General features: G+C 48.4%; 2 protein-coding genes across 3 annotated transcripts in view; both read right to left on the bottom strand.

Annotated features, from left to right (window-relative positions):
- The window catches only part of Ctsh (cathepsin H), a 23345-nt gene extending 9616 nt beyond the window's left edge, over positions 1-13729 (bottom strand). Inside the window, exons 1-7 of the mRNA XM_038322524.2 lie at positions 13551-13729; positions 8992-9023; positions 8064-8169; positions 7061-7131; positions 3840-3944; positions 2020-2106; positions 892-947 (exon numbers count right to left, since the gene is read on the bottom strand). Of these exons, the coding sequence (XP_038178452.1) occupies positions 892-947; positions 2020-2106; positions 3840-3944; positions 7061-7131; positions 8064-8169; positions 8992-9023; positions 13551-13635 (542 nt within the window). The 5' untranslated portion in view covers positions 13636-13729. The remainder of the gene's footprint in view (positions 1-891; positions 948-2019; positions 2107-3839; positions 3945-7060; positions 7132-8063; positions 8170-8991; positions 9024-13550) is intronic.
- Positions 13730-33400: 19671 nt separating this feature from the next.
- On the bottom strand, positions 33401-141015 carry Rasgrf1 (Ras protein specific guanine nucleotide releasing factor 1). 2 transcript variants are annotated; one of them, XM_038323411.1, is made up of 30 exons: positions 140740-141015; positions 121960-122066; positions 112222-112369; positions 105793-105885; positions 102112-102365; positions 91623-91702; positions 89048-89241; positions 88509-88618; positions 85252-85370; positions 83288-83448; positions 79785-79848; positions 78644-78774; positions 76311-76393; positions 68843-69091; positions 66843-67097; positions 66387-66467; positions 65630-65650; positions 63981-64006; positions 62700-62801; positions 60598-60774; positions 59571-59677; positions 59034-59146; positions 56870-56930; positions 53571-53674; positions 52073-52157; positions 46929-47126; positions 42830-42909; positions 39617-39734; positions 38542-38610; positions 33401-33493 (listed from the first exon to the last, which is right to left on the bottom strand). In XM_038323411.1, the coding sequence occupies exons 1-30, from the start codon at positions 141013-141015 to the stop codon at positions 33401-33403; spliced, it is 3759 nt and encodes a 1252-aa protein (XP_038179339.1). The 2 variants fall into 2 exon arrangements, with proteins under 2 accessions (XP_038179339.1, XP_038179338.1); XM_038323410.1 differs by lacking the exons at positions 63981-64006; positions 65630-65650 and adding an exon at positions 65983-66027 and having other exon boundaries at positions 62700-62825; positions 66394-66467; positions 78644-78780.
- Between the last annotated feature and the right edge of the window lie 2349 nt (positions 141016-143364).

Below are 143364 nucleotides of genomic sequence, written 5' to 3'. Positions count from 1 at the left end.
CTATGTGGTCCGCTGTCTGTTGGGTCTCCTATGCCTAGGTTCACAGGGGGATATGGTGGGCACCGGTACTTGAATGGAAAATGGATGTGATGTCATGAACCAGAGCAAACAGACTTCAAAAGGCAGTGGGAGTCCAGTGTGCCCAGGAGGCAGCCTTTTGCTGTGGGCAGCATGAAGTTGTACAGAGAGTTGAAAAATGAGGAACAACTAAGCCCGCTGTGGATCCTGGGCAGGCTGTCGCATCAGCCCTGAGTCCCTGAGCTGGGCTATGTGGACCCTGCTAGTTACTGCTGTCAGAGTAGAAGGTGGTGCATGGGATGTCCCACAGAGGAGCGGTGAGGGCTAGGCTTGGCCTGACCGGGAAGTCAAGGCTAAGGGTATGTCCTAGGGGACATTGAGTCCTAAGGGACCTTCTGCATATTATAGGCACAGAAACCCGAATAACCACACAAAACTCTCTGAGATCAGCTCACATGGGGAAAGAGAGGAGGGCTAACGTCGCTGGGAAACCGGGAGTTAGTGACTTATTGAGAGGATCGCCCGGAAGCTGGTCCTGCACAGCGTTATGCACGGGCACATTTCCATATCTCATAAGGCTCTCAAGGGCTGGGCAGCTTGTGCTTCAGGGGCCAGTCAGCTCTCCACATGTGAATCCAGGCTTTGGAGGGGGATGTATTTGCTCCCCTACCTATTCTTTTGGCCATTTGTCCAGATGCTGAGGATAGGGTTGGGTGACATCTTGGGAAGAGGCTGGATTCAGCCCTACACATTCCAGCTCTGAGACCCTTTGATTCTACCCATGGGATGAATGGGAGTTCATGATTCTAGCAGTCGCTGACAACAGCAAATGGGGGAGAGGAGAAAGGTGGACTCTCCCGCTCTGGAACGTACCCTTGGCAGCCATGATTGTTGAAGTTCTGGGCACAGTCCACCAGCTGCTGCTCAGCCTAGAGCAAGAAGCACAGTCAGTGAGGAGATGGCTGAGAGGCTAGGGAGGTGTCACTGTGAAGTGCCAGCTCTCCCTAGCTCATTCACATTCATGGTCTAATTGGTGTTGTGTGGCAATGACTCTGTAAGGTCCCCCGGGGACAAGGCCATCTCTGTAAATCCCAGGGTGTCTCTCCTGCAGCTGGCACATGTTGGGAGGGGCTCAAAATGACCTGGCTGCAAAGCAGTTGAGAGGGTGTGATGAGGTCCTGTAGGGGTGGACACAGTACAAACTGTGCATCTCACAGATGGCAGAGGGAGAGGGTCAGGCCCAGAGACACTGCTCCCTAACTCCTCAACCCAGGCTCTCATGGCCTTGCTCAACTCTCCCTCTTCCCTACACAGTGGAACAGTTCCTTCACAAGTGTCCCCCTTCCCGTGGGGGTTAGTGGATAGACACATAGGCCCTAGCACTTCCGTGCATGGGAAAGGGCACAGCTCCCCAAAGGGGTGTCTTGCAGGCAGTTTCTACTGTCCAGAGAGCTTGGTGAAGTACCGGACTGAAAAACTGAGGCTGTGGGTATGTCCACTCAGGAAGGAGCCCTTGGGGGATTTCTTCACTCTCATTCTTTCTGGGAAACAAATCAGTTGAGATTCCCAGGCTAAATGTCCTCAGGATTGGGGCATGAGATCCAATAGAAATAGAAATCTTGGCTAACACTGTGAATGAGCCTTGTAGGTTCAGGCCTAGGGGCAAGAGGCTCTTGGGACTAATGAGTCCTGGCCTTCAGCTGCTCTTCCCTGCTAGAACCTTCTAATTGAAGTTATTAGAAGCTGTGCCTAGCTTAGAGGATTTTCACCTGTTGGCCATTGACTGCAGTGTATTTAAGCCTCCATGGTGCTATTAAAGAGGGGCTTTTGGTACCAGTGACTGAAGGTCTGCGTGTCGGTCTGTCTCTGCGTGTGTATTCTCAACCTCCAGCCCCTTGCCTGAAGCTCACGAACTGGGGTCTAGCACATAGAGCACAGACCGGGGCCGCAGTGCGCGGCAAGAGGCAGTATGTAGGAAAGGGCCTATGGCTGACATCTTACCAAAGACAGCATCTTCCCGGTGGCGATAGCCACAGCAGACTCCAGGGCCCCCGTGGTGGAGAAGGTCCAGCAGCTGCCACAGGACCCCTAGAGAGGACACATAGGCAGAGGGAGTCAATGAATGTGCCCTCGTGGCCCAGCTCCATTCACCAGTGTGGGAATCTTGATCCCTGAATGCCTTTGCCCTTTCCAAGTCCCTGCTAGCAGGTCTGTCCATGCTGCCCTGCACATGCTCAGGAGGCTGGCATCCTTCCTCTATGATGCAGCAACCAAGGCTCCTGAAGGAAGATCTGATCAAAAGAACACGTAGAGGGTCAAAGAGAACGCTTTATCACAATGGAGGCGACTGCAGACCCCGTGGGAGGAAGCAGAACTGGCACTTGACTTGGACAGGGACCTGGGTTTTTGTTTTTTGTGGTTTTCGTTTTCCATATTCCACTTTTTAAATGTCTCTTAAATTCCTTCCTCGAAGGCCAAACTCACCATGTAGCTGAGACTACCCTTGAATCTGAGATCCTCCTGCCTCAGCAGGGATCGCAGGAGAATGGCAGAGACCCAGTTTTGAGTCCCCTCTTGTTTATCTTGGCTCTCGAGCTACCTATCCCCTTTCTCCCTCTGTACAGTTACAACATTTCAAGGGGGCTTTCAGAGCTAACGTGGGGTACTATGACCACTGTCTGTCACCACGGAGTAGCCACGGTAAGACATCACATGCACGCCCCAGTAATGGCCTGTCTGGTGACCTAGGGTCCCAATAAGAGGAGAACTCGGAACCATCGGCTTCCCACCTACCCAGAGAGTAGGCTTAGGGTTCCATGCTTTGAATCGCCATGAGACTCTACAGGGCCTGCACACTGCGTTTGGGTCACTATTGCCCTTCACATTTCTGCTGAGGCAGATGCTTCCTTTGCTCCCTCGGAATGTGGTTCACACATCCAGTTAACCTGGCAGGCTCCCAGCTGTACTGAGCCTGCAAAGACGTGGGGCTGTGCACGTGCCCTTTGTGCCACATGACTCTCATAAAAAAGCCATGCCTCTTGTGGATAGTTTCACAAGAAAGACAGGAGTTTCTAGGAAGGCAACCTTAACCTCGGTTTCCTAGAATGGGGAGGTCAGCATCTTTGAGAAGTCTGTCGTGGTGCCATTGCAAGGGGGAGGGAGCACAGTGCAGCAGGAACAGCAGAACATGGGGTCTAGTCTTCAGAAGAGAGAATGCACTAAGATCTCCCAGAATCTGGGGGAAAGGCAGGCACCTGGCCAAGTCTCCTATGCCCGGCAGAGGGCTCTCTGACAATAAAGACCGCCTCTCCACACACACCCACACCCACACACGCACACATGCTAAGCCCAGGGCATGTAAGTGAGAAATGCTGGGCTCCGTTCCTCATCACTAACCACTTGGAACCACTCCACAAAGGCAGCCAGCCAGAAGAGTACCTGCACCCTGGTGCCCTGAGGAGGGTCTGAGGGATGGGAGGAAAAGATGCTTTCTGGGCAGAAAAGGTCTTGGTGTTTGGACTCGGAGGGCTCAGGGAATGTGTTTTGAACAACTCAGCAGGATAGACCTGGAAGTCCTGGGAGGATTTGGGCCAGTGTGCAGAGAAGGAAGGCAGGGCCATTTTCATCCTCCAGAGCTGCCAAACCTTAAAGCAATGACATCCAAAGCCTTGCAGAAGAGAGAACAGGAGAGACGAAGGGAAAAGGCAGAAGTAAGGATAAGCGGCTTGCAAAGGTGTTATAAGCGGCTGAGTTCTGCATCCTAGCGCGCTGTCTGACACAGGGCTGTTTTAGCGGGAACGTGTGCGGACTGCCATGCATACCTGATTTTTCACTGCTGAGACAAAGTTTCCTTTCTTCCGCCAGTCCATGGAGGAGGGGTAGGGGCCAGTACCACGGAGGTAGTTACCTTTGGTGGCTGAACAATTCTGAAATAACCAAATACATTATTTTCAAGGAAGATATAATTAAAATTGGGGGTGGGGTGGGATGGGGGTGGGGGGATGGGGAGAGAAAAGTGTGAAGTGGAGGATGGGGAGAGCTTGGGGGAATAGGATGGTTGGGATATAGGAAGGGTGGATATGGGAACAAGGAATTATATATCTTAATTAAGGGAGCCATTCTAGGGTTGGCAGAGACTTGGCTCTAAGAGGGGTTCCCGGGTATCCAGGAAGATGCCCCCAAGCTGGTTCCTTGGGCAGCTGAGGAGAGGGAGCCAGAAATGTCCAGATCCTATTGCCATACTCATGAATATCTTGCATATCACCATAGAACCTTCACCTGGCGTTGGATGGAGAAAAATGACAGAGCCCCACATTGGAGCACCGGACTGAGCTCCCAAGGGCCTGATGAGGAGCAAAAGGAGGGAGATCATGAGCAAGGAAGTCAGGACCAAGAGGGGTGCGTTCACCCATTGAGACGGTGGGACACAACTAACGGGAGACCACCAAGTCCAGTTGGAATGGGACTGATGGAACAGGAGACCAGGCCAGACTCTCTGAATGTGGCTGACGGTGGAGGAGGACTGAGAAACCAAGGACAACGGCGATGGGCTTGGACTCTTCAGCATGGACGGGCTCACTGTGAGCCTTGTCAGCTTGGCTGCTCACCTTCCTGGACTTGGGGGGAGTTGGGAGGACCTTGGACTTAACATAGTGAAGGGAACCCTGATGGCTCTTTGACCTGGAGAGGGAAGGAGTGGGGGTATGGGTGGAAGGGAGGGGAGGGAAGGGGGAAGAGGAGAGGAGGAGATGGAAATCTTTAATAAAAAAATGAGAAAAAAAAAAGGGTCTGAGGAGTCTGGGGAGATGGTTCAGTGGATAAAGTGCTTTCTGTACACAAATGAGGACCTGAGTCCTCACAGCTGTCTGATTTGTAACCACAGTACTGGGTGGTGGTGGGGGGCAGGGAGCAGATCCTGGGGACTTGATCAGTTAGCCTAGCCAATGGATGAGCTCCAGGTTAAGATAGAAGCTTGGGTGTGGTGGCACATGCCTTTAATCCTAGCACCCAGAGTCAGAGGCAAGTGGGTCATCGTGAGTTCAAGGCTAGCCTAGTTTACATAAAGAGTTTGAGACTGGCCAGGGCTACTTAATGAGATCTTGTCTGGGGGAAAAAATGGTGATGGGACCAGAGAGATGGCTCAGCACTGAGCAGTTAAGGGCACTTGTTCTTCTTTCTGAAGACCCTGGCTTGGTTCCCAGCACCCACATCAGGTAACTTATAACTATAATTTCAACTTCAGGGGAAAGACACACATACATGTACACCTAATTACATAAAAAAATAAACAATAAAAAATAAGGTGGAGGGCATCAGAGGAAAATAGGGATAATAACCTGTGGCCTCCTCATGTGCACATGTCTATGTGTAGGCAAACGTGCTCACACGTGCACCCACCACACACACATAGACTACACATATGAATATACCACACAATACACCAAACACATATATCCATATCACATACATCACACACATGTATCCACCACACATGTGTATCAACCATACACACATACACCCTACACACATACATCATACACATATACACCACACATGTGCATCCATCAGGCAAGTATATCAACCATACACACATATACCACACACACATACATCATATGCATACACTATACACGCATACATCATATACATATGCACCATACACATACGCCATGCATATATACATTATACACACATACATCATGCACATGCATCCACTACACATGTGCATCCACCACATACATGCATATACCACTTATTAACTCTCAAACAAATGACTGAGGTGCCTATTTAACATATCCATGCAGACCTGGCTGCCAGATCCTCCTAGTATCACTCAGTCCCTACTTATTACAGGGTGTGGCTGGCATACCCTACCCTCCACCCTGAACTCTCCAGCCCAGGGACTGGGCTGTCCTTCCCCCAGAGGCTCTTCCCTATATAATCCAGTCATTTGGGTTACCTACCCTCTTTCTTACCGTTTGCCCTCTTGGTTGCTGCACCTGGTTTCCCTCTCTTCTTTCTCTTAACCTCTGAGCCATCTCTCCAGCCCTATGCTCTTGCTCTTATCTACAATAAATTTTCAGCTCCACCATACCTAGGAGCAGTCACATCCTTCCTTTTTATTTTATTTTTTTTCGTTCACCACACATACCATATACATATACCACACACATACATACACCACACACATATGCATCAACCACACAAATGCATATACCACATACATTCAAGCACACATGCACACACACATACCAAAGGGGATGAGAAATAAAAATTTGGGCACACATCCATAGTCTCAGCACTTTTGAAGTAGGGGTGGGAGGATCAGGAGTTCACACCTTGGTTACATATCAAGATCCAAGCCTACCTACAAGAAACCCTAGCTCAAAAAAAAAGTCTGAGATTCACCTTTAACTGGGCACCTATATTTCATCTGCTACTTCTTAATCATGGGTTCCTGTTGTTAAGGCCAGAGCCTGGGACTAAGGGACTGCTGAGAGATGGATCCTCCTGCTCTTTCCAGGAACAGTCTGGGACACCCCTAGGTATGGCTGGGGATAGGACTCAATCTAGCTGGAAACACAGCAGGCTTAATGTTTATTTCACGGGTGCAGACAAAATTATCCAGATTGATTTACAAGGAACTGCTGTGGGATAATGGTCTTCTACACTGTAAAGATTTATTGCTTATATTGCTTTAATAAAACGCTGATTGGCCAGTAGCCAGGCAGGAAGTATAGGTGGGCCAACCAGGCAAGAAGTACAGGCGGGGCAACCAGAATAGAAGAATTCTGGGAAGAGGAAAAACTCAGTCTGCAGTTGTAACCCAGACACAGAGGAAGCAAGATGAAAATGCCTCGCTGTTAAAAGGTACTAAGCCACGTGGCTGACACAGACAAGAATTATGGGTTAATGTAGGATGTAAGAGTTAATAAGAAGCCTAAGCTAATAAGCCAACTAGTTTATGATTAATGTAGACCTCTGCGTGTTTCTGTGGGACCAGGCGGGACAGAAACCTTTGTCAACAAGGAACTACACCAACCTGAGGCTCTGACCAGAGATATTTGCGTTTTATTTCAGCAAAGCTCATGTCTGAAAACTGGTTCAATCCCACTGAAAAAGAGAAGGGAACACAAACCAAGCAAAACGACATGAAACAGAGGCCACAGTGAATTGATAATAAACAAAAGAAGCAAGAGCCCTTGTTTACCCATGTTCTAGTTAGAGCCGCTACAACCTGGCTCCTGTAAAATTCTATATTTCATATGATCCAATAGCAAGGCCAACTGACACTGTGCCTCATAGCTGCTCAGGCCGACAGAGGCAACCCAGAGTTGGTGGATGCAGTGATCTGAGGTACAGCCCAGACACCCGCTGTTTTAGATCCCCACTGTGAAACTGATGAGCACCCAGGTAAAGAGCCGCCATACCTGTGTAGCATCTTCCCACCCTCCCCACATCCAGTCTTCACTGCAACCCAGCCAGTTCCATACTGTCATGTCCTCTGTAAGTTACCCCCTGCTCCATGCTAGCACCATGCAGGAACGGCAGCTCATGCTTGCTGCTCAGAGACCCTTTAGCTGAGTTGTCACTTCTCAGCAACTGCAGTGGTTATGCTAGATGTGTTTCTAGCGACCCTCACCTGGAGTGAAACTGGGTGACTCCAGAGACTGCTCATGGGCTCAGAACAGTCTGAAAGTCGAGGTCTCACAGCAACCTAAACAGATCTAGGTTGTATGCATGGCACCCTCAGAGGGCAAGCAGGGGATTGGAGGGGCAGAGCTCCTCTAGAATCTTTTGTAGACTTGACAACTTCCATAGAGGGTTGCCAGTACTGTCTAAATTTATATCCTTTCCAGAGCTATTATCTGAGGTTCAGCAAAGACATTCTCAGAGTCTGAGTCCCTGCTCTCTATGCCCAATATCCCTGAGAGGACCCTTTCACCAGCCAGTGTCACTAATTATTTTCTTTCCAGATCTGAGATCTTCCCACCCCTCCTTCTCTCAGAGGCCTGGGAGGTGGGGGGAAAGGGGCTCTCCAGTACTTTTAAATGTGTGATTCTTCTGGTTGTGGGCTTGTATCTTCCTCCAGTTGTTGGCAAAAGTATGCAGTCTGTAGTTGTACTCCACTGAGCTGTACGTCTTTTGGTGCTAAAACAAAACACAGCAGCAACAAGTCATGAGAACAGGTGAAGCTTGCCAGAGGGAGTCTTTTTAGAGATCCCCTACCGCCCAAGATTCCTCCAAGTATGTATGTAGGCTGGTTTAATGTCCCTAGACAAGATGATCATGAACATCCTACCTCCACTTCCCAAGTGTTGAGATTACAGGCGTATGTCACCATGCCTGGGTCACATGGGAAGTACATACTAGGCAAGCATGCTACCTACTGAGCTGCATCCCCATCCCATGGGCATTTTCATTCTGTCACTCTCAGGACAGATCTACAGTTAGATGGGACTCTGTTCTTGTTCTCTACTGACAATATCAGGAAGTTACAAAGCAATCCTTTACGTTCAGGGACCTGTGGCCAGAGTGAAGACCATGCAACTGTCAGGACATCTGTTAAGAGTTCAGGAGACCCCATTGAGGAGACCTGCCAAACTCAGGTAGCCCGCGGACACCGTGGCTCATAGCTGAGCCAAGTGTATGGCAGAACCCATCATTTTCAAAACTGCACATGCTACGGTTCTCCACAAACTCTGCAGCCACTGTACAAAGTGCTCCAAATACAAATTCCAACAATGAAGCAAAGGCACAAAAGTCCTTTGCCAGGCTCCTCCCTGGGCACCACTATTTGGAAGTTTACTTCACGGTGCGCTGCCTGGAGCTTGGTCAGTTTGAAGCATGGAAAGACCCAGGACAGAAGAAGGCTGGAAAATCCCTCTTTTGTCTCAAACCTGACACAATTCAGTTTGCAAACAGGAAGCTTTGTGACAAGGGAGACTTCAAAAGAAGAAGTAGGCCACTGACCTGTGTCATCCATGACTTAAAGTGAAACTTTTCTGTGAAAAAAGAAGAAAAAGAATTAAGTCTGCGTGTGCCTTGTGATCGTGTTGAGTCTACAGCTAAGTAGGGCACTTAAGAACTGACTTGCATTTTATTTCATTTACTTATTAATTTTCACTTTTTATATTATTAATATTATTATTTGATGCAGGGTCTCACTCTGTAGACTTGGCAGGCCTCATGGAGATCTGCCTGCCTCTGTCGTAAAGTGCTGGAATTAAAGGTGTGCCATCAGAGCCATCTGGTTTCATTTGCAAAATACCAAAGAAGAGGCTGATGTGGGTTAGCTATTGCTTGAGTACAAAAAGGAACTCAAACCCTTTCTGCTTTTTTACCACAAGAAATTTTAAGAGACTGCTATTTCCATGTGGTATATGGGGGTAGGTGTGCGACCATGTGTGCATGTATGAAGGCAATAGGTTGACTTTGGATATCATTATCTAACTCTCTCTGACTTATTTCTAAAGACAGTGTTTTGAAGAACCCGAAGCTCAGTCATTTGGCTATGCTGGCTGTCCCCAAAGCTCTGGGATTTTTCTGTCTCTGCCTCCCAGCACTGGGGTTACAGGTGTGTGCCCCAACACCCAGCTTTTTAGTGTGGGTGCTAGGGATCAGAACTCAGATCTTCATACTTGTATCACGAGCACTTTACCCGCAGAGCACTCCCCCACCAGTGGTGTGTGTGTGTGTGTGTGTGTGTGTGTATGTGTGTGTGCACACAGGCGTGTATGCTCATCAGAAGACAGCTTTTGGGAGTTGGTTCTTTCCTTCTACCATGTGGATCCCACGGAGCCCAGGTCTCCAGGCTGGGTGGTAACTGTCTATAGAAGCAGAGATCAGCCAAGGTACAGGCTTCCAGCTTTCATGAGCTATCTCCCATGCTGCAGGGAGGGCGACTTGAGGTGATGTTGCTGTCTTTGAATCATTTCTATTTCTTTAATTACCCCTTCATGCACAATCCAGGGAATAATCCCACTAAAATTTATTGGTTCATCAAGTTGGGCTTTGGTGGCATTCTTACTTCGATCTATCATTGGTTCCCTATCAGGGATGAGTAGATGTGGTTTTGTTTTGTTTTTTGTTTCTTTATTTTGGTTTTTCAAGACAGGGTGTCTCTGTGTTAGAGACCTGGATGCTGGATGTCCTGGAACTCACAATGTAGACCAGGCTGGCTTCGAACTCACAGAGATCCACCTGCGTCTGCCTTCTGAGTACTGGGGCTTAAAGGTGTGCACCACCACTGCCTGGTGTAGAGGTTTTTTCATGTCCACCTAGGAATACAATTTTTTGGGGTGCTGGGAATACTTTAGTGCACATGTTTTAGAATTTCCATTTTAAATTTAAATAACTGCAAAAATGTATTCTAATGTATGGTAAATGTTTAACACTTTTATTTTTAACAGTGTGTGTATATGTGTACATGAGCATACCACAGTGTGATTGCAGTGGTCAGAGGACAATGAGGACAATGTTCAGAAGCAAGTTCTTGCCTTCCACCATGTGGATTCTGGGAACTGAACTCAAGGTGTTAGGCCTGGTAGCAAGCACCTTGACTCTTTGAACCATCTTGCTGGCCACTTGCGTTAAATATTGACATTTGAAAATAAGACCATTGGGCTAAGGAGATGGCTGAGCAGTTAAGGCACTGACTGTGAAAGCAAGAGGACTAGAGTTTGGATGCCCAGAACCTTCTAAATGCCAGTGGAGCATGTAATTAAATACATGTGATTAGCCTGTAATTCCAGTCTGGGGTGGCAGAGGGCAGATGCCCAGAGTGTGTCCAGTAACACTAGCCAAATTGGTTTGATTGGTAGACCTGCTTTAATGAATAAGGTAGAAGAACAATCAAGGAAGATTTCTGATATTAACCTTGGGCTTCCACACACACCTGTTCACATGTGTGTCTACATATGAGAACATACATAATACATGTACTTACTGCCTCCCATACAAACACAGTGTTGGACAGCTTGCTGGTCATGGAGGCACAAGCTTGCTAATCTAGCACTTGGGAAGCTGAGGAGAAAGGATCTGGAGGAGTTCAAGGGAAGCCTGGGCTACATAAAAGACTTTACCTCAAGACACCACCCCCAAGAGCAACAACTAAAGAGTTCAATATTACATATTCTTTTCTCCTTGTACACCTATCTTTCTGTCCAACAGAATTTTAGCCTAAGGGAGAACATTTATATTAAATCATCCTATATCCTTTTCTACAACAGCAAGGCTTCTGAATAAACTTTAACAAATTATTCTAGACCGAGCAGTAATCATAATTATTATGAAGACCTTGAGTAATTTATTCCAAACTTATTTTACACTATGAAAAGTCATCATTAAACCTAACAAAGTAAAACTTGAGTGGAAATACATCTTTGAATGTGTGATTAGGACAGTGGGTGGCTATATACCCCAGGCTAGTCCTGAACTCACAATCTTTATGTGGTTGGCTCCTTAAGTGCTGGGATTACAGGTGAGTATCACAACACATGTCCAATGGGCAGTTTTGAACTAAATGGTCTAAACTGATTCTCTGACACCATCTATGTCTGGATCATTTGGAAAAGCTCCACATTGCCTCAGGGATCCCCAGGGACCCCTGCCAGCACACCAATGTGAATGTTACTGATGTGTGTCATTTACAGCTCAATCCACAAGCAGCAGAAGCACTCTGGCAGCTAAACCCGGACCTTTTCTCTCGGGAAGAAAAAGCATAGTTCTTCAAGACAGGTCCCCAGGCTCAGGGAATTCCAAACCCTGATTAAGGGCCTGCTGTGCCTGAAGCCTTCAGAGAAGACAAACCCCAGCCCAGACTAGGCCCTGCAGCACGCAGAAGTTGATGGCTGTGTCTCCTGTGGGGTTTTCAAACCAACGAAGAGAGGAGAAAGCCCCAGAATTTCTCATAGAGTTGGTGGATGAGAACACAGATGACCTTAGGGGAACCTCAAATCCATCCTAAGCTTACTATGGCTGTTCATTTCATAAATTAGTTAATTTTTTTAATATGTGTATGTGTGTACAGAGTGTGTGCAGTATACGGGTACACTGTATAAGATCAGAGATGTCACGTTGTCCCCAATCACTCTCCACTTTACTGAGGCAGGTGTCTCTGACTGAGCCTGGAGCTCACAGTAATCTAGTTAGTCTGCTTACCCCAGGGTCCCCCATCATTGCCTCAAGTGCTGCCATTACACGCGGCTGCCATGCCTGGGTAGCTTTTTCATATTACCGAGGATCAGAACTCTGGCTCTCAGGCTTGTATACCAAGTGCTTTACCAACTGAGCTATCTCTCTAAAAGGAATATTTTTATGACTAGGGAATGGCACATGCTTGGGGGATAAAGTACTTGGCAGGGGATAGAGGCAAGAAGGTCAGGAGTTCAAGCTCATCCTTGGTTGGTAGTGCGTTAGAAACAGAACAATGAGAACCAAAAAAGGGTGGAGGGGAATCCCTAGGCTATTAACAGTTACTGTAGCCTCTGATAAGGTGCCTGCGTTTCTATAAATAACCTTAATAAAACCCATGGAGTCACCAAGAGATTTAAAGTGGGAGAGAGAGAGAGAGAGAGAGAGAGAGAGAGAGAGAGAGAGAGAGAGAGAGAGAGAGAGAGAGAGAGAGAGAGAGAGAGAGGGAGAGAGAGAGAGAGAGAGAAGGGACAAGCTGGCAAGAAGGAAGTGGGAGGGGAACAATAGAGGGTAGTGAATGCTGAAGTATGATTAGAGTATGTTAAATACATGTATGAAAACATAATAATGAAACCCATCATTATGTTTGATTAATATATGCTAATAAAATCATTAACAAAAAGAAAGTATAGTTTTTATGTTCTACTGAAAGACCAACAGCCGGGCTAGGAAACCATCAGCCCCCACCTACTCTTGAGCCACGGGTTTTGACTGAAGGACTCTTTACACTTGAATGATTGGAGGGCAGGATGTGTGTGTGTGTGTGTGTGTGTGTGTGTGTATGTGTGTAAGAACAGCTGCACCTGAAACTCATTTAACTACTAACTTCACAGCCCATAAATAAACATCTATTAGAACAAGCTACCTGGGGCTGCTTTTGTCCCACAAGCGAGCCTTTAGGAGTTGCTACAGAGACCAGCGCTGTACAGAACCAAAATATCTGCCAAGTTAGGGCTACTTTTCTGATCCAGCTCTCCCCGCACACCACACACACTAGGGTTGAAACTGGTGTGGGCACAGTGTGTTCCTCAGGGCAGGGAGTATACACCAGCGTGCCTCAGACTAACAACTAAGGCAGGGAGATCCCTGGGGGCCAAGTCCACAGAAAGAGCCAGAACAGGCTGGGATGTCTTGTGACAAGGCAAGAAAGTTCTGCGTTCCCAGCTGTCCCAGCTGGAGGGCAGAAAGAGCTGAGGGCTTCTGTATCGTGGCCTGGACAAGACAGACTCTGGGCCCCCACGGGCCTGTCTCTCGGATCAGGGTCCCCCGAAACCACCCCAGAGTCCCCTGTTCCTCCTTCGGTGCCCCAGCTCTGAGCCCCGCTTTCTCCCACGTACCTATGGCGTTCACGGTCAGCTCGGTGGTGGCCCGGGCACTCAGCAGCCATGCCCCGGCGCAGAGCAGCGACAGCGCGGCCCACATCGCGGCGCTCAATGCCCGGCCCGGTGGAGCGCCCTAGGAGCCCTGCCGGCGGGAGGGAGGTGGGGCGACGCCAGCCTCCGCCCTGGAGACACTGGTTACTTCCTCGCCCCCTCCCTCCTCTGCACTCCTGATCTTTTCCTGGAAGGGAAGGGCAGGAGCCTGGGCCTCAGGGTTGGTCCCTTCGTCAAGTGGGAGGGATGCTCAGTCCCCTGTATGCCCATCTCCGGAAACCCCATCTTTATGGGAGTTCGTTAACTATAGCTCCCTGGCCTTCCCCAGGGCTTGGAATAAAGGAACAATAGGTCTGTCGCTACTACTTCCAACAGACTTCTGGGTTTGTTTTGAGGAAATCACACTGTACCTACTTGGCCATTTTCTTTTCCTTTTCTGTTTTTTTTTTTTTTTTTTCAAGACTGAAGGAGGAAATAGACACATTTACATTTAAGATCTTCATAGGAAATAAACAGACAAAGCACGTTTTGAGCTAAGGAGCCTTGTCAGGATTCCTCTGAAGGAGAAAAGGGAATTTATCCATTTATCCAACACAACAGCAGGCCTGGCACCTATGGACTCCGGGTTATCCCCACTTGTATCCGTTGTATCATTGCCCTGCCAAATGATGTGTTGTGTTTTTCCTTCTTCCTATTTTACAAATGGGGAAACTGAGCCCTTAGGAATAGAAGACACTAGTTTTCCCCACAGGCAGTCTGAGCATTTTTTCTTTTTTCAAGACAGGCTTTCTCTGTGTAGTACCGGCTGTCCTGGAACTCACTCTGTAGACCAGGCTGGCCTCAAAGTCACAGAGATCTACCTGCCTCTGCCTCCCAAGTGCTGGGATTAAAGGCGGTACCTTTACCTTAATGCAGGGTTACAGTAGCATTAAGACTGCCTCTGAGGCAATTCTATTTTATCATCTTCCTGTAACCCAGGCTGTCCTGGAATTTGTAATCTTCCTGCTTCAGCCTCCTGAACCTTCTTCCCCTGAACGTCTTTGGTCAGACTCTGCCTTTCAGGTTCCAGGGGAACAGATTCCAGGAGTTTGTTTAAAAACAAAAAAAAAGGTTTGGTCTAGTGCAGCGGTCCTCAACCTGTGGGCTGTGACCCTTTTGGAGGGTCAAATGGCCCTTTGAAAGGGCTCACCTAAGGCTATCACAAAACATAGATATTTTCATTATGACTCATAATAGTGGCAAAATTACAGTTAAGAAGTAGCAATGAAAATAATTTTATGGCTGGGGTACTGTATAAAAGGGTCTCAGCATTAGGAAGGCTGAGAACCACTGGCTTAGTGTATCTGACCAGTTCTCAGAAGTCTACTTAAGGAGCCTCAGGGCTAAGCATGTCACTCAGTGAGTATGGCCCAACATGCATGAGGGTCTAGGTTCAGTGTCTAGTATTGGAGAAACACACACACACACACACACAAAACCAAACCAGGATTCACCAGACAAAGGCATGTCTCTCAGGTGATTTGGACAGCAGGTAGACATGGAATCCACACAGAAATCACTTATCACTTCTGACAGGTTCTGGAAAACGGCTCCAAGAACAGATACCAAGCAAAGGGCTCCCATTTTAGGACTTCTGACTTGATGATTCTATGAGGGAAATATGCGTTTAAAACCATGATTTAATTTTGAATTTTGAGCTTTTTCCAGGCCAGAAGCTTCAGTGACCCGCCGACCTCCTATCAGCTGGGAGGTATTGAAGGGAAGCAGCTGACATTCTGAAGCAAACTGTATGAGGCAAGTTGCATGAGCTGTTTTGGTCTTTATTATGTAATGGACTTTATGTCAAATGGTCTTGCCCAACTGTCAGCCAATGTGGGTCTTCTGAACACATTTCCTGTAGGCTGGGCTAAACTGTGATGGTTGCTAAGTTGGTATAAAGTGAAATTGCACTATTGATTTATAGTGTTTTCAATCATGGAAGTTGAAGAGCACTTGTATTTTATTTTACACACGCACACACACATATCCAAGCACATGTATAAATGCACTTTCAAGTGTGGGCACATGTCTGTGAAGGTGTGTTATGCAAGTGAGTGTGCACATGCATATGGAGGACCAAAGTTGCCTCTAGGTGTCTTTCTTGGTCAATCTGCTTTGTTTATTGATCAGATTCTTGCCTGCCAGCTTGCTATGGTTGATCTCCTGTGTCTCCCTCTTGAATGCTACCATTACACAGAAGGACCATACCTGTCTGAGTTTTGGTGGGTTCTGGAGATCTGAACCCTGGTCCTCACACTTGTGCCATCTTTGCAGCTCCTGTATATGTACTTCTGATAAAGCAGATGCCCTTCTGGAAGTGAGCCCTGCTTTGAGGACAGTATCTTTGGAGCGGAGCTGCATGGTTACTCTTTGTAAATCCCTGGTCTGAAGGCGGTGTCTTCTGTTGCGGACACCCTCTTACCCCGCAGTTGTGCGGGCCTGCCTCATTCCTCTGTCACCTCGGCCTCCTGAAGGGAAGCAGGATTTAAGGGCTCTGAATACTGAACTGGCCCAGGGCTGGCCTCGTGACTTAGTGATTACAGATCATCCATAGGGTAGAGGCCCCTGGCGTAGCGAGAGTAGAGGGCACCGACTTGGTCACTGGGAGACCAACGTGTAGTTCTAATCCTCCCACAAATCCCCCACGTCACCTGAGCAAATGACTTGCTTTCTAAGAGCCTCAGTTTCCTCATCTACGAAATGAGTAAGTGTCCTTGTCTCTCAGAAGCGTTAAATACAGTCAGCAAGAAAAGTGTTGTTGCATAGCCCCAAGCATGATCCTGGAATGCTAATTGACTACATGTGGGCTTTACCAAAGCCCAGTGCCCTCTGTGTCGTGAGCTTGTGGGCTCTGCTTTGAGAGTGAGTTTGTCTGCCCTACTAGAGTCAGCTGGCTGCTGCCTTTGCACCTGTGAGGCGTCTTCTTCATGGATCTTGGCTTCTGTGCCTCTGCAGTGGCTACGCTGAAGGCTGGGACTGGTGGCAGAGCCTTGTGGGGACAGACACTGAGTAGAATCTACAGGTCTCTTTCTTTAGGTTATCTGGTTGAACATGTTCTTAGTGCTTCTGGAAATGGGATTTACATCTGAAATTAAGACCAAGACAATTGACTTTAAAACAGGGTCATCTTGGGATTCTTGTAATCACAAGGCCCTCAAAGGCAGAATGTTGTGGGGTATCCAGCAGAGAAAACTGCTTGGACATCAGTTTAAGCCAATAGGAAGTCTTTATTAGTTAGTTGGCTTCTACACGGCGTATTTGGGATCCCAGTGAAGACCCAAGCCTTTCTCAGGGTGAACTTTTAGGCACAAAAAACATATTCTGGGTTGATATACTTCAGTTAACTAGAATAGTTAGTCAGAAACAGAACTACAGATTTAGAGACTTCCCCAGAATTGTGGACATTAATAGATTAGGCTTTGTTTTCATTTTGGCAGGTGGTACTGACTGTCTACATGCTGAATTTTCTGGTACTTTCATCCTGGTGTCAGTTGTGCTAAGTTTTGGAACCTACTAAGGTCTGGGGTGCTCTTACAGGAAGTGGAACAGAGGTGAAGTAGAAAATTAGGTAGGAGAAAATCAGAAGAGAAAAAAAAGGGGCAGAGGGACTGGGGATGTGACTCAGTTGGCAGAACATTTGCCTAACATGCACTAAACCCTGGGTTTAGTCCCTAGCACTAGTCAGGTGGTAGTAACACATGTCTTTAATGCCAGCACTCAGGAGGCAGAGGCAGATGGACCTTGAGTTCGAGGCCAGCCTGATCTACAGACCGAGTTCCAAGATGGCCAGGGCTACACAAAGAAACCCTGCCTTGAAAGACAAAACAAAAAACCCAAAACCAAACAAGCAAAATCCCTAGTACCATATAATGGAACGTGGTGGTATATATGTGTAATCTCATCACTCAAGAGATAGAGGCAGGGAGATCAGAAGGACAAGGTCACCCTCGCTTATATAGACAGCTGGAGAGCCCAGCCTAGGCTACAATAGATCTATGTGAGGAAAAAAAGGGAGGGCGTGACATAGGAAGTGAGCCAGACGGCTTGGAACCATGAAACAAACTCTTCCTGCTATGGATGGATTTCCAGAGAGCATAAGCCAAGAAAGCAGATGGCCTTTATGGGTTGGGAATGGCCTTGCTTGACTCCAGTTAGGGGCCCCAAGTTCTATGACAACACGGCATGGAGTTCTGTCAACAATCTGAGTTTAGAAGATAATTTGCCTCCAGAGCCTTGAGAAAGGAGAACTCTGGCTGGGATTTTGATTTTGGCTGTGGAAACCTCAGGCAGAGAGACCCACAAGACCATGTGATTTCTGAACCGCAGGCTGTTGGGGAATACAAGCATGTTACTTTCAGCCTCTAGGTCTGGAGAGGGATTATGTAGCAATAGGGAAGTGATACTCACAGTCAAGTGCCTTCCGCTGGTGACAAATGGCTGGGCAGAGCATAAAAGGTTAGAACGGGGTGGGGCAGTGGTAGTGCACACCTTTAATCCTAGCAGTTGGGAGGCAGAGTTAGGCAGATCTCTGTGAGTTCGAGGTGAGCCTGGTCTACAAGAGCTAGTTCCAGGACAGGCTCCAAAGCTACAGAGAAAAACCGGTCTCAAACAACAAACAAAACACGAACAAAACAAAAGGTTAGAACGGAGAGGCCAAGACAATGGTTTAAAGTTGCTGCTTCCAGGTGCCACAGGCCTTCCAGGGATGAACTTTGCAAATCTATACTCTTTATCCTTGTGCAGATGAAGTGACTGAGCCCTTAGTGCATAGGCTAAGATCACAAACGATCTGGGAGGGGAGCTTTGAATCCCTGCACAACTGAACACAGAATGCTAGGCTTGCTGTGTAAATGTGAGTACCTGAGTTCAATGCCCAGCACCTCCATAAAAACTGGGCCTTGTGGCTCAAGTTCATAATCCCATTACTATGAAGGAAGGAACAGGCATATCCTTAGTGACTGATGGCCAGCTAGCCTAGCTAAATCATTGAGTTCCACTTCCAGTGAGAGTCCCTGCCTCAAAAAACAGGGTAGATAGCACCTGAGGACAACACATAAAGATGGTAGCCAAAGTTGAACTCTGGTTTCCACATGCAACACATACATACACACACACACACACACACACACACACACACACACACGAAAGTGACCTCTGCCCTGTGACAGTGGATGAAGGAAACTGAGGTTAGGAAAACCTTCTAGGCCCAGAATCCCAAGCCTCCTTTGGGCTTTGAAACCCAGCCAACCTCAGTCTCTGGGTTCTGTAGGCAACTTGCAGCAGAATGCCTCCTGCTGACTAGTCTGACCACTGCCACTGACCCCACCCATATGCATTTATCGTTTTGTTTAGGAAAAATTTGCTGTTTCCCTGTCCCCCTAACTTTGCCCTATCTCAGACTGTTACCTACAGTCTTCTGGAGTCAGCGTCTTAGCAGACAGACTAGGTTTGTGAGCCGTGTCAGCCCTGGGATCAACCTACAACATCTCACTATGACAATGGTTGCAGTAATAAGATGGTGGCCACAATTAATGTGGAATTTGTTATTCGGTGCTTGTAAAAACCCTGCCAGGTTTCTTTTAACAATTTTGTTCTTGAGTTAAAGATGTGCGTACTTTTAAGTGTGTGTGGATGTGTGGGTATATATGAGCCATAGTGTGTGGAAGTCAGAAGACTTTGTAGGAGTTGGTTCTCTTCCATCGTGTGGGAGCCAGAGATCAAACTCACCTATCAGCTTGGTGGCAAAAGCCTTCACTAAATGGGCCATCTTGATGCCCATCCCCCACTGCTAGTTTTTTATTAGACTTTATTACGTATATATACTAATAGGTTTTATTACGAAATTTTCACACTTGTATACACCGTATTTTGATTATATTTATTTCTACAATTTTTTCTCGTCTCTGTTGTGGTGTTCAAGTCCACTGGAAGGAATCAGAGATATAGACTGTTATTCTTCTTAAAGATATAAGGGGAGAAGACTGGTCCCACAAGGCGGCAGGTAACCTGAGGCCTTGGCGGGTCACCACTGACGGGTGTGAGACTGCAGCAGGTGAGAGACAGACAGATACATTATGCAGAGAGAGTTTGGGCGTAGAGTTTATTTAGTGGGTTATGGAGGGTAAAGGAAAGGAGGAAGGGGAGAAGCGAGAAGGAAAGGCAGAGAGAGACGGGGGAGAGAGAGGGAGAGAAAGTTATTTCTTCAGGAGAGAGAAGCTGGAGGAGGCCTGAGATCTGCTTGCCTTAGTGGAAGGGGAGGGGTTAGGAGTGGGCGGGGCTTTTCTCTTAAAGGGACAGGGTACCCAGGTGACAGGCCAGGCCAGGCCAGCAGCTCATAGCATTCAAATTTAGAGTAAATGAATTTATTCTTACTGCTAGCAGAAGGAAGTCAACCTTAGAGCCAATGTGGCATGCCGTCTGGAGTGGAGGTTAAGGAGGGTTTTAATGGCAGGCATCAGAAAGGTATTAAATATCCATGGAATCCACAGCGGGACAAGAAAGTTGTTTTACTTCCTTCCACTGTGTGTCCTTCCCAGTATATACTAATCAAAGGCCATTTCATCTTTCCCATAGTAATAGCATAGAGAAGCACTATCCTGTACTTATCTCACCTGCAGGCCACTAGATCTCGGGGCATTCCAGAGCAGAAGGTCAGCGGCCTTTAAGGAATGCCTGGATCCATACTACGTTTCTTTAATCATCTCAGGGAAACTTGTAAATTCTTACTCAGCTCTGAACTTTCTAGTCACTGGAATGGAGGAGTTCCTTTCTGGGCAGGCAGCAACACCGTGCTATCAGGTTAGGGCTGGCTGTCGCATCCCTATAGTTCCACCCCAACTATCCCCTTCTCCTTCAGCTTGCAGTGATTACAGTTCCTCTCATATTGCCACGTCTTTTCTTTCCTTTTTTTCCTCTTTTTGTGACTCACTGAGTTTAATTATAATTAGGGTTCCTTATAGGAACAATAACACTGGTTATTGGCAAGAGCCTGGGCACTTAGCAGGGGTTACAGCACTGAAGTTCTCTCTCGACCTCAGCAACCACGAACTGTTTTTATTGCATTAGGGAGGGATCAGGCCTCATGATCCCCCTCCCCCATGCATGACAGGTTATTGACAGGTCCAGGACCTGTGAGATGGCTCAGAGGGTAAAGCGTTTGCTCTGCAAGCCTGGTGACCAGAGCTTGATTCCTGGTAGCTACTCCATAAAGGCAGAGAAGAAAACCAACTCCACAGCGTTGTCCCCTGACTTCCCATGTGTGCCCTCCCCCAGTAATAACAACTGAAGGAAAAAGCAAAAGAAAGGAATGTTGTCAGGCCCAGTCTTGGGATGGCACTGATCATCACAGCTGCTGAGTTCAAGAGTGCAGAGGCTCCATTATGACCAGAAGAGAGTGTTCTGTGGAACTCCATGCTTCCTCTGGGTCTTACATTCTTTCTGTCTTCTCATCCACGGTGCCCCCTGAGGTGTGGGGAGGTGACATTGATATCTGTCTAAGCTTTAGCTCTCAACAGTCAGCTATTCTCAGAACACAGACCAGCTAGGAGTCTCTGCAGCAACCTCTACTGTCAGGGACCAGCCTCGACAAAAACACAGAGCTGTGGAGTTATAATTACCTGAAATTACATAGAATACGTGTAAGTCTGTGTATATGTATGTGTATATAGTTGAAATAAAAATTCCCCATTTGGGTTGACAATGCTCCCTTTAAGAGCCAGAGATTATCTAACAAATACCCCAGTAACAGGCATGAGGAGCCTCTTTTTGAGTTGTTAGTCAAGGTTACTCCATCAAGAGAATCTCAAAACATTACACACCATTGCTGATACCCTTGGTTATCTCCCAGAGCTTGAAGGCAAGCCCTCTAGCTGAAGACACTGTCTTCTTCATACCTAAGACTCAGAAGATCTGATGAGTCTGACTTGAAAGCCTCCTGCCCCAAGAGTAAATTTTATTAGCCACACAAGCTTTCAAGGAAGGGGAGCAACCAATAGCCCCATCCAGCTATGATGCCTATGAATTACAGCAACAGCCAGCCTGTCACAATGTCCCAGAGGCTACAGTAGTGGCACACGTACCTTTGTGGTAATCAACAACTCTTTAATTGAACTTAAGGCCTGCTTAAGAAGAAAATCATGCCTGGTATTGGAAATATAGCCAACTACCCGAGCCCAGGGAAGTTATGGATCTTGAAGGAAAACATCAGCACTGGCTTATTAAACCAACGTAATACCTAGTTCCAGTCTAAATATTTGTCCTTATGGCCACAGATAAGGGTAGGTCTCACCCCACCAATCAAAGAACCATCTCTTTGCAATAGACAGAGACAACTGTAGACAACCACAACAGGACAAGTGACTGTGCAGTGCCCAGTCCCAACTGATAGATCTGCAACACAATTCCTGCACCTAAGCTCAGAGATCATAGAGGAAGGGAGGTGGAAAGATTATAAGAGTCAGAGGGACAGCAAGTTTCCTGTGAGATTGTGTCTCCTTGAATGGCAGAGAAACCATTGCGGTCTCATCAACATGGCTGCCCTAACAAGACCTGATGAACAAGGGCAGCACCAACAGACATGCTGACATGGAAGATGGAAATTTCATGGAGTCTCAACTCTAAACAAAAGCTACAGGGAAATAAGGAATACTGAAAGTGAGAGAAATGATCTCCACCAGGGAAGAGGCCCCCTCGCCCTGCCCAATTGCTTATCCATTGCTAAGTGGTCAGCCTTGAAATCATAATATACAAGTTGTAATGGTCTGTCCTGTCTCTTTAAGAGACAAGCCCCCCCCCCCCCCACCCGCCTGTCCGCTGAGGCAAGCTGATCTTCAGCTTCCAGCCTGAGTTCCTCCCTTTTCCATCTCCCTAGCGAAAAGGCAGCTTCCGTCTCTCCTTTTCCTCCCTGTCTCTCTCTCTGCCTCGCTGCTCTTCTCCCATTCTCCTTTCCCCCTTCCATAACCACTAAATAAATATCCAACCTCACTCTGCATGGCGTGCCTATCCATACCTCTGTCTCTTCTGGTCCCTGCCATGTGGGAACTGCACCAGCCCTGCCTGGGACTGGCTGCTCTTGGGACCTACTGTTCACTGCTGCCTCTTGACCTGCAGTGTTCCTGCCACTGCAGCCACTTGGGGATCTGCAGCATTTTTTTATTAATCCATTTCAGCTAGGTCAAGCCAATTCGAGACCCTGTGGTACAGGAATTGGGGGCCAGATAGGACCACTCTGAGTGGCCTGAGAGAGGACAAAAGTCAGAGCAGTGAGGAGCTAAATCTCAGTCCTTAGGTGTGGGTCATAACCAGAGATGAATATCAGTGAAAGCTGACTTGGAGAAGGGAACCGTACCATTTGAAGCAATGGAGCAGGCAGAGGGTGTTGGAAAGTGATCCATATTCAAAGTTCCCACCTGTCCTTAGCTGAGCTGCCCACAGGCAGGAGGGAACATGGAGAGAGCCTGGCTGAGTCAAGAACTAATGTTATCATTTATAAAGAGGTGGTGGGGGACCGGTCCCACGAGGGATGGGCTATCTGAGGCCTAGAGCTGATTTAGTGGGTCATGGAGGGGTAAGGGAAGGGGAAAAGAGAGCAGAAAAGGGAGGGGAGGTTGGGAGTGGGCAGAGCTGGTGACAGGCCAGGCCAGTAGATTACAAGACTGTCCATGCCTGCTTAAGCATTATTGGGTATAGATAATGATGATGAATGATGGTGTACACTTGGGAGATGGGAGAATTGTATCTAATTTAAGGTCAACCTGGGATATATGATTCTCTGTCTTAAACAGATTAACAAGCTATACTAGGATGAATTTATCTATGGAGTGGGAACTCTCTTAAATTTTGTAGTTAGTGTGCCTTCTCTCACTCTGACTCACTGACTCTGACCCCATCAAGATGCACCAACCTCCCTCTAAACTTTCCTGTAAGTCTCTTCTGTCCCATCTTCCAGTTTCCTTCCAAGGGCCACCTTTACTCTGTGATGGGGCAAGACAGTGCAGAGATTCTTCCTCCACTTTTTTTTTTTTTTTGAGACAGAGTTTCTCTGTAGCCTTGGACCCTGTCCTGGAACTTACTCTGGCCTCAAACTCAGAGATCCACCTGTCTCTGCTTCCTGAGTGTCAGGATTAAAGTTGTGTGGCATCTTTTTGAGACAAGGTTTCTCTGTTAACAGCCCTCACTGTTCTGGAACTAACTCTGTAGACCAGGTTGGCCTTGAACTCACAGAGATCCGCCTGCCTCTACCTCCCAAGTGTTGGGATTAAAGGCGTGCGCCACCACCACCTGGCCCTACCTTGGGTTCTTGCTGAGGCCCATTTCTGAGTTTAACTAGACTCTGATCTCCTTGATGGAGAATCCCACGGAAAACTACCCAGCTCTAATCCAGGAGCCAAAGGTCAGGATGCCCTAGCTCAATTATCTTAGCCTTTGTCAAAACTGTTTGTTTATGCAGAACCTCCTCCTGCTAACCCTTTGTTTTAGCTGCCTGTTTGTGCAGAACTCAGGGTTAACTGTTAATTTTAGCTTCTGTTTGAAGTGCAGTTTACTTTAAACTACTTACTCTGTGAAACTGAGTGAGATGCTTCCACAAGGTCTCTGCCCTTAAAAATCCCATGCTCTGGACACTTAGAACCCTGAACATTTGGGTGTGGCTGGAATAAAGACTTTCAACGGGCTGTACACTCTGAGGGGTCATCTCCGGTGAACTCCCTGTAATCACTGACAAATTCTCACTGCGAACTCACATTTGTTTTTAGACCCTCCGTGGCATATCCCTATTCAGATTATAATGCCCAACGCTACGGCATGCGTCATTCCACAGGTCAGCTGTCTGTCTGTCCTGCCCTCCTCTGCACGTCTCCATGACCACACCCTTCTTTCCCATACTGGAAATCCCCTCTTGCTGAATTCCTAAACTAATTACTTGTACTTCACAGGTCTTGTTTAATCCTGTCTGACTTGTAGGGTTTCCTGAGTGCACTGATTGCCAAACACCCTTGCATCCTTTTGCTGCTAGTCGAAGTGCCTGGTAGCAGTGCCTATACCTTAGTGTGGGCTGGCAGTTCTGAGATCTACAGAGATCCTGTATCTTGCTTTTATTGATGATACAGAGGTTGATATCCTTACACACTTAAGTGTGGAACTTTAAACCCTGGCAGTCCTGTACAGTCGCACAGGCAGCAGCCACTGCTTATTCTGAGTAAGATAAGAAAAGGCTTGTGGCATTGACTATGTTTGGGGTCCTGGTTGATTCGGGTTTGGAGATGCTATACTTACCTACAAAAAAGAGGCCCTGGGGTCTTGGGAAGGCACTGCATTGGAGCCAACTTCATGCATGGGGTTCGTGAATGTGCCTAAGACGTACAGGGAACAAAGAAACAGAAGCTGTGCATTCTGGGTTGGGGTGGGGTTGGAGGGAGGTCATGGGCTCCAGACTCTTGTGCAAATCGAAGGACAGAGATTGGAGAGCATTCTCTGAGTGAGCAGCCTTTGGCTCCCCTTCCTGGTACTCAGAAGTGACCTGGGCTGTTTTTGGATCACGAGTCACCTGGCCTGAGTGTGGGGCTAATTGCTTGGTAAACATCAGCCACCACAGATGCTGCAATAAGGTCTGAGGGAAGGCCAGACTGCATGGAATCAGGTTGGCCAATAGAGGCCTGCAGGATTTCACCACCATTCCATGATGTGGTACTTCCAGGCACTGAGCCAGCCACTTACATCTTAATTTGGGCTGTCACCTCTTCAAAGCATCTGGTCAGCCCTCATTCGCTCTACAATCCTCGGCACACCCCCCCCACTCAGGGGCTGACTTATCTCCACATTCCTTTCTCCAGGAACCCTAGCTTTTGATGCTTTCAGAGACCTGTGTGGCCATGGAACCCTGGTCCTTGCCCTTCCTAGGTGAGGGCTCTCCACTGAGCACAACCCCAGGCCCAAGAGCTGGAGTGCAGGGTGCTTTATAGGCGCAGTCACGGTCGCATCAGTTTTATGACCTTCACGGCTTCTCACTTACGCTTTTCACTACCCTTCTTAGTCAAACTGGTGAGTCCCTGCCCCTGAGAGACCAGCGTCCTTGCCTCAACCTTAGTACTTTGTGGCCATAGTACACACAGCCCCGAATTCCCGGGCTCCAGTGGTCCCGCTGTCTCCGTCCTGGTAGCTGGAACTACAGGTTGCATTCTATAGTACTGCACTGTTCAGGACTCTGGTTTGGCCTTGAGGTTAAGTTCACCCATCATAAAAATTAATCATTTTAAGTTGGGCCTGATGGCACATGCCTGTGATCCTAGCAGCTGACAGAGACAGGATGATCCCTGAAAGCCTGAGATCAGCCTGGCCTACACAGTGAGTATCAAACAAGACAAGGCTACATAGCAAGAGCCTGTCTCAAAAACAGAACAGAACAACAAAAACAGCCCAATATTTGAAAGTATACAATTCAGTGTGTGTAGTATGTGCCAGTATTATGCCACCATTGTCCTCCCTCTAGTTTCACAATAGTCCATTATTCTAGAAGGACACTGTACAATGTCACATTCCTCACGACAGCCCCTCCAGTCTCTGATGGCCACCGGACTACTTTCTGTCTGTGGCTTCTTTCATATAAGAAGAATCATGCATTTGACTTCCCTGTGTCTGGCTTCTTTCACCTTCAGCATCCAAACAGTAGCATCCAATCTGTATATCAAGCTTTTATTTCTTTTGGAGGCTGCGTATTTCTCAGTGTGTGGTTTGGCCGTGTTAATCACTCTCCTGTGGACATTTAGGTTGTTCCCATCTGTTGGCCGCTGTGTGGAAGGCTGAGAGTATGTTGCCTGCACAAACAGCTCTCCATTATTAGTATATGCGTAAACTGATTCACACTAAGGCCAGGGTGGCCTCAAACTTTTTATGTACGCAAGAGAGGCCTTGAACTCCTTACTTTCTGCCTCAACTTTCAAAGTGTCATCACTTTGATTTTATTTATTTATTTAGCTGTACTGGGAATTGAACCGAGGGCCTTAGGTGTTCTAGGCAGGTTCTCTACCATTGAGCTACAGTTCATTGTTATTTCTAAATGTACCAATATACAAATCTTCCCAAAGTTTTGAATAAAAAAAAATCAGCAATATTGATAGGCAGCATCCACCTGTGCAAAAGATGTTACAGGTTTTCAGTACGTTTTAGGAGTATAGAGGACTCTTCTAAGTCAAAATGTTAAGAGACCAACTGGCCTAGGGTGACAGTAGAGACGGTGCTGCCTGGATGGAGAGATAATTAAGAGGTGACATAGCCTGAACCTCATGACCCCCTGGAAGTGGGAAGTGAGAGATGTGGCATTGCTGACTTGTCTAAGAGGGTGAGATAGTAGAGGGGTTGTGAGTGGTGGGAAAGTTGGCAGAAATGGCAGGCTGGTTTGGTACAGGTGTGTTAGAAATAGGGTAGGGGACCCAAACTAGGACAGTGGCTTAACAGTTGACTATAAGGGTCTGGAACCTGGCGAGGGGGTGGTGGTGGCTGGAGCTGGAAGTGTGGGAGTTACTCCTCCGCTGAGTCATTGGTGCAGGAAGTCAGGAGGTGGGTGGAGCTTGGCACACAGAGGAACTCTTGTTACCCAGGTGCCCACATATAAGAACTGACTCCATAATGTGGCCAAGTGGGCTGGTTTGGGTGGCACCTTTATACTCTGGATCAGGACTGCCATTGGGAAAAGACACTGTGACCATTAAACAACAGGAGAGTAAGCAGATTGGGGAGGGCCAGCCAGATGCCAGTGGCGCCATTTGCCATGATGAAACTCACTTACGTCAAAGGACACTGTGGCGGTTAACCTTCTGGTTTTCTTTTTCATAAGTAGCAAACTTTAATACTACCCATTAATTTCATTCGCAACAGCAAAGGAAGCAGGGTCAGGGTTCCTACACACTCCTTCAGTAACGCCTGCGTTATTCTACAGTTCATGCCCTACTGTACCTTTCACGAGCCCGGCAAGAGCCTAGAGATTAAAAGAACACACAAGAGACATGGGTCATTCATGAGGATATGATGCCGAATGCTGTTTATTCAAGTTTAGGAAAAACCTTATATACCTAGCTGCTACACAATGTAGTCCCCCCGCCCCCAGGCAGGTGCGAAATTACCACACCCAAGATGGAGTAAACAACGGCCCTATAGCTAACCACCAGGGGGGCAGAAGGAGCACAGGAACAAACAGGATGTTTAGCCAGAGAATGCAACAAAATGACTGGCCAGAAACTGTCCTCAAGATGAACCCCAGGAGGAGGGGTAGACCCATGGGCCCTACACCCTTCTTCATTAAGAATCAAGTCTGGGGTGCCTGAGCACCTGCAAGGCCAGTGATGCACATGAAAGATTGGTTTCTTCCCGAGGTCATCGCTGAAATGTCGGAGGGATTCTCAGCCCAAAGAATGGTTGGAGAAAGTGCCCAGACCATGCTTAGTGGAAAGTGAAAGAGCCTCCAGGAAGAGCAAAGCCGAAGGACTTCCCAGTGAGAACAGAAACTCAGCTGTGAAAGCCACAAAGAGGAAGAAGACAACAGCACCAGTATCACAACAGCATGTGGCTCTGTCCTCACTAGGGGGAGTGGGGATAGCTCCCAACTACTGGGCAGGGCTGACTGTAGCTTGGGGTGGGTCATCTTAGCAGCCAGGAGAAGAACCAGAAAAAGGGCCAGGAGGGATGCTGTGATAGACAAATGAGCCTGTCCCAGGACAACGTTAGGTTCAGCAGCCCCAACTCCTCCACTGGGGACTACTTTCTGAGAGTCCACCCAGGGGACAGCAACTGGAAAGGAGCTGACAGACTCCATGCCACCTCAGTTGGCATAGCTCTACTGCAGGACCTGCTGAGGGACAAAGAGCTTCCTGGCAGCCGAGACCTCACCCGACTTTTCCAGCACTAAGAGTTCCTCTTTGGTGTCTGGCACAGTGGGCGGGACAGAGGCCTCCATGAAGTAGCAGAGGTGGCACACAGACTGGGGCTTGTCTGCACCAGTCACCCTCCCCACCCTATCCCCGGTCCTGCATCTTGGTGTATGTAGCTTCCGGGAAGTACTCCAAGCACATCCAGGTCAGTGCCACACAGCTTTGGGCCAGGGACATCAGCTTCAAGATCCTACACAAAGCCTTCCTCTGGAAAGTCTCATCCAGTGTGGCCACAATCACTGTCCTGCTCTCCTGGGTCATAGCCTCACAGAACTCCGGGATGTCAAGGAGAAACTGTCATGTGACAATGACAGCAGCATCTAGGGTTTCCTGGACCGTGTCCTGGGGCAGGCAGACAGACAGTGCTGCTGTAATGCATACTTTGGTGTACTTGATGACCAGGCTCTTGTTCTAGGTTGTTCGAAAGCACTAGACTTGTTTCATCAGCTTGGTGTTTTGTTTTGTTTTTTTCCCTGAGACGGTGGGTCCAGCATTCATCTGGATCTGCTCCCCGGATCTTTCTCAGGGAGCCAGGCAATGTGGTGGGTAGGTTGGTGTAATAGCTCATTTATAGCTGCTTTAAATTGAAAGTAGCTCTAGGGACTCTTGGGCTCCTGGTGGTTAATCTTGATTGTCAACTTGATGGGATTTAGAATCCCCATGGGAGCAAATCTTTGAGCATGTCTGTGAAGGAATATTTAGGCTAAATTAATCTAAGTGGGAAAATACTCCTGAATGTAGGCGGTGGCACCATTCTGTGGGCTGGGCTCCTGGACTAAATAAGAAGAAATTGAGCTGAACACATTCATCCTTCTCTTGTTCCTGGATTCGCATGTAATGTGGCCAGTCACCTCCCACTCCTGCCCCCACAGATTCCCCTGCAATGTACACTTGATCCCTGGGCACCAGAATAATCTTTAAGCTGTCTTTGCCAGATATTTTGTTTCAGTAATGAGACAAGTAACTAAGAAAGACATGAAGGGCAAGGCATCAACTTTTATAGTGTGTGTCACAGGGTTGGGTGGGGCCCTAAAAAGCCAGTTAAATACAGACACATGGAAAACAAACCTGTCTCCCCAGACACTAATCTTTAGTGTAGAGAGAGTAGTATTAATTGACTTTGACTCTCTTTGACTTCTTCCTTCCTTGTTTCCTTCCTTCCTTCCTTCCTTCCTTCCTTCCTTCCTTCCTTCCTTCCTTTTGTTTTCGTTTTTGTTTTTCTTTTTTATTTATTTTTTATATTTATTTATTATGTATACAATATTCTGTCTGTGTGTATGTCTGAAGGCCAGAAGAGGGCACCAGACCTCATTACAGATGGTTGTGAGCTACCATGTGGTTTGCTGGGAATTGAACTCAGGACCTCTGGAAGGACAGTCAGTGCTCTTAACCACTGAGCCATCTCTCCAGCCCATCATTTTTGTTTCTCAAGACAGCGTTTTGCTGTAGTTTTGGAGCCTGTCCTGGAACTAGCTCTTGTAGACCAGGCTGGCCTCGAACTCACAGAGATCCGCCTGCCTCTGCCTCCCGAGTGCTGGGATTAAAGGTGTGAGCCACCACCGCCTGGCTCAGTTTTCTTAACTACAGAGCCATCTCTCTAGCCAGGGGTACTATTTTCATACTTTTCCCTTAAGGAAACTGAGTCTCTGAGCGCTTGAGTGACTTTGCTGGTCTCATCTAGCCAGCAAATATTAGTGACTTTTCTTGGTACCATGACTATATCCCTGACAGAAACAGTTTAAGGGAGGAATAATTTATATGGGTCCTGGTTCAGGGGACAAAGCCCATCATGGTGGGGAAGATATGGTGGCAGGAGCACGCAGAAGGAGCATGCGCAGGAGCATGCGGCAGCTGGTTACATTGCATCCACCGTCAGGAAGAAGAGAGAGATGCTGGTTGTCTGCTGGCATCCTCTGCTTCCCTTTGTGTTCAGTCATGGAACTCAGGCCATGGGAACCCAACTGTGTTTAGGGAGGGTCTTCCTGCCTCACTCAGACCTTTCTGGAAACACATTCCCGGACATGGTTGGAAGTGAATCTCCTCGATGATCCTAAGTCTAGGCAAGTTGACAATGAAGGTTGACAACTACAGGGGTGAAGCTGAGAGTTAAATCTAGACTTCATCCTTCAGAGAGCACTGTAGCTCCGCTTTGCCCTTCCTTTAGCCTCACCACGAATGGCAGGAACTGAAGAGCAATCAGAGAGCCAGCTGGCTTCATGTCCCAGGGGAAGGTGGTCCAAGAAGCACTAGAAGTAGGCCACACCTCACAGTGAAGCCCCCACCTGTGACTGGTGGTGGGGGTTATGGATGACAGTGAGGAGACATCCGAGGTGGGGCCTTGAGCCCACGACTCACAGCGAAAGACCTAAGTGGTGACCAGCTACTCCTCTGTGGGGCAGTGCTCAGGCCGTTCCATTTGCTGTTCTGCTCATCTTCCTCTGCTATCCCTGGATGCTTTGGACAGTGCTGTGTGTGCAGGTATCTCCCAAGCCTTGAGTGTTCTGCCCTATGGAATCCTTTGCTCTGGATGTCCATTTTGCGCGCTTGCGTGCACATGTGTGTGTGTGGTGTGTGTGTGTGTGTGTGTGTATGTGTGTGTGTGTGTGACACAGTGTTCATGTGGAGGTCAAAGGACAGCTTGCAACAATTCAGTTCTCGCCTTCCATCGGTGAGAGTCTCAGGGATTGAACTCCGGTTGTCAGGCTGGGCCGCAAGAGCAGGCCCTTTACCGACTGAGCCATTTTGCCAGCCTCTTCCAGGTCTCCCATGGTTTGATTTCCTCCACCGTATCTCCATTTCTTTCCCGACAACTTGAACACCCTGCTCATTCATGCTAGCGTCTCGCATACATTCTAACTCTTTCTCCTCATCTGGGCCTTTTGCCTGCCCCTCCCTCCGCATGGCACACTCCTCCCCACCCTATTTGCCTGGCAGATCGTCTTCTCTCAGTCTTGGTGTCCGACTCCTGTGGGGGGTCTCTCCTCTCCTCTCCTCACCTTCATCCCACCTTTCCTTGGCATCCCACCTGTGCCTGGCAGTGTGGCCTCTTACAGTCCTGTTTCTCTAGTCATCAGAAAATGGCTCAACATTTCTTCCCTTCCCTCTCCCATTGAGAAGAACAGAAACCCTCTCTCCTCGTGCTTGACATGGAGAATGTGTATGTCATTCTGAGGCTTCTGAGGCTAGTTTGAAAGAAGCCCTTGTGTATTTCTTCCTGAGACTTGGAGTGGCCACTCCTGGGACACAGCAAGACACCCAAGACACATAAAGATGCTACTGTGAACGATGCTGTTGACAGTTCCCAGAGGCACCTGGAGAACAGCAACGTCCAGCTGTGTAAGACCACCATTGGGTAATCGGCAAGTGGCACCTTCACGGACTCTCAGCCCATGCTCCTGTATAGTTGATTGACAGTCTCACGAGAGTCCCCAAGCAAGGGCTGCTAGTGGGGCCCACTAAAGCCACAGAACTGGGGAAAGTAATGCAAGTAGTTTTGAGACCATTCCGTTCCTGAGTGATTGGTTTTGGGTACAATGGGCTATGGAAGCAGTCAACTTGAGAGTTCTCTGCCAGCCCAGGACTGGTAAGGAACAACTCTCATCCGGTATCCAGTTCTTGTGGGAACAAATGAAACCCATCAAAATGCACTGTTCACCCTGAGATAGAATAGATTATTAGCAAGAGGTAATCAGGAAACATATATTTTTACAAAATGGAAATTTTTCCCAAACAGCTGTAAGTTGAATATTTTAGGGCTTGAAATAGAATGCTCATACTACTAGGTATTGCTTACAGCAAAAGTTGTCTGTCTGCTGTAATGGAGCATGCCTGCCAATTCTGAGTGTTCTCTCTACTGTACAATATAAAAAAATCACGGTAATATTCACAGAAATAAGCACTACCTCACTAATTCCTGCTAGAAGGCATTTAGACAAGGACTACAGTATATGCAATAAAAACACTCGGTTATTGATTTCCTATTCTACGTCATGGGACTAATTACCACAAAGTATACAGACTCAGGGCATCTCAACATAAGCTTGTAGTGACTGTCAGGCAGCTGAAAGAGGAGAAGTGACGTTTTTGTGTTCCTGCACTTCCAGCAGAGGCTGGGCAGAGGTCGGCCAGAGTCACCATGACTTGGTGGAGGATTCCCATTTTCCTAGAGAAGTTCCCAGGGTCGTTGTCCACTTCTGCTGAGCCTGCTTTTCATGCTATCTGGTGTTAATCCTAGAGCAGAGGGCAGCATGGTGCCAGAAGTGGTGGCATTTGGTGCAAGGGGCGTGGTTCTCAGTTGAGAGGGCTCCCTTCCAGCCAGCTTTACTGGGATTTGACAGATGGGGACTGTTGAGACCTGCGATTTTGGCTGAAGAAGCTGCTTTGGAAAGGGGCATCACCATCAGCAGGAAGGGGTGTCAAGGACTGGACTTGCAGGTGTGGCTTCCCACTCCCACCTCCCCCTCCCCCCACCCAGTTATAACAACTACATGGAACATGCTGGAGAGGATGCCTGGGTAGCCTGAGCTAACCCAGGGGCCTGGGCTGGGAGGGACAAAGCAGGGCTGGAGTTTGAGACTTGTGTCACGTGGTTCTGTCTCTCCTTCTGGTTGGAGTGAGGGCCTGGGAGAGCTGACAGGGTGTACAGCTGTTTGAAGGAACAGGCTCCGCAGGGGGCGGGGCAAAGTCTGGGAGATGGCAGAAATTCATATTCCGGTTCTACAGGAATCTAAGAACAAGAACAGATTTGTATTCTTGGAGAAGCACATAGTGAAGAAGAAATCCAGAGGAACCAAACGATTATGTACAATATCATATAGCAGATGTCCATGGAGTAGCTGGGGCAGGTTGGGGGCAGCTTCAGGTGGGGAGTTTTGGTTCTATTCGGAGAGAAGACTCATAGAGACTTTCTTCATCCATTACAAAAGATTGATCCAGTAAGTACTGAGTTACCTGAAATGAGAGAAACGAACAATAGAATTACAGGACGTCCCAGGCTGGGGACACTGCGTTTCTTGCAAGAATTTTTCTTCTCTTTTGCTTTTTTTTTTTTGGGATAGGGTCTTAGTCTATAGCCTAAGACTGGTCTAGAAGTCACTATGTAGCCCAGGTTAGCCTTTAGCTTGAGACCATCCTTCTGTTTTAGTTTGCGAAATATGGAGACTGCAGATGTATAGCATCACACCTGGGGGATCCAAATGCTTTTGTAGGTTCAGGACACACACCTATGAGAAATAGTGTTTTGGTCTCCCACCTGCAAGGGTCTTGCTATATGACAAGGTTAACTCTAGCCTCAAACTCAGGATCCCTTGCCTCAGCTTCTCAAGTGCTAGCTCCATCATATTTGGCTGTGCTTTGTTTTAATATAACTTTTCTATTTAAATTTTGTTTGAAGATTTACTTTGTGTGTGTGTTGCTGGAGTTATAACTACGGAGTTATAGTCACAGTTCCTGTATTCTCTTAATAAACACCTTAATAGTAGTAAATCACATGTGGGAAACATTGCTCTTGACTGCTTTTCTTCTGTTTTTCTTTCTTTTTCTTTCTTTATCTGATCTCTTGAGGAAATGTTTTGGACTGGAACAAAGCAAACAACTCCCTGAAAAGGCCCATTGCTTAATCTAAGCGGCAGGTGCGTGGGTGTTAACACTTCCTTTAGTGTTTCAGGTTGAAGAGTTCTCCAGCATCCTCAGGTATACATGTTTACTCCCAGCAGGGCTGTCAGGGGGAAGGGTCTGCGTAGATTCCCTATGGTCGAGTCTGATAGAAAATGTTAGTATGAAAAAACTGAGAAATTTCATTGTCTTTCCTCCTGACTGTCTGCTCTCCTCTTGAGTCTCAGTCTTTTGCTGAGTACCTGCACACTCAACAAGAGGCCAGAGCTCTGACCTTACAGGAATTCTTTGGACCCAAGGTTCATGTGTTTGTCAATCTGGAGCCAAATGTGCCTTTCTCTCTCCACAGAAACCAAGAGCAAGAAGGGAAAGGAACAACACCTTTGTTCTGTGCTTGACAGTCCAGTGGTAGCTGCTGAGGTGAGATCAAGCCTGTGGCTTTTGTCTTGGGGAACTGACTCTGTCTCCAGGAAGGTCAGAAGCAGTTGGATACTGCTTGACAGGAACAGATGAAATTATTGCTATGTCTGATTGACAGCTCACACCCTGTACCTCTAGAAAGATGACCTCAGATGTCAGAGTCTAGCTTCACTCAGCCCTGCAGGTAAAGACATGGTGACCTATGACTGTAGGAAATAAACTAGACTTTTAGCCCTAGTGGGTAGCTCCATGAAAAGGGTTCTCTTTGGACATATCAGTGCACTCAGCTCCCAAAACAGACTGCCCAGGCCTTTCCACGGGAGCACAAAGTTCATTTCCCTGTTTTTCTTGAGCTGGAGACTGCTGACAAATCGATCAGGCCGAGCCACTCAGGGAGTTAGTTGGAGGAGCAGTGGTGTTCATATATCTTGGACATCAGAGCTTGAGAGAAGGTTAGAGTAGAGGCAGGAGACAGGAAATTTTGTTGGGAACTTCTGGGACTTTCCAAGTGCCATGTTAGCACTACAGTGCTTTTTAGATATAGTGTGTGATGCACTAACAAATCTCCTCCAAACACTGCTAAATTTAATTGAATAGTATGTCTTCTTATCTTCTTCTTCTTCTTCTTCTTCTTCTTCTTCTTCTTCTTCTTTCTTCTTCTTCATCATCATCTTCTTCTTCTTCTTCTATCTCTCTCTCTCTCTCTTCTCTTCTCTCTCTTCTTCTTCTTCTTCTTCTCTCTCTCTCTCTCTCTCTCTCTCTCTCTCTCTCTCTCTCTCTCTCTCTCTCTCGTAGGTGTGAGCATGTAGGTGTCAGAGGGCAGTCTTTGGTGTCCATCCTTGCCATCTTTGGGTCTCTTTTTTGCTGTGCACTGCTGTGTAGTCAGGCTAGTTGGCCCGAGGTTCTGGAGATTTTCTGGTCTCTGATTCCCAGTTATAAGAGTCAGAGATTCCCATCTTGCCATAGGAGCACTGTGCTTATGAACATTCACGACTGAGACTGGATTTTATGGGCTTTGGGGATTTGAATTCAGGACTTCATGCTTACACAGCAAATGCTTTACCCACTAGGCCAGTGGTTCTCAACCTTCCTCACTGAACCCTTTAATACACAGTCACTCGTGTTGTGGTAACCCCCAACCATAACATTATTTTTAATACTTCATAATTGTAATTTCTCTACAGTTATGAATCATAATGAAAATACCTGTGTTTTCTGAGGGCTATATGTGACCCCAGTGAAAGGGTTGTTACACCCATATAAGGGTCATGACCTACACAGGTTGAGAACCACTGCACTAGACCATCTTCTCAGACCTTAAGATTATTATTTTTTTTTAATGGGCTAAATGATGTGCGACTGGGGATATAGCTCAGTTGGTAGAGTGCTTGCCTAGCATGCACAAAGGTAAACCTGGCTCTCAGGAGATACTTTTTAAAAAGTACTAAATATGGTGGGAGGCAGAGGAAGGTCAAGCTCTTTGAGTTCAAGGCCAGGCTAGTGTACCTATTGAGTCTACATATTGAGCTCCTGGCCAGCTCTTTCCTTCAATAAAAATATTTGTCTTCAATAAAAATAAAAATTAAAATTAAAAATTAAAAGTAACTGACAGACTACACAGACATTTTTGGGTTGGTGTGTGTGTGTGTGTGTGTGTGTGTGTGTGTGTGTGTGTGTGTGTGTATGTACACGCGCACACTGGAGACTATTGTTATCCAATATACAAGTCATATTTAAATTTCGAGTGCCCTTCAAATATTTTTTTTGGTTTTTTGAGACAGGGTTTCCCTGTAGTTTCTAGAGCCTGTCCTGGAACTAGCTCTTGTAGACCAGGCTGGCCTCAAACTCAGAGATCCGCCTGCCTCTGCCTCCTGAGTGCTGGGATTAAAGGCGTGCACCACCACCGCCAGGCCTCAAATATTTTTATATTATTATTATGGGTGTATATGTGGGTTTTTTTGGGTGTGTATGGGGGGTATTCATGTGCTATGGTGTGCATGTAGAAATCAGAGGACAGTTTTGAGAGTCAGTTCTTTCTTTGTGGGTTCTGGGGATCAAACTGGGTTGTTAGGCGTGCTTAGCCACCTTGCTAGCCCCCATGGTGTTTTTAAACCTGGGGTCTAATCAACATTCATACACTGAATTTAGATGTCATGTGTTTCGGTCTCCTTTAACCTAGAGTAATATTGTGTGTGCGTGTGTTTCATTTAGTTTTTCTTTTTGTTGTACTATATGGGGTTTGAACCTCATTCCCTCATTCATGCTAAGCAAGCTTTCCACCACTGAGTGCGACTGTCGTTCTGTGGTTTTTACTTCTTTGTCTGTTTCCCTCCAGAGGACATGCTCATGAGGATCAAGGGCCTATCTATTTTGTACACTGTGCCTTGTGGCTTGAGATAGCTGGGAGAACAGAACTCATTCAGTAAATGTGTGTCTATTGGGTGAACAAAGAGCAACATACAAGTGGCCCAGGTAATTATTCATGGATCTTCTCAGTGTGGCAGAACAGAACATGGCACAGAATTAACTTTTGTTGTTTTGTGGGACAGGGTCTCTCTTTTATGTAGCTCTGGCTGTCCTGGAACTCACACGTAGACCAGGTTGGCCTTGAACTCAAAGTGATTCACCTGCCTCTGCCTCCCAAGTGCTGGAATTAAAGGTGTGCATCACCATACCCAGCAACTATTTTTTTTTTTTTTTTTTTTTTGAGGCAAGGTTTCAGGTAGTCCAGGCTGGTCCCAAAGTTGCTATGTAACCGAGAATGACCTGCAACTTCTGATAGTTCTCCTTTCTCCTCTCAAGTGCTGGGATTTCAGGCCTGGACCACTGTGCCTGGTTTTATGCTGGGAATTGAACTCAGGGCACCATGCCTACCAGGCAAGTACTTCAGCATCTGAGTCACATCCCCAGCTCCAATACAAGCTATTTCTTTGGGCTTGATTTGTAGCAGAGAAAAACTAGAGTGAGGTAGATGTCCATCCACATAAAGGATTAGTGAGAGGAATGGGTTTCCTGCAGCTTTAAGCAAGAATAAGGCCAGTCTGTCTCAGAAAGGAGTGACTGCAGACACCAAGGAAAAGAGGACGATGCTGACAGTGGCTAGCAGGTGATACTGTGGTAGAGAAAAATGTGTGGTGTTTATGCACTGGCCTGATTCAGACTGGAGAAGCAGGATACCCTGGTCTTTGGGAGGACAACCCGTGACTTCTGGGTCTTTGAGGCACAGTGCTTTTCAAAACTAGAAGCGTTTGGGGCTGGGCTATGGCTCGGTTTCCTGCCTACCATCTGCAAAGTGCTTCTTTGATCTCAAGCACCAAAGAACAGGAGCATGGAGGTGCACACTTGTGTTCCTAGCCCCTGGGAAATGGAGGCTGAAAGATGACAACTTCAAGGTCATCTTTGGCTACATACTGAGTCTGAGGCTAGCCTGGGCTACAGGAGACTTTGAAAAACACCAATCATGAACCAGCAAGATGGCTCAGCTGATAAAGGCACTTGCGGCCAAGCCTGGGGATCTAAATTCAATCCCTGGCAGGAGAAAACTGACTTCTACAAGTTGTCCTCTTACTTCCTCAGGCTCAATGGTACATGTGTATCTGAACGAACACACACACACACACACACACACACACACACACACCCTATAAAACACAAACTAAGCAAAACCACAGCTAACCAACCAAGCATTGGGGATGTTTGGAGCCCCGTCGCTAGCCCTGTGGGAGAGCAGACATTGTTTTAAGACACCCTATGGGATCTCAAATCAGGCAAGAGTCACAAGCAAGGACCAGCTTGGCTCTGGCCAGGGAAGAGGAGCGGGGTGGTTTCTGTAAGGGTATGACATTTTGCGCTGGACCATGAGGATCCTGGAAGGCACGAGGAGAGGTGCTCCAGGAAAGGGCAGAAGCCTGTGCAGACAGCAGCACTGTGAAGGAGAGGAGAGACCCCAAGTGTCGCCCTCTTACCTTTGCCTGGTGTTCAATTTTGTAGGCAGTCTGTTGAAACTGGCGAATTTCTCGGATAATATGGGAGATCTGCGGGAAGGCAGGGGTGTTTTAGAATAGTCTGCTCTCTCGTGCTGACTTGTTGATGAAAAGGGTCATCGGTAGCTATGTCTGAAGTCACACTCCCACCTGAAAAACTCCACTGGCTTTCTTTACACCAGCCCCCGTTTCTGAGGTGAAACCTGTCTGTTGGGATGTCTGTGATAATGTGTATGTGTGCATGGTGTGTGTATGTGTGTGTGTGCGCGTGTGTGTCTGCGCACGCACATACACGCACACTGAGCACGTGCTCATGCTTGATAAAGAGAACTCCCTCGGTCAGGATCACAGACTTCCCAACACCACTACTACCAAACCCTAGCTGCCAGTCAAAGAAAAAGGCTTGTGGGTGTCTAATGTGTACATGCCAGGATGCGAAACATAAGGACTTCCCTCCACCACCAAGATGGAGCTTCTCATTTACGTTTAAAAGACTTGCTTTTTATTAATGTGCAAGCCCATTTTACAGAGTGGGTGCAAATAGAGGCTCTCTGGTTGGGGTGAGAGAGAGACATGGATGACCGGAAGTCTTGTGCCTGCTCAGAGTGGTCTCCTTGAGTCCTCTTATCCCCATGCTCTGAATCTTTAGGAGCAGATTTGAAACTTGCTCTCTTAGGTGTTGTTACAGAATGATTTTTCTTTAGTTATGCTAAACAAGCGTTTCTGCCAACGAACATTAAAGTGTGGGCTGTGAAGAAAGCTGGGCTTTGGGGTCAGACCCAGCATTCAGAACCAGCTCTTCTTTTAACCCGCATGGGAGCCTTGAGCTGGTCTCTTGACCTCACCCATCCTCCCCTGTAGGGAGGGGTGTTGGGCTAAAGTGGGAAAGGTAGGGGACACAGGGCTAATGCCATTAGTGTCAGTCATGGTTGTTACTGGAGACCTTCCGCCAGATGAACCTGGAATAGGGGCAGGCAGAACGAGTTGTGCTGGGGCGGAGTCTGGGTGGCTCAGTCTGGAGTTGTGCCCCCCCCCCCATCTACCCAGGGAAACATACCATCCTCATCTTGGAGAAGTTGACCAGGCCATCCTCTGTGTAATTGGGTGTCCCCTCCTCGATGAAGGCCAAGTCAGTGAGGTACATCCCCAGATAAGGGACGCAGGGTGGGTCACAACTTGGAAACAAATGGAATCCACAAAATTTTTTCACTTAAGGAAAGGAACTTCTGCTAAGAACAGAACACCCTGCATGCAAATTTTGACTGTCTAGAGGCAACGGGATTTCTAGTTACGGCGACTCATAGGGCACATGGGCACATACAGACTTAGACTGCTAGCCAGGCTGGAGGGTGGGATAGTGTGGAGCTGCCTGGACCCTCACATAGGCTGGGGGAAGGGAATCTTACTTGTGTCTCCTCCTTCTGTGACCCAGAATGCCTTTCTTTGCTTCTCTGATGTCTGCGCAATGGAGCTCTCCAGATGTTCCCAGGCTCATCCTAGTTCACTGGTCCCCCCTCCCCACCGTTACTCTGTGCTCAGGCACTTCTGGGAAGGCTGGGCCACCCCCACCCAGGTTCCAGCAGCTGCACAGTGTAGCGTCTCTAAGACCCATCCTCTTACCACCTAGGTTTAGGGGCCACCTTCCTAGAAGTGCCTTCTGGGAAGGGTGGGTGATTCTCAGGGTCTATGGTTACAAGAGATAACCATAGACCAGGCCTCTGATGTGTGGCTCTGAGCAGGGATTTGTAGCCTGTACTACAGCAGCTTTTCTGGTGCCTTGGGAGGGTGCAGGGGAGTTGGGGTTGGTGATGGAGTGAGCCACCATAATCCTCCCTTCAGCAGCTTGAGGGGACGCTTGAGATTGTGGTCTGTAACTTCCTCCCAGCTCAGCACAGAGATGCTAGAGGAATTGTTCCTCAGAATACTTGACACTCCTGCCATGCTGGAGGAAAATGTGGTAGAGACCTTGAGCTAGCCCTCCTTGAATCCATCCCTCCCGGTGCTGGGATTAAAGGTATGTACTGTCACATCCGATTTTTATTGTTGTTTTTGCTTTTTTGAAAGTGGGTCTCTCTACTTAGCCCTGGCTGTTCTGACCATCACACCTGACTTTATGTGGGGTTGGGCATCGAACCCGGTGCCTCTTGAAAGTTAAAGTAAGCACTCTACCAGCTGAGTTACGTTCCCAGCCCAAGATATGACATCCTAAGCTGCCATCAATCAGTGGTCATCAACAGAGAACCATCTAGTAAGATTGCTCTCAAACAACGGTACAGCATTGTCCTACTCTTAAGAGTTAATTCAAATGGGCCTGTCAGTCACTTGGACAGGAAAATGCTTTTCAGAAAACTGTTCCAGAGACCTTTGAGAAAGTGCGAAGCCAAGCTAACCACGTAGGTCATTACACTGGTCCCTTTGGCCACTGCTCACTATCATCTCTTGAACATGTATCTTAAGCTCTATAATGAACTCTCTCTAGCTTCTTCACTGCCCTGTGAGCCCTGCCTGTGTTCTTCTGATGAAGACCACTAGGACCAGAAAGCTGAGGAGAGTTCAGACTAAGAGCCCAGTGAACACAGGCTGAAAAGATTCCAGGGACAATTGAATGGGGCTGAAGACTCTTACAGGAGAGCCACTTCAGGACTCTGACTGTGTGTGTCACTTTTCTGTCCAGAGATTTTTGTCAGTTATCTTCTGCTTTCTGGCTCTTTTCTAGTGAAACAGACTTCCCAGCAGCATTGGACATGGTTTGTTCTCCATCTCCACAGGGCAGATCTGCCTTACATAAAGATCTTGGTACCCAGAAAGCCCCTAAGCCTTCTGCTCTGTGCCACAGGCAGCGGAGGGTTCTAGGGGAGGCACTTACACAGGCATACAGATGACCTGAAAGGGAACACAGTCAGGAGAGGGACTCAGACAGAATGGGAGCCACGGAGACAGTTAGGTAGCAGTAGTGGCTGCGGTGGATGAGGAAGCCGTGTGAAGGAGGCAGATGGAGCAACGCCCAGAGGCAGACGGACAGTTGGTGAATGCACAGTGGGGCAGCTCCGGACAAGCACAGTCCACAGGGGCTCCTGGGAGCCCGGGCGGAGGAGAGACGGCCGGACAGCACAGATGGGTTCAACATCTGTCTGAGGACATAAACAAAGTGGAGATGGTCAAGGCGATGGCACACTGAGCTAGTGAAGGATGGGCAAGAAGTAGGGCGGGAAGGAAACAAGAAGAGGAGGCAGGAGAGGCTGTCTGGAAAGACGAGTGAGCAGGGCATCCCAGCCAATGTCAAGGGCTGGAGGTGTTGGCTGTCCCGTGACTATGAGCGGTGACCTCCATTGTGGCTGTGGTCAAGAGGTCCCTTATGGAAGGGAGGAGAGTATTCCTGGAAGCTACAGGGACCCAGCATCTCCAAAGTCCATTGAGAAGCCAGCCAGCAGGGAGACAGGGACAAATGTGTGTGTGGGGTGCTAGTATGGAAGCCTGAAGAAAGCAACAAAAGCAGTTTTGTCTTTTCAGAGCCCATATCTCATGAATGTGCGGCCAAAGTGAGCTGAGTCATGGTTTTCTTGTCAGAGGTACCCGAACCTCATAAGACAGTGCCCAAGGCAGACAGCAAAGTACTGGTCTCGGAAGCCAGCTCAGGCCAAATCCCAGGTTCTAATGCCATGGTCACATGACCTTGGCATGGCCCCTAGGTCTCCGTCTTTTGTCTAGGAAGACAGAATGGAAAGGGCTGCCTTCAAGATGTCATTAGCATCCCATGGGGTGAGGCCAGGGTGTACCTAGAGATCCCACAATGCATTGACAATTGTGGCATTGAACACAGAACCATCCTGGCCCAAGTGACAACAGTGGCAATGGTCAGGGAGGTGCCCTGCAAACTGTAAGGTGAAGTCATCAACTGTTGGTAAGATGTATTTCTTTGATTCGGAGATGCAGCTGTTAATCATGCATGCACTCATTTTGAACAAGAAACACAACCACATTAAATAAACCGACTTGACATGCCAGTTATTGAGATTATTAAAATGGAAAATCGTATTTAGGAAACAAGAAATCTGGCACCAACTCTGGTCAAGCACGGATCGGTGCTCTGGCATTTCTCTGGTAAAGAATGGAGGGCAAGGCTGACCCGGTGCTAGGATCTGGAAAGTCTAAGGGTCTCACGGGCAGGCAGAAGGACAGGCAGGCCTCCTGCTCTGACTGGATGTGGAGAGAAGACGCCTCCGTGACGCAGTCTACAATTTTAAACACACAACGAAGAAGCAGCACTTACTTTTTCAGGGCTTCTCTGAGGTTCTTAAATCTGCCCTCTGATGACACAAGCTTTTGGAGTTTGTCAATCAAAGCTTTCGTCTAGAAGGAACCAGAAGCATTTACTAACATTCAACACACATCCAGTCCCCAAGCCCCAGGCTCTGGCCCGTGATCCAACATGCTGGGACCTGAGGGCTCCAGGCCACATTTGGATCTGGGGACTTTCTGTGCCTGGTAGTCTCACCCATGATCTCCTTAGGACTCAGGCTTAATCCCTGTCCTATGTGCCCCTCTTCATACACATTTCCTAGAGCACCAAAGTGAGTAATGCCCCTGGAGACAGGTGCGATCCTGAGAATGATGGTTTAGGAGGACTTGGTGGATGGCTTGAGGGAGCCTGCACTGAGAGCAGGGAATATCTAAGTTAGAGTTTCTATATTCATGATTGCATTTTTCAGTCCCGCGAACTGAACCCGGTGATTCTGACATATGAAGCAAGTGCCCTCCACCGAGCTATATATCAGCCTTCAGGATTTTCCCACAAGCTGGACCGAATGAATCTGATCACTTTTTTCATACCTACACTTTGATGGACCAAGAGTACCATCAATGGTCAAGAACTGAGGGAAAAAATGGCAGAGGATCATCCAAGAAAGGCCTGGGTGGAAAGGATGAAACCCTTGGCAAAGGGTATGTGAAATGATCAGCCAGACCTGGGCAGGGCAGAGGATGGGCAGCTGGGTTTGTCTGGCAAGGACTGCTACATTCCCAGGGGAGTACTGCCCTGCGTCTGTCTCTGTGCTCCTTTCCCTGTCCGGTCTATGGGATGTCTCTTTGAGGTCCTCAGTGTCCTCATTTATAGAAGGACATGAGGAAAGTTTTTCCTTTCCTGATCTGGCCTTCAAAATCCAGAATGCAGCTGAGAAACCGTGCTGAGGGCAGCCATGCATCACAAGACTGGGAGTACTCATCGTCCCTAGAGGGACACAGTCACAGGCCATGGTGTGTGCAGTCGTAGAAGATGACAGTGTGACTGTTCATGCTGATGGATGTTCCCTGTGTACCCTCTGAGGGGGGAAGAGAGGACAGAGACATCGATTGTTTGGCTCCTTAGTTATAAGGAGAGGGAACATTGGTGTTAGATTGACCCTGCTCAAAGCACAAATACACTCTGACCTGATGTCAGAGCCATGTACGACAGAATCCTCACCGAGCTAAGGCATCTGACTCCAAGCTTCCTTTAGAACTGGCTTTCAGTACCCTGGCAAAGCCTATATCACCAGGCCAGTCTCTACCAGGATCTTTGTGACTACCTGTACCAGCCCTTCTGAGGATGAGGATGGTACCCTCCTCTTCTCCATGCCCACTTATCTGCAGAGGAGTGACCCAAGATAGATTCAGGTCAGATGTGGGGATTTAGTACCAGATCTGGGTCCTCCTCAGCCTCTGTCACCCATTCTCAGCATGCACAAGAGCAAAGGCCCGTTCCTCAGATATTTCCTAAGGGAAGCACTAGTTCAGTTATGGTGGATTTTGGGAGACAGAAGCTAGATCACAAGGTCTAGTCATACAGTTCTGGCTTCAGAGATACCCATACATACTTTGAGGTCATGGACATGTATATAGATTATTTGTGTGTGTGTGTGTGTGTGTGTGTGTGATTTGTAGGTGTATGTGGAGGTCAGATGACATGCCTCAGGAGCCCTTCTACCATGGGCTCTGGGGATTGAACTCAGGTTGAACTTCACCGCTTTACCTACCAAACCAGCTCACTGGCTTTATGTAGGTTATTTCTGATGTGTGGGAAAAGCCCTCTAGCTCTGAGAAGAGCATACTTTGATTCCTTCTACAGTCCCATGCTTACTGTATACACAGACCCTCTTTGGGTTGCCACACTCTATCCAGGATAGAGTGAGATCAAGGAGTTTTTCCCATAGTGTTCCACTTTGAAAATCAGGTCACGTGCCTAGGCTGGACCACCTAGGCTTCCACCTTCTAATGCTCCCTGGGTGCTAGACCCCTGGGTCTTGAGGTGCTCTGGCTAAGTGTGAATATACTAGCAGGAAGAAAAGGAGGAAGCTTTAGATATGGCATTGGGATCCAGGATCAAGCAAAGGACCTGTGTCAGGAGCACTGTCAAGAAGAAAGATGCTTCTGTGGCCTCCAAAATACCTCCCCTTCCTGCTTATCAGACAGAAACCACCGAGTGATGAAGAATGTTTCCTCCCAAAGAGACAAAGACAAGTTGTGTGTTGAGAGCAGGTTTTTGTCCCTACAGATACAATTTCCTGGGAAGAAGAACCATGGGGCACATCACTCAAAGCTGCTGTCACACCTGACACTTCCCCCATGGACAGAGATTGTTTGAAAGATGACGGGTAAAGGAGCTGAAATTAGAAAAGAGGAATGAAAAATTTCAAGGTACATTTGACACTCCTGTAGAGCTGGACTGGATCTGATGTCACATTTTATTGAATTGGGCTGACACACCGAAGAAAGCAATGAAAACAAGACTGTGTTTCAGGGAATGTGGCCATCTTGGTGCATCACAAGAGCCCACGGGCTGCCTGCAGAGAAGAGATAACGAAGTTGGCTTTGTCCTTCCAGAATCCGCTGGAGCCAAGCACAGTGTAGATGCATAACTACTTCACAGGCTGCAAACATCTGGAGGGCTGGCGGAGTCAGCTGGTTCAGTCTACCATCTAAAGTTGTTGCCAGAGGCATCTTTGACTTTTATTAGACCAGGCCTGCTGGCTCCTGGTTCTGAATGATGTTCTAGATTGCAGGCCAGGCCACATACATGGACTGCTCTTGTTTTAGACTGTTCTTGGAAGAGAATGGAAGATTTCTGAATGGCCATGGTGTGTCCCCATCCCCCTCAACTCCATGAGGAGAATGACCCTGAAGAATGTGGCCAAGAAATAGAGCACGTGCATTCTAGGAAGAGTCTAGGAGGGCAGGGATCTAGTCTGGAGGATCCCTGGGAAGGCTGCCGTCATCCAACAGTGGAAGGAGGGAGGAGTAAGATAGTAAACTGGAATGGACTCCCTATAACCTTGTCTAAATCCTGGCAAGTCATATGGACTCAGAAGACAAGGGGCTTTTGCAGGCTTTTTTTTTTCCCTCAACCTCTGACTTCAGTTTATGACAGTATGTGCCTGTGTGGCTGCTAGTCCCTAAACTCTCAGCTTCTATTCTTTTCTGGAGTTGCTAATATTAAAGACATCTTCCACGGCCCTAATCCTGGGCACCCAATGTGCCAATAAGGAAAAGGCTCAGCCTCCCTGAGGTGTAAGAGGGTGGTCCTATAGACTCAACAGCTCAGCTGTCCACAGGGGCTTGAGTGTCTGCGGAGCAGAGAAGGACAGAAGAATGAGCATCCCAAAGCTTTCCTGGACTGGCTGCTTATCTATGCAGGAAGATTTGCGGAGCTGATGCCTATTAGTGGGTAAGATTACTACCTGCTCCTGGCTCAGGGAAGATAGCGAGAGACAGGTGAGGAAGAGAAAAATGAAGGGGATACAGAGTGCAAATCTAGGGTGCTACAGACAGGCTTCTTGGCGATGCTGGGTCCTGCAAGACTCTCTCACTGAAAGACCACTGATACCACTGTCACATCATAGGTGCCTTTAGAGGTTTTCCTGTCTCTGGTGGGGCTTGTCTATTATCGTGCAAGCACTTAAGCCAGGGTTGGGGCACCCACCAAGTTCACCAAGGAAGTGCTGAAGTGTCTCAGAGTGTGTTCTGCTAAGGAGAGCTCTCCTTTTGAGCTGTCCCCCAAGGCTCCAGCGTACAGAACATCCTGAAGAAGTTGTAGCTTATGCCTTTTCAGAGCTTTATGAAGTCACCACTCTTGTCCCAAACCAAGAAGAATGTCGCTACCAATAGTCGCTGCCTTAAAGCTCCCACTGTGGAGTCTTAGCTGCCCAAGTAGGAACTGAAGTCCCCCAGGTCCACTGCCACATCTGGGGGCCTGATATCTGGTCCTCGCTGACACAATTTTCCTGGAAATCTGGATCCTCAGCTCAGTCCTTTGCTCACGCCTGTAGATTCTGGTCTCCCTACCCCCAACCCCAGCCCAGGCCCATCTGGCAGCAGTGCCAGCTTCCTGCCCGCACCTGCTTAGAAACTTTGAGCCACGTCTTTTTGAGTCGGAAGATTGCACTGCGGTTCATGGAGGAGGTGATCTCCAGCACAGCATTGTAGTTGTGCAGGCAGCGGCATATGTCAGCCACAGCTACCCACTTCTCAATGGTGCTCACCCTTGCATTGATATCCTCATTTCGGATAATTTCTGAAGCAATCAAGTTACTGATCTTTAAGCCAATGCAATAAGACAGAAAAAAAGTAAGAGGAATAAATATTATAAAGATAATATAGCATCATTATTTACAGACACAATTTCTTGTTAAAAGTCCCCAAAACAATAAACTGAAAAACTATCAAAACAAACGCTTAATACAAAAAGGAGATATTTTCCTACAAATTAGCAACTATCAATTTAAAAACACAATGAAGCTGTGTATGGTGGCATGTACCTGTAATCCCAGCACTTTGGAGGGAGAGGCAGGAGGATGCCCAAGTCTGAGGCCAGCCTGAGCTACATGTAAAACTTTATCCCAATAAAATAATAAAATAAAAACAAACATGCAAAAATATAATGACAAAGATTTTATGACCAAAATAACAAGAAATCTGTGAATTCCTTGGAATTTAAGTTAAATACAACATAGGTTGTTGTATGGGAGAAAAAGGTTACCGAAGGATGTAAAAGGCTTGAATAACAGAGAAAGAGATCGTATTACCAAATGGTAGTATAAGTACCATGTGTTCATAACCCTAGTTCAACGTAAACCAATTAAACACCCAGTGGAAATTGCTTTGGAACCTAACAGTGATTCAAAAGTTCATCTGGAAGAATAAACTGTATTACAAGCTCAGCTCTAAGGGACCTTCCCATTGTGTCCCCTTCTGGAAGAGGACACATACTTGGTCTCACATATGCGGTAGGCCAGACCTCCCTGGAATCCTGCACCCTGCCAACAATCACAGTCACACAAACAAATCACATGGAGTTAGAACTGGCGTGGCTAACAGGGAGGAAGCTGGGGCCCAGACATCGGGGAACTCGAACTGCAAGGAGCTGGGAAGGCAGAGAACATCCACTTCCATGCACATTGCCTTGAATCTATAATATTTTAAGATAAAAAGTAATGAAGTATAATAATACCTAAATACACATGTATGAAAGCATCACAATGAAACGCATTTCTTTGTGTGTTAGTCAAAAATGAATTCTAGAAAATCTTTTAAAGGGTAAAAGACATGATGACTTGTTATTTATAGTGGCATTTCATTTGTATTTTCATAAGTAAAGCTTGTCTGAAGTTCAGAAAAAGTAAAACAGCCACACTAGCCAGCCTTACAGACCAGGCAGCAACGACACACGTTTTTAATCCCAGTAGCCACACTAGGTTGCCATAGAAACCAGGCAGTAGTGGTGCATGCCCCTAATCCCAGAACTAGAGGGGATTATTAAATGGGAGGAGACAGCTCTCACTCTCGACCTCATTCTTAGGTTTCCTGGAGGCAGGATTGCCATTTTCAGACTGAGGTCAAAGTAAGAGCCAGTAGCTGTCGGCTTTGCTTTTCTGGTCTTCAAGTTGAACCCCAATATCTGCCACTGAGTTTTTATTAATTGTGCTTCAGTTATTGAAAGAATAAAGGTGTGAAGAGGCTATTACGTATAAACAAGGAGGGCTGTACCACCAAGAAACCTTCTCTAATGCACTGCTATGGCATGGATGCCAAGGAGGGATGCTGAATGTGAACTTTTCTACATTTGTTTATTATTTTGTGTGTATGTGTGCTTGCCCGAGGATGGGTGACACTCCACAGTGCATGTGAGAGCAACTTGAGGGAAGGGTTCTCTCCTTCCCCCATGTGGGTTCCAGGCATGAAACCTGGGTTATCAGCCTTGGTGACAGGTTTTCCCACTGATAACATTCATGTGGGTTCCAGGCATGAAACTTGGGTTATCGGCCTTGGCATCAGGTTTTCCCACTGTTAACATCTTGTTGCCTGGGACGTTGAACTTTAGTATGTACTTATGGAGAACTAACTATTGAAATTAGGGGAGAAGGATAACACATAAGACAGCATGCGTGTGATCTATCACTAATTAAGCTGAAAAAGTTACATCTCTCCATATAGACAATACTGGAATAAAAAACTTTAAAAAAAGAAAGTAAAAAAGAAAAGAACAACTTTGAAAAAAAAAAAACAGGTCAGTGAGATCCTCTACAGGACAGAGAAACAAAACAAATACTTCCTAATTTATTCTACAAGAAGCACTGCTGTGCTATGCTCCAGAGATGGGCAACACAAGAAAGGGAAAAAATTGGGTGCCTAACTGTTTACATGCCATGGCTGCCTCGGGTTTGTGCCGGAGGTACATAAGAAACTATGTAATTCTCATTTACCATAGCAACAGATTAAACGAGGGAGGAATCACATGATCGTCTCAGTAGCTGCAGAACAACAGTGGAGAAAAGTCAGTGTGTGAGTTGGAGAGACGAGTCAGTGGTGAAAAGCACTTGCTGCTGGCTCAAAGGACCTGGATTCAGTTCTCCACACCCATGTCATGTTGCTCCCAACCACCTATAACTATAATTTTATATTAATTCTAGGGGATCCGATGCCCTCTCTGGCCTCTGTGGGCACCTTCATGCACGTGGCACACATAAATATACTCAGGCATATACACGAAGACATTAAAAAGAAATAAAAAATTAAAAAGAAAAAAGTCAATATGCATTTGTGGCAAAAATTATTGGCATTCACACATATACATTAAAATAAGAGAAAATTAAAAAGAAAAAAAAGTCAACATTCATGGTAAAGTGATTGCTATTCAAGGAATAGAAAGGAATTTTTCTAACTTTGTCTCCTCTTACATAGGGGAAGATTTTAAAAGCTTTTCCTGCAAAAGCAAGGACAAGGCACACTGTCTCCATCTCCATTCCACATTGTTCTGAAGAGAGCTGGGGTAACGGAGGCACCAGGGTGCGTATGCAGTGGGTGGGCAGCTCCTTCAGCTGTATGCCTGTCTCACCCAAGTCTGGTCCTAGTGCTGGAGACCCTGGCCAGTGCCAATCAACAAGATAAGGACATTAGAAGCAAAGGGCTAGATAACAGAAAACTGAGCTGTGCCAGAGATTAAGATACCCCTTGTCGCGGAGGCACACATTCTGAATCTGAACAGGGTGAAGGGTATGAACAGAGAAATGCCAACGGCCAAACAGTCACAGGGTAGCCTCCAGAGGACTGTGTGGGCTCAAAAGGGGACTTTGCTTCTATGTCACATGGGCAGTGCCATTTAACCTCTTTCAGCTTCAGGTTCTTCCTCTATGGAGTCAATGTCATGGGTTAAATGAGATGGAAAGTCACTCCCCCAGTGGTACACAGTATCAGTGAATACACATCCTGTTTCTAGCTTGTTCTTACTCCATCCTGGGTGCACAGAGTGCCAGGTCAGAAAGCTCCTCCCTCCCTGGCACTGAAATACTGCAACTTCCTCATTTCTTCCTGGCTGACAAGGACCCTTCTGGATGATGTTTGTCGGGGGCCTATTTTTTTTTCTGGAGTTGATATGTGATGCTGTCTGTTGTCAGGCAGTCAGGACAAGTGACATCATGTGCTGCCACTTCTGACCATAAAAAGGCTCTTTATTTGTGTTGATTAAACTCAGAGAATGATGATGCTGTGTGCAAAAGCTTTTGGGGCTGGCACAGGCTAGGAGATGAGTCCCCTGGGTGCAGAGACTGGAGCACCATATGGGAAAATTGCTGGGAGAGGTTTTTTTTTCAGTGCTGGAGACTCAGCTCAGGGCCCTGTATGTGCTGGGTAAGCATCTGAGAAATAAGTACATCCCTCCCCATTGTTTTTTATTTTTCTTTCTGAGATAAGATATTGTTATGTAGACTTGGTTGGCCTTGAACTTGTAACCCTTTTGCTGAATGTTGGGATTATAGGTATCTACACAGGAGTATTTTTTTTTCTCTTGTATAGTCATCCTCCATCATGCAGCAATAAAAAACACTGTGCTACCTCATGCCAATCAGCAGACCCTTCCAGAACCTCGGCATCTTAGGATCTTGAATGTCAGAGAAGCCCTCATCTCCTAGGGGTGGTGTAAGCTTTAAATGAGATTGCTATGCATAGAGAGCATGGTCCTAGGCAGTTATGGGAAATACTAGAGGCTACTTTTATTCAAGAACTTTGCAAGGGCCCCTCGCAGCCATGACCCTTCCCAGGAAGACTTGGAAGCATGTTTGACTTCCAGTTCTTTGAGAAGGGAACATTGTATGCCTGTGTGTATGTCCCTGTGTGAGTGCGCTTATGTATGTATGCATGTGAAAGTGTGTGTGTGTGTGTGTGTGATGCACCAATCTGATCTTCAAGCCCTTTTTGTCGAACGCATGGACCACTTTTCTGCTTTTGTGATTGGTCCCCTCTTAACCACTCTCCATCAGGAAAGTCAATGGCAGAGGAAGTTCTGGGGGATGGGGACTGGACAGGCCAGATGCAGGGCCATCCCAAGCCTGCCTGGGGCAGTCTCAGGCCCTTGGCTCAAACCTCGCCTTTTTATCAGCAACTTTAGGGTCTCTAGTCTCTTCAGTGCTAAGTTGTTGCACCATCTTACCAATCATGAAAGGCACTGTGGTGGCTAGGACATTACATCATCATGAAGATGAAACTCTTAGCAAACACTTTGGAAAGTCAGAAGAATTTGAACACTTTGAGTAATGTTCATATCCGAGGGAAGATGTCTGTCAACATACAACAGTTTGCTTGCTTCTAAGGCTGAGATGAGGTGAGAAAATAAGAAACGCAGCAAGAACATTTTTGGTCTTTTCTGTCCAACCCTTCCTTCTTTCCATCCCTTCTGCTGCTGGTCTGCCATGACCCTACTCTTAGGAGGAGCTCCTTGTGGTGATCATAGGCCCGAGGAAGCTCCTCAGGAGCCATTGCTGGCTGATGGCTCTGGATGATTCCCAGCTACTCTTCACATGGCCCTTTTATGTTCACCCATTAACAGATGAAGGGACCAAGAATGAGGTGAAGCTGGCTGGCTCTGTTACACAGCTGAAGGTGGGGTGTGTCAGAGGGTGTGGTGCCAGCCTGCCCTCCACTCAGCCCCTTGGCGGTTCTGCCAATGGAAAGCCTGGCAGAAAACCACTCTCCATGCACGCGTACTCACGTCATTGAAATGCTTGGTGGTTTTTATGATATAAGGCGTTCTTTCGTTTTTCTCTACCTTCATCCAGCCCTGTCCGAAGAACTCCCTGCAGGGAGGAAAGGGAAACCAGAGCAGATGAAATTAGCGCCGCCTTGCTCATTAAGTGTTGGGTCACTTCTTTGCTTTTCGAGGTGATCATTTATAGGTGAGCGGCCCTTGGCAGAGGCCCAGAGAGGAAGGAGCCTTGAGCTCGAGCCCAGCTCTGTGCTGTACCCTGGGTCTTGGATGCTTTATTCATCTGTGAAATGGGAGTGTAACAGTAACACTTTCCTCATGGGACTCTCATGAGACTGAAAGGGGGTGAGATGGTCGAGCATTGCTGTGAAGTGGGTAGGCACACCAGGTTTTGCTATGGTTCTTGTTTTTACATTTTAGTCACTTGGTAGTGGCTGCTCTTCAGAACAGAGGTGATAGATAACCTCTGTTGACAGAGTGTGTGCCTAGCATGCACAAAGTTCCAGGTTCAATTCTCAACACTATACAAAAGCAGTGGGTCATAAGAGGATAAATGAACCAAGAAACAGTTTCAAGCAGTGTGTTCTGGCACAGGGAGCCTAATGGAGTAGCCACAGACTGCCTATGCTTCTAAGTGATTAGTAGAGGTGCTTGGGCGAAGTCCCACAGGCTGGTGCAGCCATGGGGAGGTGACACCAGTGAACATCTGTCCTGGTCTTGCTTCTGGCGGGAGGTAGGAGTAACACTGCTTCCACATACTGGGGGTTCCTAAGTATCTGGGCCAACCCTGTCATTAGGTGAGGCAGTACTCATGCCTGTGGGGTTGTGAATCTGCCCCTGGAAAGCAAAATAAATGCGCAGAATGTTCCAGTGATGTGTGGTCGTAGACATGGTGATGCCAATGTTGGAAAATAATTATGTAATAATTATTGGAAATTCAGAGAAATGCCTTGGTTGGGAGGATACTTAGTTTTAGCTGTAAACGTAAAAAAGAAGACCACCTTAACTTACAATGCACTGCTAAGGAGCGCCACACTCATGAACAGTGTTCACAAATAAATGCTGCTTATTAGATGAAGAGAGACATAAAGCAGGGATTACCAGGGAGACTAAAGACAGGGCAGGGCAGACAGCAGCAGGCCACCGGCTTCATTTAAATCAAGAGTCATTCTGAAATTTGTTCTTAGGGCTTGTACACACACACACACACACACACACACACACACACACGAAACTCACACACACACATGAACACACATAAACATACATATGCATACACATTCATGCCTGTGTGCAAATAAACATGTATTCTTTCTGCACCCCCAGAAAGAGGAATCTCCTGGAAAAGTGTGTATATGGGGTGGGTGCTGTGCTTACAGGAGACAGGTAAAGAGAGAGACAGGGGAGGAGCATTCTTTCCAAGTTTTGGAGAGTTCACACAGAGTCAGGGATGTGCTGAGGAGGGAGGAGGAGGGAGAGGAGGCAGACAGCCATACCCACTTACTCATAAGGAATCTTCTTGAAGACGAGGTGATCCAGCAGGGTCAGCTGCTCTGCTATCTCCATGGCTGAGTGGTTTTCGAAGGGCTCAGCTTTCACGCCCTCTGCCTGGGGGAGCAAGGTCAGAGTCAGGCCACTGGAGTGATGCTCTTGGCTTCTGACACTTTTCTGAGGATCTTCTCTCAGTTCTGGTGGGTGGATGGAGGACCAGCGAGGAAGCTGGGCCCCACTGCTTGTGTGTTCTGTGCTTCCAGATGACTCTCCCCGGAGGAGTTGGTCACCTACCCTGTAAGGAGCCACTACTACACACGTAGGAAGGAGGCCAAAGCCTGACCAAGTCACTCAGGTGTAAATAGGCTGCCTGGGTTGCAAACTTGGGCATCTGATCCCAACTGTGATGGGCCACTTCCTCTGGGTTCTTCCTGGTCTGGTCCTAGTTTTTTTTTTTTTTTTTTTTTTTTTTTTTTTTTTTTTTTTTTTAACGATTTTTCTTTAAAACTCACTAGTAGGTGAGGGTTGTGGGTTCGGGGTGTGTGTGTGTGTGTGATTTGCCCCTGGGGCAGTGTGAGCAGAAGACAGCTGTCAGCTACCATGTCCCTGACCTATGAGGTTCTCTCATGGATATGCAGGATCTGTCACCTGGGCCTCCACCAGGTGACCAGGGAACACCCTTAGGGAAAGATTAGTCAGGGACAGAGGTACCCACAGCAGAAGTTAGATAAAGGTCAGACACAGGGAAGCAAGGGCAGCTGTGCTGGTGCTGGGAGGAGGGTAGGTGCCCTGTGGGGCGAGTCTGATTAAAGGGCTCCTGTACACTGGGGCCGGCTGGATCATACAAAAGAAGAGGGGAGGCCTATGTGGTAGAGACGGGCTTAGAGATGGGCCTGCCAACTGTTCATGACTTGTTATTTCTTATACTCACTCCACGGCACCCAGAAGTTCCAGCAGCTGGCTGAGTGCCCGAGTGGCCTGTCTGCATGGATGGAAAGGGAAGTGGGGTCCACCCAAACCCAGAAAACATGCCATTCCTTGAGGCTGAGTGCTCTGCTATTCTCGCCGTCCCCCCTCCCCCATTTCTTTTGTAATCGGTGAGGTCTGTTTTGCTAGGCTGGTAGCAGACACTGGAGATATGCAGACCTGCAAACGTGATCCAGACTCAGGGGGTTCACAGAATGAGGACTCAGGGGACAATAGATGCTGTGTGGTAGCCGCTCAGTCATGGGTGTTTCCTGGCAGAGTCACCAGCGCAGAGAACAGAAGCCCAGGTGCTGGAGTGTGGGTGTAGGGAGCACGATGCCTTTGGGGAGGACGAGTTCTTAGGATGTGGGCATGAGGGCAGCAGGGGCTGGGTTGCAGGACAAGAGCCTTGTGGGGGCATTTCTCCTGTATCCTCTGGGGGATGGGCCCTCTGAAGGTGGGCAGCTCAGTTACAGTCACTGCTGAGGGTCCTATGAAGGTGTCTCAGGGCTGGGTCCAGAATGGCAGGGCTGTGAGGGTCACAGAGGAGTCCAGGAGGCCACACTGAGGTATCACCCAGTGGCCCAGCAGCTATAGGTACTATGTAGGGACAGGTGACCTTTTCCTCACTTTTGATGTTGTCCAGGACTTGAAGTGTCTTTGGAAGTTGAGGTCTGAGTGACAACTTCTCTCATCTTCTAGAAGGCTTATGAGAACTAATGGGAGAAGCCAACTTTCTCTTTCCCATTGATGTCACTGGCCTCGGTTAAGCCGGACCTAACACTCAAAGGTTCTAGGGACCTGACAGGGATTGGAGTGTACAGAGATGTGGCTCAATAACCTTTTGTTCTAGAAGAGCCCCAAGGCATTTACAAAGGAAAAGGGCCCTTGTACTCATGAAGTGTCAACATTCCAGCCAGGCCTCTGTTGGCAAACAAGAGCCCAGGGTGTTCTCTACAATGGGGAAGTGGTGGGGGAGGCTAGTCCGGCATCCTGGGCCCAGAGGATCAGTTCATAGTAAGTGATGTCTGAGTGCCACCACCTTGCCTGCCCTGGCGGGTCATTGAGCTGTGTGGGCTCCGGGGAGCACCAGGCATGCGGAGCTATTCCTGGGCCAGAATGTGGGTAGGCTACTGTTCTCCATGAGGGATGAAAGCAGAGAGGAGCCAGGACCCAGAGCCCTAAGCTCTTACACTGGATACTGCTAATACACTAGTCAACTCAGAGCTGAGCTGATGACATGAAATCCACCCCGGGCAGGTCAGAGTCTGTCTTGAGCATTCCAACCATCATTAATTCGGTGGCCAGCGGCTTTGGTGGGGTTCACAAAGGTACTCAGAGGATCCTAGTTTAGTGCTGAAAGCACTTGAGGCCAACATTCCCTTATGCGTATGGAGCGCCACCCCTAGCTCACGCTCTTTGATGGTGAACACAACTCTTCCCTGGGTTCCTGTCATTTCAGGGCAGGTTCAGTGAGCACACTGTGACTCCTCAGGATGGGGTGGCGTGGCATAGGGTTTGAAATCTTCTCTGGGGTCAGCTGGACCTGAGTGTGAACAGCTTGCACGCCTACCACTTCCCATTCACGCAGCTGGGTGAATGACTGAGATCTCTGGGCCTCAGTGGCCTCCTCTGTAAAATGGGGGTAATGATGCAAACTTGCAGTACTACTGACAAGAGGGTCTGGAGTCTTTCAGAATCTCATGGGGTCCAGCACATAGGTGTCTATCAAAGGCTCCTCCCTGAGAAGTATGACAGAGAGAGGGGGAGGGGGAGGGGAGAGGAGGAGGCTCAGTGGATGAAGAAAAGGGAAGTGGCAGTATTACTGGTTAGATTTTGCTCCTCCAGAACGGAGCAATTTCCTAGGCCCTGGGGTTTGTCTTGAGTCTTCCTCAGTGTAATGAATTTACAACGAGGCCAGCAGGGTGGGCCAACATGACAGATGTCCTGTAAGATGGGACATTCGGACACAGTGGACACAGACACATACACAGAAGGAAGGCAACCCGGGGATACCAGAGGATATGGCCCCAGGACCATGGAGACACGAACGGGGGGCGGGGGGTAGTACAGTCAGAGACTGAGGGAACACAAAGCTACCAGCTGCTGGCAGAGGTAAGCAAGTGTCCTCCTCTAAAGCTCCTGGGGAGCATAGCCCCGCACACATCTTTTCTAAAGACTTCCAGGCTCCAGGACAGGGGCAGGAACACACTGCCTAGTTTGTGACACTTAGCCGCAAAGCCACAGGAAATGCATGCAGGTGATGACTTGGCCAGGGAGTCATGGATTGATGAGGCTGGGGAGGATGTTGCCTTGGTGATCAGGTGCAATGGTCATCCTGCTCACCATCTGTGTGATCTCTTCTAGTGTGATCTGGTTGTCGCCTGGGTCCTCCTGGGTCAGAGTCCTAGGGAGAGGAAAGCATGTGAGCCCCAGAACAGCCCTGATCCTCACCTGGCTGTCTTCTGCAACCTCTGACCCTTGCTTACTGCCTTTACCCTGAGGCACTACTTCTCTCTGTTTCCCTTGTCCTTGTCTGCTTTACTGACTTATTCTTTATCCTTCTGTATGGGGAAAGTCTCTCCCCTAGCCTCCGAGCTTCCTACATACTGTTATGTATGTATGTGTCAGGACCGAGAGAGACACAGGCAGGGACCTCTGAGGTCAGGCTGGGCCTGTGGTAGGCACAGCTGTGTGTACATGGAAGGATGGGACACACACAGTGACGTAGTGCCAGACTTGGAGGATCAGAGTGAACAGGTGATGATCCCTAGATGGGATGCCCCTCAAGCCTGGCTTCATCAGAGGGCCCACAGATGAGGTGACACAGTAGAATGGAGGCCCAAGAACCCAAGATGGGATAGTGTTGAGTGAGAAGTGAAGAAGGGTGTGGTCAAGCTACCTAGAGTGAATATGGGAATGTATGCGAATATGGGTGGGTAGGGCGGTAGGCTCTTAATGACAGACCAAGGGCCAGACCTCGGTATGCATAGGGAAGTGGAGTCTTTTAGGATTGGCTGAAGGGAGTGGAACTTTGGAGATCAGCCCTGGGAGCCAATGCCAGACCAGGAATTGGATACTCTGAGAAATGGCTCTCTCCAGGGTCCACAGCAGAAAAAGTCCTGCTCGACTCAGCTCTTCCAGCCCCCTGGGAGAACCTGGAGGGAGACACCAAGGGTCTGGGGCTGCTTGTGTGCATGAGTATGCCTGTAGGCACTCCACTTAGTTTCTTTCTGGGTCTCTTTCTCTCATCTTCCCTTTTCTCTTCCTACACACACACACACACACACACACACACACACGCATGCACACAGAATATGTTGTAGATGACGGAAGGCCAATGGTATCCTAGGACTATGGTGGAGTGATGGGATCTATACACGGCCTTGGGATGAGAGAGGGGCTGGAGACTCGGGCTATAAGTAGAAAATGCCTAAGCTGGATTTGGGATAAAGTCTGAGGCAGATGCAATGCCTGGGGTGTAGAGGTGGCTTGCTGGACCTGAGGAGGAGAAACCTCCCCAGCCTCTGGAGAAGCCAGCCTAGGTGGAAGGATGAGAGCTTGTAGGGTGCCTGTGCATCTATGCCTTTTACTTTCTGAGAACCTGAACTACCTTGCCTGAGCCTTACTACACCCTTGAAGCCAGCATTGTTCATTCATTTTGAATAGGAGAAAATGAGATTTAGCTAAGGGCCATTTTCTGGTTGAAAATGAGTCACTGCCTGAGGTAGCTCAGATGTTCGACTGTCTGAACCCTGACCTCTGCTAGAAGAGGCAGGCTGTGGATCATGCTCAGCACAGGTCTGAGGACAGACAATCTAACTGAGTTTAAGTCAACAGACATTCCTTGAATGCCTATGAGCATCATTCTAGAACTCTCTGTAGTGAGGAGATGGGCTGGCCCGTGCTGTCTGAGCTAGGAGCCTCTGGCCAACTGAAGCTCTGGGGACTGAGGGACACTATTTCATTGTATTCAATTTTAGTTCAGTGATATTTAAAACGTTGTATGTAGCTAGTATCTATCACATTGGATAGCACATGCTGAACAGGTATTAGTAGCCATGGACATACATGGAGAAGGGGTACATGCCCCCACCCCCAACAGGGTCTCATGTAGTCTAGGCTGGCTTACTATGTAGCCAAGGATGATTTTGATCTTCTCATACTTCTGCCTTCCAAGTGTTGCGATTACAGCCTGAGAGATGGAATCACAGACATGCACCTCCATACTCAGTTTGTATGGCACTAGAGACTGAACCCAGACCTATGTAAGTACTCTACCAACCGAACTGCGTGTCTAGCTCCATCAAGGTCTGGTAAGGGGTGGGGAGAAGAGGGGTAAGTACCCAGAGCACCCATACTTGACTCTAGAGCAAGGGACATGGCTCCCAAACAGCTGGGGCTTACATCTACCCTAATACACTCCTGCCCAGTCTGGCTACTGTGTAGGTATAGGGGCGGACCCAGTCCTAGAAGGTCATCCTAAGCAGGAGGACCATGCTGCTCTTACCTGATGATGTTGGCTGCTGCCTTTCGCTCCTGTGTCAACAGCTCTGGATCATGCATGACCTCTTCCAGGAAGCTGATTACCTTGCTTTTGAGCTTACTGTTGGTTTCAAAGTCCTGTAGGAAGATGGGCAGGTAGCTCTGGCTATAGTCATCAGACTTTCCTGCAGTACTCTGAGGCCAGTCTGAAGGAGGGAGTTTCTATTTCTGCCCATCATGGTTGCCTGCTTTTCTTGTCTTGTCACTACTTCCAGCAAGGCCACAAGCCTCCTAGGCACAGGGCACTGGGACAAGACCAAGACCATCCCCTAGCTATTGTACCCCTGAGTCACGGAGGCCCAAGCCTAATTGTACTCTCCCTGCAGACAGGTGGCCAAACAGGCCCCTTGTCTTCTTGACGTCCTTGTTTCCCTTCCCCGGGGAACCTGAGCAGGTCCTCCTGGCAAAATGGGATCCCCCTCCTGCCGTTGACCTACTACATTGTCTGCTCTCACTTCCAGCCACTGGGAAGCCATTGTTCCTGGAACTCGGTCCCACCCACCTGAGAGTGCTTGGAGACCCAGTGGCGGAGCACATTCAGCACACGGTTGGTGGCAGCTCTGCGGATCACAAACTCCTTGTCGCCATTTCTCTGGTCAGGGGGAAACCCTGGCAGTGCTAGTGGTAGAGGAAGAGAAGGACAGGAGGGGGAGTTTGCTTAGCAGACATTTGTCAGAGGGCCTTGGAGGGGACACTTAACTGAGTTCAGACCCAAATGAGAGGCCATGAAGCCTCAGGGGATGCCGTTCTTCAGTACCCAACCTCTGTCATACCTGCTCCATTTAGAAGATTCAGGAAGCTCCCACCAATGAGAGTATACAGGGTACCCGAGACGAGAGCTCTCCAGGAACCCCCCTTCTAACCTTTGGTGTGGAACCGTTGCTGTGGAAGTGGGTGCCGAGGGCTCTCTCGGTTGGCGTTCTTTGCGGTGAGTAGAATTTGGCCAAGGATCAAAGGGGACTGGGGAGGGAGAATGGGACTCCAGGATGGCAGGCCAGCACTGGCAGGGCCTGCAGGAAGAGTGGGAGGAAGTGGGTAACAACAGGTTAAAGTGGATAGAGGGGAGGGTAAATCTAGGGGCGGGATGTGTGTGTGTGTGTGTGTGTGTGTGTGTGTGTGTATAAGCTAAGGCCATCCTTCTAGGGGTTGAGGTTGACAAACAACCCAGCTAAGACTTTACCCCATTGATGATAGGACGTGGGAACAGTCTGCATCCTAAACACACAGTGGCCCTGGCTGCAGGCCTGGGTGTGCAGAGCCTGGCTGGTGCCAAGAAAAGGGCCGCATTTCAGCCTCCACGAGAGGAAGGATCAACAGGGCAAATAACAGAAAGCAAGGCTTCATGTCCAGTGAGTCAGGATAGCTTCCTGGAGCAGGGAGCTCTCCAGAGGAACTGTAGAAGGACCCACCGTGGCATCTGCAATGCGCATCAAACACTTGAGGAAGGGAAGGTCTTATGTCTGTGGCTGTCGCCCCTGCTACAGAACCATGGAGAAAGGGGGTACCCATAAGCAGAGACATCCACACACCTGTGGTGGCCAAGGACATCCTGCGATACTGATACTTCTCCTTGTTTGGGGTGCCCTCGTTGGCTCCCGCCGTGGCTATGGCAAAGGCAGATGAAGCTGAGAGGGCAGTGCGGTTATTGTCCAGTTCACGACATGAGGTCATCACAACTCCATTGTTGAAGTTGAAGAGTGGGAATTCTGTAGAGAGGAGGGAGATGACCCTCAGCCGTTCCTCAGTCCTTTAGGTTGGCAGACATTCAGACAGCCCAACCTCAAGAGTGGAAGCTCTTCCTCTATGCCCAGGGCTGGAGAGGTGTTCAGGGGGTACTGTGTGTGTGTGGGAGGCCCTGTTCCCTGTAAGAGTCATGCCACAATAGTCCTAGAGAATATTATCTCAGGGAAGGAAGGCTCAGCTATCCTTTTGCTGCTTAGAAGACTGGGAGCCACCTTTCTATTTCTAAGACTTGTCAATTCTTGGCTTTGCTGGGCCCAGGCCTTCTTGAGGAAAGCATCATGAGCTGTCTGCTTTCAGGGTACTGGGAACTAACACACAGCCCACTTAAAGTCTAATGGTCACAGTTTATATTGACAGGGTTATGGGCATGGTGGGACTGAGATGATCTTGCACTTGATCTTCTACCTGGGTTGAAATTCTCCCACCTCTCACTGGCTGCATAACTATGGGAAAGTTTCCTTCAACTCTGGAGCCTCAGGGATCTCCTCTGGGCAGTATGGACATGTCCAAAGGTGATTGTAAAAAGGAGATTGCAGAAGAAAGTTCAAAAGCTGTATAAACACGGAGACATGCTGATGGTAATGATGACAATTAGCTGTGGGGTCAACTCCTTTGGCTTCATCTTACAGGATTCGAGAGCCTGAGGGGCAACTGGCTTGCTTTAAAGACTCTAAGCTAGCTTCTTCCCTCCCCTCCTCTTCCCTTCCCCTCCCCTCCCCTCTCCTTTTCTTCACTCCTTTCTCCTTCTCTGACTTCTTTGAGATGTCTCCTTCCCTTCTTTCTGAGATCAACTCTCTCTTTTTGTCCCTCCCATCTGTCATCTGTCTCTCTCTCTGAGATAGTATTTCACCCTCTCTCTCTCTCCCTCTGACTGCGTCTCTGTCGAAGACAGCTCTTAGTAAGCTGCCCAGGCTGTATTGAACTTTCTCTAGGCCAGGCTGGTTTGGCACTCCCCACTTCCCTGCCTCAGCCTCTCAACTGTCTCAGGTGCTGGGATTACAGGCATCACTCACACCTGGGCCTCAATGCCTGTTTCTAAAAATGGGCTCTCCCGGGATCTACTGCTGTGTAAGAAGCCAGGCAGGGCTGCAGGGTGCTCAGGTGCCTTTCCTCTAAAGCCAGACAGCCTTGTACCTTACTTGTTTCCTCCCAGACTTGGAAAGCAGGGGATTCTGGGATTTGAACTGCCCTATGTTTGGCAAGCTTGGGAATAGTAAGGTTCCTTCCTTGGGAAACAGAAAGACTGTCCTGGAAGTTGAGGAGGCCCCTGAGTTCTTTTCCACCTTTGGGTGTCCCACAGTCCTCCTGGGGGTACAGTAGTCTTTATGGAGACTAGAAGGTAGGTAGGCTGTTCAAGAATCCTGCAGAATTGTGAGTCTAAAACATGAGTGGGCAATGCCACTATTTTCTGGAGCCTTCTCTTGCCTGTGATGGTGGGGATAGAACACAGAACCATATCTACGTCAGGGGGCACTCTACCACTGAGCCACACCCCAGCTTTGCTTTCCTTATCTGAAAGATAAGAGCAATCTAGATTCTCTTCATGTATATTGAAAGGATGAAAGAGCCCATCACACAGCCTGAAACATGGGATGCCTGGAAACACGTCTGACTTGAGCTCTCCCACATAAGTGCTGCTGGGTCACTGTTAGGCAATGCATTCCTGCCTAAATTGGGGTGACTTCACAAAGTCAAGGTCAGGGCCTGCTCAGCCAATGTCTCAGCAACCACATCTCTCCTATCCCTGGGGGTTATGAAATAGAATAGTCACGGCCCTCAGGAGTCACTCATAAAACATAAGGCAGTACCAGCGTGCCTCCCCTTGACCTGACCTGCAGCCCTCTCCTCCCCTGGACAGCCACCATAGCTCCATGCTGAGGAATGGTACCTGAAGAGTTCTTGCTTTTGACCGATTTTGGTGTTGATGGAGATTTCGTAGGTGACGCCTCCCTGTCGCCCTCGTCACTCTGGTTCTGGTCCACATCAGACTCTTCTTTCACGGGGACTTCTGAGCCTGGGGGAACAGAAAGACTCACGCTCTTCTCAATTATTCAACGGCTGGAAAACTCACATCTATAATTCATCAATGTAAAACAGAGTAAATTACAAGGGCCTGGCACTCGGATGAAGACCGCTGAACAGTCTAGTTGTTGCAGGCTTATCATAACCTTCCACATGCTCATCCGTGGTGTGGCTCTCCAAGACGGCTTTTTCTTTACCAGGACTTCCAAAAACGTAACAGGCACACCTAGGTTCCTGTTAGAATGCAGGCTGTGGGGCCTAATGGTAGAGTGCTTGCTTAGCCTAGCATGCTTAAGGTCTTGGGTTCAATTGTCAGTGGTAGGCACAAGGGGCAGGCTGTAACACAGCTCCTCTCTACATGGAACAAGGAAGTCGTTCTTTCCTTCATTTTTTTTTTTAGACAGGATCTCATGTGGCATAGGCTAACCTTGAACTTAATATGTAGCTAATGATGACCTTAAACTTCTGATTTTCTCTCTCTCCTTTTATTTTTGACTTTTCAAGGCAGGGTTTCTCTGTAGCTTTGGAGCCTGTCCTGGAACTTGCTCTGTAGACCAGGCTGGCCTAGAACTCACAGAGACCCTTCTGCCTCTGCCTCCTGAGTGCTGGGATTAAAGGCGTGCGCCACCACTGCCCAGCGAACTTCTGATTCTCTTGCACCTGCCCTCTGAGTCCTGGGACTACAGGCTTGCACCAACCATAGCAGATTGTATATAGTACTGGGTATTGAATCTGCGACTCTGTGCTAGGCAGACACCCTCTCTCTCTCGTTTAATTGAAAATATATTTTCCATACAATATGTTCTGACTTCTCCCCCTAACTCCTCTCATATCTTCCCTACCTCCTTACTCACCCAAATCACATCTCTCTCATTAGGAAACAGACATATTAACAACAGCAGCAGCAGCAGCAGCAGCAGCAGCAGCAGCAGCAGCAGCAGCAGCAGCAGCAGCAATAATCAGAACAGGAAAAAAACAGAAAAAAATGGCCAAAGAAAAACTACAAGAACACAAACATCTAGATTCAGAGACACATACACTAGAACACACGGAAATTCCATAAAAGCACAGAACTAAAAAAAAATATATAAACCAAGACATTATGGGAATGACATTAGGAGACAAAAGAAAACTCCAAAAATGCCACTGAGTTCATTTTGTGTTGGCCGTCTACTACTGGTGCTGAAAACTGGTCTTTCCTTTGCAAGTCATTGTTATCAATTGGAGACAGCAGCACTCTTATCTACGGAGCTACATCTCCAGTCCCGATTATCTGCACTTCTCACAAGCTTCTGGTGATGCTCATGTGGCTGAGCAATGGACCACACTGAGTAGCAAGGTGTTTCTGCCTTTGGTAAGATATCTTGGGTAACCACCTGCCTGATTTGCCAAGGGCAGTCCTGTTTTCTATCTCATCTCTTGCTTCTGGTCTGAAATAAGTATTAGTTTCCTAATCATGGGAGAGTCAGGGTCTACATTCTTTCTGGACAGTGTGAGTTTTTGCTAAAGAGAGGTATGTGCGTGTGTGCGCGCACGTGCAGGTGTGTGTGTGTGTGTGTGTGTGTGTGTGTGTGTGGTGTGTGTGTGTGTGTGTGTACCGGTGTGTGTAAGTGTAAGTCAGAAGTTGACATCTTGTGCCTTCCTTACTTGTGCTCCACTTAATCTTTTTGAGACAGGGTGTCTCACTGCACCAGTAGCTCACTAATTCAGTTAGAGTAGCTGTCAGAAGAGCCTTACGGAGCTAGCTTCCTGGCTCTGCCTGCTCAGCACTGGGATTACAGGGGTGTACCTCTGAGCCTGGCTTTCTCATGTAGGTACTAGAGATTAAGTACAGGTCTTCATGCTTGTGTGGCAAACACCTTACCAACTGAGCCATCTTCCTAGAGTCTTGATGGAGGGGACTTAGCTGCTCTGGGTCTCAGTTTTCCCAACTAGAAGGTGAGCACACTTGAACCTGTTTATAAAACCAACTGGAAGCCACAGGTCTCTTTAGAAAATGCACCCAGCCAGCTCACAGAAGCGCATAGTTAGACAGACCAGGGATCCCTGAGTCACTCGTCAAGAACTCTGGTATGAGGTGGCTTTGTAGGACTGACTGGGGCCGCATTCCTTCCACGAAGTAGCAATGGGATCTCACTGCTGGTTTGTGCTGGACAGAATTCTGAGCCTCACACTGTCTAAGATCCAATATATTACACACACTGGATGGTATTTAGGTTCTCTGGCAAGCTGTTATCTTGGTTATCAACTTTTAGTTGTATGAGCCACCACACGTTACCTATTTGTAGCATGTACTATGGGGATGCCCCTTAATGATGGAACCTCGTATGGCTTCTCCTCTTTCCAATTATGCCTCCTTTTCAAAGGCTTGATATCAAGTATGTGTATCTACACACATGCACACACATAGACACATGTACAGACACAGGCACAAACACAGAGACAGACACATGGACACACACATGAACAAGGACACACACACACACAGCAAGACTATGCTGGTGGCTCCTAGCATATGGTCTGATCTGAGCTAACACAGAATCAATGGGACCCTTCTAGAATGGCCCAGAGAGGCTGTAGATAGGAAGGCGCTGGATGCTCCAGCAGCATCGTGGGCCACTGCCACTACCTCTGTGCTCCAGATGTGCTGAGCAGTTCCAGAGCATACAACACCTTTTTTATTCAACATTTTACATTTCATTATTTTTTTTTAGAATGTCCTCTCTATTGGCGAACATAAAATCCAATGGATCCATTAGGAAGCCTGCTCCAGCTCTCCTGATGGAGCCCCTAGGCTAGCCTTTGCCCTCTTCTAGCACCTTTCAAATGTTCAGTGTTCAGTCTCGTCCCCAAGCTAGACTGCAAACACTGAGGGCAGAAGTCAATGGCATGACTTGAACAGAGCCATGCAGGATGCTACTGTGGTAGGAAGAATGAAGGCACAGATCTGAGAACTTTGGCTGAGTCTCAAATAAAGTGTGATGATATCATGGGAGCGCCTGCTGGTCTCACACTGGCAACCTGTGTCCTCTCCATGGCTACTGGTCTGCACTGCCTGTTTCGTGTACAACAGAGGCCGCCCAGCCCAGCCAAGTCTTACCATGATGAGTGCTTATGGGGTGGGTGGTTCTGCTCACATATCTACTCACTCTGCTTGTTAAGAGCTGAGGGCTCCTCAGGCTTCTCTGGAGTTGCAGTTGGAGCTAGAGCTGGGGATGAGGTCTGGGTTGGGGTCTGGATTGGAGTTGGAGCTGGGGTTGGGGTCTGGGTTGGTGTACGGGTTGGGGTTGAGGCTGGAGTTGTGATCTGGGTTGGGGTCCGGTTTGGGGTCTGGGTTGGAGTCTGGGTTGGGGTTTGGGCTGGGGTTGGGGTCTGGATTGGGGTCCGGGTTGGGGTTAAGGCTGGGTTTGAGGTCAGATTTGGGGTCTGGGTTGGGGTTGCAGCTGGGGTAGGGGTCTGGGTTGGGGTACGGGTTGGGGTTGCCATTGGGTTTGAGGTCAGGGTGGGGGTCTGGGTTGGGGTAGGGATTGGGGTGGGAGTCGTGGTTGTGGTTGTGGTTGTATCATTTTTGTCAGGAGTCTTGTTGGTAAAACTGCTGGTCATACAGAGCTTGCTGGTGTCCAACGCGGACTTGCTGATGTCCAGTGTGGATTTGCTGGTGTCCAGTGTGGACTTGCTGATGTCCAGCGTGGATTTTCTGATGTCCAGCGTGGACTTGCTGAAGTCCAGTGTGGATTTGCTGATATCCAGTGTGGACTTGCTAAAGTCCATCATTGACTTGCTGGTGTCCAGCGTGGACTTGCTGATATCCAGCGTGGACTTGCTGAAGTCCAGCGTGGACTTGCTGGTGTCCAGCGTGGACTTGCTGAAGTCCAGCGTGGACTTGCTGATATCCAGTGCAGACTTGCTGAAGTCCATCGTGGACTTGCTGAAGTCTATCGTGGACTTGCTGAAGTCCATCGTGGACTTGCTAGTGTCCAGCATGGACTTGCTGAAGTCCATCGTGGACTTGCTGAAGGGAGACATGGGTGAGTGCATGCTGGTAAAGCCATTGGAGCTGCAGCTGAGTGCTGCCAGGTCCAGTGCCTTGCCGCCTGTGATGATGGGGATGTTGAGGGACAGCTTCCGTCGGCGGCTTGGGGATGATGTATTGATAGACAAGGGTGGTGGTGAGGAGAACTTGCGCGTGGCACGAGGTGACTTGGGGGGCTCTCCGTACAGAAGCTTGTTGTTCTGGCCACTGGCAAACAGGAGCTCCAGTGACCTGTGGGGAGGGAAGGCAAGAAGGAGAAAGAACTGTTGGTGTAGGCTTGCCCACCTGGCCTGCTTCCTACAGGGCTCAGGGGGACTGACAGCAGCATCTCCCTTATGTACATGATCCCTGATGCTAGGGGTAGGTCCCTGCTGTGGGAACTTCTTCAGCCAATGGCCTTTAAGATTACAGTCCACTTGGGCATGATCTGTTATAATTTAAATGCAGCCATAAAGTTTGTCCCCCCCCCCCCAATTTGGTTCCTGCTCCCCGTTCATGCAGAGGACTGTGATCTGAGAGTCTATCCCTGAATAAAGAACCCTTTATTATACTCAATTCTGAGCTAGTGTGGGATTACTTTATAACATTCATCTTCAGGTCCCTGTACAGGGTTGTGATTAAAGGGCTTGGGGACCAATGTCTATATCCACAGGGTTTGAATAGGCTGGATGATTGATGGTGGGGGGTACTTCTATCTGATGTTGCTATCTCTGCATCCTTCCTGAGGTACTAAGCCTCCTGACGGTGGCCTTTGTAGAGCCTTTATCCATCCACATGAGGTTGCTCTTACCTGCAAGTTCTGCCCTTGTCCACACAGTGGTCCTAAGGGATGCTTTGTGGCCGAGGAAGCAGAGGCTTAAGGAAAGGCAGTGACTCATCTAATGCCCCTGGCTCTAAACCCAGTGTCTATGCCATGGCACCTGAGAGGTTTTGTGTATCCACTGGGTTTCAAGGGGGTGGAAGTGCAATGCCTTAGGAATCCCAGGGCCAGGCCTGCATTGAAGGCCATCTGAGCCAGACTTGTGGAAAGTCTCTTGGCCTTTCTTATGCACTGGAGAGCTGAGCTTCAGTGAAGAAGGCACAGAAAGATGGCCTCAAAGCCAAGGTGGCTAAAGGATCCTGTCCACTGAGGCTTGTACCTTAAACATACTGTAAAGGACTCCCCTTCTCTTCAAAGCATGATGGGTATACACAGAGCAGGGGTACCTTCCTGCCTATCTCTCTTCCTTCCATCCTTCCATCTTTCTGTAAAGGCCAGGCCTCTAGGGCCTCTGGACTTTGGAGAAGGGAGGGAGAGCAGAGCGATCCCTCCCTAGAGAATGGAGTCCTCCCCAAAAGATCTCTAACAGGTTGCATGACTGAGGATGACCTGGTGCTTCTGCTTTTCCAACTCATAGCTTCAGAGCCTCGGGGTTATAGGCTTGTAACACCATGTCCAGTTTCCTTTGGAAAAAACAAACTTGGAAGGTACTCCCTCTGTGGTCTGGGAATGCTATGTGCCACCACACCTTGCTTTGGGGACAGCCTCTTCTCCTGGGATCTCTTTGGCCTGGAAGATCTGTGGGTTGGGTAGGGGGTGCACTTACTAGGGAATGGTGCTGATGGGATTCCTTTAAAAATATTTTCACATATTAAGTATTTGTGGTTTTTTTGTGTGTGAGAGAGAGAGAGAGAAAGAGAGAGAGACAGAGACACACAGAGAGAGACAGAGAGAGAGGAGACAGAGAGAGACAGAGACAGAGACAGAGACAGAGAGCATGTGCCTATGCACGTGTGTATGTCTGGGCATGTTCAGGTCATAGAGTGAACGTGGAAGTCAGAGGACATCTTGCAGGAGTGAATTCCCTCTTTCCACCATGCTGGTTCCAGTTGAGCTTAGGTTGTCAGGCTTGGCAGCGGGTACCTTTACCCACTAAGTCATCTTGCCAGAACCCAGGGATTCTTGTAGATGCTGATGGCACGGAACATGTATGCACCTGGCAGGGATGGCACTGATGGGTTTCTTGTAGATGGTGATTAGCTTGTCTAGGACCACCACAGCAGTGGTGAAGACACGGTAGGAGTGCAGGAAGGTGTTGAGGAAGTCGATACTCAGGAAGCGGAGGTCTGTCAGCCGCTCCAGCAGCCGCTCCACACTGGCGTACCGGATCTGCAGCACTTTGCAGGAATTCATGGTTTTGCTGAAGCGGATGTCAACGTCGTCACAATATAAGGAGGCATCGGACCTGTGGAGGGAGGGAGCAGAAAGAGGTGACATGTGTGCAGATGTCAACATCACCACGATATAAGGAAGCATTGGTCCTGAAGACCAAAGGAACAGGAAAAGATGACATATGTCTAAGGTTGTTTGGGCCCATGGCATCTCTTCACCAGACGAGGTTTGGGGCTACCTCCAGGGCACCCCGCACCTCCCAGTCAGAAACAGTTGTACTAAATGGTCACGGGAGACTTCAGAAGGATAACACTATGAAACAGCTGTAACTCTTTCTCCCAGGTTTCTAAAGCCCTTCACTATACAGCACCAACCCCCAAAAGTACTGGAAAAATATAACAAGCTTTTAAAAATGTGCTTCCAAATTCCCAGCACACAAGAATTCTATTCATATAAAATATGCATATTTATGTTTACAGTGGCGTTGTTCATAATAGAGCAGATTGGAGACAACCCCGGGATGTCTACCAGCAGATGAATGGACAAATAAAATACAGTGTGATGTTACTCAGCCATGAAAAGAAATGAAATACCGACACACACGCTACAACATGGATAGGCCATAAAGACATTACGTTAACTGAAACAGGCCATTCATGCTATTGTTCCATTTATAGAAAGGCACAGTACAGACAAATCAGTAACAGGAAGCAGTCTGGTGAATGTCAGGTGCTGGGTGGGTGCATTGGGACCGACTGTCCACACGTTTACCATCTCTTTCCTTGCTGAGTGGTGACGGTAGTGTCTTAGAAGTAGGAGCTGGAGTCAGCTTTACAACCTAGTGATTACTCTTAAATCTACTGACTTGTACATTTTAAAGTAGAGAAATTTATGCTGTATGAATTATCTCAATTAAAAAAAATAAATTGGGCCAGGTGAGGTGGTACACACTTTAATATCAGCACTTGGGAAGCAGTGAGACAGATCTCTCTGAATTCAAGGGCAGTGGTCTACATAGTAAGTTTTAGACCAATCAGGGCTACATGGTGAAAGAAAAAAGGTAATACGGGGTGGGGGAAAGATAAAAGGGAAATTCCAGTGTTCTGAGTGAAGAGAAACTAGGAGATCAGCTGTTGTTTGGGCTGCCTGGAGGTATCTCTGGAGTTTGGAGACTGGTTCTTCTCTAAGTTTTTTACAGAAACCTGGTCTGCTGGATGGGAAGCTGGATGACATCATAGTGTCAATTTGGGACCCATGAAGGGTACGCATTTCAGAAAAGGACAGCGAGGGAAAAGCCTGTCCTCCAGCAGAAGGGGATGGCAGGTCTTTCTATCCTGGTCTTGAAGTCCAGTATACTACTGTTGTGATCTCTGCTCTTCAGACTAAGGGCAAAGTGGTGTCCCATATATAACACCCTGGGGACACTCAATAGAAGAACTACGAGACCTTTCTAGAACAATCCCTTTCCACCAGGCTCTATGTAGTCATACGTAACTCCTCAGTGACAGTTCCAAATGGAGAACCAAACAAGGACTTTAGCCCCTCGAGATAACAGATAGCTGAATGTGATGCCCCCCATATGTTTTTCCTCTTCCCTTCCCCATCTATTCCCTTACCTTTCTAGTTTGGGACAGTGTTTCCTTGTGTGGAGTTTAAAAATCCTTCTGTCTCAAGTACTGGGGGCGATGTTGTGTGCCATGCTTGGTTTCCCCCAACCCCTGCCTCCCCCCCCTTTTTTTTTTTACTAAATGTGAAAATTATGCCTTTGGCTTCAAACTAACCATCAGTCATTTTAAAACCTCCTGGCCTAGAAAGTCTTCAGTGCAGCTGGCCTATTGAGACCTCTCTTCTAGCTCCCACAGCTCCTACTGACGAAGTTGGCTCTGTGAAGCCTCTCATCACGAACTTCCAACTTACAGGCCAGTGTGAGCGGGCAGTTCAGGGGTGTGTGTCTCTTCCATCTCCCTAGCTTTTGTAGCATAGGCCATTCCATCTTGACCTCACCTTGGTTACTCCTTGAGCATTAGTATCAGCCGGACTTTCAACCCGCTTATGGAAAAGGAATCCTTCGGGGCCTGTCCGGTAGCCTGAGGTGGACTCCCTGACACCTTTGCCTCTGGCCAAGGTGATCACTGTATTGGTGGGAATCTGTCCCAAGCAAGACCTACCCATGGCCTTTTCTAGGACATTCCAAAACTCCTCTCTGTGCTGCCAGGATGTGAGGATAAGAGTCGTCGCCCAGGCTATGGGGGCTAGAGAGCTGAGGAAGGAGATGTGCATCCAAACTGTATGAACCCAGCATCAGTGGTGTTTTCTGGGCATGGTGGGAATCAACAGCTGCAAAGGCCATTGTACCCTGCGGTGCTAGCTGGATGCTGAACCACATCAGACTCAATTTAAGGGTAATGGGTTTGGGGAATATGGAAGCTTAAGACCCTGAAGCTGTGTTTTGTTATTCATAATAGTGTTTCTCTTCTAACTTTGACAACTGAAAAATCCGAGAGTGAGATGCAGTCTTCACTTGATTTTCCTTCCTTCCTTATTTTTATTGGCCTGTGTTCCCTATATACTGGAGGCCGTGTGCCTGCATTCCCTATACACTGGAGGCCATGTGCCTGTGTTTCTACACACTGGAGGCTGTATACCTGTGTGCCCTATACACTGGGGGCTGTATGCCTGCATTCCCTATACACTGCAGGCCGTATGCCTGTGTTCCCTATACACTGGGGTCCATATGCCTGCGTTCCCTATACACTGGGGTCCATATGCCTGCATTCCCTATACACTGGAGGCCATATGCCTGCGTTCCCTATACACTGCAGGCCGTATGCCTGCGTTCCCTATACACTGGAGGCCGTATGCTTGTGTTTCCTATACACTGGGGTCCATATGCCTGCGTTCCCTATACACTGGGGGCTGTATGTCTGCATTCCCTATACACTGGGGGCCGTATACCTGCGTTCCCTATACAGTGGAGTCTGTATGCCTGCGTTCCCTATACACTGGGGTCTGTATGTCTGAGTTCCCTATACACTGGGGGCTGTATGTCTGCATTCCCTATACACTGGGGGCTGTATGCTTGCATTCCCTATACACTGGGGTCTGTATCTTTGTAGCTGTTTTCACTTGCAACTAGTAGCTGTCTTAGACCTCTTGTGTTTCTGGTGGGCTGTTACTAGAGGAGTGTATAAATAAACAAATAAATATAAGCTCCTATCGAAAGGGTAAGCTTGATAATATCACAATGAAGTCCCAGATCAAAATGTACCCACAGAAAGAGGAGTTCAGCCTGTACTGACCGCTGAGGGGAGAACAGGCTTATACCAGCAATGGTTACTTACTGTGACAGCAGTGACTTAAGGGAAGAGAAATATTCAGGCCACCACAGGCTAGGAACTGGGTGGTGGCATGAGTCATAGCACTGCTGGCTTACATCTGGATGAATCCAGAAGTGGGGCCTGGTTATAACTCTCAAGCTCTTTTGCCCTCTAGGGATTCACTTTCTCCAACTGGGTTCAGCCTTTTAAAGGCTCTACAGTTTCTCAGAATAGTGTTACCAGTGGGGCACTAAGTATTGAAATATATGAAATAATGGGGGACACCACATTCAAATCCTAACGGCACCCTTGGGGCCAGTGTGAAGGACACAGCTTGATGCCAGCTTGGCTCTTGTTTCCGAGACAACACCCATTCTTCACTTCTTAGTCTTCTCATCTGTGAACTGGAAAAAAGGACTTCCACAAAGCTTTCTCGAGAGAGGAATGGATGAACCAATTAAGGGGCCTAGCATGGTACGTGGAACACAGGAAGCTGTAATGGAGCCCTGGCTCTCAATTCACTGGCTCTGCAGAGGGTGTTTCCCACTCCAGGATACAGAGCGAGCTCTGAGAAACTGAGCAAATGGACACATTTTCTCATGTGTACCATTTCTAAGGCAATTTTTTGGGGGGAGAGCTGGTGATTCGCTGGACAGTAGAGTACTTGCCAAGCATGTGTGAGGCTCCAGATTCAACTCCCAAATACTTTCTCTGGAAGTATGGGAGATTTAAAATATCAATAAAGAGCCTTTCCCCAAGAGTCTTCAATGAGCAGGGGTGAATCTAGAAGGTGGAGCGATGGAATAGTAGATTTGGGTAGCGTGTAGTCAAATGGTAGTCCTCGTAACTAGCTATCCACTGCCCTTCTGTCTAGCTTCTTTCTGGCTGCATCAGCCTTCCCTGCTGCATGGACCAGAGGGGAAGCTGGATAAATGGGCTCAACCCATAGTATGTAGTCTAAACCACAAGGCTTCCAGAGACAACAACACAGAAGAGACCATCTCAGAGAAACAGAGGGAAGGCCTTCTAACTTAGCTTTGCTGTAGGACATGGATCATTTTAGAAACCTGCTGGCACCAAGTCCCCAGCTCAGCCCATTGCCTTTTTCCAGCGGATACCATTGTACCCAAGTGCTCTATCAGAGTGCCACCAAGGGGGTGGGGCTAATACCCTTGGGGTACAACTGTACCACATACAGAACAAAACCCAATAGCTGGCCAGATGCAACGTTGCTAATCGAGTCCCGCATCCCTCACCAGCCCCATCTTTCACCACATGGTGTAGACTGCCATGTTAGTTAATAAAAAGTCTGACTATGCTATATAAAGCTCAGAGAAACGAGAAGTGAAATTAAGTATAGGAATATCTCCTGAACGTAGCAGATACGCATATAAACTACAGCATCTGTATAATGAAAGCAGGAAAAGGATCAACAGACCGCAAGGGCATCAAATTCATGGCACGCTTAAGATACGTGAGGCACACGAGATGTTCAATATCCATGAAGTCTTAAGGCAGACAGCCACTGATAACACCTACATGCAGACGACATCACAGCTGTTGGTTAGGTTAACTGACATGCTCAGCTGTGGTCGGTCGTGTGTGCTGTTTTACGTCTCGGAGAGGGCAAGTGTGTACCACAAACTCAAGCGCCTTTTAGAGGCTGGGCCTCCTCGTCTAACTTTCACTCTGGTCTATGCAGCAGGGAAGGTTGACACGACATGGGGGAGGGGCAGGGCAGGAGAGCACTCTGTAGCTCAGCTAATGTGGGGCTGGCACGTGACCACAAGCTGCCCTAACATCCTGTTCCTTTTCTCCACTCCCATCCATGCTTCTTAATACGTGTTTCAACTGGACTCCCCAAACCCTAGGGTGAAACATCTTAATTTATCCCCGAGCCTGTCTGCTCCAAAGCCTATGGGATAATTGGTCTAATCAGGTTCCTGGAGAACAGAGCTCACTCAGGTTACTGCCTGCGTGCCAGTCTAAGTCCCACAACCGCAACGGGATTATTCATCATTTCGCAAATATATTGCACTGGCCTGCCTTTGTGCAAACACTCACATGGTTCCTTCTTCCCAGAATGCCTTTTGATTTAACAAACCACAGCTGGCCTTCAATGTCAGCTCTGGGTTCCTTTTTCAGGGAAGCCTTGTTCAACTGTGCCAAGTGAATCAGGCTCATATCCACCCCCTACACCCTTCCGGTACCACACAAACTGTCGGTTGGCACCCACCTGACTTCCCATTGTGGCACGTCACTGGTTCTCCTTGGTTCACTGGACAGCTCTTTCTATTGGTCCCACTGCTATCACCTCTGGTCATTCAGCAATGCAGTGGTGAGGGGAATGATAGCTGACCAGTTTCAAAGAAGTTTAAGGGACCTGGCACACCTGAAGCTGTCTCTGCTTACTCCCACGACGTAGGAGAAACTCACAGTAATAAAATTGATGGTATAAAGGATTTACCAATAAATTTACTTAGGAGACACTAAGTCTACACTAAGTAGAATTAAGCTAACTAAGGCATAGTGCCTCCCCAGTACCTCAAAGATAAGTGTTACACTAACCAGACTTGCTAGAGATAATCCGAGTTTAGCGTTGCTGGGAAAACCCTTCAGTCAATGTTTGTTCACCAGATTGATCTGCAATTAGGCTTCATTCCCATCTCAAAGAAGATACCCCCAACTTACAGCCAGGCATTAGGCTCATTCTCCCATCAAAGACCATACCTCTAAGGGGCAACTCAGGTGGGCAACACAGGTGACAACTGTCATTATGACCCGGTACACCATAAAACATAATCCTGCCAGGTGAGCAAGATGACCCCAGTTAGCAAGTACTCAAAAAAAGAACAATACTGTAGCACTTGAGAAATAATCGTGGTGATATCTTTGCTGTGTAGATCTCCCACCTGCCCAAGTGGCCAGACTTGCAGTCTCCTGTCTCTGTTTAAATTGTCAAAGTGTAACCTCCAATTGGGACCTAAAAGAGACTTAAGGATGACAGTGCATTTGGAATGAATAAACTAAAGGCATACATAGGCTAGTAAAAATCTATTGGAGGCTTGCTCCCTTTTGTACATTAGCCAGAACCACAGGCTACGATTAAAGGGTTTTTCTTTCATTAATCTGTCAATGTGCAGAGTGACTTCTCACAGTGAAGACATGTAACATCAGCACACAGTAGGCTCGTCATGTGCTTGCCTTTATCTTGGTGCCAAGTGTGAACAACGGGGGGGAGGGGATCTGGCATCTTTCAGGTACTAAGTCCTGTGGTACGCACTGTCCCAGGGCACTCACTGGGAATCGAAGAGATTCATATCATATAGCAGCTATAGTTATCTAGACACTGGCCAGTGGGCAGTGGGTCCTGGGAGGTACCCAGTGATGTTATCAGGCTTGAGATGGCAATCAGACAGCCAAGGTGCTGCAGGGTTGGGGGAGGAGGGAGAAGGAGGCATCCTGTCAGGTGTGAGTCACTGGAGGAAAGATGTTTCAGTCAGATTATGGAAGCTAGGCTACATGGGGGCAGTGACTGGGAAAACTGTGTCCAGCAGGACACTAGCCCCTTGTCCTGAGAGACTACTCAAATAGCTGCAGGCTGCCATTAGGTTTTTATGTAGTTTTGAAATGTTTATGTATTTATTTTGTGATCAGAAGAAAAATTCTTAAGAAACAATAAGTGAAATTTTCATTCCTAATATTATATTTTAAATAGCTCAATGTAAAAAAAATAACCAACATGTAAATAAAAATTTAATTAAAAAAAGGGCAATGTGTGCAAAGCCAAGCAATCAGGACAAAAGCTACACCAAAACAGCTGTCCAAACATTCACTCAAAACATGAAACAGACATTCCTACCGTCCATCACGGAAACCCTTCATTGAGCCCCAGGGCTGCCCTGCTCCCGCCCTTGCTAGCTGTCTCTGACTAGTGCTTAGCTTCTGGAGGGCAGGCAGGTTAAGGGCACTTACTTGATCATCTGCGGCACGGTGACCTTGGAGTTTTCTTCAAATGCATTCATCATGAGTCCATTGCACCGGATATTATCCACACACTGGAAACAGAGGGGACCCGGGACTCAGAACTCAATCTCTGTACTGGATCCCAGACCCACCTGGAACTCTCTCAGCCTGCACACAGGGTCCTCAGGCTTCAAGGACACTGTCCAGGCAAGGGCAAGACTAACACAGAATCATTCAAATTCTGGAAGTCAAGTGACCTCGGGGGGCTGACTTGACCTTCTTGAGTCTGTTTCCCTATCTTCCTAGATGGGTTTAATGACCCCTGCTTTACTTGGGTGTTTACCAGGAAGATGCATCAGACTCTGGCCACTCAGCTGTATCCTTTGAGGCCAGTGTCAAGGATGAGGCTGCCCCACCATGATCTGAGCTCTCTGGGAGGCTGCCTAGCAAGCCTCTGCAGCAGTGTGTATATACATGTGTTCTCTGTGTATATAGTCCCCTGCCCCCCGTACAGTGCTGTGGTGCTGGAGGTGGTTTCTACATTTCCAGTCTACACATGGAGAGTGCACTTAGGAGGCAGGAGGATCGCACGTTTGAGACCAGTCCGGGCTACATAGTGAGACTCAAACAAAAACAAAACCCAACCAAATATAGAAAATTAATCTCAGAGGAGGGGCTGCCTATTTTCACCTTCCCGCTCTCTATCCTGGGCTTAACATTTCTGCTGTGGAGGGGTCCCTCTTGGACCAAGGTTTTGGGGAGCTCGATGGCTCTGAGGTTGTGTGTGAGTGGAGGCCAGTGCTAACGCCACTGAGAAGTGGAAGCCAGAAGGCTGGGCCAGAGGGCGACAGGACTCCCAGGCTCAGTCCCCATGTCAAAGCCAGGCTCCCAGGAGGACGCACATAGTGGGAGGTCTCTGCCATTTGTGTTTTCAACCTGATTTCTCCACCATGCAGAGACTTTCTTTCATGCTCATCCTGCCAGCAACTCCAGCCGAGGACCCCAGGAAGCTGTCAGGATGGCTTTTGAAGGGAAGGGGCTGGGTGACCCATACACAGGGATTATCAGCAATGTTGCTAGAGGGCAAAGGTCGCTGTGGATCCCTTTAGGAGAACAGTCAGCACCTTTGATTACTATGGCTCCCTGTGGACAGGAAAGGGCTGGGTTTGAACTCTCCTTTTTCTCCAGAGCATGCTGGCTTTTTTTTTTTTTTTGAGGGGGGAGTGAAACTCAAAAGAGTAGATTTCCACTATGTACAATCCCATACTGCCTTGGCTCTCAGTGGATCCTAGAGGGGCAGATTGCCAGAAGGCCTAGCCACCTGACATCCCCTCGACCAAGCAATGTTGATATCTGCAACTTTATGGACTGCCTGGGCATTCAGTTCAATTCAGAGTTCCACAATATGAAAGCAATTCCGTAGTGTTTTACTATCGTTCTTTATCTGGAATGTTCTTTCAGCTGTTTTTTTTTTTTTTATTTTTTTCTTCAGTGCTGGAGGTCAAACTGTGCTTTGAAGCAGGGCACAGAGGTTAAGAAGGCAGGGAACTGGTGAGGGAGGCCCTCTAGGCACACTGAGTACCCTGCCCTCTCCTCCCGAGGCACAGGGAGGAAAGCCAGCCATACCTGTCCCTTTCTGCTGTCAGCGGCTCTCCTAATACACCCGCACAGCCCTGCAGAGAGGATGGCCACAGGCAGACACCCTGGGACTTGGCTCCTGTCTTTATGGGACTGCCCTTTGCCTCTGGAGCACAAGCCAGGAGCAGCTGACAGCCCTGTTACTCAGCTCAACTTCCCACTTCTTGTGCTTCCAGTGCCCAAAGTCAGGGGCTGCTGACTTTCCAGGAGAAGCCAAGGCTTCCTGCTTAATGGTGAAACGGGGGTGGGACAAGGGGAAAAACTACTGCTTGCAACAGGCAAAGGACAACACTCCATCTTTCTCTGGCACATGATGCTGGCTTGGACTTCAGAAGGCTGCCCTGGTTCTCTGGAATAGGTCCCCAAGTGTCTCTGGGATGTGAAGCTCTCTCCGCAATTTCTGCTGTATCTAACATTCTTAGATGGTAGCACCAAGACATTTTGTGTGTGTGCACTGGCGATGCACCTGGAGATCAGACTGACGTGCAGACACCTTTGCCATTCATAGGTCTGGGGAGCAGGAAGTAGAGTCCGGCATGCTTAAGGGTTTAAAACCACATTGCAAATGGTATGTATTGGCTGACTCAATCTGGGCCGGGGCCATGGACCTGGTCTTCTCTAACAGAACAATGCTGCTATGCCCCGTCCATCTAGATCAAGCATGAAGCGACAATGTGCTCTGAGGAACAGGCAGTGCTGCTCACCTGGCTGATGTCACTGGTCCACGCTGCCTTCTCCTGCCTGGATGAGGCCACCAGGATGACTGTGAAGGGTGGGGAATCCTTTGGCTCCACTCCGATCTTAAAATCCAAGTGGTCTATGTCCGGGGCAGTTCCTTTGGCTTTTGCAGTGACAAAACATGAAGTTAGCAGAGTGAGTGTGGGGCTTGTGAGCTGGGTAAGGTTTCTCTGGTCCCTGACTTAGACACCAGTAGAGGCTCCAGGAGGATGCCAAGCCACTGGCTGCTTCTTTTAGAGTCATAGTGTTTTATAATTTTTGGGTAGGTGAGAGTCACCATTTCAAACAGGGGAGAATGGAGAATCTGGCATACTCAGGTCATTTACAGGCACACAGATTCTTGATTCAGAGGCCACGTTACTGAGTAGTACATCCTCTGCTCTCACTGTACCAATGGGTTCTAGGCCAGGACTCAGTTAAGACTCCTAGCAGGGAGGCAGTTGTGCCAGGGTTAGATGGGGCTGCATAACCCAGCCCTTCTGCTAACGCCTGGGACAAGCAACATTGACATCTAAAACTTTTATAGACTGGGCTGAACATTCAGTTTGGTTTACAGCTCCCCACTGGGAAAGTAAGTCCCAGGTATTTTATTACTTGTATTTAACTCTCGTTTTCTTTTCTCTTTTTGGTGCTGGGGATCAAATACAGGGCACCACACATGCGAGGCCCTGTAACTCTTGAGAGCTGCTTACTGGAAAGAGTAAGTTCACACGGTCAAGATCTCCTCTCTGGGGACACACAGTTGTGAGCTGTCTGCCCTGGTCTGTCTTGTCTTTTTGCATCTGGGTCAGGGTCTATCATATGCTCTTCCTGCCAACCTTGATGAATGGGTGTGTGTGTGTGTGTGTGCATGTGTGTGTATGTGTATGTGTGTGCGTGTGCATGTGTGTATATGTATGTGTGTGCATGTGTGTATGTGTGCATGCGTATGTGTATGTGTGCATGCATGTGTGTGTATGTGTGTGCGTGTGCGTGCATGCATGTGTGTGCATACGTGTGTGCATGTGTGCATTTGTCTGCATATGTGTATGTGTGTGTGTGTGTGTGTGCATGTGTGTGTGTATGTGTGTGTGAGCATGCACAGAAATAAGCTGCTTGTACACTGACCTTCCTCCTCGGCGTTTTCTGGTTCCTCCATTAAGGTGCAGTCGATGAGCGATATGACTCCATTCTGAAAAAGAGCAGTGGGAGTCCGTGTGCTAGAGTAGGGGTCCCAGGACATTAGGGTTGGAAGGACATCGATGCCAAGCAGCAACGCATTCACATACGTGTGTGTATGTAGCATATGCCGAGTGGGCATTTTGTTTTGTAAGTGAAGGATGCTGGCTTCCTTTACAAATCCACAGAAGTGTGCAACATGAGATTTTCTCAGCGAGACCACCCCGGGTAAAGGCTGAGGTCAAACTGTGGGCAGACGGGCCAGAATCTGTCCTGTCTGGCTTCCTCTTGTCACATCAGCATCTCTGAGTTATGCCATATCCCCTAAAGCTATAAAACCTTGAAGTTCTCTGTTCTTGGGCAACCCCTCCTGTCAGCAATGGTGAAACAGGCCAACTTTATGGATCCATTATATGGATTGCTAACCCCATTTTATGGATTCAAAAATGAAGTCAGAGAAGTTAAGTGGTTGCTCAAGTCACCTGGTCAGCTCTTGGTGGGGTCCCGAGAAAGCTTCAGGGCTCTTGTCCCAGGCCCAGGTCAACAATTCATTTCCCATTATCAGAAATAAAGACAGGGCACCTCTCCCTTGGACACCGGTGAGAAGGGAACCTGGTGGCAGAGTGGAAGCACAACCCCCTCCCTCTTAGGTGAGGCTGGCTGTGATCAAAGCAGAATGAAAAGGATCAAAGGGCAGTGAAGGCGTGTGGCACTGGGGACTGCAGCCTCTGGCTTACTCTCTGGCTCTCTCCTGGACCACCTGTCTCAAGGGAAGTGGGTGCCATGTTGTGGGGAGAGAAGAGCCGAGGCCTCTAGCCCACAGTCCCGTGAATGAACCACCTCGGTTGGGTGAGCTTCTAGAACACTGTGGCCTGGCAAACATTGCTATTGCAAACTCAAGCCCTGAGCCAAGACCACTTTGAAGTTGCTCCTAACCTCCTGATCCACAGCAATGGGCAGGCAGTAAGTGTTTGTCCTACAATAACTGATGCTAATATAGACCCAGGTACATGACTGATCTATATATAAAAATACTGGGCAGGCTGCCCACTTTTTTGTTATGAAACTCAGAATTTATTTTTAACCACTTGCCTGGATTAAGGTCTTGTGTTATATTGGCTGCCACTTGTGAGGAGAGCATCGGAGGGGATTCCCAGGCCCTGGGGTCTGCTTCTTGCTTCCTTCATTAATGGCTTTGAGAAGTTCCGAGGACTTTTGAAGACTAGCCTTGCCTTGTGACTTCACTGGGCTTACCAATCCTAGAAGCCTCCCCGTCCCAACACAGCTCTGACATCTCCTTACTTATTTGCAGTGCTGAGGTTGGAACCCACGGCCTTCTGCACGCTAGGTCGGAGCTCTACCACCAAGCAACACCCCAGCTGGCATTCCCTTACTGGCTTGTTTTACTTCCTTCATCTGCTCTGTGATAGTGTCTGCCTCAGAGGTATTCTAGGAATTGAATATGTATAGAACACTTGGGGCAGGGACGGGCCACGGGAATCATTATTCGAGGCTTTGCTGTCAGTAATATGACAAGCTCATTACCACAGGCTTTAGAATGACTGTTTAAGTTAATGAGAATGTTTGTACCAGGCACTGGGACTCCCTCAGCATTCCTGGGAGGTGTTTTCATATCCGTTATGCAGATGAGAAAACTGAGGCTCAGTGAGGTCACATGACTTGTCTGAGGTCTGCCTGGTACCCACACAGCAGTGCTCTGATCCTGTGTCCTTTTCTAGCAGCTATTCCTAATTTTTTTTTATTTTAATTTGTGTGTATGTGTACATGCATGCATGCATGCATGTGTTTGTGTAACATGTATGCAGGTGCCCAACGAGGCCAGAGGAGGAAGTCAGATCTTTTGGAGCTGGAATTACAGGCAGTTCTGAGCTAGCTGACGTGAGCACTGAGAGCCAAACTTGAGTTATCTGGAAGAGTGGCAGGGGCTCTTCACTGCTGAGTCCTCTCTCCAGCTCCCAGGCTAACCCTTTAAAACTCAAAAATAAATAAAAGAAAAAAAAACAACCTAAAATCATGAACTTCTAGCCTCAGATCAAGAAACCGCTGTGGCGTCTCCAGTGCAAACTGCCCGTGCTCATCCCACGGCTGAGGGACAGGAGACCTGACCCTGCCGACCTGGACAGAGACATCTGGAGTGGAACTTGGCACTAACAATTACCAAAAGCTTCCCTTGACACACAATTTGGTTGGAACCGGAGTGTTTAATATTTGTAAATTAATCTCTCCATGTGCAGCCAACCCGCTAATTTGTTGACATGTTAACATAAGCAGGGTATTCCCCTGAAGCCAGCGCTTGATCTAATAGCTCGACGGGAGGCTACGGACCAGGCAGCCAGGTCTCCAAAGGAAGGTTTCCCCATGCTCTCACTTAATTAAGGGCACCTTCTGGCCCTTCCTTTCCAAGCTGCTGCCTGCTCACATTTGAAATCCCATCTGCTCGCACAGGATGGACAGAGTACGGGGAGAGACAGCAGCGTAGAGAGACAAGGTCTTGTAACCAGCATAGCAAATTCAAAGGCACGGTCAGCTCACTGCCAGACCCTCCATGCAGTGTTTCTGTGGGGACACTTGTCTTTGTTTGACTGATGAAATATACACAGGACGAGGACATTTGCAGGGTCACATGTGTGACAGAGTTGGGGCCTGTTGGGGTTCAGAGCAATGGGACCAGCAGTGTTGGGGAGCAGTAGTTTTGGTTTGAGCCCCAGGCATCACAGCAAAGCTGCATTTGAGCCGGTCTCAAGGACACGAAGGAGGCTCGCCACAGAAGAGGGGAGTTGGCTGTGCAGCTGACACAGCAAGAGTAAAGCCCTGGGGTCAGAGATGCTTCTTCCCCTCTACCCACTGGGATGAGTCAGGCCTTTGAGCTTGTGCTACAAGAGGACACATGAGGTGACAACAGTTCAGCAGCCTCCTAGGGTCACCTGACCCGAGGAAGGCTTCCTGAGATAGAGGAGTGGGTGTCTGAGAATCTTTGCCTGGAGACGACAGATGTTAGTGTTGCTCTAATTCTAGGTTGCAGGGGAACCTCCACTCTCCCCCCGACCCCTATCCATATACCTCACACAGGGCCCTCTCGACACACTCACACACACTTGCACAATCATATGCTCACACTTGGGTCTTGAAGGGCTCATTGGAACTCTTGACCAGTAGCGGGAGTCTCTGGGGTCTGATGCTACCTTCCCAGTTCCCACGATTTCTCCAGTAGAAGATATTAGGGGATATTCTGCTCATTCCCACCCTCGGCTTAACCACAGCGTGTGTGCATGTGTGTGTGTGTTTGTGTGTGTACAGGCGTGTGCTCACGTACTCACAAAATCCTACCTAAGCGCTTCAGCGGCCTCTTCTATGTTCACCCCCAGCTCTGCAGTGAGGGCACAGCCTGTGTGCTGGAGCCCCAGGCCTCGAGCTCCTCTCTATGGCCTTACCTTGGTCAGGTGCAGTTTCCCTCCGGAGCCTCTGGTGCAGATGATGAGGTGCTTGGAGAACAGGAAGCACTGCCGCTCACCCTCTTTCTTCAGGGACAGTGATCCCAGGCGCCCCCTGGTGATCTTGCCCTTTTCTGACATGGGCACCTGGATGAGGGAACCTGTGGGAGCAGGGGTGGTGGTGAGCCTACCCTCAAATGACACCAATGATGCCAACCCCCTGGCCCAGCCTTGGAGGTTGAGGTGCAGCCATGGGGCAAAGTAGTTGAAATGCCCTGGTTACTCCTCCCAGCCCAGCCTCAGAGCCAGTGAGTGGGGATAAGGAGAGCCCTATAGAGGACCCTACAACCTCCCAACCAGGGAACAGGGTCTTGGCAAGAAGAGGAGCTCTAAAAGAAAGAGAGTCGGGCTGAAGTCTGGAGATGGCACTGAACAAATGGGGAGCTGGAGGTGGGTTCTCGTGTATTAACATGATACATTGCATAGCGCTGGCCGCAGTAGATAGCACCAATTAATCACGGCACTTAGCTTCAGAGCCCAGACTGAGCATGTGATCCTCAGTGTGTTGCAGTAGAAAGTCATTGCTGGATTGAGTAGGCGGCTGTCTCTACTCTGGCTGTCCTATGCATCATGTGTTCTACAGGTTCCTTTCCCATTGTCTTCACTGTGTTCTCAGGGATTGGGTACTCAGGGCCCGTTAGCACAGATTGGATTGGGCTCAGCTCCCAGCTCCTCTTCTCTCTGTCACTATCTCTCTCCCCCATAGCAAATGTCATCCTAGACCACACTGCCTAGCTTCTTTGGGAAAACCTCCTTCTTTGACTCCCTTATCCCGTTCTGTGTCTACTGCATCGTGGATGCCCATTAGTGACAGGTCTTCTCCTGCAGGGTGGGGCTGGCTCCATCCTCTGGGGACCTTGGAGCCCTATGGAGACCTGGTGTGCATAGGGAAGAAGTCAGAAATGGCTATGTGGGTAAAAAGTGGGAAGGGCTGGGAGGGGCTCCAGGTCCTGCTCCAGGATGGAGGAGGAAGACCTTCTCTTGGGTAACGGAGCAGCTTCTGGGTCTGTGGGGGGACTGCCCACCCCAGGAGGGGCTTCCTTCCAGGGTTTTCGTCAGAAAGGCAGGGAGAAGCTACATGAGAACGCTTCTGGCAAAGAACATGTCTAGTGCAGCTCAGGGAGACAGATACTAAGCTGACTGGGCTTCAAGGTCAACAGGTGGGTCCTTGGGGACCACATGCTGGCACCATCCTTGAAACGCGATGGATATCAAACCCTCTTCCGATTCTGAGGCCAAATTCTGAGGTACAGACTAGTGTAAAACTCTCACGAGGTTATTTACTAGTTAGAGACTCCAGAGCTGGGTAGAGGGGATGCTGGACGTCTATCCTGGGGCAAACATCCACGGGAGGCACACAAACAGTGCTGAGTTTCCTATGGAACACGAGAGCTGCAGGAGGCGACCTTCAAATGCATCCTACCTTTGACATCTCCGAGCCACCAGAAGCTCAACAGGGCCACACCTTCCAGACCCACTCTCAAGGGAAGCAGGAGCCAGAGGTGAGAAGACTCACTTCAGCGAGAACCACTGAGCGCAGCCTCCCTCCCATTGCCTCCCAACCTTTGCCGTTCCCAGGGCCAGCCACTATCTGTCCTCATCCTGCCTCCCACTTTCTCCCCCAAAGAACAGGCCAGTGCTTACAAGCAAAAGCCCGAAGCTAATCTAGGCAGTAGACTCATTTGGCATGAGGGAAACTGGAAAGCAATCATATCTACGTGTGTGTGTGTGTGTGTGTGTGTGTGTGTGTGTATAGACAGAGTCCACCTCCATGTAGAGCTATTGCACTCCCAGCAGCCAGAACACTCCACAGTCACAGCTGCAAGCCAGCCCATCGGGGATGCTCCCAAGTGCTGCCCTTCTCCCAGGAATCCCTCGATGAGCATGCAGAGAAGCTGCCCTACCTTGCCGCACGAAGGTCTGGCTGGTATCAAGGAGGATCTCACAGCCCTCGATGATCATGCGTTCGATGGCCAGGTTCTTCCGGATGTTCTCTGTCTCACTGACTTCATCGTGCATGATCCTGGGGAGACAGGAAATAAGAGGCATGCTGTCCCACTACCAAGAAGGGGAAGGCTGTGCTCTCGCTTGGGGGTCTGACCCGTAGTTTGGAAGGTGAAGGCGATGTGTATCTATTGAGTGCCAGTTGTATGCAGGACACTTCCCAGGCTCCCTCTGGTTTAATACCCTGGCAGCGCAAGGAGCCAGGTGCTTGTTTTAGAAGAACTAACATGGAAACTGGCAGCTAGGAAGCAGGCCAGTCATATCTCAGTGTTGATCATTGTAGGGAAGACAGCAGGTCCAGCCCAGAACGAGGTGTGAGCCCAGGACACCCTAGTTGTTATTCAGGTCTCGTTTTACACCATTCTCATCCATAGATCAGGCAAAGTCCACTCCCCTGTATTCTTTTCCTCAGGCTGCCTTCCTCCCCCGTCCCTGGAATTTGAACTCAGGGTCTTGAGGATGCTAGTCAAGTGTTCTACCACTAAGCTACGCCCTAGATCTTTCTCCCATATCTTTGTATGGATGCGCTTTTAATGTTGCGTGGACCTTAGAATGACCTGAGATTTGGGAGCTCCTGCCAATTCTGTTGGCTCAGGGAAAGGCTAGCCTCCACCTTCTAACTCTCTGCCTTCTTGGAGGATGAGATTTTGTTCCTTCCTATCTTCTGCAACTTCCATAGTTTCCAGGAGATGGCGCCATTTAATTACTTTGAAAAAAATATTGCCGGGGTGGCGGGTGGGGGGGGGGCGAAGAAGAAGGGGGAGAGTGTTCTTTGGCAAGTTTGCCCTGGTGGGTTTCCAGGCTTTTAATGAATGCTTTTGGGAAAGGGGGAGCTCTGGAAAATACCCCACTCACTTCAAGAAGATCACATCTTATCCCTTTCTGCTGATTTCTAAAATTCTACAGTCAATGTCACCAAGAAGACTGGCGACCATGTAAGGTTTACCCTCAGGGAAGCGGACTCTGCTTGGGTGGGCCATGAGATGAGCAAACCACTCAAGCCTCGCGCCCGCTGATACTCAGTTCCCCGTGTGCAGAATGCTGGGGAAGAGGTGGCCATCAGCATTCCCGTTGATTTTCTTCCTGGTTGAGGACTACCATTTTAGTGCAAACTCTCTGGGACATCCAGACGGCCTCCAGTCTCTAGTAGTCTCAGTTCCCCCTTTCCTTCTCAGAAATGCATGTCTTAGATGCCCAGTTCCTGTTTGAGAAGTGGCCAGTGGCAGAGAGAAGGTTTCTCAAGGCGAGGGTGAAGCTTTGCCGGGGAATGCTTGACTCTGAAGGGCCCAAAGGGGCAGCTCCACAGTGGCAGGCAGATTTGACAGGAGTAGCCTATAACTGGTAAGGACAAGTTCTGCTTCAGATGGAGTTGGGGTTCCTTGTGCACACATAGCTACAAGGCTCTCTGAGGAGCCTCGAGGGACTGGAATTGATGGTGTGTGTTATCAGTGGTGTTACAGTGGTTGAGGATAAAGCAGCAAAAACGGAGGCCTGATCCTTAGAGAGAGTGTGGCTGGGGGTTGCGGTGAATCGCTAGTGTCGGCAGCAGCAGAAGGAGGTGTATTTCCTGGCTCAGATCGGGTAGAGCTTGGCTATCTGATGGTTTCTGTCCTGCCAGGACACTGCCATCAGCATTCTGTGGAGGGGAGGGTGAGAGAACACTCCAATGTGCCCTTAGGGCTGGGCTCAGGTGAAAGTTCAGGTGATAGGTGGAACAAAGAAGGGTAGGATGCATACCTAGGTCTTAGGCCAATGACCTTGGCCTCTCAGGCCATCTGCAGCCCTATTTGCTCCAGGACCTGCATCTCTCAATGATGAAGAACGTTGGGGGGCATTCTAGGCTTTTTTTTCCTCCTGGGGAGGGAGGAGCAAGTAGGATTTGGTTCTTGAACACGAAAGATACAGAGAGAACTTTTCTGCCTCTGGCTCCGCACCTCTGTAGTCACACCTGGATACGGTGTCTATTCTGGTCCTCCCTCATGCCTCGGTAACTCAGCTGGGGCTCAGAAGATCAGGCTAGGCAGCATGTCCTCTGCCTATCCCCAGCCTGTCCCACTGCCTAGCTTGGAGCTAAGACCTGCCTGGCTAGCTTTTGCTGGCTTCAAGAAGCTGAGCCTCTCCGCCCCTCATCCTTAGTCCCCTATGTTTGACCACAGGGCCCATCTCATGTTGTGACCTCCACCCAGGCTCAATCCTAGGCTCTGGTGTCTTCTTGTTTGAAGTCACTCCTGTGGCAATCTCATAACACTGGGGATGTCACTGAGCTGATGATGGCTCTCAATTCTAGACTTTAGAGCCCTTCTTTCTGGTCTCTTCCACTTGGGTATTTAATGGTCCACATGATCCCCAGGGAAGCTCTAGACCATCTAACATACCCCGTCTTGGTTAAGGCCCCACAGACCTGGAAGCACTAACTTTTCTCATTCTCCACCCAGTCCATTGAGAAGTCCTACTAGCTCTGTCTTTGGGCTCCCGTTCTGATCTAGATCACTTCCCACCTCCTCAGAACCTTGCAGGGTATGAAAGGGCTCCCCCTCCTCTGGTTGCTCTTGCAGAGGAAGACCCCCCGCCCCCGGGCTATAGGACAGAAAGAGGGCCAGGTGATGAGTCTGGACTAGAGGATTAAAGTGTCCGGGGCACATGAAGGCTAGCCACCTGGAACCCCATCCTTGGGGAGCTCTTATCATCACAAGTTTTGCTGGATGTTTTGAGACAGGGGATCATGGATTCTAGGGTAGCCTTGAAATTTGCACTTATGGTCCTCCTGCCTCCATTTTGAAAGTGCTGGAATTAACAGGTTAACATGCCTGGTTTTATGTAGTCCTGGACACTGATCACAAGGCTTCATGCATGCTGGGCAAGCACTCTGTCCACTCAGCTCTATCTCTAACCTTGTTTTCTTTTTTAAATTATATTTATTTATTATGTACGGTGTTCTGACTACATGCCACCGTATGGTTGTTGGGAACTGAACTCAGGACCTCTGTAAGAGCAGTTAGTGCTCTTAACTTCTGAGCCATCTCTCCAGCCCCCAGCCCTTTTGTTTGCAGGGGACTCCTTTCTTTGAAGAGGCAGGTTATGCCTTCCTTCAAATCCCCTCCTGAGGAAATTCTCAGCCCTACCCTGCCCACCCTCTGCCCTGTGGCTAGGCACTCACCTGGAAAGTTCCTCTAGTTTGGATTTGGCATAGTCCAGACTGTTGCGCTCCACGTGCTCATGAGGTGTGTGGGCCAGCAGCTCATGGAGTGTCAAGATGTACCTGGGGATCTGTGAGTGGCAGGGGACATGGAGGGACAGAGCCAGAGAGATGACGAATGGGTGGAAAGACAGAAAGGAACAGAGAGCCGAGGAAGGCCAGGGCAAAGAGGGAGAGATAGCGATGGCAGACAAGAAAGGTGGGGTAATGAGGGAGAGGGACAGAGGCAAGACAGAGAGGCAAGAATGGTCCTTTGAACCCAGTGGGCCAAGGAGGAAAGCCGGCTGCATTTCTGATCTGCCTGGATAGCCAGGAAGATAGGGACCCCCACGGTTCTGTCTCCAGGGACTACCCCCTCACCTTCCCCACTGCTGGAGTGGACAAGTACATAGGTGGTCAGCTTGTTCTCCACATGCCAGGGTTGTTGGGGACTGTGTCCTGCCAGCTGAGCCCTCAGTGCCCCCGCCCTAGCCTGCTCCCTTGAAGATCATGGCAGCCACCTGGAACATAGGGTAGGTGAGGAAGGTCTCCAGCGTGCGCTCTTCGCAGTCCGGCTTGGCCTCGTATTGCTTGAGGAGCTTGTCAAAGTCCCGGTTCTGCTTGCAGTGCGCTAGGATCTGGAGGCTGTACTGGTGGTTGCGGACAAACTCCTGGTAGATGTTGAGCATGGGCAGCAGGATGTCGAACAGGTCGGCTGCAGGGCAGGTGGGGTCAGCAGGGACCTGGGGCCAGATGTCCCCAGGCCTTTGGCCTATTGGCCTACCCAGAGAGGCTGTGTGCTGGGGTTCAAATCCCCACTCCAGAGAGATCCCTCTTGGGGGATTACACTGATACATTAACCTTACTCATGAGCAGAAGAGGGTTCAGAGATGTGAGCTGTCTTGTGACTGAAGGGACTTAGAGAGTCAGTATAGAGTCTCAAACCCTAGGGGCTATAGCTCCCAGGGGGCCTGCTCCAACTGAAGAAAACAGTCTGGTGTAGATTACACATTATCTCATGATGAGTCCATGTGGAGTGTGCCCAGCCCCTGCTTTAACCCAAGTGTCTCTGTAAGAGGCAGGGTGTGTGTGTGTGTATGCATGCGCACATTTATGTGTGTGGGTAAATGTGTGTGTGAACACATGTGGTGCACCTGTGTGTGTTTGTATGTGGAAGCCAGAGCTCAGCCTTTGGTGTCACTCCTTAGGACTTTGGCTTTGTTTCCTGAGATACGGTCTCACTGTTACTGGGGCTCGTTCATTAGGCTAGGTTGGCCAGAAAGCTCCAGGGATCCATGGGTCTCTGCCCACCCAGCACTGACTGGGAATATATGTGCATGCCCTCAGTACAGCTTTTAAAAAGTTTATTATATTTTTATTTTATATATGTGTTTTGTTAGGTGGCTAACTGAGGTGCCTATTAACAACCGTGACAGATGCCAGCTGCTAGATTCCCCCAGCAAGGCAGTTACCTGCTGCAGGGTCCTTGCTCTTCCCAGCACTGCTCACTCCCAGGCCCAGCCTAAAGTCTCCAGCCCCTGAGCTTCCCTTCCCTCAGCTTCTCTTCCCTATGGAACTTAGTCATTTTGGCTATGTGCTTTCTTGGGTCTCTTGGCTCCTAGTTCCTCTCTTGGCCTCCTCCTCGCTCCTCTCTTCTCTTCCTTCCTCATGCTCCCCACCTCTCTCTCCTCTCATGGCGCCGTTCTGTCTGCTGGCCGGTTCAATCTGGGCCCTACCATAGCCTATGTTGTTTTCTCCTTTCACCCATGATAAAAACCTTCTCCTCAACCACACCTAGGAACAGCCACGTCCTCATTTTTCATCCATGGTTTGCCTATATGTAAATATACCATGTGCATGCAGTACTGGTGGTGGCCAGAAGGGGCATCAGCTTTCCTCTGGAACTTTGGTACAGACAGTTGTTAGCCTCCATAGGAATGGCTGAGAACCAGACCTGAGTCCTCTGCATGGGCAGTAAGTGCCATCCTCCAGGCCCCTGGATCCAGCTTTTTATGTAGCTTCTGGGGACTGCTCAGGCCATCATTGCTCTGAGGCAAGCGCTTTACTGACTGAGCTATTTCTCCAGTGTGACAGAGCAGTCTCTTTGACACAAGAAATATCCGAAGGGTGGAGGGGACTTGGAGAGCTAAGCCTGATCCAACAGTGGTTTCCCCTGTAGCGAAGAGAACACTGGTGGCCACCTTTCCTTACTAAAGTGAGAATGTGAGAAAGAGACAAAGAAGGCCAGCCTGACCCAGGTCTGGTACAATGTAAGGGTGCAGTTGTGTCTCATTCCTGGGACCCTACAGTACAGCTTTTGAGGCCATGGAGATGAAGCCAGGGCCTTTGTTCTAGTAATTCTTCTAGAAACTGATAGGAAATACCCATGGAAATACCCCTAAAGTTTTGTAACAAGTTAGAACCAATAGAAGAGATAGCTGATCATGGTATGTATAGTTGGGGATACTGGAACATTATACGGCCACCAAAAAACTCAGGATGAGAAAACTGGGCGTGAAAAAAAATGTTCCACCTATGAAGTTAATTTAAAACATAACGGCATTGTTAGGGCAACTAGGGATACAATAGAGACCCTGTCTCAAAACAATAAAGAAAAAAACAATCCAAACAAAAGTCCCCAGCATAATGTAATCAATTTAGTGTAAGCAAACAAATGAAATGTCTGCTATAGACAGGCTTCAAACTTTAAGATTTTTTTGGCTGTATAAAGACAGGAGAATAAAACTCTCAGACACCCAGGACCTCTGTGTAAGGAAATGTGGAAGGGAATGCAGACAGTAGTATTTGGGGTGGTTGTCTTTGGGATACAGAATGACAGTGACATTCTAAATGTTTCCTACTTTTCTGGAGTTTGAGACGTTTCTGAGTGTGCATGTTCCTGGGTGGGCATGTGGTCTTTTGAAGAGGAGAGTGAATAGGCAAAGAGAAAAACCTCATTTTCTCCTAAGAGCACGTGGTGATCGTCTTTCTCCTCTCAGGGACTCTGGGGTCTACAGGGTGCCCCACCGTGATGATTTAGAGGGACAGAGTTGTCTCCTGCGCTGAGGATGGGGTCCCAGGGGGGTGGCTACTCACCCAGCACCAGGGTGGGCCAGCTGGAGATGCGGGCCTTCAGGCCTTGGTAGAAGATCTGATGTAGGAACATGATGGTCTCACTGAAAGAAAAAGCACCAATGAGCTCCTGTCTGGGTTTCCCACCTCTCTGGTGAAGACCCTGCTGAACACATTAGTGCCACACCAAACGTGGGGCCCTCAGTAGAAACTTCTATTCACCTAGTGATGGGGCATCAACCCCTACACAAGCCCCTCTGCACAGGGGATGCCAGCTCACGGAGATGGCAGAGGAGACCTTGGAGGTGGGGCTCACTACATTAAGGGTTCCAGAAGCAGAGGGAGACTACTTCACTACTTTACTCGTCTGTCTTTCCTCCTTTCTGGAATGTCCTTATCTTTCTTTGGACCATTTCCTAGGCTCTGCTTTCTACTCAGATGTGGTCTCCCCCCACATCAATTTTTGATCTAAGAGGGTCTTGCTGTATCAACACTACCTGAGCAGGGGAAGAGGTGGAGGGAGCAGGGAGCTGCAGACGGTGTATGTAGAGCAGGGCCCAGGGACAAAGCCCCTGAGAAGATCTGAAAAGTCCTCAACAGGGCAGAGATGCAGGGAGGGTGGGAAGGGGGAAGGAGAAAAAGAGACCTGGTGAGCTGAGGGACAGGGAAAAGAAGAGAAGGAGGAGAGAGAGAAAGGGAAAGACAGAGAACGTTAATAGTCCATGCCAAAGAGGTAAGCCGGCAACCCTGGGGTAGGCCACTGGGCATGGAGGAGGAAAGCCAATGCTACAAAAATGAAAGCCAGCAAAACCCGAAAAAAGGGGCTGCAGAGAAAACCTGCTGACTTTTTCTTTCTGAGTGAGGATCTCACAGTTACTGACTCGTCTGCTATCTGAAAGCCTCCCTAGTGACCTGGGGGAGACTGGCTTCCATCTGATATCTTGTTGGCTTTCGAACCAGGTTAAGAACTTTGCTTTTCAGCATGGAAAGACCCTTGGATACCAAGAGACCAGCCTGGGGTGCATAAGAATGCAGAGGAAAAAAAGAAAAGAAAAGAAAATTGGTCTGTAGTGGATGGCAGGGAAGCTGGAGGGAAGCTGGAGACCTTCAGGGTTCTTGAGGGAGCTTTGTGTGTGCATCCTGTCGGATGGCACTGAGCATGTCAGTCACAGGGAAGCCACTTCAGACCACCAGAAGACACACGCCAGACACCCGGGCATGTGCCAGTGAGGAGAGAAAGCTCCCTAGATACAATACTGCAAGGGTCAGTGCAGCAACAGACCAGGAGCCTCACAAAAAGGATGGTAAAACCAGCTTGAAGGCATTGCAAGGGGCAGCTCAACTCCACACAACCAAGCAATCAAGCTAATTAATCGAGTCACGAGACATTTTCCCACCCTCAGTGTTTTTTAAAAGTTATATTTCCACCCTTCTTTAGTTAAATGTGCAGCAATGTGATGTCTGTGTGTGTATGTATGGTGTGCATTTGGTATATGCACACCCGTGTGTGCCAGAGCATGAGCCCATGTGCACATGTGTGAAGACCATAGGAGAATGTCCTGCTCCATCACTCTCTGCCTTGTTCCTTTGAGGCAGGGTCTCTCACCCCGAGCCTGGGGCTGGGCTGGCACCCAGCAAGACCCAGCAATCTTTTTGATTCTGCACTGGCGGAATCCCTATGGCACTGGCGTTAAAGGCATGTACAGCCATATCTGCTTTTTACCTGAGTGCTGGGGATTTGAACTCAGGTTCTCACACTTATGTAGCAAATGTTCTTGCCTGTGGAGTCATCTCTCCAGCCTAAGTATGGTGCTTTAAAAATCCATATACCCTAACTGAGAGATATTTCCTTGCTGAAAGATGTTGCCTGAACCCCCCAGCAAGCCAATGTTGTTGGTGGAGAGTCTTGTAGCGACATTGACCATGGCTAATGAGGTGGCTGCCGAAGGCGGAAGAGTGGCTGTGGTCACTTCTTAAGACAACAATGAAGCTTCCCAGATCCACTGACTCCCTCCTTTTCAAGACAAGAGTTCTCAGATTCATATTTTATGGCCAGGAGAACTCCTTCCAAACTTAGAACCTCAGACCTTGCTGCTGCCCCTGGCCAAGTTTTTGTGGCATTCTCAATCCTTTGCCACGTTAGAACAGTGACTCTAAACCTTCCTAACGCTGTGACCCTTTAATACAATTCCTCATGTTATGGTGACCCCCAACCATAAAATTATTTTCATTGCTACTTCGGACCTCTAAGTTTGCTGCTATTATGAACTGTAATGTAAATATCCATAATGTAAATATTTCAAATGATCTTAGGCAATCCCTGAGAAAGGGCCATTCCACATCAAAGGAGTTGTAACCTCCCAGGTTGAGAGGATCTCAGAGTCTCCAGGAGTAAAAGCTGCTCTGGTGAAGACACCACCTTCTTTGCTTATATCCTAAGATCGCAACCCTTCAGTCTCGTCTTCAGATTCCACTTGTGATTGGGTTCTTTGCTGTGTCCACCACACCAATGGTGACACTCCCTCTGTGGGAGTCTTAGGTGATTCCAAGTTATCTGTGAGAGTTGGAACCATCCCTTTCCAAGCTCCTGTTAACGTCAATATCTTGTCCTTTCCCATGAATCTTGGATGCTCTTCCTTCCATCTAAAATGATGTGTGTTTTCTAGAAGCTCTTGAATTAACTTTGACCAGATCCTCCAGAAGAATCCCTACCTGCGGCAGCCTTATGGAAATCTATGATTCAGACAATCAAATCTGAGAGCTGATATTCCTCCTCGAGGCACCGGCTGCAGAGCAGACTGTCACCTTAGCGGCATGAGGTAAACATTCGCTTTGGATGTCTCCATCATTGCTCTGCAATGACCAGGCGCACTATCAATCACTGGTGCTGTTTTGGAAGGAATCTGTTTTTCCTTAGCATTAGGTCTCAACAATGAACTCCCATGTTATATATAGATGTGCCTGGCTCCATCGACAGAGCACAGGTGAAGGAGTTTCAGGCTCTTGACAATTCAGAACTCTAAATGACCCCGGCTTAGACTTCACATCTAAGCCCTTAAAAGGTCTAAACCCTTAATGAGACAGATCAGTCTTTGAAGCTCTGAAGCCAGGAACCAACTTCCCTGTAGCTGTGACAGTTTTCCATGGGCTCGCCTGTTCTGTTGGGCTATTTGGTCCACATGGAGGATTGGTTGTGGGGTGCAGCTGTCTTTGAGGGTTATCTCTGGTCCATCTTCTGGATGACTTACTCCATTTTCCCCATCAGCACCCGATGCGTATCCTTGCACTACATGCTGGGAGAATGATTATATCCCATGAACCACTGCAAACTTCTGCAACTTCCTCACCAGAGTTGAGGGTTGGAGCATCACTCTGGGTTAGGTCATGGCCTCAGCAACACCATTGTTTACTCGAGCTTCCCTCTGGACCACTCAGAATGGCTCCCTGACAATTAGAGGGCTGTTAGCTTTCTTAGCATTTGTGTGCTTACTGGACCAGCACCTTCTTTTTTATGAGAAGATTTATTTTTATTATTTTAAATTAAGTGTCAGGGCGTGGGTATGTGCCCATCAGTGCAGGCACCTGAGGAGGCCAGAGGTACAGGATTCCCTGAAGCTGTAAAAGTTACAAGTAGTTGTGAACCACCTTAGGCAGGTGCTGGGGATTAAACTTGGGTCCTTTGCAAGAAATGGAGGAGTACCTAAGCACTGAGCCATCCTTCCAGGCCCGGAGTAGCTATTTTACTTCCCCTCCAGGCCTTTCCTTTGCCTTCACAACCTGCTTATCTGTTGCAAGAAGCTTGGCTCTCAGGCCATTCAGCTCTCAGCATGCTTTTCTCCCTGAGTGATGTTTTTGCTTTTGATTCAAAATAGGATCCTTACACTGTGCTTTGCTCTCACACTAAGGGGCCACTGTAGAGTTATTGTTCCAATTTCAGTGTTTTATCTCCGGGAACAGGGAGGCCAAAGAAAGAGAGAGCAATGGCCAGATGGTGGAGCAGCCAGAACATAAGTGGCATTCATTATATCAAAAACATCACCTTGTTTGTGGCACCTCGAACAGTTAAGTCATGACATCAAAGGTCACTGATCGTGGGTCATCATAACATAATAAGGTTTGAAATTCCCTAGGAATTACCAAAATGTGAGAGACACAAGCTGAGCCTGTGTTGTGGATATATGGATATGCTCCGGGAAGGGTGGTCACAAGCCTTGCATTGTGAAAAGTGACATCTGCTCAGCACTGCGGAAGGAACCTGCTGCAGAAAATGAAGCCTCCCCCCCTGCAAGTGTGGACTCTGAAAACTTCATGATAACCTTATAAGCCAGAAATCACCATTGTTTCCCACCCTGTAAGGAAAAAAAATATCAATGGTTTCATCTTGACTTGATGTGCTTAAAAAAAAATTCACTGCTGGCCTGCGGAGACAGTTGGGAGGATAAAGTGGTTTTTGAATTATCGTGGAGACTAGAGTTTGGATTCTTAGAACCCAAATAAGCTTTAACCCAGCACCCCTGTGGGGAGCATACGCCTGTACCCAGTACTCTTGTGGGGAGATGGGAGGTAGAGACAGGTACCCACGGCAGTAAACAACTAGGAGACCCTGACTCAGACAAGATGGAAGGGGAGGACAGGCAGACACCCAGCATTTTCCTCTGACTGCACACGCATGGATCCACAGTCACACATAGGCGCACACGTGATTAACACATTGGTTGAACATTTCCCATTGGTCACATGTCTCTATTCTGTGAACTGTCTGGTGATGCCCATTCACTATTTTCTCTCAGGAAGTTGAAACAATTCTGTCAAACACAGGTCTGTCATGTGTGAGCCCCATCATTCACTTCAGATTTATCACGGGTGGTGATGTGGCTTTCCATTTGACTACACTAGGTTCTGTATTTTCTTTCTGCCTCAACCTTGGACACCAGGCCTTTCCCAATTCCTACACTGCGTCCGTATTCACCTGCAGTTTATTTTATGGGAAAATAGTTAAACAGAACTTGCTTTTATCCATTCATCCATCCATCCATCCATCCATCCATCCATCCACCTATCCACCCCACCCTACCCATCCACCTTTCTGTGTATGTGGTGTGTGCAAGTGTGTATGCATGCTGCATGGGTGTGAAGACAAGCTGATGTCAGATGTCCTCCTCAGTTGCTCGCCACTGTATTTATTGTGGCAGGGTCTCTCGATGAACCTGAAACTTGTTTGTTCAGTTTGTCTAGCTAGCCAGCGACTACAGGTGGACAACTGCACCCACCCAGCATTTGTGTGGATGCTGGGTATCTGAATTTCAGTCCTCATGCTTGTATAGCAACTGATTTACCCACCCAGCCTTCTTCCCATCTTCTTTATGATGTATTTCAATTGCAGGTAGTGTGTGTCTTTCATTGTTCACGGAAACTTTAAAATCATTTTGTTAGGTTATACTTTGAGTAGAATTATTTTAAATTTGGAGAATATTCTTGGTGAAAGGACATTTGTGACATGGAATCTCTCTATTCTGGAATCTTTCTAATCTGGACACTGGTGCCAATTACTCCCTCCCTTCCTCCTTCTCTCCTCTTTCCTTCTCCCTCTCTGTGTATGTACATATGTTTGCAGGTGTGTATGCATCTGGCGACCAGAGGTCAACCTTTGGTGCATTCCTCATGAGACAGGGTCTCTCACTGGCCTGAAGTTCACCAAGTAAGCTAGGCTGGCTGGCCATCGAGCCCCAGGGATCTACTGTCTCTGCCACCTCAAGGCTGAGATTACAGGCTCACACTACCACCTTCAGTGTTTCCACATGGCTCTGGGGATGGAACTCAGACCTGGCCAGCAGCAGAGTCATCTCCCCAAACCCTACTCGTGTTTTCTAAGTCCTTCACCATTTGGGTCCTCTGCTTATTTTTTACATAGTCATGCCAATGGTTCTATTAGAAGCAGGATTGTTTTCTTACATTTTAAGTTGTTCTGTAGACAATGGGAAAACTACCCATCTGATTAAAAACTACCTGGACTCTAGACTCACTACCATGTTCCTGTCAGTTGTGACCTCTGACTTAGCTGACACAGCTACTCCTCCATGATGGGCTTCTCTTTTCACTGAACAGCAGCTCCGGCTGGCCAGCCTCTCAGGCCTTCCACCTAACCTGTCGTGTTTTAGAACCCATGCTCTGCTCTCCATAGCACCGGCCTCTGTATCATCTCTGCCAAACTGATTGCTAACGAATTCATCACTGGTCCTCTGCTTCCCCTCCTGCGCCCAGCTCCCCCTCTCTCTGAACATAGCAATCTTGAACATCTACATTGATTATCTGGAGTGGCCCTAGCTCGGCCTGCCCCACCCCCATCCCCCGTCTGTCTTACGGATCCTTCCCTCTTTCTCTTTTTGCTTCTGCCACTCTGCCTTTATCTCTGTCCACTGTACTCAAGGCTTTCTTGCATCAGCTTTTGCATAGGTTGCTCTCTTGGGATGCACTGACATTTTTCGGTTGGGAGAAGGAGAGTGGGAGAGAGGAGGGAATGTGAGGGGAGAGGGTGGAGTACTATATACATGCAAGTATACTTTAAAGTTCCTTTCGATTTTATTTTATGTGTATGAGTGTGTTGCTTGCATATATGTCTGTACACCACATGCATGCCTTGTGCCCATGGAGTCAGAGAGGGCATTGGATCTCTGAGACTGGAGTTATGGGTGGTTGTGAGCAATCATGTGGGTGTTGGGAATTCAACATGGGTCTTCTGCAAGAGCAGGAAGCACTCCTAATCACCATCTCTCTAGACCCAAGTATGCTTTTTTTAATCAAATTTTTATACGAATAATCGGAAATCTTTCCACTTTATTCAGCTCTTTCAGTTTAAGTAAAAAAATGACTGATTTTAGTCAGTTCTGTCAGTTTAAGTAAAAATGATTGATTCTTTTAAACTGCTAAGCTTATCGTGACTCTCTAAGGAGCACACATAACCCAGCTCTCCTAAAGCTCCTTTGAAGGTGGGAAGCTGCGAGTTGTGTGCAGAGCTCAGCCACCATACGGGCAGGTGCCAGACCAGATGCTGGTCACACCACATCCAGTCCCAGCAGTAGTGAAGACAGAAATTGAGTTCCTGGCCCCCCAGTTCTAGTGGGTATCGGCCACAGCCCAGCCTGTGTCAGAGGTCAGCAATTGTGGCCTGTGGGGCCAGACATGATGCACCCCATCTTGGATGATTCACTTAAGAATGACTGGAGCCCACTATGCACCCCAGACTGGCCTCAAACTCTGAATCCTCCTGCCTTTGCCTTCTCTGTGCTGGCGTGTTAGGTATAGGGGCAACCACATCTGGATTTTCTTTGTTCGTTTGCTTGTTTTTACATCTTAAATGACTGGGGGAATCCTCAAAAGGATACTTTGTGATATGTGAAAATTATATGAAGTTTATATTTTAGTGTGTATAAATAAAAATAGGAACAGTGCTGCCCCATGGGCTTATGTCTTTATTATTGCTTAGTTGCCATGGGGAACGTAGAGCCCACAGAGTATAAAATATTTATTTTTTTATTAATTTTTTTTAGGGAATAAAGCAATGACATTTTATGTGTCATTGTACTTGGCTCAGATTTGTCCCTTCACTACCCTCCCTTGCCTTCTGCCATGTCCCACTATAAAATAGAGGAACTCATATCTGGCCCTTTGCAGAGGGGGTCAAGCACCTCTTTCACAAATATGAGGATCTGGTTTGATCTCCAGCACCCATGGGGAAAACAGAGCATGGTGATACAAGACTGCAATTCCAGCTCTGGGAAAGCAGACAAGAAGACCCTTGGTGTTCGCCAGTGAGCAGCCAAACTGGTCACGTTCAGTGTAGTGAGAGACCTTGTTTCAAAATATAAAGAAAAAAAATAAAATGGAGAGAAGTTGAAGGAGACAGCCAGTGCGGGCCTTTGGCCTCCGCATGCACACACATGCACACACATGCACACACACGCACACACATGCACACGCATGCACACACTCACACTTACGGAAAAGAACTGGCTGTTTAAATGTAGTGAAGGCTGTGGCAGCAGAGACCCTCTAGCGTCTGCAGCAGGGATGTCTGCCAATAGGGTGGCAAGAGAGTCTGGGGGACGCTGAGGGCCGTATTATCCAAGGAAACCAACGAAGACAGGGAAGCAGTTCATTTGAGACCTGCTTGCCTGCCTCCTCCTTCAGCGATCGGGAAGGAGGCATGAACAAGGCCATCCCAAAGTGGACAGAGTGGGGCCACAGCTGGGCAGAAGCAGGCCTATACACTCTGCATTTTATGGCAGCTTTGGTGCCCACTCCTGTCCACTCTCCAGATCACTCAGGCATGACGGATGGACTGTGGCATTTTCTTCCATGGATTTCCTCATTGGCACAAATCACTGTCAGTCATCAGAGTGCACATCAGGACACACGCACCTCTGTCACCCCGGCAGAGAGGCCTCTTAGCACTACTGTGGCTTTCAGCACTCAGTGCCAGGCGTGGATTTTACTAGAAGGGAACTGCTCAGCTCTGTAGGCAGACCATCCTGGCCACTCAGAGCCTGCTGCAGCTGCTTAAGAGAAGGATCTTTCTGAGGTATGGCATGCAATTAACACCCTCCATGACGTTGCCAACCTGGAGAGTGGTCTCTTTCTTCTCCAGGACCCTTTAAATGAGCACCCATAAATTAAATCACTAAAGCGACATCAGGTTTCCATCAGGGGCTGTCCATTTCCTCTCACAGGCAAGGCTGCTTGGCATCACTGTTTGCAGAAATGCCATCCAGGAAACAAGCAGGTAGCCCCACTCTTCACACATGGTTCCCAGACCTCCGCCCCATGGGTGAGGTGGAAAGCAGGCAGGGTCAGGTTCTGGATCCTGTCCCCAAGACACTTACAGTAGGAGGGAGGTGGGACTCACATAGAGGGAGAGACTTCAGATAGAGGGGATATTTGGAGCCTTTTGCTGTGATCTATACTCGTCAGGAGAACGAAGTTAAGGAGAGGAGCCTAGTTTTGTCTTCAATCCAGCTGTTCGTAGGCTCACAGGGAGCATCAAGCTTAAGACAGAGAAGACAGTGCTGTATTTATCTGGCCATGTATCTAGGAGGGTGAGCAGGAGGTAGGCACCAGCTCTTGATGGAGAAAGGAGAAGTCAGGAGAGGAGAGAAGCCCAGTGCTGCAGATTTGTGCACACCAGTAGGACCATGGGTCTTTCTCCTTAATACACACATGGCTCTCTATACCTCTTGGCTCCACACCCACAGATTCACCCACATACACATCATTTGTAATTCCAGTTCTAGGGGATCTGATAACCTCTTCTGACCTCCTCTGACACTGCACATACATGACACACATACACACATGCGGGAAAAACACCCAGACACATAAAGTAAATACTGTGTGTGTAGTGAATATGTACTGGTTGACCTATTAGCTCAGGCTTCTTATTAATTGTTATATCTTACATCTTAACCCATAATTCTTGTCTATGTTAGCCACATGGCTTGTACCTTTTATCAGTAAGGCATTCTCATCTTGCTTCCTCTTGGTCTGGGTAACAACTGCAGACTGAGCCTTTTCCTCTTCCCAGAATTCTCCTGTTCTCATTACCCTGTCTCTACTTCCTGCCTGGTTGGCCCACCTATACTTCCTGCCTGGCTACTGGCCAATCAGCATTTTATTAAGGTGACAAATTTTTACAAAGTACAAAACCATTGTCCCACAGCACAGGAGTGGGTTGGTTCTGGGAAGAGTGGGTTTGCTGCACAAGTGAAGGGGACCCCTCCTTCCTCTCTTTGTTTCCTTGTTTACCATGGGATGCCTCTCTTTCAGGGGCTTCTGTCCAGCAAGGCTCTGATACAAGAGCCTCCCAGAAGTCAGAGTTTCTGCTAAGCTCCTAAACTTCCAAAACATGAGTGCAAATAAGCTGTCATTTCTTTCTTTTCCTTCCTTCCTTCCTTCCTTCCTTCCTTCCTTCCTTCCTTCCTTCCTTCCTTCCTTCCTTCAGTCCTCTCTTTTCTTCAGTGTTGGGGCCTTAACTGAAGATCTCCCACATGCTAGGCAAATGCGCTCCATCTGAGCTGTATTTCTAGCCATTTTTTAACAGTATTCAGCTTCAGGTATTTCATTATAGCAATTTTATAACTCTTAAATATTGAAAACAGAGTTTCTCAACAGTGGTGGGATTGGTGTTTTGGGTGGAATAGTTTCTGGGCATGTTTGGAAATATCCATGCCCCTTGTCCATCAGATATCAGTAATATATCCTCAAACCATCATTGGTAACTGTCTTACCAGTGTCAAAATGCTTTAGATTTAGACTATGTAGGCCTCAGTTTGTACTCCCACCTCACACGCTGAAACTGCTTGACCATATGACCTCAAATTATTTCCTTCCATTCTGGGCCTCAGTTTCCTCAGCTGTACTTGGGGGGAAACAGATGTGGGTTTGTGTCAGGAGTCAGCTCAACATCTGTTGACCAATTCTTCCGGGCCTCCTCTCCACCTTTGCTGTCTGTCCTGCTTACCTGTTCAGGAAGATGCTGCTGACGTCATCGTGTGTGATGGGAGGTTTCTTGGAGCTGGCCGCCATGCGTAGTGGGCGCAGGAAATTATTGACAAGGATGTGCAGTTGCTGCACGTACTCGGCCTCGGCTTCCAGCATACTGAACACCACCTGGTTCCTCTTGCGCATGCTGTCGGCATGGGGAGACCGGATGTAGTCCTGGATAACGGTCTTCCACTTCCGCCGGCACAGCCAGCCCCGAAGGAAGCTCTGTACCTGGTAAGACCAGTGGGGAGGTTTATATTAGTAACAGTTACTCTCACGGGCAGGGAGTACCGGTTAGTCATCCCTGCTGCTGGGAGCATAGGGAAGAGGAGCTGAGATGCAGAGCAGGATCTGCTGCTTGTGAGATGCTGAACGTGCTCTTTGGGCCCTCTGAGACAACTTTTCTACCTGTGAAACAGGGTCAGGGAGCATCACCACAGTGTGGATTAAATGGTTTAGAAGTGTGGATTTTAGGGCCTGCTCCAGGCCACTGCATTTGAACAAGTTCCCTGATTGATTTAGAAGAGCAGAACGGAGGAAAAGCGAACTAGTGTGGGGAGAAGGATTGCTAGGCCGTGCTTGGCATGGTTGCATCTCGTCTAATGACTCTTCTGAGAGCTCAGAGGTTTCAATTAAAGTTTGTCTGGAGAGGGCAATTACCAAATTGAACAGAACATGGCAAATCTGCTCATCTCCAGCTCTTCCGTGGCTTTGGAGCCCGAGTGCCAGCCTGGAGCCTCTCTCGAATCAGCAGGGAAATGAGTCGGGCACTTGCTCAGTGGCCTTGAAGTTGGCTGAGAGAAGTGGCCTCTGACAAGTGGCAGGAGCTTGTCTTCACTCACGCATGTGCCTCGGCACACACACGGACACACACACAGAAATACATACATATTACATATACATATATAATACATATAATACAGAGAACACAGACACACATAAACATACATATTATACATACACACAGAAACAGAGAAACACGCAGATATATACATACACATACACACAGACATATACACATAGCCACAGGTCATGCATACACAGACATATACACACAGACATGTATACACTTACATGACAGATACACATAGACACATAAAGACACACAGATGTATACTGACAAACTTATACATGCACACACATGTGAAGACCCAGATACAAATAGACATACACGCAAGTGCTGTCTAGTTTTATGTCACCTGGATGCAGCTACAGTCATCACAGAGGAGGGCCTCAAATGAGAAAGGGACTTTATAAGATTAGGCTGTGGGCAAGACTGTAGGACATTTTCTTAATTAGTGATTGATGTGGGATGGCCCAGGCCATTGTGGGTGATACCACCTCTGGGCTATTGTTTCTGGGTGCTATAGGGAAGCAGTCTGAGCAACCATGGGGAGCAAGCCAGTAAGCAGTACCCCTCTATGGCCTCTGAATCAGCTTCTGCCTCCAGTTTGCTTCCCTGTTTATGTTCCTTCCTTTGCTTCCTTCCCTCAGTGGATTATGATACGCAAGCCAAATATACCGTTTCCCCTGAAGATTCTTTGGTCATGTTTCAACATAGCAGCAGAAACCCTAATACACAAATACACACATAAAGACACAGGTATACACACACACACACACACACACACACACACACACACACACACACACATTTTCTCAGCTGCACAGGTTTCTAATCCAGGGTCATCTACTACTTGCACTCTTGGGGCTTCTGGGCTGTGCACAAGCTCACGATTGGCTCAGGGAGGGACACAGAGACCGGGCCAGCATACTTTACTTTACTGAAGGACCCTGGCCATGGACAGCAAACAAGCCTGCAGTGCAGATTCACCTCCAAGGACAAGGAGGTCTTTGTAGAAAAGGGAGGGCTTTAAATCACCAAGAAACAGATATGGGGGTGGATTTGAGCCAGCCCCTATCAAATGCTGCAAGCAGAAAGGGCTGCCCTGAGTTGAGAGGTGCACTGAGATGTTCAGGGACCATAGCAGAGCCAGCTGTCCCTGCCTTGGTAGGACCTGGTGTCAAATATTCATGTTTGCCGATAAGAGCCTGACAGCTCCTGCATACCCATGTGGCTGGCTTGGGAATGGGAGAGGGCAACCTCTTCTGCCTGCGGCTGGCATTGCTAACTCTCCAGGATGTGGTTCAGGCTGTTAGACCTCTTGCTTCTCCAGGAGGCCACATGGTCATGCAGCTGAGTGCATGGGCTTGAGAGCTGGTGTCAGGGTTTGAATGTCTCCCTGCAAATATTTAGCGGTGTCAGCTTTGACAGGTTCCCTGGCCTCTCTGTGTCTCAGCTTCCCCAGATATGAGATGGGGATGATGATCAAATCTCAGAGGCTTTTCCTGAAGATCCACTTAACCTGCCTCAGGCTCCCAGAATAGCATCTGGCACGCAGAAAGTGGCTAATGAATGCTGCAATTTCTATTTTTGAGAAACTAGATATCCAGATTTCCACATAAAGTGTTTAGCTCTTAAAGCACTAGCAACAAATATAAATGGGAAAATATACATGGGCTGAAAGCCATATGCACTGGGGAAGGCTGGACTTGGCCTGTGGGATATATTTGTAGTTTCTGGTCTATCTGTAGTGCCATGGTGTCCTTTCTGCAAACCTCACAAAGATGATCCATTTTTTTCATTTGCTGTTCTTAGGGTGAACCATTTTTCTTGTCTTGAGTCTGGCAAGATGAAAACATAGCCAGCCCCCTTCCTGTGTTGTGGCACTGCACGGTGGTCCATGGTATCGTTACTATCCTGGCTACTGGGAAGGTCCCTGACATGTTGTAAATTATCTCTTCCCTTGGGAACTCTGTTAGAGCCGAAGTAGAGGCTGGCTGTGGGGTCTTATGAAGGCCAGCTCACTTCTGAGTCCTGCTGGGGAGTGTGCAGTTGTGAGGTGTGTGTGTGTGTGTGTGTGTGTAAGGGACTGCAGGAGGGACAAGCAGTTAAGTGATGATGGAAAGATGCCCCAGGTGTCTTGGTGAGGCTGCACGGTACTTGGAGGAAAACTCTTAGAGGGGACTTCCTAGACCTTGGTCCTGGCCCCATCTCCTTCTTCCTTTTCCTTATCTCTGTAAAATGGGGCTAGATCACCTTCCCTCACAGGGACACCCAGAAAGTATGGTGATGGAGGAGTGTCTATGTGTTACTTTCATTTATTAATAAAGAAACTGCCTTGGCCCTTTAAGAGGATAGAAAATTAGGTAGGTGGAGTAGACAGAACAGAATTGTGGGAGAAAGGAAGCAGAGTTGGGGAGACACTTCAGGCAGTCGCCATAGTGAGTCGCCATGCTTCTCCTCTCTGAGATGGATGCAGGTTAAGACCTCTCCTGGTAAGCCACCCCTCGTGGTGCTATATAAATTATTAAATATGGGTTAAAGCAAGATATGAGAATCAACCAATAAGAAGCTACAGATAATGAGCCAGAGGCCAGGCAGTATTTAAATGAATACAGTTTCTGTGTAATTATTTTGTATGTAAAGCTAGCCGGCGGCCGGGTGGTGGGACCGCTCCATCTACAGTATGGCAGGTGTCAAAAGAGGCAAGTGGCTTCTGGGTCCATCTCTGGAACTGAGGTGACTGGGTGAGTGGCATGCCATAAGGACACATGGGATGGCAAGTGGGCACTGCCAGCCAGGGATGGTACAGACCTTTTTAATTTTCTTGATGTCACTGTCCTCGTCATTGGGGGTGACAATCTGGGTGGACTGGATGCGTTCTTTGTTCTTGAGCAGGGATGCAATCTGCAACAGAATCATAGGTCAATAGTGGGCTGGGGACACTGACCAGCAGGCAGCGGCAGCACCTGAAGCCTGCTTCCTCTGTCACAAGAGACTATGGTGTTGTGTGCTGAGACTCCCATCCCTAGTGTTTTGCCAATGAACCACACAGGTGCCAGATGCCTAGACAGCAGTGAATGCCACACTGGGACAAGTCTACCTTGGATACAATGGGGCCATAGGAATGTGGACAAGCTTCTTCTAGGTGTAAAGTGTTGGCTATAGCTGGATCTGTATTTCTCTTCTGTGTCTTGTAAACCACAGGTTCCTTTTATTTTACTGTGGTAAGATATATAGGAAGATAAACGTTACCATGTGAATCTTTGGTTTCCATGTATGATGTAGAATATGTGTGTGGTATGTGCATGTGTGTGCAGGAGGATATGCACTTGTATGCTCCTAAAAATGGAGGCCTAAGGTCTTTCCTTGGTTGCTCTCCATCTTTAGTTTTTGAAACAAGGTCTCTCACTGAAACCGAAGTTCATAAATTTAGTTAGGATGTGTTGCCAATGAACTTCATCCATCTTCACCTAAGGCTGGGATTACAGGCATGTCTCACCATGCTTAACTTTTTACTTGGGTTCTGCAGTTCTAAACTCAGGTCCTTGTGCTTGAGTGGCAAGAACTTTACTGACTGAGCCATTAATTATTTTTAAACAAGAGTTTGTTTATGTATATATATATATACACACACACAGACAGACACACAGACACACGCATGTGTAGATCAGAGGACAACTTTCAGGCTCCAGTCTCTCCTCTTACCACGTGGGTGTAGTGAGGAGCTGCGGGGGGGCGGGGGCCTTCCCGCCGCCCTGCTCTTGGCCACTGGCTAGCTTAAAACCCGAAATAACAACACACAAATTGTATTCTTTTATACACTGCCTGGCCCATTAATTTCAGCCTCTTACTCACATCTTGACTAACCCATATCTAATAATCTTTGTAACACCACGAATGGTGTCTTACCGGGAAAGATTCAGCATGTCTGAACTGGCTAACTTAGGAGAGGTGTAGCATCGGTCTGAGCCATATACCTCACTTCCTTCTTCCTGTTCTGTCTACTCCACCGACCTAAGGGCTGGCCAAGGCAGTTTCTTTATTAAAACAGAAGACCCTCCCACATCACGTGGGTTCCAGGACTGAACTCACATCGTCAGGCTTGGAGGCAAGTGCCTTTACCTGCTGTGTCATCTCACTGCCCTCCCCAGTGAATCGTTGTTGAGAGGCACCCAGGCCATTTGTAATGTGCAGCCTACATCACCACCCCTCCCTGGGGTCTTCAGGTGGAAACCCTGTGCCCCGTTGCACAGTAAGTCCCTCCTCCTCCAGCTGCTGGCAGCCACTGTTCTGCTTTCCACGGCTGTGACTTTTACACCAGGAAGCTCATGTGGAGTTACTTGGTATTTTGTTTAGCATTGCTCCCTCAGGGTTCATTCATTTTGTAGCCTGTGCCAGAATTCTTTTCACACATATTATCATCCATAGTTTTCATATATCCCCTTCCTCCTGTCCTTCCATGATTCTCCACCCCTTCAGGCTGTTTCTCTTCCTGCTCCCAGACAGTCAGTCCCCTCTCTGCCTTTTGTATTCTTCACCCGTGTTCCTTCCAATTCCTTAAGATCTCATCTTCCCCTCTTTATGGCTGATTAAAGTTCCACGTGTGCTATGTACCTTTTCCTTACGCATCCATCCACTGCTTTCAAGTCCTAGCTATTGTGAGCAGAGCAGCAATGAACATGTGTGTACAAGGATCTCTGTGGTAGGCAATGCTCATCCACTTACAGACATCGGGCTGTCCTTTGTTCAACAAAAGCAGGTGGGGGGATAAATCAGATCAGAGCTAGTGGTTCAGAGTTCAGCTGTGTCGGTTGGTCTCCTCTCTGTGTTACCCTGAAGTACTTCTTGGTATCAAAGTCCTCTTTGGAGCTTAACTACTTGCCCTGAAAGCTAAGGTAGCCTCTATAATATCTAAAATAACCTCCATTTGTCTTATTTGGGGATCATAGAGGATCAAGACCAAGACCCAGGGCTGGTGCCCAGGAGCTGGATATCATAAATCTGTCCGAAACCGTCCCAGAGGACAGGCCAGCTATCATTTTGTACTGGCGTTCACATATTAAAAAGAAAGAACTTTCTATTGAAGAAAAGCCACCCGTTCTCGCTCCCTGCTTTGCTGAGAGTTCTGTGGAGTAGCTAGAGTGGTCTCATTCATTACAGCTCCTGGTGGCTAGCACAGGACCCAGCATGCAACAGGCCCTTGTTAGCTGGAAAAATAAGTGTACTAAAAACTGTTCAGAGCAACAGTGACCTCCAAACCCCCAACCACAGGAAGCTACAGCAATCACCGAGCCCAGCACATCTAAAGGCAGAAGCTCAGGGAATTCTCTAAACACAGCTGCCGGCAGGCTGCACCCACCTCAGAACGTGAGGCCGTGTGCCCTCAAGGCCATTTGCTGAACCTCAGGATGAATGGCTCTCAAAAATGAACCATTGAAGCCTTTGAAAGTGGAGTGAGCAGTTGCAAGCTCTTGACTCCTAGGCTGCTAAAATTACTTTGGCTGGCCTTCACTTGAAGAGTGTCTGAAAACATCTAACTGGAATGTTCAGTGGAGAAACCTGTTTGCCTGTTCACTCCTTTTTTTCCCCTCTGAAATACTTTTTTATATGTATTCTCCTTAATCCTTACATTTAGAACATTTGCATGTTGAAATAAAAGGTCAATATTTTGGCCTCTAGTCTAAAAGGTTTATGGTACATTCGTTCACACATACATACACACGCACACGCACACACACACACACACACACACACACGAGGCACACAAACATAACACAAGCATAGAGCGCTTGGTGAGCTCACAGGCTTCTGCTGCTGGGTCAACACACCCCTCTTGGCCTGAAGGTCTTATCTTCATGACATCTGGCTTTCTTCGCCAGTTTTTTATATTTGCATGGAGGATGGTGGTGATGGTGTTTATTGGGGGCTAGTCTGCATTTAAAACTAATGATGGGGCCTGGAGAGTTGGCTCAGTGGTTAAGAGGGCTAGCTATTCTTTCAGAGGATCCGGATTCAGTTTCCAGCATCCACAGGGTAACTTATTACCCTCTGCAACTTCAGAGTCAGGACTCTGATGCCCTCCTTTGGCTTCCTTGGACACCAGGAACACACATAGTTTACAGACAAACATGCAGGCAACACTAATACACATAAAATAAAATAAATAGAAACAAAAAATTAAAAAGCAATTAAAATTTGCCGTGCGCTTCTGATAGGCCTTCTATAGGACATTCAACTAGTGGGAACCAGGGCAGAAAACAGGCACAACCAGGACTCACACTGTGCTATGCTGCCCAGTGCTCAGACAGCCCTAACAGTCTTAGAGTCTTTAAAACTCCTTTGTCTGTTCATTTTAGTTATTTGTGTATGCAGTGTTTGTGTGCACACAGGCACACATGCCTGTGGAGGCCAAAGGACAGTTTCCACCAGTCAGTCTTTCCTCCACAATGTGACCTGGGGGTTGAACTCATAAGGTATGGTTTTATCCCCTGAGCCTAGAGTCTTTATTAAGGATCAGGCTGGGCACATAGCTCAGGAGAGTTAGGAACTTGGATTGTTGTAGCAATCTTAGGCTACGGGCTATGGCAACTCAGTTTTCTCCCTCTTGCTTTCTTTGGTCCCTTCCAAGCCTGTATATCTCCTTCATGCCCACCCCATCTGAAAATCTCAATGGTGTCTTGGTGTTGGGCTCTGTGACAGGCAGCGTGCATCTAGGATTACAGGTGTGTACTACCTACCACCTGGGGAGCTGAATCAAGAGGTTCCTGAGGCCAGCTGTGGAGGTTTGACTGGGTATGTCCCCCATAGACTCATGTGTTTGAATGCTTAACCCATAGGGAGCAGCACTATTAGGAGGTGTGGCCTTGCTGGAGTAGGCGTGGCCTTGTTGGAGGAAGTGTGTCACTGTAGGGGTGGGCTTTGAGGTCTCATAGTTCCAACTAGGTCCAATGTAGGACACAGTCTCCTTCTGCTGCTTGCAGATCAAGATGTAGAACTCCCAGCTCCTTCTCTAGCACCATGTCTGCCTGCATGCCACCATTCTTCGTGCCGTGAGGATAACGGATGAAAGTTCTGAAACTGTGAGCCAGCCCCAGCTCAATGTTTTCCTTTATAAGAGTTGCGTGATCATGTCTCTCCACAGTTACAGAAACCCTAAGACACCAGCTGAGGCTACACAGTGAAGAGTTGTAGAAAACAAATGTCCAAGAAGGCACGGCCAGAACAGTGGTATCTATCCACTATGAAGGGCAGGGCATTTGATTGGAAACATTGCTCCGAATTCCCGCCAAATAGGCCTTTCCTGCCATTACACACACCCCCACACCCTCACCCCCACACACACCTCCACACCCCAACCCAGGCTTCTGACTGGCCTGCTCCTAGCCCCCCAGGAGGCCCTGCCCTCTGCACCTGTGCCTTCTTGGGCCCACAAACTGATAAACATATTCAAGGCCAACGGCAAACTGAGCTTAATATCCTCTGGCTTTCAAATACCTTGTCAAGATCAGGGCTCACACAGCACTACTGTGGCCCTGTTCACACTCTAACACAGCAGACTGGAAAGGCAGACATCTCCACACTCCTAGAGCCTTCCGGAGCCTGCACTCACTCACTCACCAAACCCTCACACGCTATCATGCCAGGCAAGAGGGGCTGAGTAGCAGCAGAGGCTGCCCAACCCTTATGGAGTTCCTGCCAGGCTGCTGAAATCAAGGACACGCAGGGAACTTTGTGCTGAGCTTCAGAAAGGCTTGTGAGCTAGGGTCTACAGCGTAAGTTAGCAGGTGCTCCATCAGGAGGTGGCAGTCCTTGGCAGGATCTGGCTAGGTGGGGAGCATGGGCATGCCACAAAGGGGCAATAACATGTGCAAAGGCCAGGGGCAGGGATAGCTCAGTGCTCTGGGATGCTGGGTGGGTAATGTGGCCACAGTCCTTCCCTGGTCTCATTGTGTGTTTGTGTTGCGGTGGGGGGGAGTTCTATTTGGATTCAGGAAGCTGTGTTGTGCTATCATACACCTTAGGGATTTTTTTCAGAGTAGGATGGAGCCCAGAATCAGCCACTAGTGTTAGGAAAAGGACATTTTTGGGCTAGCCTCTGGAAGACTGTCAGAGGCATTGTATAGAGTAGAAAGACTAGCAGATGGACGGGAGCCCACGTTCCACTTCTAGGTCTGTCATTTCTCATCTATGTGTATTTGGACAAGTTACCCGAGCTCTCTCAGCCTGGTTCCTCATGGCTTATCCTACTAATGGCAATGGGGGCCGATGAAGGAAATGGGTCTGAAGTCTTGCAGGACTAAAGATGGGTCAAATGTGGAACTCCAGTTAAACATGAAGTTGTAAGTTGATATTACTGCTGGTTTAGAGCTTTGCTGTTGCTGGATGAGATAGGGTTGGTGACTCCACGTCTCTGAACTTTCTAGACAGGGCAGGGAGGTGCCAGGCTACAGCTACAGGTGTGGAAAGGAGTTCTGTACACAGATAACCCTGCACCTGGGGCTTCTAGCTCTGTGGTTGACATCTCCATGGTTTTCATCCTTTCCTGTTGGGATTACAGTTTTTTGAGTGGCGCCTGATGGGATCAGGGAGCCCAGCCTGGGGATGGCAGGTCTGGATCACATGAATCCTCACCTCTCATTGCACCCTGCCTCCTTAGGTGGGTTCTTGCATGTCTCTTCTCCACATCCTGGCATCTAGAATCCCGCATGGGCTGCTAGGGAGGATGCCTGAGAACTTGTGCTTCCAGGAGTCAACAGCATCTCCCGGCATGGTACCTAAATGAAGGTTCCCTTTTGGGAGTTCTGGGGTCGCCCAAGGCCTTGGTAACCATGAGTGGCTAGACTCCAGGAGGTGTTTGCAGGACTTCTGCCCAATAAGGCCACACACAAGAAAACCTTGGTCTCGTCATCAGGGGCATACACCAGAAGCCTGTGATTTATCATTTGATATTTGTGTATCTGGTGAAGGTACAGAGAGAGTTTGCAGTGATGACTACAGGTGATATTGTACTCCAGACTCTGGGGCTGACAATGGCGACATTTAATGTGTCCTTAATAACTTATCTATTAAACATTTCACTCATTCTTATCACCTGGTTTGGTCATAGCAAAGACCCTACATTATATGCAGCAACTCAGGAGCAGAGAAGTGGGGGACACACTTCAGGTGGTACTTGGTAAACACAGAGGTGGGAGGAGTCTGGGGTTTGATCTGGCCTGGGGACCCCTGGCTTGCAGTCACCTCTGCCTTCAGTCGCTCGATCTCGATCTGGCCGTCCTCGATCTGCTGTCGCAGCTGCTTGGCCACCGTCTTCTCTGTCTCTACTATCTGCAGCAGGTGCAGGTACTTCTGCATGAGCGCCTCATGTTCCGTGGCCAGTGTCCTGTAGCTGTGGACAGAGGTGCATGGCAGGTAAGAAGCTGCCCCTGTCTCTAGGCCCTACACACCCCATTGCCTATAAACTTCTGGCTTCTTTATTAGCCTGGCTCTCCTGGTTATGTTCACTTTCTCTCTCTATGTCTCTATCCTTCTCTGTCTCTCTCTGCCTGTCTCTGTTTCTCCCTATATATTATATATACACATACATACACAAACAGAAAGACAGACAGACACACACACACACACACACACACACACACACACACACACACACACACACTTTCTCTCTCCTCCTGGGATGTTTTCTAGGTAGATAAGCATTTTGAAACATACCCTCGCCCCTTTCCTTAACTCCACGCTTCTTCTTAGGCTACTTCTGGGATTCAGCTGAATTGCCTTGGTGGGCTCCAGGGGTCTTCTTTCAGCACCTGAGCTTCTAGTAGTGTGGTGATGGAGGTGGATACACTGTATGCCTAAAGAGTGCTGAGTGGACACTTGCTGCATGCAAGGGTCACTACAGATGCGTGCCTCAGGGCTTGTGGGATATACAGAGGACAAGTAGGCACATACATCTCATTATTTGGGTGATACCTGAAGACACTGCACAGACATAGACGTGTCAGGTGGTGAGTCACGGGACTTTAGTGTATGCTAAGAAGGAGGGGACCAGCAATGAGGATGTGATCAGGGAAGACTTCCTAGGTGACACACCACCAAGTTGGAGCTGAGGCTTTTGACTTCAAACCTAATTCCTTGGGTACCACTTTAGGGCAGCCCTGGCTGGACACTTATGTTGGCAGTAATTGATAAATGAGGGGAAATGGCACCAGAGCAAAGAGAGTCTCAAAGGAGGGGAGGAGGTATCTCGTCAGATTCCTAAATTAACATGTGGTACACAGATGGACAGAGTGACAGAGCAGGAATAGAAGTCACCTCCCTGAAGAGAGACCTTGCTCCCCTGTGTTCTGGGTCTGGACCTCTGCCTGATATAACAAGGCCATCAGAGTGCATCACCGCTGTGGAAGAGGCCCAGTGTACAGAGGGGCTTGGTGAACAAAACTCCAGCATCTCAGAGGAAGGCACTTATCCAGATATGGCCAAGGTCAGGGGAAGGGAAGGGCCTTGGAAGGGAAAGGTTAGAGTTCTCAGGGATAAATGAGATCTAGGTCTATATCCCTCACATTCCTCAAATTCTTCCTCTTGCTTCATCCCACCATCACCCCAGAGCCATCTCTTTGCCTTTCCTCTGTCACCCCTACCCATTGCTCTGTCCTCCTGCCCTCTCCTCACTAAGCAAGGTCTGTGTCTCCTTCCTTAGTGGCAGTGAGGGGCTCTCCTTTCCTTCCTCTGATTGGCAGAGCCCAGGATAATCCATAGGCGCATTAAAGCCCTCTGCAGGGTCTCTGTCAGAGCAAACTGCCTCTGTTCCATCACATTCCATCCTATGATCCAGAAAAGGTTCAAGTCCGCACCCCTTTAGAACAAACCAAGCTGTCCCTCCACCTCCCTAACTCTACTCGCTCTGTGATGGATAATCCCGACTGTCAGCGTGACTGGCTTGAGATGGCTGGGATGCTAGGAAAACACACATCTCAATGTATTGCTGAGAGAGAGTCCAGTGATGACTAATGAAGGAAGGGCTGGGAGGATTTGCTTTAACTGTGCGAGGCACCGTCCCATTGCTGGAGGTTCAGAAGGAACCAAAGGGGAAGAGGAAGGAAGCCTCTTCCTGACTTCGAGGACACTCTTTCTGTCTGCCTCTGGTGGCCATGAAACGAACAGCTTCTTTCTGCTACCAGCTCATATCATGATGGTCTGCCCCACCACAGTCAACAACAGAGCCAACGGAGGACCGAAGCTGCTGAAACATGATCAAAATAAACTTTTCTTCCTTAAGGTTGTCCTTCCAGGTATCTGTCACCTTCTTTTCCACTTGCTCAGCATGCCTTATTGAAAGGGCATCTCTCCAGCATCTCCCAGAACTTTCTGCATCCCTTCAGCATAGCATTGGTTCTTAGCACCCATAGCAACTGGCTCCTCCTCTGGGGTCACCCACTCTCTCCTACTGGTGAGACTGATAGAATGTGAGATTGATTTTAGCCTGCCAGCTTCTGGCATCATTACCAGGCAGCCCTGCGCACATTTGGCCAGTGGGGTCAAACCGGGGAGGAAGGTCTTTGACTCAGCCTTAGGAGCCTGTCACATGAGCTCACAAAGTCTCTGTGGCCCTCAGCGTTTTAGGTGAGTCTGTCAGGAGGCCATGGCAGAAGTAACCTTGCAATAAAGAAGGGCCATGCCAAGGTGCTGAGGTAGGCAGGTTAGCTACAAAGGGTCCTATTCTCTGATGATGCCAGAGATGCCCTCTTGGGAGGAGGCTAACTGTAGCCATATCTTGAGGCTGGGAAGGCATAGCAGGAAAGGCTTGCCCATCAGGCTCAGGACAGCTGTGGCAAGGAAGGGACATGGGGAAGAAACTTTGGCCCAGAGAACTGATCTCTTAAGTAACAGACTGTGAGGGATGCCATCTCAGCGTAGCACTCCGAGAGGAGATCAAAATGGTGATTCGGGCGCTTCTTTTGTGAAAATGGACACAGACTTGAAGGACTTTCCAGCTTCCTCGGACACTTAATTGTCTTCACTTGCAAGCAAAATTCAGTTGAGAGCAAGGAGTCTGCACAGGGGTGCGGAGCACAGCTTCTTCATCAGTTTAGACTTACTAATGGAAGACACTCCGGTGCTTCCGGAAGGAGTCTCCTCTGCAGGTTATCTGCCTGCGTTCCCTCCTCCTTATCCTCCTCTTTCTTTCCTCCTTTCTTCTCCCGTCGTCCCACTCCTTCATCTTTGTTCCTACTTTTTCCTTTCCTTCCCTATCCTTTTCCCTCTCTTCTACCTCCCTTTCTCCTTCCCATCTCTCTCTTCCTTTCCTTCACCCCGCCTCTCCTGTTATGCTTTGAATGTGAAGTCTCATGTGTCAGGAAATAAGTGCAGGGAAAGCTGGGGCCAAGAACAGCAGGGCTGCTGCAGAGATTATCACTGTTAAAGAGGCCTCTGGACAGGGGAGATGGCTCAGTCAGGAGAGCACCTGCCACTCAAGAGTGAGAAATTTAGTTCAATATGCAGAACCCAAATTAAAAATATAAATAAACAGGCCATGATGGTGTGTGCTTGTAATCTCAGCACTGGGGAGGTAGAGGTAGACAGATCTAGCCTAACCTACTCTGAGAGCTCCTGCCCTGAACACACACACATGCACGCACGCACGCACGCACGCACGCACGCACGCACGCCAGACTTCACCTACTACAAGCTCAAGGATATTTAAAAGACCTTGCTTTGAGAAACCACAGGGAACCTATGGAAGTCCTTCCCTCCATCCAATCACTAAGTACTCAGAGGCAGCTGCAGGCATAAGGCAATCGGATGTGGCTGCTGCTGGAGCCAGTGGCAGAATCTGGTGTTAGCTATAGGATCCTGGTTTCAGAGGCATGCAGGATGTGAGCTACAGTCTTAGAGGCTTCCACCCAGATTTCAAAAGAAGGCTTAGGAAGCTAGACAGTATGGCGGGTCAGAGACCCTATGGGTAGTCCCTGAGAGGACAGAGTTGTGAGAGCAGGGTATGGAGATCTTGGAGCCCTCAGGAGGTTGGAGATCCCAAGAATGGGAACATCTGACCAGGAGAGTTTTAGGAAGCCAACAGGGACTTCTGAGAGGTCACATTGAGGAGTCAGGAGTTAACATACTATCTGGGACATACAGAGAGGGAGAGAGGCCATGGCTAGGTAATAAAGATGGTGAACTTCCAAGATGGCTGGCTTCTCTCTCACCCTCATGACTTGAGACATACACCTGACAGTTTTTTGTTTTGTTTTGTTTTAAAAAATGCCTTATGGACATCTTCTCCTGTCAGTAGGGCTGACTCTTGGCTCAAGGTGTCCCAGCCTGCATCAGGACATTTTTAAACAACACCTGCAGGCCAATCAGCTGTTCCTTCTTTCTTCAAACTGAACAACCCTATGGTAGGTATGGGACTTTAAACTATCCCAGTCCTCAAGGAGAAGCTGCGCTTCAGCTTCCCCAGTCCTCCTTCTGCTTTGCAGAGGCTCTTTTCTCTGTGTGCTTGTTGTGTGTCTACATTTCCTCACCTCTGATAAAAAGCCTTTCCTGACTGCCTGTATGCTAACACCCTTCACTTCCCCGCTACCCGCTTCCTTTAATCGGCCTTAACCGTCCAGTTTCCACTACCTCCCAACAGTCCCTTCAATGATGAATTTATCCTGGGTCAGTCCACTGATTAGGTCAGAGCTGGCTTGAGAATTTCCCTGTGGCTACCTGTTATGATGGAGAATTTCTTGCCTGCCTTTTAATTCTTTAACTGATAAAAGAAATGAACCTGGTCAAGATCCCTAGATGGTAACAATAAATAAAGCCACAGCCAGAAAAGACGACAGGGATGAGACATTCCAAGCTTATAGGAGCTTATACCATGCCCCAGATCCTGGATATGCTCAAGACATGACCTTGATACCCAGACATGGAGCTACATGGTATAATGTTTGTCTGACTGGGTGTTGGCCTCATTCCTCTATGTTTCTATTCCTCTCTTTGGGAAGGGAGAGGGCCTTATCACTGTACGTTAGAAGTCCATGACTTCTTTTTTTATTTTATAAGTGTTAACAGCCACTGCTGCCTTGAGTCACTGAAGAGTTTAGACTTAGCCTTCTGAGAAATTCTGGGGCTATTAAGACTAGGGACCATTGGGGACATGGTAAATACACTGTGAGATGGCCATGGGCCTTTGGGGGCCAAGGGAAGAATATTATACTTTAGTCTGGAATGTTCCTCATGGGCTGATGTTTAAAGGCTTGGTGGCCAGTAGATGGGCTTTGGGGAGCAATTGTGAGGGCTCTGACCTAATCAGTATCCTGGCCTTTGATGAATTCATCATTGAATGGACTGTACAGGGTAGTAGAAGCTGAAAGGTTAAGGTCTAACTGGAAGAAGAGGGTTGCTGGGGAGTCTCTCTGAAGGGTGTGCTTGTCCTGCAGGTCTTGAATTTTGCTGCTATGACGGGAACAGTTTCCCTTGGCCACATCCTTCTGATAAGCTGTTTATGTCCTAATACATGCCTAAATTTCATGGAGCCAGCCAACTATGGACTGAAACCTTAACTGAAGCAAACTAGGTCTTTCTTCCTTTAAGCTGATTATCTCAAGTATTTGGTAATAACGAGAAAAACATCACTTTCCCTCCCTTCGCTCCCTTTCTACCCATCCAGTACCCCGTTCTTCACATTCTCCTCCCCTACTCCTTCCTCCTTCCAGCGGAGACTGATCCACTCGTGGTGTGTGTAGTCTCTTTATGAATTCATGGACTTTCAGAACTAGAAGGAAGTCAGGGGTCAAGAAAAGTTGACCGTATGGAGACACTGAGGTCCAGGAAAGAGAAGCTATTTGCTTAGAACAACAGTTGGTCAGTGTCAAAGCTGGAGGTGAAATCAGCCCTAGGACCTGAGAGGGCATTTCTGTCTCTCTGCCCCCTGGCCTGGCATCTAGTTCTCGCTAACAAGCTGGGTATGAAGCATATTGGCTGCTTCATCTTATAAATGACTATACACATACACTACAGAGGCATCCCATAATACTAGACTGTGATACATACAGTGTGAGAGAACATTGTGTCTCTACATGGCTATTAATACACCACAGTGCTTATTTTTATGCATGGAGTGTTTCTATTAAGTATATGTAAATAAAACTAAATTGCAAATATGTAAAAATGCTTCATACTCAATATGGCTGTGGCAGACAGCCAGTTGTTGCCACTGCTGCACACACACACACACACTTATGCATGCATGCACGCGTGCACACACACATACACACACACACTGTTGTAGAATGTGATCTTCCAAGTTGACATTCTGTCATAGAAGGAAGGGGTGGGGAGGGTCATTGGATCTTCACCAGAAACTCCAGTCGCTTCCTCGTGGTCATTTTTACATGTGGCCTTGGGGTGGACTTTTTTTTACTTCTCCACAGAGAAGGAATTCTTGCAATACATGCATATCCACACAAGTACATCTCTCTCTCTCTCTCTCTCTCTCTCTCTCTCTCTTGTTCTCAGGTGGAGGTTGAATAAAACTCATAGTTCAAGGACCTGACCTTGATTTTAGCCACACAAGGCACTGGACAGAAATCTCAGTTGAGCCCGGACTTCTTATCCACAGAACCACAAAATAATGAAAGGATATATCGAGCTGACAAGTCTGTGGTGATTTGTTATCCAGCAACGGAAAATCAAAACATTTTAATATTCATCGTTCATTTTAAAAATATGAGGTTCAATACACATACTGGGAAAAGCACAGATCCTAATGTCACAGTGCTGAGGAAGGCAAGCCTAGGAAGTAGTTTAGCAACTTTTGACCTCACTTGGCTTAGGATATACCTACACCTCTCTTTTAACAGTGCAATTATAGCCAGAAATTCTTATTTGCATATAACACACACATACACACACACACACATACACACAGGCATACACAGACACATACACAGTCCTTTAGGGAACTCACTTGGCAACCTGTTAGCAACCTAGGACTCCTATCTGCACTGCTTCACTCATCCCCCTCTTAAGAATGCAGTGTTGCATCTCTTTTCCTTAACAACCATCAAACTTAGACAGATTCTATTCAGTCACACTCTAGTTATGTTCTGGTGTAGAGTAGGAAGGTCAATCTGGCTGAACTAGCTTTGGGTGCATTTGCAATAAGGCCAACTGCATCCTTAAAGTGAACTTTTAGGCAAACCCTGCATTTACCATCATATGATCAAAATCAGATAAATTATGGAAAGGACATGTACAGCAGAAAAGACGTCAATAACTTAATGTATTGATCAAGACAAAAAAGCACCCACACCCTTAAGCAATAAAAGCTTGTCCTTTATTTGAATTCCATAGAAGGAAGGTGTTAAACAATGATAGGGCCATGAGTCTTCTCACTCTTGGGACCCACTGTCTCTCTTAACAGAGTATCTGGCGTCTTCTACTGTTTTGCTACTGTTACAGTTTTGTGTGAGCCTTTTGAATAAGATACTAAGAGCCTGGACATACCCGGTTTAGGTCCCAAACACTAGTAACAGAGTGAACGATTATGAGAGAAAAGCGTAAACCCTTCATCAAGGCAAAGATAACTTCTAGCACCGGGGAAGCACTTCCTACCCCAGAAGCCACCGCTGTTCCGCTCTCCCTCACCCTGTTTAGTTTCGTCTCATCTAGCATTTCATATAACTGAAATCATACAGCACATATTTTTCACTATCTCTACTCAGCATATTGGTTTTGAAATTCATCCATCTTGTAGTACATAACTGTAGTTGATTCATGTTTATTTCTCAGCAATGTTCCATTGCACGGATGCACGAGAGATTTGTTTATATATTAGTTTGTTTATGGACATCATGGCTGATATTTTACAAGGCTGTTAAGGACATTTACAGAGGAGACTTTTTGTCATTTCTCATCTCTTTTGGATAGGTACCAAGGAATGGAACTAATAGATGACAGAGCATATGGTAAGCAGCTGCCGGGTCATGTCCCAGTCTGGTTGTGCCGGTTCTCACACCATGGTGCTGCCTGTGTCCTTTCAGCCTTCCACCAGCATTTGGTGTTGTCCGTTGTCGTCATCTTTGTCACCTACCTTATAGACACTGCGACTGCATTGTCTCTAGAAATTGTATCGATTCTGTATTGATGAACAATGAATTAACATTCTAATGCAGTGCCCATAAGCCAGCTCAGCAGGTAAAAGGTACTTGCCATATGCCTGATGACTTGCAACCTGCGTTTGAACCCTGGCTTCCACATAGTGGAAAGAGAGACCCAACTCTTGCAAATTGTTCTCTGACCTCCACATATACGGTGTGGCATGTGTGACTCCCACAAAGTAAATAAATAAATGCAAAATAAAGCCCCTCTAGGGCTCAAATATTTATGAGGTTCCTTTATGTAAATGATTTCATTTGATCTTCAAATGAAATGTTTTGATCTCAAAATCAAGCCCTGTTTGTTATTGGTTCTCCTTTGAAGCTGGGAGGCTAAGGCGCAATTGCTCTCCTTGAACCTAGGTTTCTTTACTCAACTTCATCTTGAACAACCCAGAAATTCTTGGTCTAAATCAGCTCTGGTAATGTTACTCTTCTGGTGTAAGACTTTCGGTGGCTCCCGTGGTTCATAGAGGAAAGGCCAAACATCTCAACTAGAAATTTGTGGATATTTATGGTCTCATGACAGCCAATTGTCCACTTCATATGCTTTAATTTTTTTTATATTGTGTGTGTGTGCGTGAGTGCGTGTGTGTGTGTGTGTGTGTGTGTGTGTGTGTGTGTGTTTACCTGTGGAAGCCAGAGGATAACATTCCCTTTCTCTCCTTCCACCAAGTGGGTCCCAGTGTTCAAACCCAAGCCCTCAGGCTTGGTGGGATTGTGCCTTTATCTCACTGGCCCTCAAGTGCTTTTTAACATCTAAACTTTATCTCCTCATTATTCTTGAAATTGTCTTCCATGTATCAGTGCTTTAAATATGAGGATTTTTTTTGTGTGTATGTGTGTGTGTGTGTGTTTGTGTGTGTATTTTTCTTGAGGAAGAAAGGGAAGAAGGAAGGGAGAGAGGGAAGTATTGTTGTTGAGATGCTCATATTTAAACCTATTAAATATTCCTACTCCCATTTCCCTGAAGATGGAAATGACGTCACTCTCCAAACTCTGTTATCTCTCAGGGGAATACTTGTGTGGTGGCCAGCTCCAGCTCCCTAGGACTTTATACTAGACCTGTGTCTATTGCCTTTTCTAATAGAACTTGATCTCTGTAGCTAAGACTGGATGCTTTTTGTGGGCAGAAATAGAGATGGCATGATCTTTGGGCTAAGGCCATTGCTAGGGTCACTAGACAGGTTTCTGGGCAAGGGAGTTTCAAGGACTACAGGATCCATCTATTCATCTGTCCTTCCAGCCTCCACATATAGTTCACTCATCCATATCATTTTACCCTTCACTAATCTATCACTAATTTTCCATTCATCACTAATTTCCAACCTTCAGCCCTGTATCCACCCTCCCTCCTTCCATTTGTCTTGGCATTCTCCCATCTCCCATCTGCTGGACACATTTTCTGTGTTTTTACCCATCATTGAGAACGCAGAGTCATACATTGCTCCTGACCTCAGAAGTTCACAGTGTATAGGAAGGTAGACACACTAGCACCACATTATTTACTAGGTCAACAAGATCAGCTGTCTAGAGGGTCAGCTGGCTGGTGCTACAGTTGGTGCTACAAGTGCTTATCTCTGCCAGGGCAATGTTAGTTGGGGACTAATTCATGGTCACGTGTCAAACTGGTGACTGCACATATAAGAGATGGGACTATGTGGTTCGAACAGAGTGGGAGTTTGCAGCATTCTCATTCCCTGGGGCAGCTAAGACTTTTACAGCATCTACACCCTCCTCTCTTTCTTTCCCACCTCCTTGTCCTAAGACTTGGACTGGCAGAAGTTTGCTTGGTCTGGTCTCCTCTGCTGCGATCCTTTAACAGGGTGAGGCATACCTGGCGTGAGCGATTGCTGCCACCCACTCGTCACAGTCCTTTGCATCCTCAGTCCTCAGCTCCAGCGCCTTCTGGTTCTCATGGGTGAAGTTCACTGTGAAGTAATGCTGCACCAAGAAGACACAGACATCACAGTCATCAGGATGTCCACAAACCCCACACCCTCCCTGCCGTAGTGCCGAGTGCCTGCCGCCTCTGGAGCGGGGCCCAGATGCATTCTTTGTGGTCGTTGGAACGCCATTCTGTTTAGTAGTTTCAAGTGCTCAATCAGAAAGGCTTTTGTGTGATGTAACAAAACCTATGCTTAGGATGTGATGAGGAGGCAAACCCCACACAGCCTTATTTGCCAACCAATTACCAAAAAAAGCCAGTTTGAAACCATCAGGTACTCTGGAAGGACAGCAGGCAGGAAAATACACCAAGAGAACATCTCTTTGGGGGACTAGGTACCAGTTCAATGCAGCATGCCTTTAATAACTTCACGAAAACTCACTAAGCACTCGTCTAGATGCTGGGGTGACGGAAGCGAATCAATGGTACAGTCACCAGGAAGTCTCACTTTAAGTCTCTTCTACGCTGAGTCCATAGTGGGACTGCCTGCCTGAGGTCTCTGGGAAGCTGAGGAGCCAGGTAAGAGACACATCTAGATACCCGGCAAAGCTGTCTGCGCCACATCTGGCACCGAGTAAGGAAGACATGAGCATGTGCAGTAATTAATGCCCTATGATCGTCGCGGTGCCAGAGGTGAGAGGGGCTGTGGAACACGGGGGAAACCACTGATTCCACCCAGGGAGACGAAGAGGAGCTTCTCAGAGGATGCGTCCTGAGTCTTGGTTCTCTTTCAAGTCAACTGGAAGACTGTGGGCAGCAATGCAGGTACCTGGAGCCCATGGCCTGTGGGAAGTAGAGGAGATACACCGTGTAGATGAACAGAAGGTGGAGGGGTTCTCATGGGCAGGAGCTCAGGGGCACACAGCACAGGTGAGAGGAAAGGGGTGAGGGTGATGTCCTGGTTTCTGATTTGAGTAACTGATGTGCCATAGTCAGGAGTCTACGAGTGGCGGGGGGGGGCAAGATGAGGAGGAGATGGACTTGCAGAATGTGGGGATCCGGTGACAGCCCTGGGGTCGAGAAAGAAGCCGAAGAGAAGTTATTCAGAGGGAGGGAGAACCCCAAGAGGGGGACCACCTTTTTGTCTCTTGGAAAGAAGCAGGGTAGGCTGCAAAGAGGGGCCTTGGGCCTGCCCTTTGGAGAGTGCACCATACAGGTGTCTATGCTTCTGTGCCTAGGTGTCCAGGTGGCAGGAAGCAGCAACACAAGGTGAAGATATGTAAACTAATTTTAGTAACTGACTTGTACTTTATTTTAAATTGCCCTTCTGGCTGATAGACTCTTGTGTGTGCATGTGTGTGTGTGTGTGTATGTATCTCTCTCTCTCTCTCTCTCTCTCTCTCTCTGTGTGTGTGTGTGTGTTAGGGGTGGAGGGAAGACTGTTGCAGAGTTAGCGTTATCCCTTGTTTCCTAGGAAACAGATAACTGGGCCTATAACGTGAAATGTCAGCTTTAGCCTCGAACAACTGAAGGAAAGCTCCAGTGGGCACTGGCCCTGTGGGAAGGAAGCAGGTTAAAAGAAGAGCTGCAGGTGGCCACTTAGCTCCTTCCCTATCTGGGGGAAGGAAAGGAGCCTGTAAGTGTTTGTCTTAAATGATCTCATTTTGTCCCAGATTCACCAAGCGCTGCAGGCACGATCTGCTTTCCAGATAGCAACCCTGACCCTTGGAGAAGCCTAGCAAGTGGAGAACAAAGGAGCCAATTGGCAAACCTCCTACTTGGGACCTGGTCTTTGTCACTTGGATGTAGATTGCTGAGTGCAAGTTTCCTTTTTCCTTTCCAATATTGGAGCATCAGAGAAGCACTGACCCCTGGGCCTTAGACTGCTCAAGGTCAGGGTTGGGTCCGAATGATCTGGAGTGTTCTGAGCCCTACCCTGTGCTGGTTCTGAATGAGAAGTAAATGGCTGAAGGAGAGGATGAATGGGGTGACGAGGGCTCTACCCTAGACTCTGGGCTCTCTGTAAGGCACCAGGAATGCTATGCCTTTTTTTTCTTTTGGTTCACATTAATAGTGACCCGATACAATTTTCCTGAGCACGTGCCCCATGCCTGTCCCAATGCTGAGTATAGCAAAGTCCCCCACCCAATAGAGAGGGCAAGGCCAGAAGCGTGTTGCTTTTGCTTAGCTGGAGTCTGGACCTGATGTTTTAGTTTTATTATCCCCAAGACGGGGCTCCCCCAAACACGCACAGCCTGGGATAGACCCTGAGGGTGACTGGACTTTCTCTGTACCAGCTATTTCCCACCCATTCTCTATCCAGGATGGTGATTAGGGAACCTCCTGGGGAAGTGGGTCCTGCTGCTGAAGTAAGAGGAATGGGAGGTTTTGTGGAGGTATGAGAGCAGCCACAATGATGAAGCTCCTGGGTCTGAGAATGACGGAAGACAAGGGTTTCGAGGAAAGGAGACAGAGAAGGGACTCACTTTTGCAACTTATTGGAACCCTGAGGTGATGTAGATGGGTCTTCTATCTATCTGTTGCTTTCATTGGTTAATTAATAAAGAAAACTGCTTGGCCTGATAGGTCAGAACATAGGTAGGCGGGGAAGACAGAACAGAACGCTGGGAGGAAGAAGGCAGTGAGACAGTCGCCATGGAGCCAGCCGCCATGTCAGACATGCTTAATCTTTCCTTCCGGTAAGCCACCACCTCGTGGTGCTACACAGATTATTAGAAATGGGTTAATCAAGATGTGAGAGCTAGCCAATAAGAGGCTAGAACTAATGGACCAAACAGTGTTTAAATGAATACAATTTGTGTGTTGTTATTTCGGGTGTAAAGCTAGCCGTGCGGGAGATGGGTGGCAGGACACAGCCCGCCGCTCCTTTTACACTGAGGTGCCTGAGCTGAGAAAGTCTTGGCTGTTGCTTTCTCTTTCCCCCACCAATGTCTTATTGTGAAGTTCAGGTGTTTGCAAACACTGGAAGTGTATCTGTATATTGTAGAGTAAAGCCCACATTAGCTGCCATCTGGGCTCCTGTTGTATCTGCAGCCCCGAGGACAGCCTTGGCCTTTAGGAGAGGTTCCTGGTGAGTAGATACTCCAGATGGAAGAATCCTCTTGAGAGTATGCCACAGACACCCAAGGACGGTGGAAAGGTCTTCCCATACCACAGAATGACTCTTCGCCATCCCAGGCTGGTAACAGTGCTGTGAGCACCTTGCTCCAGCTTGGGAAACACCTGGTGCTCGCTGCAGTGGTTCTGGTTTAACTGTTTCCCACCTCCCACGGATGTGAGCCTGAGTCTGTGATAGGTTTAGGTGTCCTGTTATTCTGGGACTTTGGAGAATGAGAACATGGAAGAGTCAGGGTTGGAATAATGTGATCTCAGAGCCAGACTGGGTCAAGTAACGCATGCCTCATCTACCTCGGCACAAGGGGCAGTCTACCTGGGACAGAGCGTGACAAAGGAAAGGGGGCAGGCACGTTTAGTCCAGTCTCCTCTGTGTGGGCTTGAAGGAAGAGGGAGACTGCATTTGGAAGAACTTTTCCCAATTTATTTTTGTGTGCATGCGTGTACATGTTCATGTGTGTGAATTTGTCTATATGTTCGCGTTTCGTGTGCAGGCCAGATGTTTACATCTTCATCAGTTGTTCTCCATCTTAAGTTTTGAGACAGGTTTACTGAACCTGAAGCTCAGGGATTTATAGTGGTATATTATTTGTATTTTAATAATTAAGCAAACCCCAAACCAGAAAAACAAAGCAGCCAAACCACTAGAGAAGTCTGACCTCTACCAAAACTGGGTGACCAGAAAACTAAACAGACTAAGTCTCTCTCTCATCTCATTTTATATTTCCTCTAGTGCTGAGATTAAAGGTGTGTGCCTCTCTAGGACTGGGATTAAAGTGTAGGCCACCACCATCTGAATTTGTTTCTGCATGGGTCTTGTGTAGCCTGGGGTGGCCCTGAACTCACAGACATCCATCTGGCTCTGTCTACCAAATCCCTGGGATTAAAGGTGTGCATCACCATTACCTGACTTATAATGGCTTTAGCTTTGCTTCTAGTCTTCAGTCAAGATGTAATTAAAATACAAATAACATACCACTATAGGGATTGGCTGTGTTGGGTGGCCATCAAGCCTAAGGGATCTTCCTACTTTCTACCTCCCTAGTGCGGGGGATTAGTCACAGGCCACCATGCCTAGCTTTTTCGTAGGTCCTGGGGATCCAAATTCAGGTTCTCATGCTTGCATGGCCAACAATTTACTCACTGATCCAACTTCCCAGCCTCTTTGTTTTCTTTTGAAGAAATGGCTGTACTCACTTAGGGAGGAGAAATGAAGGAGAGGTTCATAGTCTTATGTATTTGAATGACAGCAATGAAGAGCCCAGGGGCCTTGTGTTTTTTGATAAATGGTATGCTGGCAAGTCTTACAGGTAGATCACCTTGAGTGTTGCTCGGTGGGTTTTATCCCTGTTTCTTCATCTATGCAATGGGCATAAAGAGACTCTTTTTCTTTTATAGTTCTCGTTAGGTCCAACAGAGAGAACCCTGGTGCCGTCACACAAACAAGTCCCCAGTGCATGCTTGCTGCCCTTTTGATTTTCTCACTATCTTTATAATGTCACCCCGCCCTGTAATCGTGTTGGACAACACAGCTTCTTGGACGGTATGTTTTGCTGCAGGTGTGGGATAAAAATATGGTCATCCTTCAGACCCCGATTCAGTCTAGAATTTGTGGGTAAAGTTTGGGACAGCATTTAATGTTCAGAATTACTGAGGTTCTGAAGTGACCATCTCATGGGTGACTAGCAAAAGTACAGGAACACATTGAAAACCACTCCATGCCTTCCCCATGGGGGAGAAACCCTCATATCTTCTGCTGGTCCCCACCCACTGGAGGGCAGCCTTATTCTCAGGCCGGCTCACACTGCACTCAAAAGGAGACAAGATAAAGGCAGAGGGGGATGATTGCAACAGCAGCTCTGCCTTCAACAGTGGCTCTCAGGACTCAGATAAGTCTGTCTCCTATGTCTGTGCCCTGGACAGCGAGCAAAGCTTCTGGCTTGGATGAGTCAAAGTTCTGCAAAGATACCCATCTTGGTTCTTTGAGCTGGGAAAGACATCACTTCTTCTTTCTGTTCTTGCCTTGCCTCGCTGTCGAGGTCTTTGCATCCACTGTGGGTCTTGGTCCCTGTACTTCTCTTCACCTCCTACTCCTCTTCCCCTGGCAGGTGGCTCCCGAGGTCAAGGTCCAGATCTATTCCCCGCCCCCATCCTAGGATAATCCTCTTTCCCCACAATTCCTGGTGCCGAAGTCAATTGTCCACTGCTGGAGTCAGGTGAGAAGGACTTGCATCCTTGGCAGCTGGGGATGGGTTGGGACTTGGAGTCCCACCTTCTCAGCCTCTCCCTGGCTTCCTGTCCTTCCCAGATGACAGGAAAGGGGGTACGGAGGACAGATGCATTTCCTGGGGGATGTGGCATGTGCTAACCTATTGGTTCTGAGGAAAGTGGAACAACTTGTCTTCTAACAGGCAGGAACGGGTGGCAGTCCCTGAAGCTGGGACTCAGTCTGGCTGAGCTGCTCAGAAGGGTTCTGTAGCCTTGTTGACCCTTGGAACCCTGGGCTCCTCGCTGGTTGGTAGCAGGGGCACTTGTTCTGGTCTACTACCCACAGTGGCGTCAGCAGTAAAAGCAATGCACACACCCTTTCCTCTCTGCCGGCGCGATTCCCCATGTATCAGTCTATTCACAAATACCCCCAGCAGAAGCCAGAGCACCCCATGGCCACCAGTGACAACAGGCAGGGCATGAGTGCTCCCAGAGAGGTAAGGCATTTCTCCAGATCAGTGCTTTCCAAAGTCCCTAGTGTCAGTACTAAAAACAAAACAACCTTGCATTGCTGAGATCAGGAAGGAGGAACTGAGCCTCTAAATTTGGGGAGGTTTTTGGAACCCCTGCCTGCTCAGTTTATGCCCCTCACGATGGATAAGGTAGCTCCTGTGACTCCGTCCCTCATCAGTTCTCAACCTGTACGTCTATGACTTTCTGTATGTCTGAGACAGTCTCAACTCATGCTGCTCCTCAGTGTCATCTGGGAACTTAATAACAGTGGCACCCCATTAAGGATCCATGATAACAGAGAGGGGGTTGTGTGCATTGCTTTTTTGTTTTTGGATTTTTTTCTTTAGAGAAGGAGAGAGAGAGAGAAAGAGGGGGAGGCACATGATTGTATACATGACTGTGGAGACAGAATACTTTCACTTGCTAGGGTGGCTGGCCTGTGGGCAGGAATCCCCTGTCTCTGTCTCTCCAGCACTGGGATTATGAGCCTGTATCACTATGCTTTTCTAAATGACATTCGAGGACCAACCTCAGGTCCTCTCAGCGAACTATCACCACAGCCGAGCATGGCATTGTTGAGGGTTCTTCAGCTGGTTCTTGTGTCTGTCACTCATTAAAACTCCCAAGAGAGGAGTGCTGTGCCGGTAGCAAGGGTTCCTCTTCTTGCCCTTCTGTCCTCTCAGAGAACATGGCAGAGGCAGTGGGAACAAGCCCTGGGAGCCAGTGGCAGTGGGAACAGGTACTGGGGGCTCTTAGAGTTTGGAACAGGGCAATGGGAAGATGGAGACAATGATGTAGGCAGGCGTGTTAGATTCTACAGAGGCAGAGGGTCTCAGAGTGTGCAGGAAGGAGATGATGCTTTTTGGAGGGGTAGGGTAGAGGCAAGGCAAGAAGAACTGGTTCCTCAACCAGGCCGTGGAGACATTGATTTTCTGTGGAGTTCTACTAATTACCACTGTCATGACTGTCCGTGTCTTCTCTTTTGCCTACGCTGTATTGAGTGGGCTTCTGTTCTTTCAGAGAAGTCATTTCTGACTAAGGCACAGCCCTGCAGCCTGGCGCTGTGCCTTGTGCTGGGCATGGAGCTGTCCCTGTTTGCTGAGTGGGTGACCAAACTCATTAGACCAGTTCATTAGTTAATTGGTTAATAGCAAAAGCCTCAAAGCAAGTGCTGCTGAATTTGCCCCTCAGGAGTAGGCAGTGAAGCTGGCAAAATTGATGAGGGGATAGGAGTTTCCTGAAAGACTGACATCGCAGGGACAGTAGGAAGGCACTGGGAAGTCCTATGGCCGAAGAATCATCTCTGGAACATATTCAACATAAGACCTTTTCCATTTATTGATTTACTTATTTTTTTCACTTAGTTTTTGAACCAGTATCTCTCTACGTAGCCCAGGCTAACCTCACACATGAGCTCCTCTTGCCACAGCCCCAGAGTGCTGGGATTTGTGGAACACCGGTCCTATCTTTGTTTTATTCTGGAGGAATGATCTGCTAATGTGCTGGAAGTCCAGAATTCTGGGGAGTCATTTTGGGTCTGTAGCAGGTGCCAGGGTTCAAATGTATTATTTTCTCATGGGGTCTTCAAATGGCTTGTCACTTCTGTGGGATGTTTGCTCTTCCACAGTGCCTTCCCCCATGGGCTGGTTGATGCTGTGGTAGCACCAGCTCATCGTGGGCTCAGTGATTTCTTTAAATCACCGAAACTGTTCACAAGCAGTTAGTATGTCCTCAGAAAGCACATCTTCCTTCCCCAGTTTGGGGACATTCATTCAGGCACCTTCTATTCGTATCTTCTCGCTCCCTATCTGTGTCTCAACCACAGCCCCTAAAACTAAGCTCCTTCTGACTATAGCAGGCCACTTCAGGAGTGTCTCCTGACCTTTCCTGTTGGGACTAATTGAGTCCTAGCCTTCAGCTGCTCTTCCCTGCTAGAGCCTTCTAATTGAAGTTACTAAAAGCTGTGCTTTGCCTAGAGGATCAGAGGATGGGATTTTCACCTGTTGGCCATTGACTGCAGGGTATTTAAGCCTCCATGGTGCTATTAAAGAAGGGCTTTTGTACCAGCGATTGGAGGTCCGTGTGTTGGTCTGTCTCTGCCTGTGTTTCCTCAACCTCCAGCCCCTTGCGAAGCTCGCGAACTGGGTTCTAGTGCATAGAGCATGGGGGGAGGGGTGCGGTGTGTGGCACTTTCCCCCAGTTTCTACAACAGAGACCTCTCACTGACACACTTCCTCCTAAGCCATTGCTGCCCCAGCTTCATCTGTGAGCACAAGGGGAACCTCACCAGTGCCGGGATTTTCATCAAGGACTACTGAGTACAGGCACTGGCCTCCATGGGTTTACTGATGATTTCACACCAGTCTGGAGAGACTGCCTGTCCTGCCCACTTCCTCCCCGTCTAACCTGGTGCGACTTCATATAGACACGCTTACCAGAGTCTAGTGACGTCTTTCTCCCTGAATTTTCAAATCTGAGTCTTCAGGGTCTTGCTTACTTGACCAGGACCCCGCTTTGCCCTGTGGTGGTTAATATATTGTTGACTTGCTGGGATCTAGAATCATCTAGGATACAAATCTCCAGGCACATCAGGATCTAGACTGTGTTAATCCAGGAGAGAAGATTCATCCTAAGTGAGGGAAGCACCATTTCTTAAGCTGGGTCCCTGTACTGAGTAAAAAGGAGAAAGTCAGCTGGACATCAACATTCCTCTCTCTCTGCTTCCTGACGGCTGTCACCCTGTGACCAGCTGCCTCCTGCCCCTGCTGCCATGCCTTTCCACAGCGATTGGCCGCTCTCAACCTGTGAGCAGAAGCCAGTCTTTCCCTCCTGAAGCTGCTTTTGTTGGACATTTTGTCACAGCAATGAAGCAAATGACCAATACAGCTAAGTGCCTGTTTCTATTGCTGTGAAGAGACACCATGACCACGGGAACTCTTATAAAGGAAAACATTTAATTGGGGCTGGCTTACAGTTCAGAGATTCAGTCCATTATCACTATGGTGTGACGTGGTGGTGTGCAGGCAGACATGGTGCTGGAGGAGGTGCTGAGAGTCCTACATCTTGTAGGCAGCAGGACGTAAACCGTGACACTGGGAGTAGTTTACAAATAGGAGACCTCAAAGCCCACCCCCAGCAGTGACACACTTCCTCTCACAAGGCCACTCCCTTTCGGGACCATTTTCCTTCAAAACACCACAGTGCCTGTCCCAAGTCTTTATCTAGATTGCCGGTCTTCTACAGGGTCTAAGACAGGTATCCATCTGGCCACACACTGGCTGCCAATACTGACTGTCTATATACCTTCTCCCTTGCTCACTGACCCTCCCTGTCCTGTCTGTGGGGTGTACCGGATCTCCAGAGCGCTGTGGCAGCCTGCCCCGCTCAGCATCCGATCAGCCAAGCTTCTGCTTGCTGAATGACCATATATTCCAGGCTCTGGGATCCAGGGCCACCAACATCGTTCAGTCTATCACTGCGCCTTACCCAGCCCGACTATCACCTTCCCATCTACTGCTTCTCTAGGTGTTCACTGAATCAGGGTCAAGCTTCTGCCTGAAGTGTCTGCTCTTCACTTTCTGTCAAAGAGAAGAGAATGACCCTCGCCATGGGTATTTTTAGTTGCAGCTACGATCATAATGCTATCAAGGGCTTTAAATGACTCAAATAATCCTCAAAGAAAGGCCATCTTAAAAGTCCTTAACACACCCATATGGTGTACTCTGCAGCTGTTTAAAAAAGGGAGTTCCATAAAGAACCACCGCCATGTAGTGAGAAAAACAAGGTGCAGAACAGCGGCTACAGCCTTTCACAACTAGTCAGGAAGTATGCACACATACATGTACATGTCTGATCTGTATGCTCTCTGAGAGAATGCATAGGACACTAGTGACAATGGGCACCTCTAGGAAGCTAGAATCAGGTGGGGAGGACCAACTTCACTATCTGCTTTTTGTCCCGTGAATGTTCAGCTGTGGGATTATACTAACTGACTAATTTATAAACACACCAAATAGCGGCTGTTTCTGAGCTTCTCTGCCTGTCTACTCGGTCTCCAGACTTCAGTGCCACTGTGCACAGTCAGGATCCTTGACACTCAGACTCCATCAAGCTGTCTCCTGAGTGTGGTCTTCACCAAGGGTCAGCAAGAATTGCTGACTGGGACAGTGGCTTAGCTCTTAAGATCATCTTTGCGTCCTGCTGATGTTAGGCAAGCCATTCACAGTTCTGCTCATTTCAACTAATGAGGCCATCAAGTGTCTCACAAGCAATCTGTTTCCTTCTTTGCCCAGGCTGCCAGGGAAGCCCTTTGATACATCATTCACCTCTCCTCATCTGTGCCCACACAGCGTGGCTCATCAGGAACTCACCCTCTCTCCCCCTCCCAGTTTCCCACAGATCCTGACCAGAGGAAAAGAGATTCTGGGTGGCAACCAGTATAGCCAGAGGGCAAAGAAGATCTTGGGAGAGCAGTCTTGGAACAGGGGAATACTGGTCAGTCTGCAAACACAGCCGGTGGTCAGGTTCTTCCAAACGATTTTTTCAATGTCTGGAGTTTACGTAGCAGCCCAGGAAGCATGTAGACAAGCTAACTACATTTTACGCCTGTAGTTGGAAACGTTGAGAGTTTTCTCTGCATTTCTCCAAGGTCCTTGAGAATCCCAGTGAAGACTGATACAAATCCATCCCTCACTTTTCTAAAAGTAGTGTTGAAAAGGTTTTATTTTAAGAAAATGTGAAGAAAGACAAAGGTCAACTGGGGGATGTCTTCTAGAAAATGATTATCTCATTTTGTGGAGAGAAGACACATTGCTTTAGCCCAAGAGGTTAGTAAAACCTGTTCTCAAAGGCAGACAGCGCTGAACTTAACAGCCGGTCTGGATGTCTATTGATCCGATCAGTCTAGGAGGTCTGGTTCAAGTTCTGAGCTCGGCATGTGGTCTCGAGAACTCAGAGCCAGCCACCACAGCACAGACTCCGCAGGTGGTCTTTCGGCACCGCACCGAGCCATGACTTTAGGTGGTGTATCACAGGGTAGGGTGAGAATAAAGGGGAGCCTCAGTGTTCCCCGGATTCTGGCCTTTAGCAATGCTCACTTCTGGTGGTGTAGAGTTAGGGACCAAACAGCGGACCTTTAGCAACTGCCCTCCCCTTTCATTATTAAGAATTTCAGGAGCTCCCAGCGTCACAGGTCTGTGTTGACTTACTTCACCTGACCCAGCCTTGGGTGTCCTGGGTTACTGCTTCACTGAGGAAAAGTTTGGTTAAAAAAAAAAAAGCAAGAGTGGAAGGGGTAGCTGCTACAATGCACTGGCTATACCTTCCAGGTTGTTCCATAACTTCCTATACTGTAGCCAGCTTAACACAGCGATGGGGACACTGAGGTCCAGAGAGCTTAAAACTCATCCTAAGCTAGGGGGTGACAGAAACAGAGCCTATAGCTAGGCTGAGAGTCCCTAATGCTGTCTCTCCTGAGATGCTGGGAACTCCTCCATGTTCAAGGCTGGATCAGGAAATTAAGGCTTCGTGTTTGAGGGACTATGAATTCCCCTCTGGGGAAAAGATGTGGGGGTGTCTGGGCCTCCCTGATGTTCCCTGCATGGTAAGGGCCCTCATGGGAGCATTTGAGCATTGGCAGTGTTCTGGGCCTCCGTCACGTTCACAAGTCACTGGGGCTCCTGCATATACATCGGGGACTGCGTTGTGTTCTTGGCTGTGTGTACACCACACCAGCTCCAGGCTCCTACAATTCCAGTGAGTCAGGACTGTGGGGTGTGGGTGCCTGCCTTGTGTTTTCCCTTGATCATGGCACAGCTGCAAGGTTCCCACCCAAGCGGAAAGCAAAGCCTCCTTCACAAAAGTCATTGGAGTGGCCATGATAATACTTTTACTTGTTATGTTTTTTTCACCTTGAGAAAAAGTCTCTCTCTCTCTCTCTCTCTCTCTCTCTCTCTCTCTCTCTCATCTGTCTCTGTCTCCATCTCTCTCTCAAATAGTTTTGGCTGGCCTCAAACTTGCAGCTAGCCTCCTGTCTCTGCATCTTGAATATTGGGAAGACAGTTATGTACTATCATGTAGTATATATGATGCTGAGAGTCAGCCCAGGGTAGATTAACCAAACCACACTCCCAGCACTGCTGTTAATTCTTTGTTCCTCTCCTTCTATTCTGACAGGCAGAGGGTGCTAGGAGGGTACCCAGTCAGAGTCTCTGTTCTGTTTGTGGCTCGAGAGCTCAGCTTTGAGAGTTGGATCTGGGTGCCACCTTCTGTACTCTGCAACTTTGAACAAGAGAAGTAGACGTCGTGGAGCCCCAGTTTTTCCATTTGGAAAATGGATTAACATGAGCAGTGGTGGTGCACGCCTTTAATCCCAGCACTTAGGAGGCAGAGGCAGGTGTTTCTATGTGAGTTCGAGACCAGTCTGCTCTACAAAGTGAGTTCTAGACCAGCCAGGGCTACATTGTGGAACCCTATCTTGAAAAACAAAACCAAATGAACAAACAAATCAAAAACCAACTCCTCCCACAAAAGGGTTAACAGTGCAACCTTACAAAGCTGCCGAGACCATTAGGGAAGTGTATAGTCACACTCTGGGGCTCAGTGGCTAGTACTCATTGTTCTTATTCAGCGTTTCTGGTAAATTGTTTAAAAGCACCATGCCACAAAATTATATACATTTAAAACTGGGTATGGTGGCTCATGCCTGTAATCCCAGCTACTTGGTACCTGAGGCAGAAACATTCAAAGTTTGAAACAAGCCTGGGTAATTTAGCAAAACTGTATGTGTGTGGAAGGGGTGGGGGGATTGTATTTAAACAGCAACAATAACAGAACGGGGTAGACGTGTAGCTCAGTGGTAGAGCACTTGTCGAGCATGCTCAAGGGTCTTGGTTCAATTCCTACTACTGAAATTAAAGAGAAAGTAAAAGTGTAGACATTTTCATCTGCATTTAGAACATGTCGGAGCTGAGCTGAAGGGCATTTCATAATAACTTGTAGTGAAGGTCAAACGTTTTAAAGCATTAATATAGATGGTTTTTTTATGTGGAAGCCCAATTAATATATAAAACAGTTAAAAGCAGACCGCTTTGACTGATGTTGGGGTATGACCCCCCCAGGGCTCCTCAGAATGAGGGAGAAGAACAACAGATGAGAAGCCAAACGATCGATCTGTAAGGATGGTGGGCAAGAAGCTTCAAGTCTGCCCTGTCACATGGCTCTGGCAATTTCTCTGGGCTTCCCATCCTTGTCTGAAGCTGGAACAACAGTGCCTGGCTGGCAGTCTCAGCTCACACCCCGCTGCTGGCTGTTCTCAGAGCACACCAGGAAGAGGCTAACAAGTCATGCCAACTTGTGGTGAGTCTAATGGCAGGCTGACCCTAAGGGACCACACAGGGTCTACACAGCTGGCACAGTCTTCTGTCCTCCCCTACTGTGCATCTGCCCGGGACATCACCTCATTGCCTCTGCTCTAGGTAACAGGGAGGCTACCTGCCAAGCATCTGACCATGGCTTTTCATTGTGTCCATCCGTTTCTGCACATGTTCCTGCTTTTGTCCATTAGGCGCAAGGGTCACAGTCTCTATAAGCATCCTTTTCACAACTGACTAAAACTCTTTCCTGTCCCCCAGCATCTCCTGCTTGACCTCCTGAGACGGCACCATTTCTCACTGTCATGAGTCTCATCCCCCCTTAGTTGGCTGTTCGCTCATAACCAATGTCCTCGGGCATAATGTGGACATCATATTTTATCCCCACCTCTCCATTTCATCCAGTTCTTGCCAGTCCTCAACTAGGATCTCTTGATAAAGTCTATCAGACTTTCTCTGTCGCTCTCTATCTTCCTTCCTTCCTTCCTTCCTTCCTTCCTTCCTTCCTTCCTTCTTTCCTTCCTTCCTTCCTTCCTTCCTTCTTTCCTTCCTTCTTTCCTTCCCTTCCTTCAGGGCTCCACATTTGTGACCTGGGTACTTAGTTGTGTAATTCCTGTCTCAGCTGTCAGGCACTGCCCTGGCATCTGGATTTAGTGGGGAAAACATCCATCTCTAAGCTACCAGACGAGTACAGGAAATAATCATGGACTGTAGTTGCAGGTATAAATGAAGAAGCTAGACACACCACCATGGCTGGAGCTGGGGCTGTGCTGGCTCCTGGATAGGGGAGAGGTGTCTTCTCTTCTGAGAGGTCACTTTTAGGCTAAGACCTGCGAGGAGACTAGAGGCCACATCCCACAGGTGTGGGCTGTGGTGAAAGTCGCTATGTCAGAGGGAAAAGCTGTGCCTTGAGAGCAGGAAAAAAAAGCTGTAGAGGATGAGGGGTTGTGACCTGAGCAAGAAACAGAGGGAGAAGGGGTGGTAGGCTTGGATTAGAGGAGCCAGCAGACTTGTGCTCCAGGGATCTAGTCAATGACTGGCAGGAGGAGGAATTTGAATGCCCTCTGGGTAAGAAATTTGAAAGTCCAGGTAATGGATGTAGCAGTTACCCTATGCTGATCAACACTTAATGTAGAAGCAAATCAGAACAGAATATCACAGCTTATGAATATGTGCAAATAGTGTTACGTGTCAATCACAAAGGTTAAAAGTGACATAAATACAAAAAGGGAAGAACACTGGGACTGTTTGTTCCCTAGAGGGGGACCTGGAATAGGATGTGGTGGATGGAGATGAGGTTGAGTTCCTAACCACAGAGGGGCTGGTGAGAGAGTCCTCTAGGGGCTCTTTGGGAGGGAGCCAGGATTTCTTGTCCTTGGTGGGTACTGTGTGGGACACAGCTCTGTGAGTGCTTAGAGCGTAATGTTCTCTCCTCGGCACCTGTGGGATCGGAACCTGGCTCAGTGTGACCAGCCTGAGCAAATCAACGACAGTAAGATTTTGAGCTTAGGTTTACATATCATCTGTCCCTGACCCTTGCCCTACTGCCAGCAAGCGTGTGGCAGGGAGCGGAGCCTTCTTTGTCCCATTCTTATGAGAGGCATCCTCGGGGAGCCACTTTGGTCTTATTTTTGCTGAGAGGTAGGGTGGGGAAAGGAGTGCCCTACACGGTGACTCCAGGGCCAGTGACCACATGTGCTGGCACCCCAGCTCAGCCTTGCCAGCTCACTGCAGGCAGGAGCCCTCGAGTTGGAGCTGCCCTCAGCCGTGGCTTTCTTAGACCACAGGAAGTTGGGTGTGAAGGGTGTTGCCTTTATAGCAGCCTCATTCTCTCACACCCTGGCTGCCTCTTTTTCTGGCTGGTGCAGGAGTTTAATAGGTTCCAGCTCTGGAGGGTGGGGAGGCTGGTATAGCTGAGGAGAGGGGAAGCCAGAGGGGCGAGTTTCATTTTCGCTGCTATGGGGAGTGGCCACTGCAGAGTCTGTCTCCTCACCTGTAAACCTGGTGCATTCAATATACCAGGGCAACCAGGAATGTTCCCTATAGATTAGGACCTTGAGTAGCACTTCATTTAGGAAATAACACTGGCCTGGGGGAGAAGAGCTGTTCTGGGAGGTTCCCAGCTCATTGAGCCTAACCCTACCTATATCAGGTTCAGAGGCTTTGGCATCTGTGTGGATCCTTTCTCTCTCTAGGGAATCAGAAGACACCTTCTGTACACATTTGGGCTCTCCTGGTTGGAGGGAGTGCAGTCAGTACTGGGGTTGGTTTGGAAAGATCTCTTACCAAGAACCTGGCATTAGAAGTTTTATTTCAGGTGGTTGGGAAAAGCCACTGTGGATGACTTTATTCAGAAGCAGGGTTTGGAGCCCCCAGGGCCAATCTCTAGGCATGCTGAACCCAGGATCTGAGTTCATATCACCCAGGCCTTGGGGTGTAATTTCAGGGACAGGAGGAGAGGAAGTCAGAGCTGTGTAAGCAGAGGCTGGGTGGAGGGGTGCCCAGCAGCAGCCAAGGAGGGTGGGGACAAGATGTGTCTATGTCATTTCAGGAGACCACAGGGACCCAGCCCAGAGCCAGTGTGGGACAAAAATCCTCTTGCTTTAAATATAGTCCGACCAATCTAGGTACAGCGGGTGAGAGGGCGTCAGATCAGCCTTGGCTCTTGCTGTCCAGCAGGCCAAGCTCTCCACATGGTGTGGTATACCTCCTGATTTGTTTTTATCTTCCCTAGGATCCCAACATCTGCATCATCAGCTTCTGAGACCTAGTGCCCAGCACTCAGTCAGTCCTCAGGACATGACGTATGGGAGCAACATATGACACCTCAGACATGTGCAGCTCAAGAAGTATTTTTTGTGCATCTGCTCGGTTCCTAGCTCAGACTCAGTCTCTATTCCTATGGGTTTAGACTTGGGCAAAAATGAAGTCCCCTTAAAACTGAGTGCCACCAGATGCACCAGCTGGTCTTGCCAAACTGATTCCATTTTCTAGGCTCGTTAATTTGGGTGCTTTCACATGCCCAGTGAGTATGAAGTCAAGGTTTGTTTGAGATCTAAACTTGGTCACAGAGTGGCCTGAGGTGTCTGTCACCTTACTCTCTAGTTTATTCTATGGGGTGTGCTCTCCCAAGAGAAACAGGGAAGCAGCTCTGAGGGCCACAGATTTTACCAAAGAGCTGAGGGGTGAGCGTGAATTTTGTACACAAGAATGGGTCAGAGCAGTGGGAACTATGATTCCATAGCTGCTAAACTTACTCTGGAGCTGAAGGGAACTTGGATATGAGTGTGTGGATAAAGCAGGAGTCTTTAACAAGAACCCCCCAAACCCCACAGCAGATCATCACCCGCTGCTCCCCATTTGCCCTCTTCTCTTAATAAGCCCCAGTGACTGAGAAGTTCTGGGAAAAGGCTCAGCACATGTGTGCAGGATGCTAACTGGCCTGCAGTCCCATCTGTCCCATGGTCAGTGTCCAAGATGAGAGCTGGCTGACGTGGACTCAGTGTGGGACCATATTTTCAGTAGTTTTTAAGACACTGGGTCAATTCTAGGTCTTATTCTGCCAGACTCCTTGATGTTGGACAACTCCCTGTCTGTCTATGGTCCTCAGTTTCTCAGCCTGAAAGAAATGGGAAAGGTGGATTGACAATATAATTCTAATCCAGCTAGGATCCCACTTAATTGTATTGTGAGAATCTTTTCATACACATAATTTGGCTGTGTGTTCCCAAAGCCCTAGGGAAGGTCCGTGCCACTACCTTTTGTATTCAAAAGAGGTTCAGAGGACGCCTGTGTTAAGCGAAGCCACACAGCCCAGAAACCATTCAGCTGAGATTCAACCTCCAGCTTGTCAGTTTTCTAGTTCAGGGAACCTGAGAGCAGATGCTTTGGACCTCAACCAATTTAGCTTCCCTGCTCCCCCTGCCTTCCTTCCCACCCAGGAACTCAGCTCCTACTGTGCTGTAGGGAGCTGGGGCATGGAGGGAGCCCTGACTGAGGGTGCAGTCACCTGGTAGATACAGGTGTGCGGTGGCTGTAGACAGCAAGTGGATAAGAGAGGCTGGCACCTGGGTCTGACTTTTCTAGCTGAGCCCAGGAGGCTCCATTTGGCTATTAGCTAAAGGAACTGCTATTCCTTGCCATCAGGGAGCCCCTGTCTGGCCTCCTGATTGGTCACTCTCAGAGTCTTCCCTTTTCCGTCAGAAATTGTCACCTAACACTGGGGGCTGAGTGCAAGGCATAAAGAGACTGAAGGGACAGAGTATGAAGGTACAGAGTGCAGATCTCTGTCCTAATTAGGGAGGAGACTTCAAGGGAGGATTTCATCCCAGTCAATTCAATAGCCACCAGGCTGTATGCTTTTGAGATCCCCGTGTTGTCTTCCCAGAACCTTGGGTGGCTTTGACTCCTGCTATGACACCGGGCAAGAGAAAATAGCTCTATTCCTGGGCCTCAGTGTCCCCGTCTAGGCAATAGCCAGGTGGCTGAGCCCCATGGATGCCAGGCCTCTCCCCGTGATGACATTTTTGGATACACTGTCATGTACTTTTTCTTTTCTTTCTAGAGGCCAGGGACCAGATGCCTTGGGAGAGACATCAAGCTTAAAGATAGCTCTCTCTGTCTGAGTGTTCCCACTGGGCGGCTGCAGGTGACCCTCCTCCCTCAATGCTCTTCTTTCAGGTCCAGGCCCAAGGCAGATCGCGGCCTGGCCCTTTAGCCCTGTTGTTTGGGCAACGCCAGCGAGAGAGTGAAGGAGCGCCGCGCTACAGCGGCGACTGCGGCGGACGCGGCGGCGCAGGGGGCGGGGGAGGAAAGCAGAGCCCACTTGTCCCACGGCTCCGCAGCAACCCTGGCCCTGGTCCCGGCGCATCATAGCGGTCTTTGGAACCCTGGGGTTCGTTAGCGGTGCCAGAACCAGCTGGGAGCAGCACACCATCACTCAGTCGCACAAACGACCCCCCTCCCCCCAGGCCCCGCAATCCCCAACTCGGCCAGGCTAGCACAGGTTATTCTTCGTCCCTAGCTGCGGAAGGCAAGGTACGGCGATGCTCCGACGTCTGTCTCACCCTTCCCAAGCCTAAATTCAAGGAATTTCACGTCTCAGGCAGAAGATTACGGCTATCAAGGCTGCGGTGGGGGTGGGGATGGGGTTAGGGGCACCATTTTGGGTCGGACATTGATCAGATTCCTCACCCGTGTCGGCCCTTTGGACCCCATCTCCATCGGTATCTCCAAGTTTCAGCCTCCCTGTCCCCGCCCACTACGGGGCTCACCCCGCCAAGGGCGGCTGCAGCTCCCAGCAGCGCCCAACCCGCAGTCCCTGCCCGCCCTAGGGTCACCCTCCCAGTTCGGTCCAGTCGGTCCTGCCAGTGGAAGATGCTGAGCGCGCCCTAGATGCTTAGAGTAGAAGGGTCAAAGTTCGGCCACCGAAACAGGGTGGAAGGCCCTGAACCTGCAGGGCCACAGCAGGGGCGCGGGAGGTCAGGACGTGGAGCTCCCTCACCTGTTTCTCAGCCGGCTCCTTAGCAGAGACCGTGGGCTTGGGGGAGGGCGCGCGGTCGCAGACGCAGCCCTCCAGCAGGTAGAGCCCCGAGGGCCGAGAGCTTGAGTCGCTTTCGAAGTAGAAGAGCAGATTCTGCAGCAGCGCGAACCACTTGGTTTGCCATTTTGTGTTGTCCGAACTCCGCTTGCTCAGGTAGCCTTTGCGTGTGCCGTCCTTGCGCGCCAGCAGTCCCAGGGACGCGACGTGGCCATCGTTCAGCCGGATCCCTTTCTGCATGGTGCTCGGAGGCCAGCGAGACCCCACGCGCTTACATCTTCTTCGCGCGGCACCCGGCAGCCCCTCGTCGGTGCGCGCAGCGCTGCCTCTCTCAGGCGCTCGCTGGATCGCTCCCTCTCTTTCCCCCACCCCAACCCCCTCAAGATTTACACTCCAGGACCTGGCGCCGAGCTAGGATTTCTTGAACCTAGAAGGACCATTCCTTGCTGGAACCTATTCTCCTCTCCGCAGAGCCCCAGGGCCCCAGGAGATGTCGACCGACCCTCCCCCAGCAAACTGAGGGACGGGCGGTCTGCGCGCTGGCTAGGGGCAGGCGGAGTCATGTGACGCCGATCCCTCGAAGAGCCCGTTTCAGCAGCGCGGACAGGGACACACGCACGCAGCCCCGCCGAGGCGCAGAGCCGCACGCAGGCTGCACCTTGGCGCCTCCTCCCCCTCCCTGGACACATACACACACACACACACACACACACACACACACACACACACACACTCCTCGTCCTCACACACTCTTCGTCCTCCCTCCCTGTCCTCTTCTTCTGCACTTCGGGTGTTCTAAACCAAATCAGATCAATTTTCGTTTAATCCAATGGAACCCCGGAGACTCACCATCCCTGGAGTTTGCGTTCTTTGTGCCCAGCCGCGGCGCACTCTAGACCTAGGGTAAGCCCCATTTGTCATTTTGTCTCCTAAAGCCTCCCCTCACTTCCCTTCCCTACTTTATTTTTCTAATCCAAGGTGGACGAATAAGAGAAAGCGAAGGAATGGAATATGTTCTAGCTTTTGCATAACCGTTCGGGTTTCTCTCCTTTCAGTTTCTAGCCCTATTCCCCCACGGCTTCGCCAGCGATCTGAGAATATAGGGGGTGAGGTTGGGAGGCTAGAGGTGACCGTTTATTTTGTTTCATTTTGAATGTTGCCATAATTGCCAGCGTCACCCGGTGAACCCTAAGGTCTGGCTGGCAAGCCGCTGCTGGGAGTTTTCAGCAAATACCCCTGAAGCCTGAAGGCGGGCTTCAAACGCAGGCGCCGGGGACCATGGGAGCCTTCAAATAGCTGCGCTGGCGCAATGATACCTTAATGATAGATTTTCCGTTCTTATTTTTAGCTCCCATTCGCCTACACAGTTACACGGCATTTATCCGAGAACGTCACAGCGCCCGCATGCTGCACCGGCAGAGCGCGCGGGCTGCCGGGCCAGCCTGGTGCTGGCGCGGGGAGCGCGCACCGCGGTCTGCCGCAGAGGGCAGCGGCCTCGCTGAGACCTGAGATTGGGAGCAGCTCCCGGCGCTGACAGTTTGCAGCCGGGACAGGTGTCCGTGCAGCCCTCTGGAGGAAGAACACCATCTTTCCTCACAGAAGCCCTTCTTCCTTTCCCTTTTAGAGCACACACACACACACACACACACACACACACACACACACACACACACACACACCATGCATCATGGTCTGGAATGGAAAGCTGTCCCTATTCAGGACATAGTGGTCCAGGCCCTTGTTCCTCTGTAGCGCTTAATTTTTTTCCGCAGGTAATCAAAAGAAAAAAAAAGGCAGAGAGCTAAAGCCCCCTTAGGCAGCCTTGACTTGCTCAAGAAAGATCTTGTGGGAAGTTGTGATTCTTTTTACATGTTATCTAACTTTCTTATTTCTCCTCACTTGCTCTTCTCCTCCTTCCCACCAAGACCTTCTCTTCTTTTCAGACACGACGTTATTATATCGCCCATGCTGGCTTGAATCCTCCCCGCCTCAGTGTCCTGCGTGCAGGCACATGCCCAGTTTCCCCTGCCTTCTCCATGGAGGCAGAATGTCCAGGATTGGGGTTTTTATGTGAATTCCTATTAGGAAGCCTCTTACAGAGGAGGTCAAGGAAAAGCCCTGATAAAGGGCACTGTTACAAGCACTTTGCCTCAGTTAAGACATTACACCTTCCCTAAAGCCTTCTGAATAGGTTGGGCTTTGGTTCAATCGCTTATTACTGCTTTCATGGAATGTGGCAGAGGTGGGATTTGAACCAGGTTGGGGTTTATATAGTATAGGATTTAGGGTTGCATCAAGGTTGGCGTTCATCCCACCAAGAAACACGATAGGGAAAGAGGGTATCTCTAGGTGAGCTGGAGCCAAGGTTTAGCGAGTGTGGCAGGCAGACCCACAGTACATGCTTCTTCTGAACCTGGGCTGCAAGTTTATGAGCAGGTTATGCGCTTTCACACACATTTTTATCTCAGGAGCTTGGGAGACTCCCTAATATACGGCAGAACCGGTGATGCTGCGTGGGGCACACCGATCGCCTGGGATTGCTGTCAGAGCGTACATTCTCATTCCGGGTGGAGGTGGGCAGGGTTTGAG

Source organism: Arvicola amphibius, chromosome 3 (genome assembly GCF_903992535.2).
Source record: "Arvicola amphibius chromosome 3, mArvAmp1.2, whole genome shotgun sequence".
NCBI lineage: Eukaryota > Metazoa > Chordata > Mammalia > Rodentia > Cricetidae > Arvicola > Arvicola amphibius.
Note: the sequence above shows the minus strand (reverse complement) of the source record. Positions and strands in the feature narration are given on the sequence as shown.

What these genes read in the sequence shown, in the direction of transcription:
- Rasgrf1 (XM_038323410.1), bottom strand. Translation starts at nt 141,015, where the DNA reads ATGCAGAAAGGGATCCGGCTGAACGATGGCCACGTCGCGTCCCTGGGA. An exon ending in CTCAGCTCTTAACAAGCAGA is followed by an intron (nt 62,826 to 65,982) that starts GTGAGTAGATAT and finishes CTGTTCCCCCAG; the next exon opens with GCTCAGAAGTCCCCGTGAAA. An exon ending in GGGTCTCCAAGCACTCTCAG is followed by an intron (nt 59,147 to 59,570) that starts GTGGGTGGGACC and finishes ATCTTCCTACAG; the next exon opens with GACTTTGAAACCAACAGTAA.